We start from the raw sequence: 117,783 nt of genomic DNA, 5'->3' as shown, positions 1-117,783 counted from the left end.
TATTATGCGTGCAAACGTCATAACTGTGGTTGAAGAAATAGTTTGTGAGTACTTATTGGGGAAGTAGTTGTTGAGGCAAATGGAGGCCCCTCGATGAGGCAGGATAGACTCGATCATTATGCAGACTCAAGAAGCCCCATGATGTGACTCAAGTGATATTTATGATGCTACAAGCTGTAAGCAGCGTCTCAGTGATTCCGTCTGAGGAGTTTATGCTGCATTGATGGATATTTTAATGTCGGACAGCGCATCATATTTCCTCATCTGGTTGAAACTCACAAGCATTTTCAGTGAAATGTGCAGCAGAAGCAGTAAATGCACTGTAGCAAGACAGCATCATTTCCCTCTGAAAATAATGAAGAGCAATATTACTGGAAAAGTGACTTATCATTATAATCCAAATTGTTCTTGAAGTGTTTCCCAGTGAGGCACAAGGCACTTTCAGTAATACACTGAGTTACATCGCATTAAATCGACAGAAATAAATCTCATTAGAATTTAATATGGAAAATAAATTGAGATTTGATGTTCTTATCCAGCATCATTAAATATATCAAACAAACAGAAGCTAATTTCATTTCATGGTTCTGTATCTGAGCAGCTGATAAAATACCAATCATAGATCTGGATCTGATTATGTTTAATCGGATCAGAGGTTTGCAGTGTCGACTCGGCGGTGAACGGCTGCTCTGCTATCCAGCTCCCACAAACCCACAGCTGATACAGCTTCATTCTTGACTTTTAACTCATGAATGATTGAGTGTAGAAACTTTACAGTTTTTAATAATTAGTGATCTCGCTGTACGTCGTGCAGCAGGCTGGGAAATTTGTAGAAGAAGTCTGTGTGCAGGATAAAGTAGTTTCACCTGTGAGTATTCCACTGCAGGGGTTTTCAGTTTGTTTGTGGATCAGTCCCTCCCTCCCTAATCATAAGCTTGAATTTCATAATACTGCAATGTGTTCTGAAAAACCCTGAATCCTCAAAATGAAAACCTGCATGCCTTGGAATAAAAACTTTTTGTCCTCACAGACTCTCATGAACTGATTCTGCTAGAAAGCATTTAGTAAAAAAAAAAAAAAAAGAAAGAAAAAAAATCACAGTGCAGTAACTTGAACAAATAAAAGCTTTCTGCTAAGAGGGATTTTTGAGGAATCAATCGCCTCTTGTTCACACTACTGAAAGCCACAAGGCACAGACAAAACCTCCTTCCAAGAAGAGAGCAATCAGACTGACTGTTGTTCTCTCACTGGGTCACAGTCGGAGGATTTTCTCCTTCTTGCCTCTTCATACAACAGCACAGCCCAAATCCTTTCACTGGCTTTGTCATCACTCCATCATTCGACTGTGGCAGCATCGATTGCATCAAGTCCCGCCAAAGAAATGGATGGAATACCCTTCTTCTCTGCCTCCGTTGCCTTTTTCAACTGATGGCAGGAACACAGAGGATTTGGGCGACGTTGGGGGGAGGAAATGAGGCACAGGGATGGCTCCGCGTGGATTCCTGCTCCGCTGATCGTGTGCAGGAGCAGCGAGGCCGACTGCATCCTCACACAATCGCTCTTATCCCCACTCCCATCAACCTTGGTTTGGCCCGGCCAGCCACAGCTCCTACACAATCAATCAGCATTGAGATATGGGCAACCGTCACGGTGGCGACCAATTTTGGCATGCAAGGCTCTCCCTTAATAGACAAAGAGACGGAGATCAATAGCCAATTTGGCCTTGGAATGAGGCTAGAATGGATCAAGGAAAACTCATTTTACTCTCCTCTTTTTATGCTGGAGCTCTGGAGGAAAGTATGACAAACATTCACGACCTGTACGGTAAAGAAGCAGATCGTTCATTCGCAAGCATATGAGTAACCTTGGTGGTGCAGAGAAGACTGTGAGCCCACTTCTAGTGTGATCTGAGGTTTTCAAACGCGTTTTAGTGTGCTGAGAAAAAGCAGAGAGTCTGAATGCATCTTGTGCGTGTTTCACCTTGACATAGGAAATTTCAGATTTGCTCATTTCCCCTCACTAGGAAAGAACAATTTAGTGATGGAACGCAGCTTAGGAGAAACACCTCTAGCAATGAACAAAGTAATCCATCCATCCATCCATCCATCCATCCATCCATCCATCCATCTGATCCTAGTTTGCGGTGGGAGAAAGGCAGACAACCCTGGACAAATTCCATCGCTGAGATGATCAAACATTCACACGTACATTCAATTTACTTACACCAGTATCCCTAATACACATGCTTTTGAAGTGTGGGAGAACCTCACAGTAAACAGTTCCATGCGTATGGGGAACATAGAAACTCCAGACAGAATGAATCCCAAGCACAGAATCGAATCGTGCATGTCTCTTTGAGAGATGAAAGCGCTAAGGACTGCACCATCCTGCATAGGATGTATTTCCCCATGTGTTCCCCACTCAGCTAATCTGCTTCATATTAATAAACATATACAACGCTTGTAAAAAACATGACACTGTTGTTGGCTCCAACATTCATTTTCTTTGGCCTCTTCTAAAAGAAAAACAGAAATGTTGATGTGGCCACTCATTTCAGCTTCACATGTTTCAGTTTCATCTGAGACGCCAGCTGGAACGGAGATGTGATCATCGTTTCAGAAGTCATGAACACTCATTTCCAAGCAGCTCCTCCTGAAGGGCTGCGCTCAGTTGTAAATACAAATAGTGGCAGAGACGGCGGTGCGACGGACGGAGAGCGAGCGAGCGAGTGAGAGAAGTTCAAACCTCGCTTGCATTATCACCTCCACACAGCTGGTCGTGTGAAGTGGAGGGAGAAGGTCACCGAAGCTGCTTCACATCATCCCACGCACGCTCCCGATGCAGGAGCGATTCGCACTGCACTGCTACTACACCGCTTTTCACATGTCACTATTGGTATTTAATAGGCCTTTAAGTCTAACCTGTGTGCTGTGTGATCGGTTGCTTCTGCTTAATGGTCATCTTCTCAGGCTGAAATGAGGCTGCTGTCAAATTACAGGCACTCCATACTGTGTCTGCTGGTCTGAGAAAGAGGACTCCTGAATCCAGGACCATTAAAATGAGACTACATTTTTCTGAATCAGATTTTAAAGAGACATAAAGTTAACTGACTTTTCTTTGCAGAGTGAATGATCTGCTGCATAAAAAGAGAATAAAGTAAAGATTTTTTTTTTTTAAGCCATATATTATGTGAGGCTTCACTGGGAGAGTTCAAGACTATAAAAGTTCATACTAGAAATGAACATAATAAGCCCCTTTAAGAAAGAAGAAAAGCGATCCTGATACTTTTCTCACATCTCTCTCATACAAACACACATTCTAATGAAGTGTTCAATTCACAGTTATTCCTCTCTCCGGAAACACTTTCATTACCGTCCTAATCTTGTTTCAAAGTTTTGTCACAATGTGAAATATAATTATGACAGTTGGGACTAAAATGACTGTAATTTGCGGGTGTGCATGAATGAACAGGGCTCCTCTTGAAATCATAATTGAAGCCGGAGTGAATTCAGTCACGAAACCTGAAGGGTTTCCTTTCTCCCCATTCACAGCTCATAATTATAATGTGACAATTCTCACTACTATGTTATAATTTCCCCGCTGAGATGCATAATAACTCCTTTCCATTAGAAGCCCGTCTCCATGGAGAGCTATCAGGTGGGGATGCGGCTCACGTCGCGACGTTGTCGGCGGGGGGCGAAAGCCGTGGCCCGCGGGCCTCGGGGGGTGTTCACGCCGTCGTCCTCGGGCTGTCCTCCAGCTTCCTCCAGCCCGCTGCAGAACAAAGGGAGAGACTCAATTATGAGGTGACACCTGAAGGCATGTTGGAAAATCACGCTGCTTCAAAAGAGACGAGTCAAAGTGTTTCCTGTCCTTCATCTCCCGTCTCCCGTCTGCTGCTCCGTCTCGGCCCGTCTCTCTCTCTCTCAAGCCACTCGTTCCTGCTGCATCACTTTATCAAGGCTTATAACGCAGATAAATGCGTCTGCTCTCTTGTGTGTGCATGTCGGGGGGGATTCCAAGGTCACAGAGCCCTGGATGTGACTGAGAACTTTTCCCTTGGATTAAACACTTTTATTGATTCAGAGCAATTAGTGCAGAACTGAAGGGATAAGGCGGCCCACACAGCTGCATAGGTAATGAGGATTACTCCCTTCGTGTTTCCAGCAGTCAGATGTTTCTCTGCACCGGGAGACGAGCTTCTTGCTTCTCTTCTCTTTCTACACTGGCTGGTTTTCCATTTTATTTGCATGTCTTTCTTTCCCCCCACATTTTGAACCTACATATTCTCACAGTCGGCATTTTACTTGAATTCCACTACGGACGTCTTCCTGGAAGCCTCCTTCCCTGTGATGAAGATAAAAAATGACCAGACCCTGCGGGAAGAACAGCCTGGAGACTTCTTTAAAATTTCATCAAGAAATTCTCTGGGTTTCTTATTTGAAATCTTTAAGGCCTCTAAAAAAAAAAAGTCCTGAAAAAGTTCTTGAGTTGGACAGGAGACAGACGAATGGACAAGGGAAGATTTCAGTTCACAACTCACACATGATGATCTTCAGCTTTTGAGTCTCCTATACACTTTTACTGTTCCAGCAATAATAATTCAAAGCCAAACTTTCACATATGTGGAAAAGTTGAACTTTTTCTTTTTGTCTTTATGCTTTTTGAGAATATTTCTCCCCAAAAAAAGTACTTGCAGCATCATCATGGGTCTTGAAGGTTTGAGCAGCAAAGATTTTGGAGATTGATTACAACGCCATCCTAACTGTGACTGTGTGAAAAGCAGAGGGTTGAAGCCCAGAACTGCTTTGATGGAAAGTTGCACTTCCACAATCCAAAAATGAAACTGGTAATTTTAAATTATCTGCTCGTGTGAGTCTGCGTTCGGCCTGTCGTGACCGTCCAGTTCTCCGTTCTTCATGCCAGCGTCTGGTGGTTAAACGGACGGATGCTTTGATTGATGGGATTACAATTTATTCTCATCAAGATTTAGCTCGAGTAAGTACCTCATTTTAAATCGCTGCACAGGGATCAATAAAGCGTCAACTCTTTATCTTCTTTCTGATTATTAGTTTTCGCGTGACGCTTCTTTTTGTGCTGAGGCAGCGAATCAGGTGCACACACGGAGTATCTTTCCTCACAGATAACTGTCTTTCCCCGATTTAACATGATTAACCTTTGCAGTTCAACCGGCTATCTGTCCCACCTTCCCGATACATCATTTTGTCATGATTTGAGTCTGAAATTACCCCATGATTGATTTCTTCTGGAAAAATCTGATGACTTTTGCACCGCAGACAGAGAGGAATGTTCCCCCCTGATCCTGAATCAATGGAATATCACAGGCTTAAAATATCCAATATCCATTTCCGATAGGCTCAGAATCGTGCTGGCAATAAAACATTTGGTGGAGATGAAGTCAGGCACTCAGATCGTTTCATTCTTCACCACAGAGCTCCATCCACCTGCTGGAAATGCCTGTTCTTCGTCGAGGGACTGAGAAATATAAAAATATTTGATGCGACAGATGAACATCGGGACACTTGATTTTACTTTCACAGTGTATCACTGGTGGCAACACATGCAGCGCCATTTGAATATTTTTGAAACTGAAAGGAGGAACATGCTCCCTTAAGCTAATATAATATAAATGTTAATTACGGTTTGTGCAGTGAGTTGGTGGAATGAGTGTTTGCAATAGAGAAAATGCTTCTCAAGATCTGAATTGGAAGACGGTATTATGAAGTGAGGTACAATACATACATTTTCCTCATTTTCAGACATTTAAAGTACTTTCACTTGTGTCAATCAGTAGTTTAAATTTGGAGTCTGGGACCTGCTGGCACCTGAGACAAAGGGCCTTTGGATGCACTTAGGCTGTCAAAATTAGCAAATATCAAATAAAACCTCAATAAAGCACACTTCTGTTTTTGTTATTTCTCCATTTTTTTTAGTTTTAGGAACTTCAACATTGTTTAAAGGGTCCAAAGTCTTTAAAAGAGCTCCGAGCAAACAAGGCTTGAGAACCGATGTTATAAATGATGGCTATTTTCCCTTCGAGTAATCCTTGTGAAAGCAATTGTAGAGATAATTTAAAGATACAAATCTAGATGCAAACTCCGGAGAGTTAAGTCGTGGCCTGACTCCATAATTTCCTTCCCAAGCAGGGAAAGAGACAAGCCGAAATTAGCAAATTGCATCTGTCAGATGTTGTAAACACACACGGCCTGACTGTCGTGGGCCATACTAAATAATATATTTGTCAAGATTAAAAATGCACAAATCTCTGGACTTGCCTGACCTTCCAAATGAAAGCAGCAGCCAACTACGCGGCAGCAGTGGCCACACCGCCATTAATTTTAATCTATTTTTTATTTTCACACAGATGTGAGAGTGAAAAATTCAATCTTGCAGAAGATTAACAGCTCCAGAGGAAGGAGAATTGTGTGGACTATTTCATCCTAAGGCTCACTGCTATCACGGCTGATTATCTTTTCCCTCTTTCTTTACTCGAGGAGCTTCGGGTCTGTATAAATGAATAAACTGCAGTGCATTGGGCAGGGGTGAAAAGTTTCCCTATCTATAGGTTAAACAGGAACAGCTGCATGCAGTCACGCCAACCGCTGGCACTGCGGTCTCGCTACAGCGGGCTAATTGTGTGTGGCACTGAAGCCGGCCCTCATTAACCCAACCGCATTACCTTTTACTGTGGATGAATGGAGGGCTGAAAATCGTCCATCTGTTGCTGCCAGGTATCTTTATGGAGTGATAACACAGTGGAAGTGGCATACGGAAACCTTTCAAGGACATTAATGCCGTAGTCTAAACAGGAAGGAGGCTCCGATCACACAAACCTCCCACCCAGCTCAGCCTCATTTCACTCTTCCAATCTGAAAACACAGTTTGCATGTTCTCCATTTGCATGTAAGTTTTTCTTATTTCCCAACAAAGTACATGGTTTTGACGTTAATTAGGAGCTGTAAATTGCCCGTAACTGTGATAGTGGGTGTCTGTGTTCTGTATCCGCTCACGGTTCCCGTTGCTTTCATATTTTCACGTCCATTTCTGTGTCTTCTTGCTCCGTCTTTGTGTCCTCCGCTGTGCTCCCTCACCTCGCCTGCCTGCCCGTAATTGTCGTCTCCTGTGTCTTGTAACTGTGTGTTTCCATGCCATCACCGAGCTGGTCAGTTTGTCACTTCACTTTATCGGTTTTTTCCTGCTTCGCTTTGTTCCTCATCCAGTCGACGAAGACAAAGAATTTGACTTTTATAAAATCCGTATAATAGCATAAATGAAAAACCATAAAAAAACCATCAAACACTAAATACAATAAAACAAGCAACAAAACAACCTAAAGAAAAGGGTTCAGAACTGAAACCCTACACTAATTTCAAAGAGAAAAACGCAGATGACTGAAACATTGTCAGAATAACAGCAGAGCAGTGTTCAAGTATTCATACATTGCAGAGTATGTCTCATTCAGTAATGCTATTTTAAAATACAAGAGTTCTGCTGCAAGGACTTGCACTTCAGCCCTCTGCACCAAAACATCCATCACACATGAGGGACACGGAATCAAACAGTTTATTAAGTTTTGCTTTGGAGTAATGCATGACTTAAAATAAGCACCCAGTCCCTCTGGCCACGAATGTGACGAGTGCTTGTTGATGTAAAAATGATAAAACTGGAAATCAAGTGGCTCGAGTTTGGTGTTGATGAAAGCAGGTCATAAAATATATGGCTTGGTTAGGAATTCTGGGATAGTTTCCCGAGCACAGCAGAGGGAATGAGGTGAATATTTTATCTATAAAGATCTCCAATACAACACAGCCTCCTCTCCCTACAATTCAGAAACACATCAATCATTCCTGCTTCATACAAATGATTTTATGTTGAAGGGCTGTATGTGCAGAATGCAAAGAATTTTCTGAATGGGTTTATTAGAGGGACGTTATAGTTTATTGATATTTAACCAATTAAAAAAATATATACATTAACTGTATATTTCCTAAATCTGTGTTTACACCTTGGGTCCTTTTCCTGCAGCTTCTAACAAGTCCGCCTGCTGGATGTCCGCTGCCTTCTGCACAGTCGGCTCTGTCATGTCTTGAAAAACCCAACAACAAAAAGACATTTTTCTAACTTCATTTTTAATGTTATATTTTCTATTGCTGGTGTTACTCTTCAGAGTGGCACTCCTAAAGATTGGAGGTGTGCACTTGAAGCCCGACCGTTGCCTGTGCTGCTTCAGTAAAAAGCACCGCAAACAGAGGTGGGAATAAAATTATTTTCTGGAGTCGAAACAATGAAATCAAAACAGGCCATGTGGACCTAAAATCCCATCCAACCGTGAAAAGGCTGACTTGCACAGAAAAGTGGATTTTGGCAGACATTTTTGTTTACTTGAACAAACCAAAAAGTTCATCCTGACTGTGATATTTTATGGTTGAGAGACGTGCAAAATGATAATGTCAGTGATTTGTGTGCGCTGCCCTGCTGAGCTTTGCACAGTCACGGCTCGCAGAGCCTTAAAAAAACAAGGCAGAATCAAGGTTACAATCAGGCTTCCAGTCCCGCTGCAGATTCCCAGCTGACGCTGAAGAACTGTGCTGTTTGTAAATCAGTGTGAGTGCAAGTGCAATGAATTCTGGGCTGACTGTTGGAACAGAGGACAAGTTTACATCACATCCTCCCTGCTGCCTGCGCGACCTTGAGGGCAACAGCAATCCTTTAACAGCTCTTAAAAGCCCCTTTTTTGAAAGAGCCGAACATGAACTCTGACCTTTGTAAAGGCTATTTCTGAAACTCTTACAATGCTCCTGTCACCTCGCTTCCTCAGGCTCGTATAAACATGGACGGATCTTCATGGTGTCGAGAGACAAGCTCATATTCCTGCAATCATTTTGTCCATCTACTTAAACAGTTCATTTCTTCGAGCGACGAATCATCCTGCTCATCACCTTCACTAACTTTGCCAAATGCAAATGCGGCGTTTGTTTTTAGGCTATTTTGGCAGCGTGTCGGCATCATTTATGTGACAATTTTTCAACTTCAGGTAGATCAAAGACGGTGACAAACATTAGATTTGTGCCACATTGCACAAATATTGTCATTCATGAGCTCCAGATGAAGTTTTCATGAGTGGGTGTTGTGTCTTTATCATTTTAATGGGCTAAAAAACACGACAATCCTTTCAGTTTATGGAGAAACAACTTTTTTAAGTTCAACAAAGCGAGAGAAACAGAAATTCTCCCTGCTGTTCGTAGCTGCTGTTTATGCGTTCGGGTGCAGACACTATGGAGGACTCCTCTGTCAGCATGTATAACGCCTGCAGAGAGTGGTAAAGAGCATCAGACTCCACTGTCCTCTCTGCAGAGCACATACGGCCAGAGTCCACAGCAGAGCCGCCTGCACCCACCCCCAGCATGGACTGCTCACACGTCTGCTGTGTGAAACGCGGGACCACCAGAATAGGAAAAAAAACAAAAAACAAAAAACACCCTTCTCCCTCGCTGCCGTTCCACTCCTTAACTGTTGACACAGTCACACACACTGCCTCACAAACAAAACACTACACGGAGTTGATTACACACATCCATACTGCTCTGACTACTTCTGGTTCATCTGTACATAAAGCCTTCCTCACATCATTTGCATTAATTTCACACTGTACATAGTTCTTGAAACGTGTGCTGCTCTTTTTACTCTTTTATTCTTCCACTATTAAAAATATAGTATTTTTTTTTATTTTTAAGTTGACATTCTCAGTGGACAGCATAGCAAGGATTTCACTGTTCAGGGAAACATGTTTCACACGTTTTCTTTTCTTTCTTTTTTTCACAGGACAAACACAATGCACCACTCTGTGTTAATTTGGATTTTTTGGAGACAGCTTTCAGAAAATTTCACACTGCTCAGCCACACTTACCCGCCACTTTATTTAAGCTTCCAGAGAGGGACGAGGAGAGCATAATTTACTCATACATTTAATTTTGAAGTTGTACTTTAAACCAGCATGCTGCTGTGTTGGATAGCTCTCCTGAAGACCACAAAATATTGGAAACACCTTTTCATGAGATGTAATCAATATGAATGCAAACAACCCATCCCTTGATTCCTCTCGCTCGCTGCAGGTCAGTCACTTGGCTGAAACAAAGAGAGACACATGCATGGTCAGCCAGCTTAAAATCACCGGTTTAACATGCGTGTTTCACGATGACAAGAGCTGTACTCAACTCATCACAGCGACAATCAGTCCTGTTACGATCCATAAACAGGACCTTTCTGTGTGCAGTTTGCTTGTTTCTCTGTGAAGTTTACAACACAGTTCAGACACAGACGTATTAGCTGGAACTGGCTCCAGAACTTGCAACATTAAGTCAGACAGAAGGAGAAAATTACTGTTTCTCTGACCTAACAAGGCATCTGGTGGATGTTTTTTTTTTTCTTGTATCCACCTGCTTCCTCACATTTCTTGTGTCTTTTCACTCATGCAAATGCACCATTTTGCTTCCAGGGAGTTTTTGGCAGCCTGACTGCATCAGATATGTGACAATTTTTCCGACATCAGGCAGTTCAAAGGGAGCAAAGAAATATTCAGCCGGCTGAGCTGCAACAAGTTAGCCGTCACTGAACAGTTCTACCAAATTAGACACAATTATCCATTTATATTCAGCAGCGAACTTCAGAAACTGACGCTTCAGATCATAAATTCATTCGAGTTGCCTGGCCGGCCTCTCCTTATCACCGGCTCTGACAGCCTTCCAGCCAGAGTTCAATTGACCTGCCAGTGGTGGACATGAAGCCAATGTTAATCACATTTAGCGAAAAATAGAAAAAAGAAGAAAAAAAAAAAACCCTCCTAGATAAATTTACACAGTGATATTAACTGGCAGGCAGCAGGATTGGCGGCGTTTGTGAAAAAAGCAGGATGACAAACGGATTTTACAGAGCAGAGCCTCCTGCTGACTGACGTTAATTTGACAGGTATTCTAACGCCGCTCTCCGCCGCTTGTTAAAAGTGTCACTTTGATGGCGACTGTGGCAAACATGCCACATAATCAAACATAAATCAAATCAAATGAGCAGCCTGAATGAGAGAAAAGACGCACGGCGATGAACCGAGGAAATGAACATTAAAGGAGTTCATCCTAATGAGGCTCCAAGTATTTACATGTGCGTGTTGGAAACCATCTGTGAGGAATTATCACGCCTGTACACAAACTCAATGAACTCAAAAGGTTTGTTTGTTCATCAGATCATATTTATTTGTAAAATAAAGTGTTGATCATTGAAACATTTGACTAGTTTAATTTATGACACAAATATTTTTTATTGACTGAACACAAATATTTATCTACAATGACAATGAGATTTCTAGCCTTACAACAGCTTCATTTTTCTTTTTTTTTTTTGTACATGAACCAAAAATACAAAGTTACAGTAAACATGCCTTTTGATAAAAATATCTTTACAAAAAAATGTACATTTCTATACAACAGTTGTCAGTTACAGATCTCTACATGCCCACGATCCTGGTTTTAAACCCGCAGCGAGTCCAACAAACTGTCAGTATATTCATTTCAGAGTTATCTTCAACTTAAAGAAACTGTTCAGGCTATTTGAAATTAACATGATTCAGTTTATTTACAGGGGGAACTGAAAACAAGTGTCGAGCCAGAAATGTTTTCAAGTGACCCAGATGTAAATTACGACAGTCAAAAGCAATGAGGTTTTTTTTTTTCTTTTTTTGCCAAAATGTTTGACACATCACCAGACGTTCAGTTAATAAACAGGCTACCAGAAAAAAAAAAAAAAAAAAAAAAAAAAAGAAGCAAAAGAAATAATGAACATGTAGAGGAGGAATTCTCTTTAAACATGTTTGTGAATATAAAAATATTGCTAAATATTACACATTATCATTATTCACCATACAGTTATTTTAGGTTGCAGCTCAGTCTTCTTACACTTGATTGGGTCTGTTTTTTTTTTTATTTTTTTAATGACTGACTGATATGGTTGTGAAATTATTCGAGGTATGTTTCCTACCTTGGAAATGCTTTGCTAAAAGGGTTAGATCACCCAAATTACAAAACTAAATGTTATCCCTGCTGGCAGGAGCCTGGATGTAATTATTGTATTAGTGTAAATACCAACTCATTAGCCAGCATTAATAGTGTCCAGGGAATCATTATTTTACCTGGGGCTAAACAGAACGGTCCCAAAATGTCAACAGAGGCATGCGGATTTCCTTCAGTAATTAAAAGGTTGTTTCTGAAAAGAAAGCCTGCTGTTAAATTTGAAACTTTGTGTTCCCAGGATCACTGATGAAGTTACCTTGATTACACTGGTGCTGCTCCGAAACCCACAGGAAAGATTCCTCAAAGCCTGTGCTCATAAAACCACGACTCTTCAGGTTTGTTGTGATTTTTTTTTTTTGTTTTTTTGTTTTGCTGTTGTTGATAATTTAGGTGAAGAGACCACCTGCACAAAATCACATGAATTAGCTTTGTAAACTGAGGCCTTATAGTCATTTCTAGCAGTAAATACACAAATGCCTGCATGGATAAAACATGTCTAAATGTTAGTTTAGGATCAGGATCAGTGAGACCAGGTGTGTCAGTGAAGGTTACACAGCAGAATCAGTGAAGCGGCAAACTACATGACAATGTTAGGACTTGAGAGACAGGACATCAGAACCTTTATTAAAAAACGGGTTCATTTCACGTCTTCAACTCGGGACTCAGCATGAAAACTTATTTCATTTGCACTTTTTAGTTTATACAGCAGTTCAACATTTGCCATTTGTCTTTAAAACATTATATGGGAGATTTATCAAACAAAACATGCCTGGTTAACAGTGCTAGTATTTGCAATCTTGCACTGAAGTTACCGTAGGATATATTTTAGGGATAATGTAAAACTGATGAAGACCAATAGAAACATTTCATTTTTCTCTGCAGTTCTACAAACCTTTGGAGCGCCAGGAGCCCAGCTTAAGAAATGGTAAATTATAGGTCTTTTTTTCCCCCCTGTGCTTTTTGTTATCACGAATTGACAATAATAGAAGCACAATAGAATATGGAATTGTCTTCAATGTTGTAATGATCACAACCCCAAATGAAACCACAGCGCGCATAAAACACAAATATATTTCCTCAACTGGAAATACAAATGTCCAACACCAATATGTTGACAATCAATTTTCTAAACTTGGGTTGAAACATCAAATTCGGCCAGCAATAAGCAAGTTTTTTTTTTTCAATCCTTAACATCTTTCCAGAGTTAAAAACGAACAAAACTAACTGACCCGTCCAACAACCAAGACAATCAACTGAAACATGGAAAAATGCTGCAACATTTTCACTGTGAACAGAAAAAGGTGGACTCTGCAGGCAGTGTGCCACCCTTGGCAACCTTAAAAAGATGGAGCTGGTTGTGTTTTCAGCAGATATGTCTGGTCTCAATGCAAAGACCTTCCTTCAAGGCAGACGAGGGGATAACAAAGAGTCTCCTCTCCGATACACGCACCTGTTCTTTGAAAACTTTCATCAAATAGTGCTGTGAAAGCTTTTTTTCTGCAGTGAAGCTTTTCAAACCGAGGCTGCTGAACTCTCAACTGGCACACCTGGTTCATGCTATAAAAGAATTACTGGCTGAAAACAATGCGATGGTTAAATCTGAGGGATGAAAAAATAAACAGCGACGGGATAATTTGAATAATTAAGAGAGAAACATGCTGACACCTAATCAGTGGCGGCATAATTCAATTTGAAGCTATTTATTTATAATCATCTTAATGATAATTACTCACCTGGAGCCCGACTTCTTTTTGTACTGTAGCAGCTATTGTAGATAAATAGATTAATAAAGCGGTTTCTGCTTGGTTTTGCCTAATCACTGTTCCCTATTCATGAGTGTTTCAGTAAAATCGTCTCAACTCTTGCTTCAATATCATTAATGTTTGCTTATCCTTTAAGTCATCTTACATCATTCTACATATATTCAAAAGTGACGATGTTCCGAATTCAGTTTCTAATCCACGGATAATATATTATAAATAATGCATTTATCATTTTTAAAAATACATTGGCATATGATATCAATGTAATATTTATAGTATTCCAACTTTCAACATCTCTGAGAATCCTTGCCCTTCTCCCTCGCCTACATCACATGAAATCAAGTGCAGTGTGCAGCAGCAGAAAGGCGTTGGCTCCCGAACAGCAGCAGTCCATGTTGGGATGCACAGGCTGAGCAGGGGAGGAGTGCACCGAGACGTTAGGGCACTGCTCCCTGGCAGGAGGCCCGTGCCAGCGCTGGCGCTCTACCACAGGAAGCCCTTTCTGCTTCTGAAACTTGGCAGGAGTGGGAATATACGATGGAACAGCCCCACAGGGCATTTGTGTGATAAATGGATAAAGCTGGGTAAAGTGATGCTCACAGCTATTGGCTTATGTATGAGTCAAAATTCAAACCAAATGGTCACGATGTTTCATTAATTTCCGCGGTCACAGATCCTCCTCAATCTTCATTTGACTTCTGAGGGGAAGAAAACCCAAAAAGTACTCAAACTAGTTTTGTAAAAAATACAGTGCAAGCAAAAAACAAAACAAACAACAGATCAATGATGTGCATAAAAAGGAAATAAAGACAGTAAAATCCCTTTCGTTCCATTTTTTTCTGGGATCAAGTCAGTGTGCGGTACAGTTGGCTTCTTGAAATGTAGCATGAGTTGCACGTGAAGAAAACGCAGTCCGACGCATTTGCCGTAGAGAGCCCGTCACATCTGGTTTGTGCTGCACAGTGGGGCATCTAAATGTGATTTGGCTTCTCTGGAACACAACTTACAGTCCTGAATGGGTGTCTTGATCCCTCAGAGATGCTCTTCTGTGTCTCGAAGGTGATGATGAATTCTAATCCCACTGGCCAGGAGAGTCTGCTTCCCCACCCTGAAGAGAGAAAACTCATGAAAACACATTATAGGACCGTCTCCTGCTCAAACATGGCGGCTGTTTATTATGCTGTAAATCTGATGAGGATTAGTTTTAAAGCTTGTCCAGTCTGAATGGCCTCAGAAATAACTTGGGGAGTGTGGAAATATTTGCTGCAAACTGCAGCTGCCTCTCTAATCCTTCTGGACATGACTTATTGAGGGTCTTCCCACTGTGATTTGCTATCCTTGGTAGGCTTGCAAGCAAAATATTCATATATTCTCCACAACCTCGAGAGGGATTTTCAGGTTTTTAAATGTATGTGCTGTGAGGAGGTTTTGTGAATTGGCCACAGATAGAATTTTAAAAAGCCAGACATATGGAGAGGAAATGGGAAACTCAAGTGTAACATGTGGCTTCTTAAGGGATGGAAAGAACTGGGACACGAGCAGCTGGGGAAAAAAAGGGGGAAAAAAAAATCCCCAAACAAACACTGTGTCAGAGCAGAAGTGCTACTTGTGAACATTACTGCTCGTACATAAATAAACGTTTCAGAAATGTCCGCTTTTATCAAAAAATATCACTGTGTTACAGATTTATGGACTCAATCTCACCAGGACTCAGGAAAGAAGCAGCAGCAGCAGATAAAGTCTCTAAGCTGCTATTGCTTCCATGACATTATCAAGAGTGGCGATGATACGCCAACAGCCAGCTTCACTGAAATCCATAAACATACACGAGTGGAAGGTTTCCTTTAGTGCAGCCCACGGCACATAGACTAACAATGCACAGGTATTTTCAATGTGAATAAGTAAATGAAGAAAAAAAAAAGACTGCAGTTGGAAATCATGATGAAGTGATACAGGTAAAGATGACTTATTTTCACCCAACAACCCTAATTTATTCCTGAATTTGTTAGTGACAGAATAATGTGTAAAGTCATGAATTCAACAGTTGCTGTTATTATATCTTAAAATGATGGATGAGACGATCAATTCTGTCATTCAACCATAAATTAGCGTTTGCTGTGAGACAAAACATGCACGAGAGTCGGGGAGGTTTGTGTAATGTGGTTCAGTGCAGCGGGGCTCATCCTCCCTCACTCTGAGAACCCCGAGGCAAAATGTGAAGGTAATTAAATGATCGCGGCATTTTTAGGATTTATGACTGATGAAATGTGTTATGATCTATACGAATACACAGAGGAAAGAAATAGAAGTAATTATTGGTAATTGTTCCAACAGAAAAGGATCGTGCATCCTAAAAACAAGGAGAGAATGAGAAGCTTTTGATTTTAGAGTTAATACAGTTTCCCTGAAAATGACAAAATGTGAAAAAACAAAACTAAAAGTATTCGAAAATAGCAGTGCTGTGAAGTCTCCAATGATTTTCTTTACTTATCGAGCAGCAGAACAAGACGGAGCTTAAATCAATGTTACATCAACGATCTGCGACTCAAACACCGCCAAGCGCCCCGCCATGAGGAGCGAGCCAGCATCGAGCCAGCTGATGATGTGGGTGCATCATTACCCACACCGCGAGAGGCGAGAGGCGGGAAACTCTTTACCTTAAGGCCTCGCTACTCACACCCCCCGCCACACAATTCAATTAGATGAATGTTGTTTGTGGGCAGTTCTGGCCCATTGCAATGCCATTATTGCTCCCTCTGTTGAATCTAGTATTCGCTGCCCTTCAGTGATGCCGGTCCTCCAAATGTCATGGAGCTTATGACTTGGGAGATGATTAACAAAGTTTAGAGATGCTCGGGACACAGTTCACTGACTCGGCTTTTTAATGAGTGCTGGATGTATGTTGTATAACGAGGACAGACTGTGAGAGCCCCCAGAATCTTTTTTTTTTTTTTGCAGTCTTGTTGAACAGCTTCCCAGCGGTTGTGACGGACACTTGAATTCTAACAGAAATCTCTTACCTGATCTCAGTTGTCAATATCCGATACGTGGTTTTCTATCTGAAAAGGAGAGCGCAGAGAGGAAGTTAACATCATACCCGGCATAGCTCACAGGTTATATTTAATCTTTTCCAAAGGTCACTGCTGATGTACGCCCAACAAGAGCAGCTGTGTCGACCTGCCGAACAGGCTTTATGGTACATTATCACAAATTCTGATCAATGTGACCTTCAGGAAGCGAATAAATCTCTTCTACCATGCCTCTGAAAAATGATTTCTTCCATTAGTGAAGACACAAAGCTTTCATCAAGGATAGTGTGGCCATGCTAATAGAGAATTATTCCAGCATAATAAAGAAAGTATGATCAGAACCATGGCCAAATCACACGGATAAATCCAGATCAAACTGAGGATAATTGCTTTGATGCCATCACTCGCCTATGTTGAGCATAAAAAGAGAGCTACTCTTTTATATAAAAAATAAATAAATAAATAAAACGGTAGCATGTTTTGACCTCTGTATGATATAAAGCACTTAACAGTTTCAACACTCCGAGCGCTCATGATTAAGCTTTTTGAAACATTATTTCATATTAATAGGGTGTCTAAATACATCAGAGCAAAGGAGACAGCAATAGAACTTTAGTTCAGATGAACCACTGACATTCAGCTTATAAATATTAAAAATAAATACACAAATTAAAAAAGTCACTGTAAAACCCACATGCATTACTAGGAATTCTTCATTAGACAGCCGTCTATTTTATTTAGTCATTGCTTTTTATTTCCCCATAATATCACTGGTATGATGAACGTGGGTTGGATAACTGAGATAAACTGGCTGAGAGGCCACACATGTTGATTGTACACTTGTTTTCTGTCCTGTCTGGTTTGATCACGTGTGATTTGATTATGTAGGCTATCAAGTCTGCACAGCGTCCATCACCTCTGAACGCCACTGACCTTAAATCCTTTATTGGTTTGGTTCACTTTACTTTTAAACCTTTATTTGACACAGGTTTGAGGAAGTTGTTGGTAATCTCCACGGCACTGTCCATGGTGCTGAAATCGCCCATGGTGTGGTGGTCTATTTTCCGCAGGTTGTTTAATGATAAATCCATGGCGCTGTCCATGGTGCTGAAATCGCCTATTGGCCGCTGTGGTGGTTGCTTGTTAATGATAAATCCATGGTGCTGCTGTCCATGGTGCTGAAATAGCAATTGTGCTGCAAAACTAATAGTAATCCACATGCTCTTCATTTTGTCCTTTTTCCAATTAACGCTACTAACTGATCAGCTGTGTCATTACAGGCTGTCAGTGCGTACTGTCTAATGATGGATTTACTTTGTTTTACGAAATATCATGTCGTTAAATAAGCAAATGAAGTCTCTTGCCTCATCTATGATTTTATTTCATATTTTGATGGTTCAAAGTGTGAGACTTTTTTTTATTTTGGAAGCTTAAGCTTTTTATACAGTCCCTTTTTGGCGTCTGTCCACACTCTCTAACCACAGCTGGCAATAATATGTAGGTTGACACCCGGCATTTCACACCACAGAAGAGACCCGTAACATTTGTTTAGATATGCTCACTGAGCAAGAATGCAGGTGCGACGTGGACTTTATGAGATATGGATTTCTGAGCTCACGTTAAAAAAAGTCCCTCCCAGTTGTGGTGCAGCTCTGTGATGAGCACAGCTCCACCTTTCTCTGTGAGTGAGGCTCCTCTGCTCTGCTTCAGCTGAACACACACAAGCACACTTTGTCTACTAAAACTCCAGACTTTGAGAGTCTTGTCAGGAAGAAAAAATCATGCCCAGTTCTCCCACTTTAATTCCTCCAAACACTTAATAGGACACTTTCATTCATTCATTCATTCCGAGGATAATCAGCTAAAGCTACATATCATCAGCCTTTTTGAAATTACTTCTCAGTACTCTGTTAAAAAAAGCCCTGAAGTTACTGAAGTAAAGAGTTTAGGTTTAAATTAAAGTGCTGCTAACTGAGCATAAAAAGGAATATTCCCATCTCCAGTTGCCACTTGCTAGTTGTTTCGGTTCATCATTAAAGGTTTTTTTTTTGCCTTGGCATACTCTCATTCTCTATTCTACTATCAAACTGCACTGAAATGTATTTCAATAATGTTGACTAATTGAACATTTTCATAGATTTTGGTCAAGGTTGTCATTAAAGGGTGATGGTAGGACCCAAAGTCAGACCAGTTCAGAAACACTGTTGTAGATGATTTTGTGTTGTTCTGTATTTGTCATTGTGTCTACTTTGTTTCTGCATTTTTATTTGTGTTTTCGTTGCTGAGGCTTTAACAGCATGAAGCCAAGATAAAGATATTTTTAGCAAATCTTCTTATAAGCTAGAAAAGTTGTACTGTGTGGCATTGCTCTCTGACATATCTGATAAAATAAATGTAAAAATGATAGAAGACTCACATCAAGTTAAGTTCATTTTGTTTTGGGACAAACATTTTTCACTTTTTTCCTAAATTAAACCAGAGATAATCATGATCATTTTTAATTTCCTAAACAGAGCAAGTGTTTTAAAAACTCGTTTTAGCTGAATCTTCCTGGCTTTAGCAGGATCCTTTATCTCTGACCTTGAGAGAGGAAACCTCCTCTGCACTGCTCTACATGCGCATACACCACTTTGCGGTTGGATCATGACCAGTCCGTGTCAAGTCTGGTGTTAAACACTATCCTATGTGACTTGAGCCCACTGCTTTAATTATAGCCCCTGTGTGTGCGTGTGCGTTTGTGTGTGTGTGTGTGTGTGTGTGTGTGTGTGTGTGTGTGTGTGTGTGTGGGCCTGAGCAGAGCCGCACTTCCACTGTTTGAGTCGGGGTCAACAGGGAGAAACTGTCAGTCCAGGCGCCCTCACCATTCACTCATGTGAAGCCCTGCTCTCTCAGATCTGCGGCCATGAATAATTCTGGAAAATTAACTTTCAGAAGGCGAAGACAGTCTGCCCACTTGAGATCTCCCAAAGTGTCTCGCTCTCTCCCTCGATGTCAGCCCTGTCAGCCGTTTCTCTTACCAGATGGTGGCTGCTCTCCTCATCGTATTCGTCCTCGCCGCCATCGGTCATCTCTCCCGCCTCCACGTCCAGCGCCCCCTCGCCCGCCTCCTCCCCAGAGTTGTCCGCCGCCTCCGACACCGACTCCTCATGCAAGGAGTCGCAGTTGTCCTCGTACTTTCTTTGAGCCTCTGGCAGGAAAAAAAAGAGGCGCACGTAAAAAGAAGCTCGAGTGTGATCAGTCTGCAGCTTTGTGCGTAAAAATAAAAAAAACAGAATACACGTTGGACACCACAACAAAGAAGCAGGTGACAAGTACACACAGTCTCTGTGCAGCAGTCATTTATGAGATTAATTTTTTTGCAACAGTTTACTTGTAACCAGTACAGCTGCAGAATTTTAGTATTTCAGCAGCTTTCCCACCATTGTATTCAATTAAATGAAACAAGCCTGCAGTGTAACTATGTGCGATTTGCCTACGAGACTCATCCTCAGTTACAGCTCTGTGATATTTTATAATATAAGATACTGTTTTTGGAATAAGTATCATAAAATTTACAAAAGTATTTAGCAGACATGAGAAACTACTTTTAGAAGAATGAGTGAGGGGATTATGAAGTCGAGTTCTCACCAAAAATGAAAAAAAAAAAAAAAAAAAAAAAAAAAAGAGTATAACTGAAGCTTTTATGAAAAACTACACCAAGTAATGGAAGTTTTGTTCTCTGTGAAGGCAACAAAAGTTGATCCCCAACTCTTTTAATGACAACAATAGACTGCACTTGTATTTTAGGTTCATTAAATGATACGCTATTTACAGATTAACTGCAATCTAAGGTTGTTGAGTCAATGAGTTTAACGTGATCTGGAACACTGAGTGAAGTTCAGGCTGCAGTAGTAGTTTTCAGACTGGCAGCTATTCCAGTCTGTACATACAGTGTACTGTACATACACACTGCCGTCACCCACAGGTAGCTGGGATTGACTCCATGCTGTCCTGCAACCTTGAACATTATGAGGTGGGTTAGATGATGAAAGGATGAATGGATTTTACACTCCCCACAGCACTCCACAGCACTGTTTTGAAACGAATCATCAAAAACTGATCTGGATAAAACTCTACAGTTAACAAAAACATTCAGCTCAGGTATAAAACGGTCTTTTTTTGCAGTAAAACAGTGGGATTCATTTGTTTCAATATATAATGTTAATGAGAATTTTGCTCCATAACTGCATTCCTGAGGACTAAAGAGAAATCATCTATCTCGGTTTAATCTTTGGCAGCAGCCTCAGAGAGGATAAATATATTAACTATAATCAATCCAGTTTTCTGCTTCAAAAAGGTCTCGCTCATTTATCATACACTTTTAACTGAAACCGAAGAAAATATAATTCTGACATTTCTCCATTCTTTACCTGAAGTTCTTTAGGCCTGATGGGAGACGGTTTCAGATACCAGGGACCAAACGAGTTAAGTAATAAAGATTTGGGGAAATCTTTAAAATCTCTTTGTTGGAAATAGCCACCAGAAGTGTATCTTATGTTGGTTTCCATTCTCACTCCAGACAAACTCACAGCAGTTCCCCTGAAAAACCACAAGCTGCTGTGATTTATTTGGCATCAAGCTGTCACGGAGGCAAAGACGTTGCAAAATTAAAACGGAACAAGCCGATGTTTGAATAAAAGCATCCCCGTCGGAGGAGAAATGTTTACGATGGTCTTTTTGTCATGAAGTCTGAATGACCTTCACAGGGTGCAGCACACGGAGGCTGTAGTGTGGTGGAGGGCATCTATAAAGACCTCTCACACACACTGAGTCAGCGTGGCGTTGGCATCTGTCCGCTGTTATGACGAAGAGCTCTGCCACGCTTATCTTAGACGGTGTCACGAAGACGTATGGCCAGGGTGTGCTCTTAATTTCCCTCCCTCAGTGGTTGGTGTCCTTCTCCCCGTCGCTGCTGCCTGGGGCGGACGCCCCCCTCTGTTTCTCACCTGATTCGGCTCTCTGCTGCTTCTCAATCTTCTCCAGGCGGCCCAGCAAAGAGTCAATCTTCATCTTGATCTGAGTGAGCTCCCGCTTGATAGTCTGAAGCTGGTCTGTCTTCACTGCTGGAGCACAGAAACACAGAGGAAGACATCCTGAAGTTCGGACTAATTGGTTGTTTCTTAGACGCGCACATCACATGCTCACACTTAATACTAGTAGTTTGGAGTTTTTTTTGGATCTCGTGGCATCAGTCTGATGCAGACTTTCCTCGGGGATGACGATCACAGTTTGGCTGACTGAAACGTTACCCAGCTAAAATTGAGGACCTGCTGCTTTCAATTTGAAGATTAACGCACGGCTTACGCCCACCATGCTGTGCAGGGCTGCTTAAGTTTCACTCACTAGTGCCAGTATCTCAACAAACTGTAGACTTTATATCTTTCTGCAGCATGCTAAGTAAGCAGACTGCTTACAAGCCAGTGACAGGATCTGCTTGGTTGGGCATATATTGTAAGTTTGGTTGCAGTTATTGAACATCAATCATTCCTCGCTGTTGTGACTCGACATTAAAAGCATTCAACTGGCAGCTTTTTATCAGACACAGGAAATGGGACACATTATTTATCTGTGCTGCTACCAGATAAACCAAAGTAGCTCAGGAAGGATTAAGCAGAAATCTGAAACATTCAGTTTGGAATACATTTGCTGAAAGAAACCTGGATTTAGGATTACAGCTGATAACGTTTCTTTTTTTTTTAACTTAAAAAAACAGCACTGACTTTTTTTTTTGTGATTATCACTTTCTTTATGATTTTAGGAATTATTTAGGAGGAAGGAGTGTTAGACAACTACAAAATCTTATTATATGAGACTTACATATGAATAATATACGAAACACAAAGATGGATCTCAACATGTTTCTTTGCAAATCAATTGATCGCATATTGTAGAAGATCACCCAAACATATACAAATGTCAAACCAAATCACACATCTTTTTATGAAAAAGTACAGAAATATATTCATCCAACTGCTCAGTCTGCCAAAGTAGGAAAATACAATTTACATGAAAGACGAAAGCTGAAAAAAAATCAACAAGCAACATAACTTTTATCAAAGTTTCAGAGCTTTTTTCACATCTGATGCATTTTTATGCACTTGCCTGATCATTACCTCACTAACATGAAAAACAAGGGGGCACAATTTCCCCACCCACAGCGTCTGTTTACTGCCTCATGAATAATTGCTCTCCCGTTTCTGTTTCGCTTTGGGCGTTCGGCTTTCACTCCACAACGCATATCTGACATTTGGGTAAATGTAGTGGAACCCGACCACGTCAAAGTTTCAGCCCTAACCTTGATATGCAAATAATGGCGGCTGTAACTCCCCGAAAATCATACAAATATTTATCAGAAGGACGTCACCGCTGATTGGTGGTCCATCTCACAGCTGCTGAAACGAGGGTGTACCGACTCTTTAACAGCTTGAACTGAGCAGATTAAAGAATTTAGACCACAAAGTAATGAGATAATCTTATTCCTTAACCCTCGGCAGCTGAAATGTGTCATATTTTGAGAGTAAGTGGCGGTGGCGAGGGGAGGGGGAGAGAGACACCAGAAGTGAAGAAGAAAACATAAAATTCTCTTTGACACCTATCAGATTCTGTCAGGGCTGGAAAGAGGATGGATGAGCACGCAGTAAACAAACCCACCAGTTCTTGTAAATCTTCAGCTGGAAAATCAGAGGCATGCGACAGGCACAAAATCAAAACATTACTTGTCTGGTATCATGTCTGCGTGTGGCTCTTTAACTTGCTTCCCTTTGATGTATATTTACACCCACACCACATCACAATGCTGAGCCCCTCCAATGGCTTTTGAGCCGGATTGTATGATCAAAACTAATGAATAAAAGATCAGTATTTAAGGAAGATAGCACTGTGTGATTAATAAAAAAACATCTTTTGACGTATTACCTTGCAGGAGACAAGATTCCCCAAAAGGACATTTTAATCTTTCATATGAATTCACAGTGAAAAACAGCACAGCAGCTGCCCCAGGAGGATCTCACACACATTGTATGATATTTGTCAATGTATGACTCCTTTAAAACTCAGCAGGATGATTAATGTGTCCATGGAAATGTGAGGAAAAGGCTGAATATAATGCCATTCTGAAGGCAATACATAGATAATGTGTGAAAGAAAAAAAACCCCCAACCTACTCTTATGTTGTTTTATAACACAGTCATCAAGCGTATTTCTACAGAGAAGCTGAAAATCCACCTTTTCTGGAAGAGGAAAGAAGGTGGGGGTGGGGGGTGAGAATATACAATCATATCTGGATGGGAGACACGCTGAAGAGTCTATCTCTTTCTCAGCATCACTTGCTTCCATTTGGACAAACCAACCTCCATAAATACACACACATAGACACACACACACACGTCCTTATGCCAACATTATCCGAGCTCGCTCTGGGCAGCTTACTAGTCGTCCTTTGATGATAAGAAAGTGTGGAACAGTTTCTAATTTATCGAGGGCCTCCAGGCCTTTTTCCTTTTGTGTTATCAGCCGCATAAGCTGCAGAGAGAAAACACACACGCCCTAATCCAGCATCACTTCATCAACACGGCATCTTTAGATAGCTCCGGTGAAAGGAAAAGAGTGGGGGGGGGGAAAAAAACACCCGCCATTGTTATTTAATAAGCATTAGGACAGATTTTGGGAATGAGTAATGGATCTAATTTTAGGACCGCATTATGAGCCCGAGATATTTCATCTTGGGGATAGTTAGGAAGTCTTCAATCACAGGTTTATAAAGATTAAACCAGACAAAGAGTTTTAAGGGCTGGTGGAGCTGATGTCGGTCAGACTCAAGCAGCTGCTGAAAAGTCACCGGTTTAGACCCATAAATATCACAGGGATTAAAGAAAACATACATTAGATATTTATATTTTTAAATATGTATATAATTTCTTCCCTTGTGCTTCTCTTTCTTCCTGTATCATATATAGAAACACAGTTAAACATGGTGTGATTTCACGCTGTATCACACTGTATAATAAAAAGGATTGAGGGTGGCCCGCTGAAGCAACTTCCTGTAAACACTCGGGCAGGTCTTTATAGAAAGGCACACAACCGCAACCTCAACGGCAAATCATTGCAACTTGCACCATCGATTTGACTGGATTTTACACTAAATGCACATCTCACTGCGACTGGAGTAAAAAGCCAGGTTCGACACGCTCAAGGTGCTGATTTAACCAAGTGGCCCGGGAGGGATGAACACTTACAGGCCTGGTTTACTAAGATCCTGCAGAACACCTGCTGAGTTTCACACAAACACATGTTGGAGGAGAAAGTTATGAAATATCAGGAAGTAAATCAGAATTTTACGAAAAAAAAATTAATCAGATGATAAGACACAAAGTCAAAATTTGAAGGATAACATACATCTTACAGTAAAGTCAAAATCACTGCTGCAAGTTGTAGGTTAAATTGAATTGTTTTCAAAAACAGTAAAAATGTACAAAATCACAAACAACACAAATGCTTTCATCAGAACAAATGCATTCTATATTCTCAAGCATAAACTCCTACTTGTATTTTTCATTATCTGAAACACACCTGATGCTCCGTAAGGCAAACACACTGAATCAGCTTGTTTTATGTGCAATTTCATGTTTACAAAAATTTTTATATGTGCAAGTCTTTAGTGGATCGGGCCCATGATTTTTCTTCTATTGCATATTTCATACTTAATTTGTCTTTGCATCACATGAAGTAAAAAAAAAAAAAAGGGGAGGGTTAACAAAATCAATATCAGGTTTGTATTTCATCTAAAAACAATTACAAAAGAAGGTCATGCAGGAGTTGTAATTTTCAGCTATATAACTATATTCAATAAAATTGCCTCATGAGTTTACACTCTAACATCAACCTAAACATAAATTGTTGACTCAGATTGTCATATTCACAGTGGTATGGAGTTAAACCCTCACTCAGCCTTGACATAAATATTCACCTTTAGAGAACAGAAAGCTTCCCGACTGTCTGCACTCATCATACTGAGATCTCAGAATGATTATTGTATTAGTTTCTTACTGTGTGTACACAGAGCGGAACAGAAGTAAAGACGAATGGTCCTTGAAATGTCAGCAAACGCTTCGATTTTTACATCAGACCTTCTTAAATTTGAGTCTACAATTTCAAGAATCCAGCAAAAAAGTGTTTTCTGCTTTAAAGTTTCATTCACGGCTGTGTGAGAAATAAAAACAAACCTTAGAAAGAAATGTTAAAATGAAGCTCTATTCAGGATCTGCTAAATATTCAAAGAGTTTGTCAATAAAAAGCTGCTCCATAAAAACTAAACTTTTTATCTGACATTCACAGTCTCTCTCTGATGGACTTAGTTAAATCTCACGAGCCGGCGGCGGCGTGGAAAGGCTCAAAATGAAAAACACATATGTGTCCATCCTCCCGATCCATGAATCCTCCGGCTGTTTGTCTTTGCCCCTCTTTGAATTATTCCGCTTCAAACTGCCCCACACTCGCCCACCCTGTTGTTTAGACAAGCTAACCTTATTTTGCCATCCAATCTTCGGAGGCCAAAGTCAATACAAACAGTGATTTTTCACAGTCCTGGCAGGGGAGAATTAGTCTCCCAAACATATAGTCGCACTGCTTAGACAGAGAAGGGAATTCATAGTCTGTCCAAAAAGAGGATGGAAGATAGGGGATTTTCCCCCCCGTTTTCTCTGTAACACCAACTGCAGCTGGGTCCTCCTGACAGACCGTACCAAGCTGCTTGTGCTGATAACACTGGCCTAGACAGGCAACAATGAAACAAACACTGTAACCAATTACACAGGCTGCGGATGGAGACGAGCGTTTAGAAAAACACAGCTGACCACAGCTCCACAGAGATGCCCCCAATCTCACGTTAATTACATTTAGGACGTTATAATGCATCACCAGCTAATCAGAGGGGCCGGACCAGATCCAGATGGAAGCCGGGTGACGGGAATAGCACCCGTTTGCTGAATTCTCGGAAAGCTGGGATTATATTTGCGTTTGTGATTTGGTGTTTTTGCTCTACGTTGCAGTGTGGCTGCTGGCCGGGTTGATTTAAAGAAGCTTTTTATAGTGTTGAATGCCTGTTTTTTTTTTCCTTGCCGGAGCCATGGCTTCAAGATTTGTGTGATGCTCTCAGTTTTTCAAAAGGACCAAATGCCATTAGCGTAATTAGTCTACGCTTTTTGAAGCCTCAAAATCAAATAAAGCGAAAAAAAAAAAAAAAAAAAATTAAAATAGGAGGAAGCCTTGATGGTAAAACATCTGACAACTTCTTATACTCACGTTTGACCCCGGAGGATGAGGATGTGGGAGGTCTGGAGGATGAAGAGGAGGAGGAAGAGGATGTTTTGATGGGGAAGGAGGTCTTTCCACGGCGGGAGGAGGGAGCCAGCACCCTTGAGCGTTTGAGGGGGATCACAGCTCTGGGAGGGGGGGCCACTCTGCCATGGTAGTCAAAAAGCCTTGAGAAGCAGAAAAAAAAGCTATAAAATTACACTTCACTTCTTGCTCTCCTTCTATAAGTCACTGTCTTTTATAAGAGGACTATAGCATTCAGAAAATGCCCATCTACTCGAGCGCAAGGTTTTTTTTCCCCTTCATTTCATCGCTTCTTTCTGAAGCCTCCTCTCTGTTCCCAGTATTGCATTTCAAGATAGATTTGGTATGGATTTCTTCAAAAAAAAACAACAACAAAACAAAAGAAAAAAAGCTGATGATACAGTTGAACATTACAAATATCCCTCCTTCTGTGAAACTTTCCAGAACAAAACTTTCATGGAAAATAATCCCTTCACACTTCTCTTGAAATCGGATGGGATGAAAAGCAGCGGGTGCTAAATGTCAAATGAAGGTGTCAGGTTCCACTGTTGTCCGTGACACTCGGCTTGTCACGGCTCTCACCGAGCCTGACATTTAGAAAATAGAAAATGTCCCAGCAGATAAGCACTCTGATCAGCGGCGGTAAATGAGAGAGGAAACAAGTGTTCCTTCATCGGCATGTTGGAGCTACATGCTTCATCCCATCACCCGTTTTGACAAGACGACGGGTTTAAGGCACCTCGGTGGAAATTAAATCTGACAAGTGACACTTTTAATGAGGACAAGTCAATCAAAGTCTTTTTTCTTGACCGTTAGATAATCCTCTCTGGATGTATATAGCCAATTTATAGCTGAGCGATTATCTACTGTGGCTGCAGGAGGAACCGCGCCATGAATTTAAAGACAATGGAGGATGGTGCTTATCCTTTAAACTTTTTAAGCTGCAACACCTGCAAAGGTAGACAGGAAAGTTTGAGATTTAGCTTATTTTTTTGTCAGAAAATCTGACAAGTCTGTTATTATTTTACTTCCTGTTGCAATTGCAATGTGAAGTCTTCAGAAAGAACTGAGGAGTTCAGGGTCTCTGGGCATATTCACATTCACAGCTAAGGGCAAATTAGGAGAAAAAAATGAAAGATCATCCACATACAAACATGCAAACTCCACAGAAAAGCCTCCACTCAAGAACCGGAGGTAGAAAAAAAATGCTAATTTCTGAGTTGTACTATGACAACATGCTTCATGTTTAAATCATCTATTTCATATAAACACATCTGAGCGATACATACCTGCTGTAGAAGTCGTCCCTGTAGTATTCATAATCAAATTCATAACCACTGAAAAAGAGACAGAGAGGGAGGAAGAGGAGAGGCACAGAGAGCGAGAGCGAGATAAAGAGGGGATAGATCGTATTAAGACAAACCATTTCAGATCTGTCAAGAGTAAGCAGATCACACTGGAGCTGTTTTGACTTGAACGGACACGCTCTAGTTTACGCCTAAAGCTCATCGCAGGTTAGGCAGAAAGCCCGAGACGCGCGAGCATGCAAAGACTGCCGATCAACAAAGATCAAGAAGAAACTTTTAGAGGGCAAATACAGTCAGAGAAAGGAGGGGAAAAAAATACGGTGAGACCCCAGAGAGGAAAATCAATGCTACACGCTCAGGATGGAAAGTAAATTACAATTCAGTGAGGGAAGTAAAAGAAAGAGAAGAGGCGGAAAGAAGAAGATGTTTTGGAATGTTGCTATTCTCATGGGAATTTTAATTAGGATTAATGTATTATTATTTCACTTTAGAATAATTTAGTGTTGGTTTTTGCCTCTCAAGTTCCTCTTCCATAATTACCATATTACACTGTGGCTGTTTTCAGCTGCTGCTATAAATGCAAAGGAGGGTGCATAATGACTCACAAGCTAATGAATTAGTGAAATAAGATGTATAATCAAACAAACAATTCAGAAAGGGGCAAATTGGTTGGAATGTAAACTTTGCCAAGAGGTGAACCATCAAAGTACACAGAAAAGTGTCCCCATGAATAGTAAAGACCTGTCTAGACCTTTGTCACGATAGACTGGAGCAAACAAGCACTGCTTTGATATATGCGATCGGGAGATGTGTACGGGGCAAGAAATCAGGGTCGTGCTTAATGAAGCTTATACAACAGCATCTCCACTGAGCTCCACAGGACGGAGCCGAATACACTCCAGTAAGAGCAGGCAAATGCAGAAAAACAATAAATACTCCATTAGAAATGCCAGCCCAAACAATCATTAAAAAAAAAAAATAAAATAAACTCAGAAACATCCAAATCCTCACATTTGAAATGTTGCTGCAGATTTACATCAGGCGGAGCAGCGAGATGTGAAACGTGGTTAATATTTATGACAGGAGCGGCGTCTCTGCATGTGTCTGGATGTTGAATCGAGGATGAAACCTACCTGTATACGGCGGTGAGCGGCCTCTTGGAGCCGGCTTTGGGCCTGTACGGCTTGGGCTCACCTGCCATGTTTATGTCTGTAAACACACACACACACACACACACACACACACACACACACACACACACACACACACACACACACACACACACACACACACACACACACACACACACACACACAGAAATACATAAGTTTTGTGGAGGAGTGGAAGCTACAAAAACCCACATTACCCCAATTAGGAGGTATTTATTCAAATACTTTGTTGAACTTACAATTATAGTAATACTTTTTTTTCAACACTTACAAAAGGTGAATATATTTTCCTCGACATAAAATCAAGTTGCCACTGAGTACACCTTCACTTCTCAAAAAAAATTAAAAATTTCGGTTTGCATTTTGTATGAATTCAATACAATTAAACTTCTGTAACTTTATTCTATCCCAGCAAGTAGTTGTATTTCAGTTCAAAATGTCATTATTGCAGTATGACAGCTTTCTGGTAAAAAAAGGAAATGGTTCACAGAAATAACTTGTTGATCTTATTTAGCAGATTACAAAACACAAATGACAACTTAAATATTTTTTGCATATTTCCATTTAATTACAATGATCTACACTAATGTGAGATAGCATTTTTATCAAACTTGTAAACTCGACATGGAAATGTGCAAACATTTGTACAAAGACCACATTTGCTAGGATGTGTCACACTTCATGATTGTTGTATTGGAACAAAGCAGAACCTCGTCACATAAAAACACAAAAGTTATGAAGTCAACAAAATATTAATTCAAGTTGTTTTGGCTGTTCTCTATTATTTTACACTGTAAAACTGAACTTTTTATGCAACATTTGGGAGACGACCGCCGCACAAAGCCGCAGTACTGTGGGACACGTTCACTAAAGTCGAGCTGAGGTCTGAGAGCCAATTTTCTAGAGGCAAGACAGGAGACTGGAGAGATTGCAAAAATGAATTTGTTGTTGTAAGGCAGAAGTAAATCCTTGAAAACAAAGCAATAAAAACAAGGAAAACAACCTCTAAAAGTGAATGTACGCATGCTAAGCTCTGATTGACAGTGGTTTATTTACACTGTTACACAAAAAGGCAATAACCAGGAGTGCAGTTTTGTGACCTGACAGTCATTGATAAAGAACTCCTCGTGTGGTTATCTGTGCATTGCCAAGGGTGTTGCAAGGTCTTTTGGTGCATCGTCTGAGTGGCTTCTGGGAGACAAGCCAGTTTGGTCAAAATCAGCCCCGAACATTAAAACAGTAAAAAGGCGCGCGTACGGTCCGCCAACTTTATGCATGAAGATACCAACTTGTATTACTGACATCAGTTAGAATATGCCATAAAATTTCACCTTCTGCTGCGCTTTTCACTTTCTGATCCTTATCTGAGGTCAGAGAGTAGCACAAATGCTATTCCCATAAAAATGAATAAAAAAGGCAAAGGGAGGCAGCAAGAAGGCAAAAATAAACTATGTAAAGTAACATAATCTGCTTTTTCATTGTTTTTTTTTTTTGATATGATAACCTTTTGTTTTATACTTATAAAGAGTAAGGCTCCAGAAAATCTTCTTCATATCTGGAAGGAAACAGGCATAAGATCCCAAAACAAAAAGCAAATCAGCAAAAGCGCCCTTGAGGAAATAAACAACCTCCTCTCTGTTTCGAAGTCACTCTGAGAAATGCTTTGGAGATATGCAGATCGCTTTTGAGGTACTACTGTTTCGTCCCTTGCAGCTACACACCTTGCTTAAATATTTAATGTGTCTGCTTGGCCCCGCTCCTATAACCTCCTCCTCACCACTGATACCAAATGAGAGGTATCCTCGGGAGTAGAACTGCACTGAGGTGAAAATAAGCTTTTGGCAAAGTTCAGCCTCCTCCTCCCAGTGGATGTTCTCACGAGAAACGGGACTAAATCCCGGTACATTGCCTACTCAGACATGCTAAAACACACTTTTTCATGCCGACCAGCATGACCACATGAGTGCGTGTGTGCCAGCTTTATGGGGTATATTTGCACTGACCACGATGCTGACTTGGAAGGTAATTACCGTCACTGCTCATTAACCTGGAGGTTTACTTACGGAGGTATCAGGACCGAGCCTTTAATTAGTTCACAGCAGTCCAACTGCGCATAATTGGCATCAGAGACCTCGAGACATCAAGAAATCTCAGACGATCCTTTTCTTTCTTTCATATCCAGTGCAAGTTTCATGCAGTGCAGCCAGTCCTTGCTGTTCTGTGCAGGCATTCAAGCTGAATCTGACAGGTATTGCCTTGACTCGGCAGCCTCAGCAACCTTTGACCCGAGCCGTCAGGATATGCCTGCAACAGGTCTACTGGAAAAACCATGTATGTTTCACAGGGGTGAATCTAGCCAGGCGAAGGTGAGGTGATGAGCTGATTAATCGGCCATCAAACAGCAGAAAGACACTATAAACAGTGTGATTATACAAGATTGATGGACTAACGGATAGATGGATTTCCCATTCATCCCTCAGTCCATCAATCTTGCACACCCACTTGACAAACTCGTCAATATTTCAGCTGACTTTGGATGAAAATCAGGGCACAGACACTTCATCGGGGCCAAAACAAAGTTCCAGACAACCCACCCACATGTAAACAGCTACTGAGAATTTAGAGCCATTTATTATCCGAAAAAAACAAGTGTTGTAATTTTGGGAGAAAGTGGGAGTTGCTAGATTTTAATGTATTTCAGATTTCTGAGATGCAGCAGTACTAAACACGACACCATTGAGTCACTGCTGTTAGGTGTCAAATGACGCAGTTACCAACGTCTCCAAATTTGTCATTCACTAAAGCTTTAATTAGCAATATCCTATCAGAATGTTAACAGTATTTATGGCTCTCAAGTAGAAGGGAACTGAATCATAAACACATTCCTTGTTGACAAACTTTGCTCTGTAAAAATGTATTACAGTTAACGTTATTGGACAAAACAATAGTATAACAGCAGCCCTCTGACAAACTGTTCTGCACTAAATGAATGCTTTCACAGTGTCCTCACTGCTGCTTGTGTGAAGTGGATCTGAGAGGCACCGACTGTGATCCATGCTGTTAAGCAGAAACTCTGATGCCATTTATAGCAGAACACTTTGTATCAGCACAGAACTAAGAGCTCCTTTGGGTATAATGGAGATGCTTGCTGGGTCAGGAGCAGAAACCATGGGCTTCAAAAAATAAAAAAATAATAATAAAAAATCCTGCTTTACTCTGTTTAGTTGGTCAGTCTGCGTATGTCAAAGGCCTCGGTATGCTCCCCCGTCGCAGCGACGTCGTTCATACGCCGGCAACCCTACGCCGCCACTGAACATATCTTGCTTCTGCGTCAAGGGAACGCCCTCCTCTGCAATTTCACCGTCAAGCCGCTAGGCGAGCGTGGCGGTGTCTTTGTTTCGCAATCGGCAGTCACAACAACAATGTGGCTTCCGTAGCTCCGGCTTTACCTAGACATAGATATCTAGACATAGATATCTAGATACGCGTGAACTTACCGAACATATATCTGCATATATGCCAAAAAGAAGTTTCTTTTCCACAGACTGTTGTGTTTTGGTTTGTTTACCTTACTGACGGTTTCGACAGCTGTCAGCCATCTTCTTCACATTATGGATTGGGATGGAGCGAGAGTCATCGGGACAGAAGAGAATAAACACCGACGCTGGATAAAAGAGGCTACTGAAATTCGGAAACGTGCCCGCGGGACAGTTAACCGGGATGGGGCCTTTTTGCTTTCACACACCTGGGATGCTGTACTCAAGAAGTCGGACTGCAGATGGCGCTGTTCTCCCGCTTCCACTAGTGGGAGAATAGCTCCAAAACCTGTATAAAATCAGCTGACAAGATACGTCACAACAACATCACAATAATCTGCATATATGACCTATTTGGCGACACTGGGCTGTCGTGTAGGAGGGGCATGAGCGGACCATGATGAAATATTGGTGAAACTAATGAGTTTTTGGACGATTAAAGCCGTTTTAGGAGCGGCTATACACATAGCCCCGTCTGCTAACAGTATAGGGATCTGCGCCGCTCAATTTTGGATCTAAATTTCTCCCGAAGCACTGTTCGAATCAGAAAAGCATTTGGGGTGAGTTCTACTTCAGTTTATAAACAACGCAAAAGTGGACCAATCACAGCCCTCAACGTTCACGTCACCGCGCGTCCCCTTGACGCGAAGTCACGATTTTTGGGAGGTGCGGGTCAAGCCCTAGCGTAGCCTGACGTAGGGCTACGCTAGGGCGACGTCGTAGGAACGATGTCGCGGCAACGGGGAAGCATACTGAGGCCTCTACAGTGACAGTGGAGCTCTCCATGGTGCTGAACCTGAAGTTAAAAGACATTTTTTCACCTCTGATGGAGTCAAATAATTGAGTAAAATATACAAAAAATGAGTTAGGCTGTTGGAGGATATGTTGATGCTTCAACAGAATGTCTTCCCGCGCGCATGAGACGTTTAAAATAATAATAATAAAAAAAGTCACTTGCAGTAAAGTGCAACTTCAGAATTTCATAATTTTTCACTCTGTTCATCAGTCAGTAGCTGTGCTGTGGTGTAGGAGTTAGCGTCTCTACCTGACCGTGAGAGTATAGTTTGTCTTGTTTGTCGAGTTTGCACGTCTTCCCTGTGTTTGTGTCAGATTTACTAGACTACTTTGACTTCATTACAATCTAAAAACATGCATTTGAGAATAATTGGTGACAGTATGTATAAGTTGAATGAAGTGGTAACACTTGTTTTACAAGCTAACAATTTCTTGCTAGATTCCTTTAATTTGCCATTTTTAGTTTGGAAAAAAAAATGCACCAATTACCACCAAGTACTTGGCTCTGTTTCAGCAGTGAATGATGTAAAAAAAAGAAAAAAGGGCTCCGACCTGTCAGCTCTGTGAATGCACACATGATGCAATTTGAATTGTTACTGCATTGTAATTATTTATGGTGTTGGAGCTCGACTCCAATATTCCATCTGTCAGCGTCTCAGTCCATGGAAAGAAGCACAAACTGACTGTGAATAAATATTTAAGGCAGCATTGTTATTGGCTGAGGAATCATGGGAGAAACAAGGTTCTGGAGGTAGTCTGCAGTGGAAAGACAGAGGCACAGAGCATAAGTAATCACTGACGACAGACCTGTGTTGCTCTGTCAAGAAAACAAGGATCCGTGACTCCCTGAAGGCCCCGCCTGTGTGTTTTATTGGTCTTATTTGTTGCCTTACATCTCAGTCTCTTCCAGACTACTTTTGCTCATGCCTCCTGTTCTGCCGTTGGCCTCAGCCTATCCCTCAATGTCTCTTTCTCTGTCTCCGTCCCCCCTCACTTTCCCTTCCCTGCACACGCACTCGCACAAGACGACATCTATCCCGTCTCGCCATCCATCACTCTCTCTCTCGCATCCCATATTTCTTCTTGTGTCTCCACACACTGAGGAAGCTCATTATGAGACATTTCAGTGCCGAGCATCACCTGTGGGGCCTTTTCTATTTGACACCTGTGCAGCCGACAAAAGCTCTGCAAGTCCTACTCCTTCCCTCCTTTCATTAGCAGAGGGATGAATAACCATAGCGTGATGTAAGTTTCATTCAAAAGAGGCTTTGAATAAATCAAGGCTGTAAACCCAGCCATATGGCAACATATTGCAGGGAATCTCTGAGAATGAGCAGGCACTTGTGTGAAAGATGACAGAAACGGGACAACATGCGGGTAAAGTGAATCATGTGAGAAAGCAGGAGAAGGGAAGGCATTCTGAAATTCCTGGAAGGAATGTGAATAAACTACAAAACCCCCCGGTACTGCTGAAGCCAAAACAAATTAGACTGTCATCTGTGTCTCTCCCGCTTTCTGTTTCTTTCCCAACCAGACAGCTTACCCTGGACTCTTCCTGCTCAAACAAAGAAAGGACAAGAGCAGCTAATAGCCCGAGGCTTTAGAGGAGTGGACAGGAAAAGGTAGCAGGGGTCAATATGGCTCAGGATGAGGTAGAGACGGAGAGTCTAAGAGAAACTTTTCCTATTTGTGTGGTCAGAGTACTGGAAGACTGGCAGACTCTAGAAAACATACTCTTATTATCCATAACTTTGCACTACTAACATAAAAACTGATTCACTCTACATTTGATAAATCACTTTGCTCAGACTTCTTTATACAGCAATAATGAGTATTGTCTGAACATATGGCAAGCCTAAATTAATAAAGAAATCTTAATTAAGATGAACCATGAATATATTTGTGTCACTCATTGAAATGCAGACTTGGTAAATCTGGAGAGAGAAAATAAAAAAATTAGTGCCACTCATTTGACCTGAACCCACTTACACTGACTCATGCCCTCATTCTGAATTACACCCATTTCACAGCCAAACACACACCAAAAGTAGTAATTTGCATGTCAAACTACCTTGTGTTTATGCAGAAGTTTCCTTTCAGTGGGAGCAGAAAACCCAGCAGCCAAAACACAGCTGATTTAGTTGGTTTCTGTTCCTGCAAATTACCTGTTTGGACATCTGCTGCCGTGCGGTACAGAGGCTGTAATTGGGGAAACGACTAATGATGAGTCAGGCTTTATATGTGTGGGCTCTCATACAGAGACTGGAAATGAAGAGGCACAGATTCAGCTTAGCTTGAAGAAATGCAAGTATGCCTCTCTTCTTTTCGTATTTCTAGTTTGCCTCTGAGCGGTACCTCGATAAACAAGACAGTATTGAATTCATAGCAGCTGGTCTTTTTACCTGAAGGAAAATTTTCAGGTACTACTGATCTGCAATACAGTTCCAAAGTGGGCATATACACTGTAGTTAGGTATTCTCTGCATGGAACTCCTTCGAGACCTTATATAAAAAAAAAAAAAGGGAAAAAGACAGGTACAAAAAGAATCACGGTTTTATTAAAAGTTTACAAAATAAAACAAAAAAAAATCAATACTGTGTCTAAACACAAAGGGAAAATAACTGCATCTTTCATGGTATGTTTAGGTAAAAGCATCCTGGGCTGGGCTTAAGTTTGCCTGTGTGTACTGCAAAGAGGAGATTATAGCCATGCTGTGGCATGTCATGCTTTATGTTTAGCTAAATGGACACAGCAGTCTCATAATGACAATGATTACACGCCTATTTAACATCTTAGTCATGTTAGCAAGCTATCATTTGCTAATTAGCACCAAAATCAAAATGCAGCTGAGGGTAATGCAAATGCTGAAGACCTCACTGAGAGGTTTTGTGAATAACAATGTGGCTGACAAAAAGGGGGCGTTGTGTTTTTGAGTATAATTATGATATTTTTCTTGACATAGGCAGACAATGACATTTTAACATATCGCTCTTTCTCAATTTATATTTCCTCCATAAAATAATTGGTCATGTGTTTTAAAGTGCAACAATTTAAACAAAGAATTTCACATCTGAATTAATGATTATTGATATTATGCTGCTACCGCTAAAAAAATCTGTTTTAATGAGACTTAAGGTATAATTTAAATTAAAGCATATTTAGGTAGATATTTTTCCTGTTTTCTGAGTGGACTTTCATTACATATTTCATTGTTAATCTTCAGAAACCATCTCTTTTTTCTGCATGCTGAATAACATCAAAGGAGGTTTCATCACTGCGTTTGTTGGTGTACAAATATATAATATCAAAAAAAACATGACTTCAATTATGTCATGGTGAATTATAGTTCAAGAAGCCATTTTTATTTCTTTCTGTGCACCTGTGGGTTTGTCCCATTGTGTTTGTCGTATGATACACCAGCATACCACATGCAATGAAAAGCTGGATAAATAGTACAGATCATCCCAGGTGGATTACTCTGTGCCGCCTCTAATCTAATCCACCTTAATGCACTGCTGATTTAATTTCATTCAATTGGTTTCACAACATTTCCTCTCAACACCGCAAACATCAACCCGATAGTGAAGTAAAAATAAAATTCTTATGCAAGTCATTTGGATACAAACATCCTCAGGGAGCCACAAATCTGCAAAAAATCTCAATACAACCTTCCTTGATATGAATCTCTCCATATAGGTTTGGTGCAGCCAGTATCTTCTTTAAGTTCCCCATCTCAAGACATTGAACAAAACATATTCACAGCTCCTTAATCCCCTATCTTGCAGGGCTACACTAACATCCAGTTACTGATGCTGCAAAAGCTGCAGTGCAGTCTTTAGATTAAATGGGTTCAGTCTGCAGCTACAACATTGTGTTTAGATCCCAGCTGTGAAGGAGAAGCATTTTGACTTTTCAACAGCACCGAGCTGCCGCCTGGCTTCTTTTCCATAGCAACCGAGCCAAGGCTCATGGGTAGCATTTAGAGCTGTTTGCCATGGCAAGCTAATAGATTAAATGAGTTCCCCGAAACAGATTTGAAACAGTTATGTGAAGCGAAGCTGATGACCAAACAATGGACCTACAGCACTGCTGCATTACCCAGAATCCCAGAGAGAACGGTTCACTCTGGCCTGTCGCTACCACTGTGTCCAGACAATCGATGTGATGCTAAATTTATGAAGCTGTCTCTGACCTGACGCCCTGCTGCCACCGAGGTACAAAACATCCATTCTCCCCCTAATTACCCAGAAAGCCATGGGTGTTGCCTTCGGAGTCACATTGCAGGTGCGCAGCCCGCAGGTGATCGACTACAATAAGCTCTTTTTCTGATGTATCAGCTCAGATCTTCAAAAAATAAGAAATGGGCACTTTTCTCCTTCGAAAACAGAGAAAAAAGCTCTAGACAGACAAGAGCTGATGGTTCCACATCGCATTTGTCGCATTTTTTCCCCCTCTTGTGTGCTCTTTCATTTCATTCGCCTCCTCTTGCAAACGACAACTGCCTATTTGATGAGATAAACAATAAACCCAGGACCAGAGAGAGAGAGAGAGAGAGAGAGAGAGAGAGAGAGAGACAGAAACGACGAGCGCGCAGGACGCAGAGGGAGCTGCCCATCATCGCATCACGGAGGGAGAAACTCTGTCGCCTATCTTCCTGATGACTTAATTAATTGAACAAAGTAACTAATCATGCAAATTGTTCCTCAGCAGGAGAGACACAAAGCAAAGACAAAGAAGAGCGTGAAGGAGCCCAATCAAGCAGGTGATGGACGTGCGGAAGGGACAGGTACGGAAGTGGGAAATTTATCACACTGCTTGATGTGAAGTCCTTGCTGAATTGTGAGTCTGAGCTAATCTGTAAGGAAGACAGGAGGTGTGAGATGGAGAAACTGCAGAATCTAATAGTTAATACCCTACGTTATGACCTGCTGGCGAGGCGCCGGCTGCCATGGGCATCGTAAAACTACAGACACTTCTTTCGTCTCTGCTAGACTGAAAATGTCCAAGGACTAATGAAGGCCGGGCAGGAACAGCCTGATTCTCATATTCCTCACAAACTCTCAGGAAGCTCTTCAAGCTGGGTGCAATATGCCAACAAAAAACAGAGGAGGGTTGTTTCTTTTCCATCATGCAATACTTTCTTTACAAGAAGTCTTGACATAAAAACAGTCAATATCAACATCACTTTGAAACTCATATTGATTTTGCTGAAAGTAAAAATTTCTAGAACTGAATGAACACGAAGACGAGACGGAATGCAATTCGGCTGCTCCTTTCTGGGGTCGCGACAGTGAATGATGTGGTCCACATGTTTGATTTAGTTGCTGGATGTCCTTCCTGAAGAAACCCGAGTGCATTTGAAGCATAAGTCTCGAGCATGTATCTCTAGTCCACCCTGATGCAAACATAAGGAGTAATTAAGGTAACAGGTAAGACAAGTGCAGGAAAGCATCGCACAGCAGGACATCTGAACCTCACTTCTACTTTAAACTAACCAGCATGACTCTGGAAATTATTCCTATTACCTTTCGATCCCAACGGCCGTCATCTTCTAAGGATGACTGACATAAAAATATTGTGCTACATAGCACAAAAATACATTTATTTGACGTGTCTTGTCCGATGTGCTGTTGAAGAAGTGGTAATCACTAAGAGATAGAGATGGATTTTATGCCCCAGTGCTAAAAATGATTGAGCAGAAGGGTGTGGGGGTGGGGGGGTGTTCAACGAGCAGAGGGTGAATAGTTCCTCCTGGCAGTTTTCACCCGGACTACATAAAAATATGTTCTCACCGAGAACATTACTGTGCCCCAACAGACTTAGATTTTAACAAAGGTCTGATGCCTCAATTCAGAATCAGACCTCACATTAACTTCGATTAGCTCTCAGACGCACGCTTGCTTTATTCTTACTGTTCTGTGCCTGTGGAGCCGTCAGTGAGGTCGGAAGGTGCAAGAATCCCTGCCAACAGAAACAACCATTTACCTTTTTCCGTCTCCAAACACTGGAGACATTTTAAACTCTGGCAGAAAAACAACTTGTTTACTGACCCCACTCAACAACAGAGTAGTCGCAGCAGGCTGACATGCAGGACGAGTGTCTTCCCATTACATGAAAACAAACTGACGGGGAGGCCAGCAATTTATCCACACATCAAATGCGTTGCTCAATCGACCTTCAAAGATCAAACATCAGACATTTATATTCAGAAGAGCTGTGAATCAAAGTCCAGGGTGAGGTGAAGTGGTTTTCTATGTTTTCCCGGATGAATTAAAAAATGAAATACATCACAGATATTGTATACCTTCACATACAGTTAAAAGACAATGTGAATCATTTAACTGAGCTGACAGTAACGTCACATTCTCTCTTTGATTTGTTGGAACCAAGGTTGTTCTTATGTCCTTGGCTGAACAGCTTGTAGGATTCTCTCAATCAGTGAGCAGAGCTACTCCATAGGAATATTTATGACTTTTGGAAGTTTATTTGCCGAGATAAACAGTTTGAGATGTATTTTTCAGCTTCCAAATGGCTCCCCTAACTTTGACATGACCTTCCATTGGTGTGGAAGGTTCTGTTTGCCTGCAAGAAGCTAATATTTATGACTTCTCTGTTTCATCGCTTCTGTGAACCACTGTATAAGAAATGAACACACTTTTGCTAGATTGCACTTCAAAATGATAAATAGCAGATTACTAGAAAACAGACTAATTTTATTTGCTGATTATGTCTGTAATTTATCACAGATTAAAATTGCAAAACAGGAAAATGCTTATTCACTTTTGAGTTTTTTAAAGCCTTATGTACAGATCAATTGCCTTCAGAGTTTATCATCACATTTGCATATCTGAGAGTGAAGTGCAGATTTACCCCATCTGCAGTCTTGTGGTCCATCATTTAAAACACAGTAACCTGAACTTTTGGTATTTTTTTATTTTAGTGAATCATATACAACTACAGACACCAAAGCATAAATCCAAAATTATGACTGACTACAATGAATAAAACGGATTTGGAATGAGCAACACTAATAGTCTCCAGGGTCACAAAATCATTGTTTATTTCATTCTGATTGAGCTCATCTTCCACAAGGATTCGGGAGAATCACTGCTGCTAAATGAATGAAAAGCGAAGCACTTATGTTCTGCCTAATTTTTTTTTTTTTTTTTAATATACCTTAAAAAAATTATTTGTGGTTATTTCACCATCTTACAATTACCTGTGAAACTGATACTTTCTGAATATTTTGAAATTGAGGGGCTCCAAACCACAAATTACATGTGGTATCAGTTAGTTTTATGCTTATCTAAACTATGCTATACACAAAGATTATCATAGAAAATAAGATGTTTGCTTCTTGGTTTAACAGTGTTGAGTGCAATAATATTGTGTGACTCTCACTGAAATCTAGATTCATGATAGTTTTAGAATGTGTGATAGTTTCAGAATGTTTGATATTGGGTATATGATATATCCTCCCATACTAATTCCATGAACATATACAGTATAAGAGTGCAACAGTTCAGTGAACATTACGTATAGAGCATCCTTCTGCACACACCCGAGTGCGACTTTCAGCGTCTTGCCCTGTGTCGGGGCTTCTGTCTGCGACAGCGGGACCAAAGTCCAATGGGATCAGCTCATAATCTGCGGCCCCTTCAGGCACAGGCAGCACAGATAAAGGCATTGCGCTGGTTCAAGATCATATCCCTCAGTGTGACCTGTAAACCCACTGAGCTGTCTCACACGAGTCAACAAAGATGCACTTCAAAAAGCACACGATCCACGCTGTCGGACGGATGAACACGGCGCGGCGAGGGAGCTCAGCTGTGGGGAGCCAGGCGTAAAATCAAACACCCGGCAGTTCATCTCAAACACACCAACATTTAGTGTTTCTGCTGAGAAACACAGAGAGAAGTCAATAGTTATCAGGTTATCAACTTTGACTTTCCAAACTTCAAAAAACAGTGTCTTTTTTTTAAAAACTCTTTAGCTTTACAGATTGATCAGAAATATGTTTCTGACACCATGATGATTTGAAATTCCGACTTGGACATTTATATTTTATTGTAACCAAGATTTAAAGAGAATTATTGATTGAGAGATATTTGACAGGCATATTCTCGGCCTACATGCATAAAATCACGATGTAATTCTGCACTCGCTTTTCAAAATCCATGTTACACATCCGCACAAAGGTGCATGTGAGTGCATGTGAGAGACAAGGGCTGTAGGAAGAGAGGAAGTGAGATGTTACAAGCGCTCTAATTATTTCAGCAGGCTTGCCATGACACTTGACAGACATTAATTTCCCCACTTGTCAGGCTGGTACATGCAGGCTGCAGCCATATCTGTCGACTGTGCACATTACATCCAATATTAAAACATGCCATTCAAAGGCTAATGCTCTAAATATGCCACATCTACATAATAGGAACAAATAAGCAAAGAAAAAAAAATGCATTTGCAATATGCCCTCTCCTGAAAGCTTATTACACATGGGGATGTGGATAATAAGGTGCCATTTACTTGTGAGTGTTGGTGTTTTCTCTGCATGTCGCCACTCGTACATGTGCAGATGTCAAAGGCTGCGCGCGTCACTGAATGCTTTCTTTATGTCACTCTGATTGGCGCCTCTCCTGGCAACAGTCCAACCTGCCTTTGCTCCACTAAATATGGGCGATACTGCCGGAGGGGGAGCAACATCGTGTGACAACAATGTCACATTATTTCATCACCGATAGGATTCTCATTAGGCCCGTTCTGACAGATTAAATCACATTTTCAGGACAGAGTGGAGCATGATGCTGCTGCTTGTCCATAAAAAAAAATAAAATAAAATGTGGAGGCTGGTGAATCATTAAACTCTTGCTACTGCATCTAAAGTAGCAGCTAAAGTATGTGGAACAGATTACATTCCGTAATTGCTTGTGATTTATTCAAAGGAAGCAGAGCACCAGTCTCGAACGGTTCCACCAAGGATTGTGTTGCCGGGATTTGTATTCCTTACCATTGACGTGCAAACTGAAATTCTGGGCAAAACGGAGCTAAGCTGCAAAAAAAAAAAGAAAAAAAAAAAAGGAATCTTCTTTGGAAGGAAGAAGAAGGAGGAAAAAAAACATTCACTCACACAGCTGCCCTTGACACATGGTTTGAGATACATGGAGGACATCTGACAGAAGACGCAACAGCCTGCCCCGCTCCATCTCCCTGTTTCCACCACAAACAGTGCAGTATGCACACAAAGCCACGAAGTAACAGCTGCCCCACAGAGGGACACATTTGTTTGTCATGCAGCGCAGCCTTCAATCATGACGGAAAACACAAGTGAAACAATAAGATCTTAGGTTAGCAAAACCCAAACAAATAAAAAACAAACAAAAAAAATGCGGCATAGAAAAAAAAGTCTACGGTTAAGTTACTTCGATTTATCCAAAGATTTATGCTGCGTTAAGATGTAATCACACTATACTGTGTTGAACATACATGAATGACTAAAACACACAGATATACAGAAAAATAAATATCTTTGGTTCAGAGGACTGAACCCACATTTGATCTCCAAAGATTCCTTGGCTGCAAGAGCTTAAATATTTATAGACTTTAACTCAAGTACTCATGCTTGAAGACTCGTGCCCAGATTTACCAAAAAAAAAAAAAAAAAAAAAGGAGCCGAGAGGTTTTCTCTTCCTAATTAAATACTCTCCTGGGCACAGAGTTCACTTTTCAATACAAACCAAACAAAAACAAAGTTTCCTCGGGGCAACGCTGAACAAAGATCGTTCTTGCAGATCTTTAGTTGCTAATTGTTTGATCAATACCCAGTCTTCATTTAAAAAGCTTTTATTTGCAGGTGAAAGTGGTGTAGCAGAGGCTTCACTTTCTCCGTAACCTGGAGTGGCCTGGCTTTACTCATGCTCTGCTGATTAATTGGCGAGCCATAAAAGCCTTTCTGACCTACAGCTGTACTGCGTCTCCAGCTGTACAGTGAAGAACAATAAAGACCTGCAGCAGGTGGTGATCGAGGCTGAGCACATCATAAACACACCACTTCCTCCACTCCGAGAGATTTACACTGACTGACTTCAAAAGGCCAGCTGTTTGTTTTTAACGGACCCTGCCAATACTGGCCATCACCTGTTAATGTAAAACCTTAAATACCCTCACTTGTATCAAGAAGCACATTAAAAAGTAGGCATTGTTTGAAATCCCAGAAGATCCATCAACTTAAAACTCCCAGTTATACATCAATCTCACAGCCACCTTTGCTGAGTCAGCAGTATGTGCTGCTCATTCATCAGTGACAGCAGACCTTCAGTACATTTTGATCATCTCTCCTTCCCACCGGCGCCTGACAGAACTCAGCCTTCAACTCGATGAATTTACAGGTCTATTTTTTGCAGAAATATCTCATCAAGCTGCAGGAAACGCAAAGGCTGCATCCTCTGATGCTGAAGCACCAGCGGTTTGTGTTTTTAAGTAAACCCTGAGATTTCTCCATCTGTCATCCACAAAAGATTAAGTCTGAATATAATGAGATAGAAAAATTGTCTTGTAGTTCATAGCCGCTGGCAGTCCCTGACAGTCTCTCTGGCCTAATGGCTGGCAGATAAAGTTCAGAACAGCCCTCTTAAACAAGCTCTTCACCAATTTCAGCCTAGAGTCAGAGGCAGAGTAACCGTCTCACTCTTTACTTATAGTGCCTGAATCTCTGCCTTACCAATTCTGAGCTCAGCATCCAAATTTGGGTTTCCTCCCACATTGTCTCCATTCAGGCTGTAAATCCACTAAAGGTGTGCAGCTACATCTATTGCCAACGGACAATATGCGTTTCCATTTTCTTTGTTGGAAACAAAAACACCAAGTTATCTTCTCAAAACTGAGCACACAGAGTACAAACCAGCACTTGAAAACCTTTATTGATGTCTAGGAGGCTAAGAGGGAAATTAAGGTGTTGCCTGACTGTGTGCACTCTGTGGAATATTGTGCCAACAACAAGTGCCAATGGGTAATTGGCAAACCTCTTACTTGTTTGGACATTTTTCCAATTTCTCAAGTGAGGCAGTGGCGCTTTAGTCCGTTCAGTGTATCGTAACACTGCTGTGAATATCTGTGCACATAGATCTCACAGGTTTGCTGGTCAACAACATCATCCAGACTGCAGCACATTTTATTACTTCTAATTCACTCTGATGGTTACTTTTAGGATCGCATTGTCATTATATCGACAATAATAATAATAAAACAAGAAATATTTGTATATATGGTTATACCTCACACATTCGCTGTTCAAATCTATACAAACATTCAGAGAATTATGGAAACATTTATGGCTGGAACGGCATGACTATCGATTCTTTTCCCATTTCATAATTGCTTCTGAGGTTGAGATGCGACATACATTCAGAAGCAGAATCAGGACTAATATTTTCCTCCCTCACCACATGGATACAGTAATTAGAAGGGGATCAAGCTGTGTACTAACTACAGAAATCGTCTATGAATATGCAAATCACCAGCTAGGAAAGTTTCGCCGCCGCAGTTTGCATTGATAGCTCCGAGGTAATAAATTATACGTGTGTGTCAGTGAACTGAACCCAACTGTTCATTATAAATAGCTTCCTCATAGCCTTGATAAGTCAACACACTTCATGATAATGTATGCCAACTTCAGCAGAATGAATGAGCAGAGCAGGTGCGAGGATGGCTTCCCAAACTAATGACTTGATGAATAAAAGCAGCAAAACAAACAAAAACACTGTGAGGCTGAGAGGAGAAATAATGCAATTTGAGACAAACGCTGTCGCCTCCTGCAAAAATCACAGGAAAAGCTCATCTCATGCAAATTACAACTATTTAAACAGGCCTGCGAGCGGTTTACAGAAATCTGATTGCAGTTCAGCATGCATAATTCCCCGCTTAGTAAATTGCAACTTGTATTTAAAGCAAAGCGCGAGAGCGACATGAGCGCGGGGAAAACGTCCTCGGCGCGCGAGGAAGCCTCGGCGATGCCGTGCAAACTCACATCGACGGTTGCGACGCTTCCGTTTGTACATGGTCATTATGTAGCGGTCCAGCTTTGCGCTCGTTTCAGGTGTCAGAGGGACGGACGGCGTGAGGGCTCGAGCGCGCACGCCGCGGTACTTTAGAACTAGGAATAAATGAGACCGTCAGACGGAGAACAGGAGGCGCCGCCGGAGCGAGGACCGTACCAAGCTCCGGGGAGGCGGAGGGGGGGAGCAGCGCGGCTCAGCGCCCGCAAACACCACCGGGCGTTACCGCTCACAAAGAAACTACCACACAGTCGGACATGGGGAGGCAAAACGTGTTTAAACGAGTTCAGATTGACTGTAATCATAATAATTATCATTGTTTTTTAATAAAGCAGGTGATCTAAGTTACCCCCCTCCCCCAGATAATTGCTCCCTTATCATAACCATCTGAATTTAGATTAGAATAAAGAGTTATATTTGTCTTTACTGTATTTGCAGGACAAGATTTCCAGTCTGAGTAACTTTGTTTTCACTCATTTTAATTCAGGGGTCACACACATACTCATTTGATCTAGAAAAATGACTTAAAAATAAATTGACAGCACAATAACCTAGGCGATTTCAAAAAAAAAAAAGGAAAAAGATTGCAGTTCAAAATGTTCTATGGTTGTTGCAATTAAAGGAATAACTCTTCTCTTACTTGCAACAGACTTTATATGTGTGGTTTTAATAGAGCAAATGATACGTTTCCCTTTTACTTGCTTGTTTTTATGATGGATTCTTTTCAAAAGTTAATTTAAACTTATAGTGTGCCTGCCTCATTCTGTTTGTACATAAGTGCATAAATAATGGCAGCTCCAAATGTTCATCTTCATCTAAGTGCAAATATATTCTGAGAAAGTCTGCTCAAACTCTTTTATCTTTATACCAAACATGAATGATTGGACAATTTTAGAGTATAAAGAATAAGTGCTTTTTTGACATTAGCTGCTTCAAAATGTTTTCTTATGCAAAATACATACATACTAGTTTCTTTATTGGTCTATCTAATGTACAGTTTCTGACAATGGTAGAACCATTTGATTATAATACAATCACACACACTCCAAGTCGCTACATGCAATTCACAATCAGCAGTTATCTGAAAATGCATGGGGTTTTTTTGTTTGTTTGCTTGTTTGTTTGTTTGTTTGTTTGTTTGCATGTGGGAGGAAAGTGGAGCACCTGGAGGAAACCTCAGCATGCACAGAGAAAATGAACTGTATAGAAAAAACTCACTTAGAACTTTGTTGCATCCAAAAATGTCTTGACATCAACTCCGCTTTATGTGGCAAATCTGCCCAAAGATTTAAAATCCAGTCTGCCACAGTGTTTCTCTTCAGGCTAATGTTGACAGCATGCAATCTCCACAAATTCATCCTCACAGCGTGGCTTTGATACGAAAGCTATTTTGGTAGCAACCATTTTCTTCTGTATCGCTGACTATTGGCAATGTTGTGTTATGTTCACAACTAAAACATTACCGTAAACCCCAGAGAATTAATCCAAAACAGCTTTTACTTTTACTGAAAAATATGTTTATTTTTATACCATACAGGATGTAGGATCTTCCCCCAGGTTATATGTTTGACAATACTATCTGGATAAATGACAAACAATTTTGCACTATTTAAAATCAGTAAAACAATTTTGCCCAAAACACAGTTCCACAGGCTGCCTGGGGGTCCAATCAGACACTTTTTGGATGTAACATTGTGACTTTGTTGATACTAACTACATTTTCAGTAAAAATAACTGCGTGTCCTCTCAGGAGTGACTTTCTTTCAGGTCCTAAACCAGATGAAACCTCAGCGGGTGTAACCGACACTGATAAGATAATGGTACTTTGTGCAAATTTAGCCTAAAGTGTGAGTATAGCTCCAAGCTTACTAGGCAAGAGAAAGGAAGTATTTAAGTACTAGCTGTTATAAAGTCATCAAAGTAAAAAGAGCTCTTACCTATTCTTTATATATTTTTCTCTGAAGTATGTTATTACCCTTAAAACAATTAATACATGAAAAATACAACAATGAAATAATAATTTAAGCATAAAGTTAAACAAATGTGATGTAACATTAATAGCTACATTATATTATTGTCAAATACATATTTCCTGCTAAAACAAATATAAATAATTCAACAAACATCAATGGGTGTTCAGAGGCCTCCATGCAGTTCTGTCATCTATAAAGTTAATAATTAATGAGAACCTTAAGGGGTCAGCTTATGTGAAAAACACTGAGTAGTATGTAAACATTTCAGGCTTTGATAGTAACTATAAAACATGCTAGAAATATTTCGTAGGAATTGCGTGTCTGGATATTTCACTTTTCTTTCTTTTTTTTTTTTTTTTTTTTTTTTTTACATTACATCATTTTCATTTTCAATTACTTCATAATATTAAGGGTTAACCAGAACTAACCATGAATATTCAAACAGAGATGCTTATAAGAGATGTTTGCCTATATTTACATTAGTTAAAAAAAAAAAAAAAAACTGATTAGTTTAAGTCTAATTTAAGCGGGTGTGAATCAGGGAGCACGGCCCTACCACAAACACAGTTATCCAAACAAAGTGACTGCAGAGCAATCATTGATATTTTAAGGTGAGAAAAGGTGAGATATAGTTTGACATTGATCTGCACATCGCTAGCACACCCAACACTGACAAACAGTACTGCAGAGAACAAAAATTACACATGGTATCAAATACAGACTGTTGAGGTGAGTTGATGAAAAGAACAGGTGACAAGAGTCAGGCAGAGAAGACTTGCTCTTTTTACAAAATAAACTACAAGTTGTTCATCAATGGTTTTGCAAAATGTGAATCAAATGGGAACATTTTCAGATTCAGTGTGGGCTTCATTGCACTAATAGAATGTGAACATTAGGTTATAACTTTGACTTTATTTTTTTTTACTTCATAATATTAAGGGTTAACCAGAACTAACCATGAATATTCAAACAGAGATGCTTATAAGAGATGTTTGCCTATATTTACATTAGTTAAAAAAAAAAAAAAAAACTGATTAGTTTAAGTCTAATTTAAGCGGGTGTGAATCAGGGAGCACGGCCCTACCACAAACACAGTTATCCAAACAAAGTGACTGCAGAGCAATCATTGATATTTTAAGGTGAGAAAAGGTGAGTTACTACAACTACAAACTACAAGTTGTTCATCAATGGTTTTGCAAAATGTGAATCAAATGGGAACATTTTCAGATTCAGTGTGGGCTTCATTGCACTAATAGAATGTGAACATTAGGTTATAACTTTGACTTTATTTTTTTTTACTTCATAATATTAAGGGTTAACCAGAACTAACCATGAATATTCAAACAGAGATGCTTATAAGAGATGTTTGCCTATATTTACATTAGTTAAAAAAAAAAAAAAAAAACTGATTAGTTTAAGTCTAATTTAAGCGGGTGTTCATCAATGGTTTTGCAAAATGTGAATCAAATGGGAACATTTTCAGATTCAGTGTGGGCTTCATTGCACTAATAGAATGTGAACATTAGGTTATAACTTTGACTTTATTTTTTTTTACTTCATAATATTAAGGGTTAACCAGAACTAACCATGAATATTCAAACAGAGATGCTTATAAGAGATGTTTGCCTATATTTACATTAGTTAAAAAAAAAAAAAAAAAACTGATTAGTTTAAGTCTAATTTAAGCGGGTGTGAATCAGGGAGCACGGCCCTACCACAAACACAGTTATCCAAACAAAGTGACTGCAGAGCAATCATTGATATTTTAAGGTGAGAAAAGGTGAGTTACTACAACTACAAACTACAAGTTGTTCATCAATGGTTTTGCAAAATGTGAATCAAATGGGAACATTTTCAGATTCAGTGTGGGCTTCATTGCACTAATAGAATGTGAACATTAGGTTATAACTTTGACTTTATTTTTTTTTACTTCATAATATTAAGGGTTAACCAGAACTAACCATGAATATTCAAACAGAGATGCTTATAAGAGATGTTTGCCTATATTTACATTAGTTAAAAAAAAAAAAAAAAACTGATTAGTTTAAGTCTAATTTAAGCGGGTGTGAATCAGGGAGCACGGCCCTACCACAAACACAGTTATCCAAACAAAGTGACTGCAGAGCAATCATTGATATTTTAAGGTGAGAAAAGGTGAGATATAGTTTGACATTGATCTGCACATCGCTAGCACACCCAACACTGACAAACAGTACTGCAGAGAACAAAAATTACACATGGTATCAAATACAGACTGTTGAGGTGAGTTGATGAAAAGAACAGGTGACAAGAGTCAGGCAGAGAAGACTTGCTCTTTTTACAAAATAAACTACAAGTTGTTCATCAATGGTTTTGCAAAATGTGAATCAAATGGGAACATTTTCAGATTCAGTGTGGGCTTCATTGCACTAATAGAATGTGAACATTAGGTTATAACTTTGACTTTATTTTTTTTTATCATTTTATAACGTTGAGCTGAGATAAATACAAAATCAAGGGTCTGCATTAGTGGACAGCAGAGCAGCATCCAGCCGTGGCTTTTATTCTTGAACCAGTCCATGGATTCAAACCAGTGACCTTCCAGACCTGATTCATTTCATCTCGTATGGATGCGCCATATTTTTATTGTCTGAAAAGCAAAACTAACCAATGAGGATTCTGTATTTTCTTTCGTTTGGCTTAATCACCCTTAACTTTATGCAGTTTTCTGCTTTGAGTGATTTATTCTTCTTCCATTCAGGTCACACTTCCTATATAACGTTGAAGGAGAATCTGACTTACGAATCAAGTGTTCTCCTCTCAGTTGAGGAGAGATTATTCTCTGCATCGACACAGTGTTTCCAGTCATCAGCCAGCTTCTCTCTGCTGCAGCGTTCAGTCTTCATGTATTTTTATATGTGCAAACAGTGACACCGGCGGAGGAATCACATCGCACCCTCTCTCTGGCTTTTCTTCAGAAAAGGTGCATCTCATCTTACTTGCTAAGGCAACTGTGTTGCTAAGGAGACAAGGATGAGGAATCATGACAGATGTTTATTTTGTGCTATTCATTTCACTATATTGCATTATTGCTGTGTGGGCTGGGGGAAGGAAAAAAAAAACAGTATTTATTTTGTTTTTTCTTGTTTTGGCCTGAGACGAAATGATCATTGGAAATAAACAACTCTGAAGCCGAACTCATGAAAGTAGCAGGAATTCAATCAATATGGCTTCTGTGAAAGTGCTGCTGCTCCAGCATACCCCAGAATGACAAATGGTCTTCTTTATGTCTGTGCTTTGAAACTTCGAAAAGATGGAATTCTTCACAGTGGATTTTATGAAAGGGGTAGAATCAGTTGGATCAATACAAAAGATACAAAAACCGGTTTGTGCGTTGGGCTGCAGTTCACAATTTTAACAATGTTATAACACACTGAGACTTTACTCTTTCTACCAAACAGTATTATTTCAAAAGATAAAAGATAAAAATCTGGTTAAACACATTGCATTCACCAGCAGAGAACACTGAAGAGAAGCTGTGTTTTATTTGACAGTGTGGGGGGACCTCTGCTGTCCAGTGTAGTTCAATGCAACACAAGCCAACAACAGCGTTTCCTCAAAGCAGTTAGTTTTCCTCTCCTTTTGCATAAAATGTTCACATTTTTCCTCTCTAATATAATATTTTTCTTTCAAGGTCTGGTTTGTGTAATAGCCTTTTTGAAATGAAGGACCTCTTTAAAACTACCAAAGCACTACATTTCTGAGCAAGGACAGATTTCTCAATGAATGCATATTTTAGTTTTAATTCTCTTTCTCTTATATAAATGTACTTTATTGATTTGATTTTCCTTCCTGAATCAGGCCTTGTGGGGAATGACACAGGCTTTTCTGGCAGCGAGGTGGCGTTTTCAGGCTGCTGTGAAAATTAAAAAAAGCACATTTTGCTACTGAAGAAAGCGATAAATATCTGCAAATTGAACTGTGAGTCACTGAAATTCAAATAAACGCATTCAGTTACTTGATTAAGGATTTCTCACATGCACAGTGGAGCAAAACTCTATTGGTTACCAAGCATCAAAGAATGTGACTGTGTGATTGTATCTCTGGATACCTCTTCATACATAGAAACTATTATTTTTATTTCAAAGTTTAGAAGGAACAGATTACAAGTACATGTTTCATTTGTTTGCGTTTCACTTTGGTAACATGCTACTCCTTATGCAAAGCATGTTTTCACTTAGTTTAAGCCATCTAACTCTTATCTAAATCGCTTCTCGTTGCCGTGTGTTGAGCTTGCACACTTTAATTTGGAGAGAAGCCAAATAAACCCTCTGCACAGACACCACCTGTGTGTGCTAGCGCAACAAGAAAACATGTGCTTACTTTGGCTTTAGTTCCAATGATATGACTTGAATCTTCATTGCTTGTGTTTGAGGGAGAATACAAATCGTCCACACCTTCCCCAATGCACACTGTGCTGCCAGACATCAACAGCTGCCAAATCAATCCATTTGATTTAATGTTATGAGTGTACGATGAGCAGAATTCTCAACAACTGAAATTGGACGTGGCGAACTCCCAAGGAAGAGCACAAATACCCTCTGTTTTTGAGGAGTTTGTGAAGCCTCAGCACATCATTACCCTTTTAAAGATGCAAGGAGCTCTGCAGATTCTCTTCTGTTAACAAATGACCCTCATTTACAGCTGAAATGGAGGCAAGCAGAAGATGCCCAGGAGGCAGATTTTCTACATGATAGACATAAATCTGCTCAAGCCATCACATCCCATTGGCCTTTGACTTAGATCCTCGCTCAGCTCATTAGACAGTCATTGCTTTTGGCACTGAGCGATTGCAATAGAATCTTGTGTTTCAACGCGGTCTGATGGTGAAGGACGTCTCCTCACTTTGATAATATGTTTATGAAGCTTGAAACATCATATCACATATTTCATATCAGACCTTACGGAAGCATCCCATCTTGCCTTCAACATCCCTCCACTTCCAGATGTAACTGTGAGCCCATCATGGTAAAAGAAAACTGCACACTCTAGTGGAGAACACACACCATGGCAACACATGCTGCTTTCCACTGACAGCTGTGAGCTGTTTTTGTGGTGCACAGCTTTTTTTTTTCTTCTTTTCTTCACCGCAGAAACAATGTATTATAGACATGTCGTGGCTGTAAATGAAAGTGAGCTGATTAAAGAAACCATGATAATTTTAAATGCACACGTGGGTTTTCCTGCCTGACTGATTGAGTCCCACATTAAGGTAAATCAGCCTCAGATACTGTTTCTTTCAGTAATTAGTGTCACTGCGTTTGTTTGGAGAATCTGTCACTGAGTCTGTTGCCATAATTTCCCATTTAAAGAGATATCTGCATGTGTTGGCACGTAATTACTTTGCAATCTAAATTCACAGAAGCAGTGTAGTATCATTTCTGGAGGGGATTTAATTATCTCATGACACTGAAATGTTTTGTTTCTGGGAATTAGAGAAAATATGTATTCAGGTGGAGCTTTTGTCAGCTCTTCATGGATGACAGGAGGCTCAAATCCTGCTCCTTTTCTTTCTTTGAAGAATAAACTCTGCTTACAAATGATGAAACTGGCCAAAATCGCACCTACAAAACAATGCGAAATATGCATATTTTCAAATATATGACAGTGTAAGTAGCATCTATTATGCAAAGACATCTACAAGGCTTAAGTCAGATAAAAAAATAGAAAATGCTCAACAATATGAGTAGGTGAAGACTTAAAAAAAGGAATGAGGTTTTTTTTTTCTGTCTTTATTTCTAACCACACATATTTGTCATAAAAGAAAGAAAAAATGCAAAAAAAAAAAAAAGAGTGGGGGGGAAGACGAACTTATTTATCGCCACCCCTACTTTCTCAGGGAAAACTTTAAACAAAAACTGCTTCTATGAAGCTTCTCAATTAAACAGATCCTCATTAACAACAAAATGGCATTATATGTTCATGGATGTAGAAAAAACACATATCCATACCTATTTTAGATATTTACATACACACTTCATAATTAATAATGTACAATTTTAAATACCAACAAAGGTAAAGGCAATACCGCAAGGGTAGATTACAGCAAGCAGATTAATGGTAATCAGAATATCCCAATAACTTCTAATAACCAAGAAACAGGCGTGAACACAATTAAACCCAACTGTCTCTGTATTGTAACCAGAGAGCCTTCTGAAATTCAGAATTGAAATGATGAATGTCTTGACAGTTCATTCAGTTTGCACCAATGTTTTTAGGTGAAAATACTTAAACTACTGTTACTATTTGCCTCTATCTATAGTCTTTAATCTGTTTTGTAGGCTGTATCATTTTCATTTAAATTTATTCTGTATTTAGTTTTGTTTTATATCTCCTAGTTTCGCTTTTTTCCTCTTATTTCAGAATATCATGCCAGAAGCATTTATACTCTTATGATTAAGTGTTATTTTATTAATATATTTTCACAATTCCTGTTTTTAGTGTCGAGTGTCGCACCATGGGCCTGAGACTAATGAACTTCAGTCCTCAATACAGGGCAGTCTTGACAGGAAAGCTGTTTTGACTTTGACTTGAAGAAAAACATTTATTTATTCATTTAAAATCAAATGTCATGATAATATTCTCTGTAGTCACATTTCACAATGCTGTGACATTTATTTTAGCACTGGATCATCTTTTCCTGGAGAAATATTTCCATGAAACAGGCATTTAAAAAAATAGGTTTGATCACTCTTTAAGGGGTTGTTGCAAAAAACAAAAAAAATAAGTCCTGAAAGAAGCTGGACAAGAATGTAACTACAATAATTTAAAAAAATAATAATAATTTCTTCTTCTACTAATAATTGTGTAATGACAAAAACAACATCAACATCAACTTATTTTTTTCTTCTGTATGAAGTTTATCTCTGCCACTTGCTGGACAAGAGTGTAACTACAATAAGTTCTTCCAGTTTCCAGTCCAGGTATTGTGTAAACACGGCCTCTTCGCTCTCTCCACTTGGCGCTTTGCTCTTGCTTCTTTCCTTTTTTCTTTTCTTCTTTTTTCCATACCTCTACATTTTCAAGAAAATCCTTTTTTTGACAGAAACATCCCTAGTAGAACTGATAAGTACAAAACTTTACTCCAGGACACATGAATTTCTCAACTTTCTCAAAGACAAACAACTTCACAGAGATTAACCCAAAATCACAACTAAACCAAGGACCAGGAGGAAATTAGGAAATTATCTATTAAGTTATCTTTCAAGTGAAGATCTCCTTGCATTTTTTTGACTGTGGACTCCATCTCCAGGCCAATCTGAATTAGAAGGACTGACATTCTATCTATGTTAATATATTTATGTATGCTTGATTTGCACTCCTCCATTTTTCCACCATTCTTCTCTGAATTGCTTCTTTCCTGTTTCACTCAGTTTATTCAGCTTGCCTCTCTCTCTCTCTCTCCCTCTCCCTCTCTCTCCATCTGCCAAGGTCAGCAGAGTGCAAAGAATCACATTAAGAAGTATTCAAATGTTGAACCAGTCGCAATTGCTATTCATACAAGCATTAAAGGCTGCCAAATCTAATTCAGCTATGACGCTATCAGTGCCACAGCCATTCACCCAGTCAGCAGAGATAATACAAACCGCACAGGGTGGCAGGGGTTAGAAAAATCCAATACGCAGACAATAATGTCTCCTGGATGTAATGGAGCCACAACTGAGTGAACCATTGCCCACTGAACGATTTCACCCAACGAGAGGTGGGGGAAGGAGAAAGCCAGGCTGATGGATTTCACTTCATTTCTTATTCTTCTTTGTGTACCCGAGATTAACAAGGCTGTAAATTCTTTGACATGGGGTGGAAAGTGGCACTTGTGAAGAGAGGGGTGATTAATGTCCCACGAATGATAAATGGCAGATTGTCAGCTTTGCCTTTTACGTTAAGACCTCCCTGAGACCAGAGTGCACTTCATAAGTATTGTTCTGACTGGTGGATTAGAAATGGCTGAAGGCATGGAGGTGATCAGCATCTGTAATGTTACTTCTCAGGAGACTTTGACTCGATTGTAGATGCACCTGCTGTTACTGCTGGATAACTGTACTGTTTTTGTTGTGATGCAGATCAAGGACACAGCAGCAAACACCACTAAACTTTTTTCCACTTCAGTAACTATCAGTTTTATCCCTGTTGTCAACAAACTTTGAAATATGTATCAATTCTGATACTAAACCCATCATAGCTGTATTAATACATGTGAATAAAATCACATCATCCCAAAAACATTAGCGAGAGTAACGTTTGCTTCCCTCCAAACAGGTGGCTTCATAAAAGATTCTTCTTTCTTATTCTTTAAAGTGCAATCTCTATTTGAAATTCTCATCTTGTCTGCTACTGTTTGGAAGGAAATAACTATCATTAGAAGCAGCCATGAGACCTGGGATCGAATCATTTCTACGTGGCGGTGAGCCTTCTGCACGAGCAGATTGCACAGCCCCGAGCTGTTGCTCACAAACCACTCACACATCAACACGAGCTTGTGAGGACCGTTATCAGACCCCATGATTTAAAGACATCTGGCCAATGGAGCCCCAAAGTGATGCCGTGGTTAGAACACAGAGGAAGAGAGGCACAGTTTACAATGGTCAATATCTTATTGTATTAGTGAAAGTTGAGTATTTTTAGTTAGTTGAAATACTTTAGTTCATCTCGTATCCCATTACTGAATGTATGCACACATTTCTTGCAGGTGATTAATAACATATTCCTTGATCACTAAATAATGCAAGTTATTGATAAAAATGAAACATTGGCTTTGAATTGTTACTTTTTCATAAATGATTGCATGTTAAGCACACAAGTAGAAATTATGATAAAAGATATTTTAATCACACATTTGAACTGTTGTGTTTTCAATTCATATGAAACAAAATCTTGACTCATAATGTACTCAAAAGGAAAACCTGTGTATGTCAAGCATGCTGACGCCTGGAGTGGTAATAGCAGCTAAGAACCACAGTGTGGTGCTCAGTGACCACAGTGTGAACAAACCGCCTGCTCAGACTCAGACACCAGATCCTGTGATACATATATTCCACATATGAGGAGATGAGACTGATGCTGTCTTGACCCATCAATTCAAACCAAATGAACACTTGATGAATTTCCCCTTTTGTTATAACAAGCTCTCGTCTCGGCTGAGGCTCAAATTTCATCTGACAGGACGGCTCCTCAAGTCAAAGTAATGAAGGCAGCCTATCTTCCCCTGTTGGATGAGGTGCATAAATACAGACACAGCCCATTAATAATTCTGTCACACAGGTAGGGTACAGACACTGCGATGACACACTTTACAGCTCAAATCCCAGGACTCATCAGCCGCAGTAGCCCACTTAGATATGTTTGCATACTTTACCCTGAAAACTAAGAGGCTTAAGTCTTTGGTGCTGATTTTACATGATGTTCCTCTAAGCTCGTACGCAGTAGTCTTGCTTTTAGTAATACTTATCCATCCGTCGTGTACTACATATAATTTATTTTTTCATCTTGCAAAAGTGCATGCAATCTTTTTTGTCATGCCCACATAAAACATACCCAGCCACCGTTCCTTCTTTTATATAATCATTGGTTTCGGAGGTTGTTTACAATGTCTTGCTTTCCAACCAAGGCTATCGGCTAATAAGGATGTGTGAACGAGCCACAAGGAGTTGCCAAGGTCAGAAACTGCTCTTCAAACCAGCTGCCATCCAGTGAAAGCAGCCCCAACCCTCCCCACGAGTGTATAAAGCTCCCGTTTGCGAATTCTCCCTCGGAGACACATAGCAAACATCTGTGTGCTACGCTTCCTTGTCCTTCAACAGATGCAACACGAGGTTGGTCATTCTGTCAGCTTGGCACTGTATGCACCTATTAATGAGGATGTCTTTGTTTGCAGCGACTCCACTCTAGTCTGAAGGGAGTTTCACATCGTGAGTGAGCAGGCACTTCCGTGCCTTAATCAAACTTACAGCGATTATGTAAAAATTTCAGCACACCTTTCCCAAAAAGGTCATTTCAGGTGAAAGTCGTTCTCCCTTACCGATTCCCCTAATTAAATCTATAGCAGTCACAAAAAGAGGAGAGTCTGATAAATGCAAAGCAGCTGAGCTTGGGAAAAGACGTTTTAGGCTGGGAGATAAGTGAGATTGTGCAAGGAGGGGTAGAAGAAATATCAGGATGATGTACTGGATGCTTGGTGTAACGGCTGCATATTCAATTAGACAAATGTTTGTGAGTGGATCTTCTGTCGGGAACAAATCTGTGCCCTCTCCGTTGTGGAATAATCTGTCTAGCTGCTCCCCCGCTCCCTAAAATAGCAACTAGCTTGAGGTCTAGGAAGGCCAAGTGGACAGTTTTGTCATGCATTGCTGCTCTAAACAGTGCTTCAAGTACTCTGGAATGGTTATGGCCTGACTGTAAACTGTGACTGGATGGTGTCAGTGAGGTTACTCCTGGCTGCAGTTCGTGCGAAATCGTCGAGTGCGATAAAACTTGAGGTAGTTAACCGTCATTGTGCTTTGTGTGACCTTTCACTGGACAGTGGGGCCCGGAGCCATGTCTGGCCCTCCGGCTATGAGTAAGAATCCCACACTGACTGAGTCACAAGCCATCAGCTCTGCAGCGTAATTAGGATGAAGCAACAAGGAAAGGGTGGGAGCAAAGTACCGTGAGAGCACAAGGAGATGGAGGGAGAATAAATGTGAGAGAAGTAAACACATGAAAGCACGAGATATTGCTCAGGGCGAGCTTGCAGGCGGTTTTTAATGCTACTTTGTTAGGACTGTCCGTCTTCATTCAGGGGGCGAAGTCCCCAGCAAGTCTGTCACACTGCTCCTTAATCCATGCACTGAGCTGGGGGAGTCAGAGGGGTTACGCCGGAGAGCACTGCGAGCACGAGTCCACTGAAACGCTCCGGGGTCGCAGTAATTATCACCGCATGTGTAATCACAAGTCACGAACCATTACTCACACAGTACGTCACCTTTTATCACCCGGATTTCTCTTTCGTCGGCAGCCTGAGGTGCCCGTTGTCAATTATTGTGCAAATTAAGAGACAGACATGACTGACTGGATCAATTATTATGAAGTGTTAAAGGGCAGATTTTTCCATTCGTGGAGGTACGTCTGGTCTGTTATTAAAGTCCGTCTGTTTAGCTGATGCTCCGTGTAAAGGTTGCACTGCAGTGGCCTCTGTCATGGCGAGGCGCTGCACCTGCCGGGAACACATAGCTTCTCTTATTGAAGCATTATCTCCCAGCATGGACAGTCAGAACATCTGTAGGAGCACTAATCCTACACAAAAAGCTCATTACTCTCAATACACAAACTCACAGATGAAGACAAGCTTCTTCAGCTAATGTGCTTATTGCAAAACTGTTGTCTTATCATGACCAACATGCACGTCTACTCTCAGATGACACAGAAGTGCAGCGCTCAGTTTCAGCGAATGATCCATTCATGTAAGCCCATCCAATCTGCATTGCATGCTTCAAGCGCAAACCTATGATCTCAATAGTGCAAAAAGGCATATTTAATTATGCACAAAGAACAATTATCCAACCACTGTGTTCGTCCTCATTGGTCCAGTGCTGCTCCCGCTGCTGTCTCTGCTCCCTCTTTCCCCACAGAGGGATGTAATATTAATGAACACATCCAGGATGCTTGTTAGGCTGGAAGTTAATCCTGCTTCTCACTGTCCACGCAGCTCATCTCAGACTGGGCCCCCGTAGGTCTATTTACTAACTGCTTTAAGCTAACAGGAGGCACAGAGGCTGCAGGGATCCTCGGCAAGCTTAAAGAGAGAAGCACAGCCTCAGATTCTGAGGTGGTTGGTTGGTCAGCTGGAAAATATGAAGACAGGAATGAAAACTGATGTGTCTTCTACTGAGTCATGTCAACATCAGAGCTATTCTTCAGGTCCTCTCGTGAACAGAAGCCGATGTAGTGGTTTTGTGGAATGAATGCATGCATAAATGCTTTGTTGACTGGTTTAATTTCACTTTGTTTACATATTTAATAGCCTTTCACAAATATATTTTAGTCCTGCTAGATGTGTGCCGTGGTAAAACAGAGCAAGGTAGTTCATAGTGGGCTTTGCACTACTGAATCCCATCTTGTTGCAGATTTTGCCGATCAACCTACTGATAGCTATGGGAGCTTTGAGCAGCAGGAAATGTTCTCCATGTCCTCCACTTTCACTGGCGTCCACCTGTCACTGCAACGACGCAGGACGAGGAATCAGTGGGTAAAGATACGCTGCTGTGACTGTCGGGATGTGGATGTTCTGACAGAGTTCACTGATTCTGAGAGGAAATGAAATTTCCATAAGGACAGAGTCTGCTTTTCCTTGCTGCCTCACACAGCTGAGGAAACAACTGTCTGAACGTCCATTTTTGCAGACATGAGAGAAGTCATGCTTCAGCCCGAACTGGACATTCGTTCAAGAAGATAAACCTCTGCTTTGTCATTGCTACACAAGAAGAACATATCTAGACAGGAATTAGCGCCTCTTTCCAATCACAAAAAGGACGTAGATACAACATTGTTGTTTTGGAGTCCGCCATCCATTTGAATTTCTCCATACTGAGGATGAACAGAATATATATACATATACATATATATATATATATATATATATATATACACACACATATATATATATATATATATATATATATATATATATATATATATATATATATATATCAAAAACATTCTGACCACATTCTAAATATAATGTGGTCTCCTTCCCGCTGCCTTGAAAGTGCTTACACACTGAGATTGCGCGGTTGTATCTGGCATCAAGATGTTCAGGCCTGGAAAGTGCAAGGTGGGACCTCTGCTTTGCTGGTTCAGTGATTTTCCTTCCCTTTTGTTCTCACCACTAATAGAAACATACAAACTGCAGACCGTGACAAAAGATGCAGGGCTGGAGACGCAGAGACCCGGTCATCCAGCCATCACACGACGGCCCTTCTAACATTTCCCAGGAACATGCTTCTAACAAACATATCACCTTCAAGGACAAAATGTCCACTTATTGCCAAATATATTCCACCCACTAACAACTAACTAACTAACAACCAGGATGAAGAGTAAATTAATGTTTTTCACTTGTCAGACGTAGAAATGTAACGGCTGAATTATTAGCCGGTATGTGTGGTGATTACATTTTTTTCTTCTGCAGATATTGCAAAAAATGCAAAAAAAATGTGTTGCTTAATCATATATATTAAATGAACTACTGTCACTGCACAAATCAATCGTATCATAATTAAATGCAGACACCTGCAGGGACCACGTGTACAAACAGTGGAACAGGCTTCGTCTGTACACATGAGCATATGCTTCTGTCCCTCATTGCCACCCACACACACACACACACACACACACACACACACACACACACACACACACACACACACACACACACACACTGCTGAGGCCCGCTGAGCATGCTGCTCTGTCTGTGATTCACAGCTCAGTGTTTCTCTGCCTTCTGAACCCAGGTTTCTAATCAGAGAATTAGTCGCTGATTCCACTGCCAAAATCCACACAGTAATCCATCTCACTTTGTCCACACTGTGGCTCACACCCCACCAAAGCATTTGTCAGTGTGTATGAAACAGAGGAAGAGAGAGCGAGATAGAAAGAGGGACAGAACAGGGATAGACTGAAAGAGGAAAAGAGATCCCGGCAGCTGGGGGAAATGTGATTTCTGAGTTTCCTGGGTGGCTTTATTAAAGCCTATTAAGTGCACAATGAGCAACTTCAAGTTCCTATACTCTATTGTTTCCACAGACGGAACGTGGTCTTTTTCCCTGAAAGGCTTGGATATATCTATTGCCATGCAGGCTACACTGTTGGTGGTATTATATGACTGTGAGCCGGCCTGCTACTGTGCACCTGATGTTATGGATGCTGTTGTCAGACGCTGGGTCAGGCTAACTGTGCATTCAATGTCCGGCCCCGTCTCTCACCGCGTGATTAATGAGGGAGGAGACGGACAACCAGGATGCATTCTAATCACCTACAAGGACAGGGGAAGATATGGGAGGAAAGACAACGAGGGGCTCAGAGAGCAAAGACAAAGATTGTATGTTGATATTATAATTTGCTTGGAATGCTTTTGTCGGGGACAAACCTGAATTCCCTGCTGTTTTTCACAGATGCAAGCACACGTGATCAGAGACGCTGAATATCCTGACAGCCTGAGAAGCAAATGCGGAGACATGACAGATAGAGAGGGGCCTTACGGGGTTAGGTTTGGCAAGGTTCACTCCAGTGGATCGGGAGGAATTGGCCCATCTCTTTGCATACTGCAATACCCGCAGGGCCTCTCACTCACGATTGTTCATGCTTCTAAACCTGGCTCTCAAAATAAAGTTACTGAACTGTGCAGTTATTGTACACATAGCTGGAATTATCTATGCAAATTTCAAAGCGAGAGCAAGCTTGTGAATACTAATAGTGAAGGATGGGAAGAATTATAGCAGCCAGGTGGAAACGACGCACGAGGATTGATTTGGAGAGACATTAAGGGAAAAAAAAAAAAAATCTCCCTCGATATTCATTTACATTGTTAAGTCTGCAATATTCAGAGGATTCATGGAGTCAAGTGTATTTTGTGAAGAGTTGCAATTAGTTTTAAAATCTCATCAGCCTCATTATTTCTTCCTGTGAGTTACATATTTTCGGATTGATTTTGAGTCTTCTCACCATTTGTGCAGGACTGACAGCATGTTTTTCATTAAGCTGTCCACAGACAAGTAATAATCTTTCAAGTTAATTCTATGTCAGTGTGAGATGGGTTTAATAAAGCCTTGGGTACAAGCGAAGCCAATCTATATGATAAAAGCTTTGGGGCAGTTGTGGCTGTGTGATATGAGCAGTTCTCAAATGCATGAATCTGGAGGAAGGAGGCAAAAACAGAGCATGAGCTTAACTCTTGGTCAGCAGATTAGCGAGTAAAGAAAAGCCAGATGCCTGATGTTCAAAAACACATGGAGCAAGCAAAGAAAAGTCCCAGAACAAGAGAATGAAGCAAATAAAAACAACAACATCAACAAAAGCCTTAGAGTAACACCAGAGAAAGGATAACAAGCAATGAAGAACAAGGAATCACAAATAAGCAGATAAAAGTGGGAACTGTAATGAGAAATGGCAGGATAATAATAAACATGAAGGTCTGATTGTCTAATAAGATGCACATAGAGAGAAAAACTTTGAGGAAGAAAACTCCCACAAAAACTTCTATTCTAACACAGATTTAAAATAAAGTGCAAGAATACTTGCGACTTGCAGATGGATATGTTTTTGCCAAAAGTGCCCAGCTGTGCTCTTACAAGTGTGCTGGTCTTAAAAATAAGTTGTGGTCAGGTGCATTGATGTCTTTAAGGCAGCAAAAGCAACTGTTAACCAACTAAAAGCAGGTGGTGCTGTGTTTATTTTAGATGTTCATACTGCAAATTCTATACACTCTGCTAATGACACACAACAGTTGTGCCCAAACTCGGGGCTGAATTTGCTCAGTTGCTTTCAGTTGCTGTTTTTGGATTCTTTCTGCTGAGTTCTTAAACTACCTGCAGCATCCTGGAACAGCAGGATCTTTATGTGCGTCTGACACACATAAAAAGAGACAGTTGTGTGCATTATGCATGTAGCACAACCGCAACTACGAATGATCAAAGTCAGAAGTACAGGAAGAGCTAACATCCATAACTGCAGCTCTACGTATTGTACTATTGTTGACAAGTTGGCTGTCACACCTTTACTGTTTGTTACACAACAGTTAAGAGCGCGTTTCCATGGTTCTTCAATGCAGCGGGATACTTTCGATGTTCTTAAATTAACTGAGAGATTTCAGTATATTTCCTTTGAACCACACATGCAGCCCGATCATCCACCAGTGGATCAACAGCTTCAGTCTGCATGCTTCAGATCCTCACTGCTTTGTTTGATGTTTTATCTTAAGTGAACTAAGAATAACTAAAAAGTATGTCAAAGATGAATATGTGCACAATATGTCACAAGTAATAGCGCCAGGTCTCAAATAAACCAAGCAAGTGCTACAGAACAGTGCAATATGTGACATTAATTTGGAAGAAATTGAAGGAAAAAAAAAATAAGGCAGCAGACAAATAAACCAAAATAGGAAGTGTACCATGAGAAGACTAATATTTGCTTCGCAATTTTAAATTTCATTTCGTTTTACTGATTTACATTTCTGTGCTCAACTTCTAGATCTTTGAAAGTACCGGAAAGGGGAGTGGGACTCTTTTTAAATCAGGTACGGCACTTTGTGCTACATTTTCTGTATGAAATGTGCCTTCTAAATACAGGCTGATTCATTGGTTGATCAAATGATTCACTGACTGATGTATCTTCAGTCTGCCAAAGCGACAAAAAAGTGAACCAGCACAAAGCATTTTTAATTCTGATGGACTATATTAAAGGGGTATCACAAGGTGAAAATCACTCTGCGACACCAAAGAAGAAGCCACGTGCGCACGTTTTCTGTTCACCTCAAGATGATGAAAATCAATCAAGCTTTATTTATTTGGAACTTTTCATTTAATAAAAAAGTAACACAAAGTGCTTTTAAGGAAAAACTTGAAATAATTTTATATTTATATACATAAAAAACTAAACAAAAATCTTGTCACAACCATCCAGCCCCCACAGTCCCCATCAAGTGAAACTCTCCCAACAGCTTCTTCAAGGTCGCAATAACACTTACGATGAAACTTAGTGAATTCAAACTACATTCCATGCATTCGCAGCACGGAGAGAGAAGCAATGTTTCAGGAATCAAATTCCTGAGTCTCACCTTCACGTCTGTCATGATCACTCTGTAATTTTTGTTTTGCTTCATTGATTTTTGATGGTCTGGTGGTTTTGACAGCATAATTTTATGAACACCTTCATACAAAATCAAACACTACATGGTGTATGTTTTGGTCCATTGTGGTGTGTGTGTGGCCACACTTGAAGCAGTGCTCCTGATCCTCACCGCTCCTGTCTCCACTCATTCCCCTCCTTCTTTCCAGTATACTTTACTTTCTGTGTCCTGTGCTGCTTGCTATGCATCATGTTGGCCCAAAATGACGATTGATTGCAGTGCCACTGCCTTTGTAATCCGCTTAGGATGGATTTTGCATCTAAATCACTTTATTATTTATGTGCCTAACTCTTGCCAATGCCATTTGGAGGCAGTATGATTGGTGATCCATCACACATTATCCTTCGGTGTGGTCATTAATATTGTAATGGGATGGACCTTCACCATGAAACTTCCAGGTAGACGCGAATGCAGATCTCGTCATGGAGGGTCAGGCTACTCCAAATAGGAGTCAACAGAAAGAAGATTATCAGGTGTGCTCGCCACCAGACAGACTCTCCAGAGATGTTGTTAGTTTGCCCTCTCTCCGCCGCCTGCCCGTCTCTGCCGTTCTCTGTCTCTCCTCTGCTCCCGGGTCGCAAAGCAGCTTGTATCTTCACACGTGGCCCCTCTTAGTAAACTATAGGATGTTATTCTATCATTGTCCTTCTCCATCAAGGCTTCATTCGCCACCTGTCAATCACATGTGTCGCCTCGAGGCAGACACACACAAGCACACAGTGCCGCGTCAGAGCAAACCTGAAAGAACTCAGCAGTCTGGATGAGGGAAAACAAGAAGGATAGATGCTCATTTTACCACACAAATACACTCAACAAAAATATAAATGCAACACTTTTGTTTTTACTCCCATTTTTCATGAGATGGACTCAAAGATCTAAAATTCATTACAGATAAACAATATTACCATTTCTTTCAAACGTTGTTCACAAATCTGTCTAAATGTGTGATAGTGAGCAGTTCTGCTTTGCTGAGATAATCCATCCCACCTCACAGGTACGCCACATCAAGATGCTCATCAGACACCATGATTAGTGCACAAGTGCGCCTTAGACTGTCCACAATATAAGGCCACCCTGAAATGTGCTTTTTTTTTTTGCTTTATTGGGGGTCTGGGGGCTCAGAACCAGTCAGTATCTGGTGTGACCACCATTTGCCTCATGCAGTGGAACACTTCTTCGCACATCACCTCATGTTTCAGCAACATAATGCACGGCCCCATGTTGCAAGGATCTGTACACCATTCTTGGAAGCTGAAAATGTCCCAGTTCTTGCGTGGCCAGCATACTCACTGGACATGTCACCCATTGAGCATGCTTGGGATGTGCTTGACCGGCGTATGCGACAGCGTGTACCAGTTCCCACTAATATCCTGCAACTTGGCACAGCCTTGGAAGAGGGATGGACCAACATTCCACAGGCCACAATTGACAATCTGATAAACTCTATGCGAAGAAGATGTGTTGCAAATACATTTTCATTAAAATCTATGGGAATTCGTAAAAAAAATGTATTTCAACTACTATACATAGCATTAAAAGTTCAGATGGCATAATGGTACTAAGTGTACCGTATATCAACATGATCTGGAGGCTCAAGGAATGCTGGGACGCCTCAGGGCAAAGCATTTGTCATTAGCTGTGTTCCCGGAGGTCTACCAAGTCCGGCGAACAGTAGTGTGGAGAGAGATCTTCAAGGGTGAAGAGGGAACGGAGTTCATGACGCCTTCAATCATAATGTCACTGTGACTCACAAGGAATTTCCCAGTCAGCTCTTTGCCAGAGGGGATAGAACGCACAACTCCACACAACAGAGACACAAATATTTATCATCAATGTGCCCATACCACTTTGGAGCGACTGAACTTATTTTCACTTCCTCTGTACAACAGCTCATGTGCAAATACATCGACCTTTAAGACATATTGGACCAGTTCCCAGGGAAATTCTGCAAAAATTTCTACAAGATAGTTGAATAAATACATATTTTCAGATCTGGCCGTTGTCTTCTTGTAACCCTGATGTACCGACACTGGCAGTGTGACTCGGACTCGTACAGTGTCTCACTGACTTCCTCTATGGAAGTCAAAATCTTCATTTGTACAGTATAATGGTTTTCTTGGTGTAGGTTGCACAGTTGTGATACTGCTGGATGTTTGATGTATGGTTTTGACATCGGAATAGCTGAAATAGTGAAGCAGATTTTTCTGTTTTGATTGAAAGATAATTATACTGTAAAAGTAACACTTAGCATAAGGCTGTAACTTCACCAAAAGTAGTTTTCAAAAAAAAAAATATTGCTGTATCTTCACCATTCCAACAGAGACATTGTCATATACTGAATTGTCATTCCAGCTCTGTGTTTTGTTTTGCATTGCCAAATTCATCCTTGACACGCAGCCCCAGTGGTTAATACCTCAACTAAAGTGTTTGCAACCTACTCGAGAACAGCTCATGAAAACATTTTAAAATATACAGAGTTGACATTGACTGTTAAAGGTATTGGAATTCTTGTTTACTCACACTAAGCTCACAAATATTACGGTTTCTCTTTGTTGCCTCTGCCCACACCTGACCTGTCGTCTAACACATGCAGATACTGAGCCCGGTAGTTTACGCCAGAAATTTCATCAACCCAAATACACAGGTAAAACAAAAACGAGCTGATATACAAAGAATGAACTCATATTTAACGACTGAATGCACAGGCACAAGTACGTTTTCACAGTTTGATGTGAGCGAACCTTGGTTTTCTATGCTATCGCACCATGGAAAGACAGTAAAATTATGTTCTGGCGACCCTGAGATATTTATGAACACTTCACACCCACTTTCTAAATGCTGAGCTTAATTTTAGGTGATAATTACAGTTATTATCCCACCAGGCTGAATACAGGGGCCCAGTTCACAGTTAAAGTACCAGTGCAAGATATTTTCATCAGAATAAATAATTAACTGAAAAAGTCAAAAAATATTGTGCAATTTCTTATAATTCTACATTTTATTTTGACCAGATAGTTATGTAATTAGATCCCCAGTCCACTGTCATCACATGTTAGCACTGAAAACAGTTTTTCTTGCAGGTCTCTTGAATTTATCCTGTTTATTGGGGCATGTTTAAAATGTTGTGGCACTACAGAAAGAGTGACAGAGGACAATTTCTTCATCTCTGCTTTGACTTAGAATTCAACATCTGTGCTTTTTGAAGTGCTTTTAGAGAAATTTCTCCATCCTCGTAACTGAATTGCTCAGAGAAAAAGCACGCCAATCAGAGTAGCATCACACATACTGTTATTTAGTAATGACTGCTGTGTTCAGAAACCTAGATATGATCTCATGAACTCCTATTCACGTTTGATAGGGTAATGAAGCATCCATTTTTCATTCGGCGAGGCGAAGAAGGTGCTGCCAGCTGTGCTCTTATGGAGTTTTTCTTTTAATTTGTTCATCAGCTTTATTTCAACCATAAGCACGTGTGTGCACGTGCACACGCACGCACGCACACACACACACACACACACACACACACACACACACACACGAGCCGAGCGACTTTCATTAGAAGCATTTCTTTACGCTCAAATATGTCGAAGCTCCCAGTTTATGTGCATCACAAAGACAGAAATACAGAATACACACATATGAAAAGCTAAACACTGTAATTACGACCAACATTCTCAAATCCAGCGTTGGCAGAAAGCTGTGGCCTTCGACCTGTCTGTATTGTCGGGTGTACATATTAGTTGTCACCACCGCATACGAACCGGATTTCAGCAGCTGAAGAACGATCATTATTCATTATTCCACTGACCGCTGCCTTCTGAAAAACATGCTTTTCAATTGTTTGACTGCATCCACAACTTGTTTTGCTGTATTTCCTACAGCAGGCAGAAGACCATTCTCAGTCTAACCAGCAATGGCAAAAAATACTGAGATATTGGAGTCATGCTTCTTCAATAACAAAAACAGCAATAACAACAAGATGCTAGAAGAACTGATATGCAATCAACTCGCAGGTAATATCACTTTAATGAAGCGTTTTCAGAGAAGAAACTTGATTCTTTGAACTGGTCATTCCCTAACTCTGACTCATTATGTTGCTGATTCATTCCTCGGCCATGTTAATATGAAAAATATCAGCTTGGCCAGATGAGACTAAGGGAGCCCTAATTGTCAATTAAGGCTGTATCTCCCAGTGTTCTCCTGCCACATGACTTGCAGATTGAGTGCTTGCGGTGTGGACAGGATTGCCTCATTTCGAGGTTGGTGTGGAGTGAACTCTAGAGCACTTTCAATTATGTTTGCTTTCTCAACCAAAAACAAGCAATCACACATGAAGAGAGTCAAATGATTCTGCAGCAAACTTACAAATAAACCTCAAACACTCTTATTATGGATATGGCACAGCGTTTCGGCTCTGTCTGCTCGCGAACCTGGTTGAAAATATATTTGAATATCTGGTGTGTTTTTCAGCTTTTTTTCCCTGATTGAAAAACCCAAACTGTCAAACTGAGTGACCTCAAGTAGAAAAGCACTCGAGCTCCCATTAACGACACAAGAAAAATATAATTAACTGTAGCTTGTGTTTTGTTTCCATGGAGAGAAGGTATGAAAATGAAAGTGTTAATTTTCATAATATTTCTATGTTCATAAAATCAGCATGTGATTGACGGTAATACAGCCTCAACTTCACAATCAGGTCTTTCTTTCAGGTAGAGCATCCAACAGTTTAGATGGGCGTGTCCAGTTAATGTAGAAGAGGTACAGCACTATGTTGAGTTGAGGAAACTTCAAGTTCTCGATTAGCAGATTTTCAAATGTCAGATCATTATGGTGTACGACGAGGAGCTAATTGAAGCAATAAAGTCCAGCCTGATTCACCCCCTCCACTGTCAACCTGTGGCCTCACAGTCTGGGCTTCCTAGACCATGAAGTTATTAACGCCAAATATCAAGTCTGTACATTCTATGCAGCAATATGCTACATAATAATCAAGTCCAGCTCTCTGATTGAATATCCACTGTGTGCTGCTGTTGTTGATGAGTGGAAAATCAAATCTCAAACTATTCACTGTTCTGTCACACGGTGATATTTCCACGCCTCTGTTTGAATGACTCAGCAAATATGGAAGAGCCCTACGGATCTATTCATTCATTCAAGCGTCCATTTATACAACATTTCCTCCTGGTTCGAAGTCTGTGTGTCCTCGATTCACTCTCCACCCCTCGCAAAGTTTGAGGCATCCTCAGAGGAAGTGCCGAAATCAAAATATGTAGGAAATATTAGAGCCGCGCACGTACTTGGATATGCAGTTCAGTCTGAATTGTAAAGTAAGTCAATCACACGCACTGGTCTCATCATTCGGTTCACACTGAAATTCAGCTTTATTTACTTTCTGACCTCCATGTTGCAAGCTAGAAATGTTAAAATCCTGCAGTGTTTGGCACCTCCAGGCTCAGACTGTTTTCTTCATATCACATCATCACATTTAAAGCAGGACTGCTTTGGAAGGCATGGAGCAATAACTTAATTCTCCATGCCAGTAAAATATCTCATCGTGAAAAGTAATGCGCCTCTGTTTGAACGGACGATTGAGCTGCAATCTTTGAATACAGTGAGTGATTTGTTCTCATGCACACTTTAACTGACAGCTCTGCTGGTAAACAGTAAAAATAAATAAATAAGTAAAGACATGTCCACAAGCACAAACATGTATCCACAAAAAAAAAAAAAAAAAAAAAACCCACAGTGGGCACTTTGAAAATAAAATCAAAGTATGTGGACCATGCAGTATCAGATCTGCTTCGGAAGCAGCAGAGAGTGATGGTATCAGAGCAGCGGTGCAAGACGAATGCAATAATAAATAACTTTTGTTTTCACTTCCAAAACACGCCATCATTTCCAAATGTTTCATATCAGGGTAGATAACGCTCACAGTTTGAGCTTCAGGTTCTAAACTCATGACCTCAGGACACACACACACACACGCCATTTTGTCAAATAAAAAATCACTTCTATTGCCTTTGACCACCAGCTTATCTAATAACAATGATGGTTATTCGTATATTTGGTGACTTACACGTCCCAGACACCCAGCAAAACAGAAAAAAGAAAAACTCACTCCAATCAAACTTTAACAGCTGTGTGTCATGCAGTTTTTCACTGAACAATGAGTTGGAATATTAAAATGTAATCATTTTCCTCCCTATAGGTGTGAGCATCTTGACCTGATACCTTCAGAATGATTTCAGAGTGGTGGTATCCTGGAATCTGCCGTGCTGTATCTTTGTAATTTACCTCAAGGCTTTACAAGGTGTCTTATCAAGATAAGTACTGAGACAATGGCCTTCACAAACAAAAGTAATCCGACATTCAGATCTAAATGGCAGCTTTGTTTGCTCCTGGGCATAAACTCAGACGCTCCTGATTTTTTTTTTTTTTTTTTTTTTTTTAACAGTGTTTCTCTAAATGTTCTCACATTGTCTAGAAAGTTACCTTGAAACTCAAATCTTTCAATCTCTCAAATACTGTACCTCTTGGCCAAAAGCAAAACAAATGTGAAGAAAACACATTTCTCAAACTTTTCACAAGCAGCCACAAAAACAACTCACTACAAAGTGTATGTACAGTAGAAAATCAATGCTTGCACAGCATAATGCAGCTGCATCCCGCTGTACTTAACATATTCTCTTTGGCTCCAAATAATATGCCACAAGAACTTTGGCACACTTTCTGCAAGTTGCTGCTTAGTAACTGTTAAAATCAAACTGCGCTCACATCTACGAGCGGATCAGTTCAAGGATTCAGCTGAGATTTTTCTCCAAAACAGTGTGACAACAAACACAGACACTTCAGCATTTAGGAGCCAAGGGATGTTCTAAACTAAAAGTCTCAGAGATGCCGGAGGCGTTTTGTGTTCCCAAGAGAGACAATCCATTCCTCCAGCAAAGATCAGGCTTAACGGAACATTCTGTATTTCAAGGGGAAAGTTTTTGTGAAGTGCAGCGCAGCTTGCATCTCACTTGCCCCTCATAAGTTCCTAATGACATTTACAACGCAAGCCAGTGATGCGGAAATATTTCTCAGAGGAGAGGAGAAGATAAAGCGAAGGAGGACTCACCAAGAGACTGCCCAGCGATGATACGGGCATTTTCTCCCGCCACGGCGGCCCGGGCGTTCCTCTCATTGATGTACTGTACAAAGGCATAACCCTTGTGCACGGAGCAGCCCACTATCTTGCCGTACTTGCCGAAGATGACCTCTATGTCAGTCTTCTTGACGATGGCTGTGTTGAGGTTGCCGATAAAGACTCTGGAGTTGAGGGAACGAGGGTCATTCTTGTTGGTCACGTTGCTGGTCTGGGTTTTACCAGTCATTCTCCTCCTGTTGCCCTCCTGCGACACGGACAAAAGGGGGGGAGGGGGACAGCTTTAGAGGTTGGACAGGCCAACGCCAGCTAACTGTGCTCCTAAAGGAAACAAAAAGCCCCAATGTGTCTAAGATTAAACAGACATGATGGGCATTTGACAATGCCACATCTTATTTATTCGCCTCACACTGTTCTTTATGAAAGCAGCTTTTAATGCCTGCATGTGATACTCACCTTATTGACTACTCATGTCACGTGTTTGTGAATTTGTGAAACTGTTAGCTTGGTAACATGGCATTATTTCTGACTGTTGGACATGAACAGATGCTAAACACGTCAACGTGTTGGGCTGATGAGCAATCCAACATCACAAAAAGTGACATAACTGCATCAGAGTGTCATAGGAACGAATCAAAATAAATGAAAATATGCTAACACGATGCTATAGTTCACGGTTTAGCCATACATTCATTTTGATTTTTATTCATTTTTAGTCAATACATTTTCAATTTAAAGAAAGTGAAATCATGACAGTTAAACAGCGACAAAGTGTATCATCAGGAAAATATTTTCTCATTCCATTTCATAATACCATGAAAAGAACCACAAAAACACACTGAGACACTGTTACACTAGAAGCATGTCCATTAGAAATACACACACACCATATTCTGTTTTTGGCCATTGAGACTGTAATTGTTGCAGGTTTACCGAAGTTTATGCAGTGAATACAATATAGAAGGTTACTGGTCTGTCAAGAGGTGTCTTAAGCCTCATTTTGCATAGTTGAAATGCTCCCACTGGATGGCTCGTGAGAGCATTAGAAGGAGCAACAATATGTGGATGTCGCAGCAGTTTGCTTTGCTTTGTGAGAAACCAAATACAGTCAGTCGCAGAGCTTTGCTATCTCAATACCCATATTGTTGCATCCCTAATGCTTTGTGTGTCATTTCACTGATCACCGAATGCGTGGGCTGTAATTCATGTTACAGTTTTATTCAGACTGTTTTATGCTGTCAAGTTATCAGCATACATTATTCTTAGCTTTTGTATCTTCCCCTGCAATTATTTCCAAGTGACCTTTTCAGAGCTTGAATGTGACTTTTTTTTTTTTTTTTTTTTTTTCAGGAAAGATGATTGGCTGTAACGTCAGGGAAATATGACTACCCAAGGAAAGGATGCACACTCATGAATGAATGTTTAATTACAGTTATCATGAAGCTGATCGGCAGGGAGAAAGATATATCCCACACATTTTGCATGGCCTTTTTTTTTTTTGGCTTGATTTTCACCATAGTACAAGCAAACTGTTTTGTTTTTAGAGCGGTAAAAAAAAAAACAAGCTTTAAATACAATTTATATTTCTAAATGGATTACACTTAGTGCATTAAAGACTGTGAAAATCATGAAGAAAACACTGAATATTTAATATTTGCCCGTTCTTAGTCTCTGTTCTGTGTCCCTGACACACAGTGATAACAACTATTCAGCTTTGAGTCGAAGAACCTGAATAATGGATCCAATCCTCAGTAAATAGGATTAGTAACCAAGGTAACACTGATGTTGTTGGAATATTGTGCAGGCACACACACACACACACACCCATGAACACACAAATCCGTTTTCTCACTCAGTGTAATTTTTGCGGTGCAAGAAGCTGCAGATTCCTACAGCTCAGCCTCTTTGACACTGTGTTGCCTCAGTCTCTTCACAATTACATAATGCAGTTTTTGTGTGTGTGTGTGTGTGTGTGTGTGTGTGTGTGTGTGTGTGTGTGTGTGTGAGTGTGTGTGAAGTGCTGTACTGTAATAGGTTTGTTCAACAAATTACATGGCATGAGATTATGTCAAGAATTCAGTGACAGGATGTAATTCACAAACTGAATGATGACTAAACTCTGCCCTGAGGTTGCTCCCTTCTGAACCAACAGAAGAAGAAGGAGGAAGCTACCCAGTCATCCAAGAAACCGGGGCAGCCATGTCATTTACAGAGCAGATATTCTCTCTTGGGCATCCATTACACTGCCCGCTCCTCATTCTCTCTTTGCACTTGGCAACCCATGTTTTCAGTGTGTAAAAGTCCGAGGCTCCTTTCTTTCGACTGTTGACGCTTCCAAACCCTCTCCGGGTGCGTTAGGACTGGTGTTTACAGTTCTGCATCGCTGTGTTCTTTCTCCATGTGGGTGTGCGAAGGAATAAATTGCTGCTCGCCATCTTTCATGTGGCCTTGACATTTATCAGCAGAAGACGCTGAAAATGAACGGGGGGCTCGGGCACAAAGACATACATGTGCGAACACAAATGAGCAGCACAATGACCGGCTAACAGGAGTTTAAATCCTCCGTGTGACACCCAGCCTGTATTGATGCTCATGGCCGGGACAAGCTGGGAACATGACAAATCAAGGAAGAAGCATTACATTTCCTCTGCCTGTCAGATAAATCAGGTGAGGGGATTGGTCCCGGATCCATCTTACAGCTTCTTACGATAATATTTCATGTTGTCGTCTTTGTTGTTTTCTTTCGAATGGGACATTAATTTATTCCATCAGTGCTTTTTCTGCTGACCTTGCCTTTAAGATATTTACAGCCTCCATTAGGCTTCTCCTAGGAGGAGATAGTGTCACGAGGAAAAACATCGGCGAGAAACATAGGAAGTGATAGGCACTGGGAACGTAATTGGCAAAATAATTGTTTTCAAGGGCTTGACATTTGTTATCGAAAAAAAACACAAAAGAGGAGCTTCATCCTTGAAATGCAGTCGGCAACCTGCTTTTAGTGGAAAAATGATGACCTGGTGCTCAAAGCCCACTTTTAAAAAATGATTACAGCTTCTACAGGACTGCCTTTTGTCAGTTAAGAGCAGAAGACAGATAAGTCTTTATTTTCACTTTCATGCCAGCGTGGTTGTGTCAAAATAGGTGTCACATTTTTCAAAAGGTGGATGTCTCCTTCTGGAATGAAACACTTTGCTGTTCTGGCATAACAGCGTGCTCTGCTTTGAATACGACACAAAACAAAATCCCAATCGCATGCCAACGTAAAAGAAATATGGATAACGTGAGGGCGAAATGGCTCCAAGGTCATTTAGTTGGCAGCACTGCAGGATTGTTGTATTGCTTGAGTGAAAGGAAAAAAAAAAAAAAAGAAAGAGGATTTAGTGCAGAAGGAGGCATACCACGGAGCTCTCCCGTGCTCTGTTATGCATTACGCCCTGCTAGACAGGATCTTAAAAGGTTGTTGTTTGGGTCCGGCCACCTGCCTGATTTATAGGCATTTTCTCATGGAGGGAGTGAACTCATTGAATTGATTCCTTTTGTAATTTCCGACCACTCCACCACTGTGCATTGCTCTTCGCCATGCCTCAGCCACTCTGCTCTGATTGTTGCCTAGGCAGCTTGACATGGTGAGGAAAAGCTGGAGGAGCTGCTCACTGAAACAGAACAGAGGAGCGTAACCTGATACACCTTTTCCAGTGGTATTGCCTCCGTGTACTGCAGGATTGGGAATAATTGCTTCATGTATTCCTCCCATTTATAGCTCGTCCCGACGTTGCTCTGTCGGTCTGACTGTTATAGTAAGGGGAAGAACTGAGAAAAAAAAAAAAAACAAAAGGAAGAAAGTATTTGTAAAAAATCAATGCCTCTATTTGTATAGAAGGTTGCAGAGCATCTCGGTTGTGCAGCCACCCATGTTTCTGTGTACTCTTGTAAATTGTGGTCAGAGGGTGGAACTACTCTGCCCTGCAAGGACAGAATGCAGCTAAAACATCTTGTCGAACGTGAAGCCAAAAAAGAAACAAAAAAAGCAAAACAACGCTGCGATTCAGTTTGAAATGTACAGAATAGAACATAAACAAATTAAATGTCGTATAGGATACTACATAACACGTTTCTACCGTCATCATGAAAAATGACTATAGCCTCCGAGACAGCGCCATCTAAACCTAATTTCTGCCACATTTTCAATCAGATGCTGCCCTTTGGCTTTATGAGTCAAAGTGCACGTTGCAAGGCTGCAATGTAGCAAGACAGCCGCAACAAACAGGGTCTATAAAAAGGAAAGAGGAAGGGCAACTCTAATTTTTTTTTTTCCGGCCAAGGGTGTGTAAAATGTTGTAAATGTGAAATAAATTTTGGTCTATGAGACATTTACACAACCAGTTGTTTATGGCTATCACAACTCATTATAAAGAGGACTTTTTTCCAATAAAAGAAGCTGCACAGAGGCGGCGAGTGAGTTAAAGTGAGCACACAAAGTAATTTGTGCTTTAATGTACGAAGAGCTTTGAACATCATTTGGAATTTATGCTTAGGAAATATATTGAGGATTATGAGTAAGTTTTATCCCCTCATGTACAGCCACCTCAGGCAGCTGAACGGTTTTGTTTTGTTTTGTTTAAATCAGATAATCTATATCAAAATACACCACAAACAGTAACAAATAAATAAATATTATCAGCAAAAAAAAGCCTATGTTGGTCAAACCCAAAGCTATATAAAAGAAATGTTAGTTCTGCACTGAAATCCTCTGGTAACGACAGAATGTACAGAAAGCTCCATCACCCTTCAACCCGTATGTATTTGGTATTACAGTGATCAATAGAACTTTATATAGTTATTCTATAACTCTGTTTATTATTAGTGATTAATCATTTTCTAAAAGTCTTCACCAGCTTTGAAGTGTGTTGCAGGAAGCACATGACAAAAGGCATACTTCAAGCATTTCTCATACAGGCTAATGGAGAACATGCAAACTCCACACAGAAGGATCTGGGAGCATTCTTGCTGTCATGCTAACCTTTGTAGGAGAATTAAAACATCTAATAAATGGTCAATTCAAGTTATAATGTTCAGTCATTTTCTTGCTGATGTGCAACCAGCTGATTCACAAGTTAGCTTCATTTTCTTTACAAGGTCATCCGATGTCAGCATGTAGAGCCGTGTCCGCGTATTCAACATTATGTTTGCTAGTTAAAGTTGGGTTTTGGAATCCGGCTCGTCTCTACGGCTGATTATGATTTCGTGGACAGGATGTCAGAGCTGAGCCGAAGTGTGAGGGGCAGAGTATCTGGAAGCCAGGAGCTTCTTGGGGCTGTTGTCCCATGGAGCAGGTTTGGAGAGGCTGGATTTATAATTCTTTCAGAGGTAGATAGGAGGAAAAGCTGCCTCATGTGGAGAATTCTTTGGGATGTTCAGGAGTGATAGCGAGAGGGATTGTGAGGCTGGCCACAGGAAGGGACAAGCTGCAGATGGAATATGGCTTCTGTTCACCTGATCTGTGAGGCAAAACATGGTCAGTCTATTTCCCTACTCTGTACTGTGGTCTTAAACATTGAGGCTTGGCCCAAAAAAATTTACTTCAGATACAGTCAAGGGGTGGCAACCTCAGGATGTTCAGCCATGCAGAAGAAACTTTAATGAAAGCGATAAAAAAAAAAAAGGTTAAACCTGTTTCTAGTCAAAAATGGACACAAGAACCTTTCAGTTCGGTGAAGAGAAATACCTGCAACTAAAGTCCCAGTTTTTTTTGGTTGAAATGTGCTTTTTGTGTTCAGTCCAACAGCAGTTTTGTATTATAGATTGTGGAGTTGAATCATCAAAAATACAATGTATCACACCCAATAGGTGAGAGTTAATCGAAGCACTGTGTGAAAGTTAAAAACAAACATAGGAATATGTGTCATTCCACATGTTCATGGGGCCTCCACCCATTCTGAAGGATTCTTAAGGTGGGTTTACCATGTAAAGTTACAATCTGTGTTTGATTCTATCATTTAAAACAGATATCTCCAATCCTTTAATCAATCTCAGCAATATTAAAAAAAATAACTATGTATCTATGAAATACTTGCAGATTTTTTTTTTTTTCGTCTTTTATCATGTCTGGAGAGAAAGTTCCTATTTAATAAGCCTCATTAATCTGATCTAACCTCACCACCACAACATTTCACACAGAACCTTTCTCTTCTTACCTGCAGCTAATCTCATTTGACTACAAATAGTGGCTGTACGTTCGGCAGTTCCAGCCATTTTTATTCTTTCCGAACTTCCCTCAGGAAACTCATGGCTATTAGAAAGGCTGGAAGATCTATACAATTAGCCAACATGCAAATGGGGTCATTCCTCAGCTGCACCGGGGAGCTGGGTGAAATGTGAGCTGGATTTCTCCTGTGTGCCAGGGCAAAGCAGACATCAGATGACACAAAAAATGTCCTAATGTCTACAGGGAACCTGCAGTTTATGATGGACGGGAGAATTGCTTTAGTGCGATGACTATATGTTGTGTGTGGTTGCATGCAGCTGCAGAGAACTTGAAACTAATCTGGTCAAACATGGTGAGCTGTTGGGTGCAGAATAGATCGATCTCTGTCTGCTCTTAATCCAATTTGATTGGCCACAGTCGGACCCGGGCGATATAAAATCCACTCTGCATGATTATTTGAAAGCTTCCCCTCTACTATAGCGCATACAGCTCCATGGAATATGTAAAAGCTTTCTATCCATTGTACAGTGAAAAATCATCATCGTATAGCATCAAAAATCAAAACTGTGGCAAAGCTCACATTCATGCTATAGACATAGAGTGAACGTGACCTTTAAATAAACCTTTACGCTCTCACCTGTTTCAGCTGCATGCATGCTCAAACCCTTGAATTGTAAACATTAATTTGCATTTTGTTGAAGAGCTGCGGCTTCAGTGTCCCACTCAAATGCATAATGATCTATTTTATCACGCTGCTTAAATGCGTGTATTTACTAACAGGAACAATCGCAGTAACTGCAGTAATCAGAACTATGATTGCACTAACAGACTTTGCATATTGGCTGCAATTGGTCTTTGGTACACAACATTGTGAAGACCGACTACATGCAGTAAATTAACATGAACAACATTTTAACCACTGTTCACTGAGGGGGGATTGTTAACCGTGCAAAAGAACAAGAAGAGAAGAAGAAATAGCTGTGAATATCAATTTGCTCTTCACTATTTCGTCCTCAGCGTCATCTTTCTACTGATGTTCAAGAGCAGCTACTGTATGGAGAGTTTTTCAAGCATTTTCAGTGAAAGTACATTGAGATAGAACAAAAATTGTAAAGATTTATCGCACAAAACAGCAACTGCAGGAGGACAAAGCAGCACAACACAACATAGATCAGAGTCAATAGAGTGTTACATTGCAATTTTTTTTCTCTTACATCTTATTAGCATTTTTTTTTAAACTTTAGAGTTATTCCATGCTAACTTGAATGGGGCTATTTGTTTAACACATTCATTCATCTTTTCTAGTAACATTTACTCAACTGATTTTTTTAAAAAAGCTAGACGGACCAGGTGTCTTACTGCTAAAGGCAGGATGCAGAATCATCAGGTCTCCCGTCGGCTACCAGGCTAACTCAGGTATAAAAAGTCAATTATGTGCATATTCACACCTATACAGCCACATGGGAGACCTCGGTTATCCTCACATGCGTGATTCCACTATGAGAGGAAGCCAAATTCATGGAAAAAAAAAAAACAAAACGCGCACAGAAGACATACAAACTCCACTGAGAGAGCTACCAGTTTGAACTTTGAGCCTACTTACACTGAAATAGAAAAATATTAACTACTATAACACGTGTGCTCAATATTTGTTTGTTATTTAAATTATTTGTATGCTTTGATAAATTCCATATAGACAAACCAATAAGGATTCCCCCAAAATAAGGTCCAAAAAGCACTAAACTATCCTCAAATATTGTGAAGGTGTGCTTTGATTCATTGGTTCTCACATATTTGGCTGCTGACCGTTTTGCTCTCCTCATTAAATCGGGATGTGTCATCATTAGCGCTCCAAGTTGCAGCTGCAGCTGGGACAAATTTTTAATGGGGGTAAATTAGCATTTGTTAACATCAACTCTGCAGGGGGGGGTAAAACAAAGTCTCAACTTATAATTAGGAGCATTAATCTACACTTAAAAGGTGTTTGACTGTGATGAAAACAGACTGGAGCCAGTGCTTCAGTCATGCAGCCAAACAGCAGTTTTGTCACAGAAAGGGACGCTTTCTCATTTTCAGCTCTCTACAATTAAAGGTTTGCATCAGGATATCTCTTATTTTTGGGCGCTTCTGTGAGCCGCCTGGTTCTCAACAGTCTGCATTGTAAGAGGATGACAGGCTTTTTTTTTTTTTTTTTTTTTTTGGCTTCAAAGGCTTGGCAACCGCTCAGTGGAATTTAAATGACCTTAAATTCACACGTTTTGTTTATGGGATTAATATTCTGAAAATCAGGAATATTATCTGTATAATGTTCTCAAAATAAGTTCATTTTTCACATTTTCCGCACTTTGCTCCCAGTGTGTGCCATGCATATCAATACGCTGCTGCGTTCTTGAGTCAGGCTCTGAGGTTAGACGAAGGATATATTTGGCCTTGCCTCTTCCCTGGTAGTGTTGCACTGAGCGTCTGGTCGGCCATCTGTGGACTTGCCGTGACCTATGTGTCAGCGGAGGCCTTTCCTGGCAGCGCTGCCCTTGCCTGTAGCACCGCCTAGCGCCGGAACGGCTTCATGAGAAGACGTTTGTCTGACACCCCGCTCGGATCTGTGTACATATTTCTGCTGCTGGCGAGGTGTGATGACTTGGAGTCCCGCTCTCCCGTCTGCTGCGCAGTGCAGCTGGCCCGGCCATACGTTACCACCGCGAGCGGCACGATCAATCAAGTCACCGGAATTTCATTAGTTTCATATCAAGGTAAGCAGCCAGGGATGCTCGGCCCGGACGTGGGGAGCTGGCAAAAGAAAATCTGGAAAATAGCTTTGCTTTGTGTGACCATCAGGCTTCGCTGTTTCCAGCGTCGGTTTCGTTTTTATTCATAATCACTTGGTCTGCCAAGTGGAGAGTGTATGCAAAGTTTATTCCAGCCATTCATCACCATCCACCTGACAAGAATAGATAAATCAGAGCAAGTGGTATTTAGGACACGGGGTAAAACACGGTTTGGATCAAAGTTTCTTGAGGATGCTGACGTCACAGCTGTCACATTATTCCACTTCTTGTGGATTCCCAACGTGAGGAGAGGCTAATCATTGAAAATACTACTGACAGTTCAGTTTGAAGGGACCTGTGGAGTATGTAACTGAGGAACATCCGTATGAAACAGCCCTCAGACTGTCTTTGAAGATACAAATCTCCATGATTCCATGTTTATACCTGTGACAGCTGCCTCCTCTTACAGCCCGGCTAAATGTTCAAGGGTAGAAGAAACTTTGTAAAACACATCGACGGAGGAGGGGTGGGGAGTGCACCGAAAACTTTAAAGACTCCGAAGCACTTCAAAAGCTTCTTCATGGCTGGGTGACTAATCTTCAAAGTTATGCCAAGGATTGAGCTGATAGCGCCACTGTGCAGAGCAGGTACAAACATGCTTGTCAGCGCCACTGATGTGTGAGGTGCGGAGAAACGGAGGAGAGATAAAAACAAGAGCTAATTGAGACCAAGTGTGTCCCCGGCCCGAGTGACACGTAAAGCCCCTGGCTGAAGACATCTGGTAATTACAACTGCCACAGAAGCAACCAGTCAAAGAAACACAATGTCTGAGGCTGAAGCCAGACGTTAAATCGAATTAGGGAATTATTGGCAATTCTGGAGCTTCTTTCAAATTCTTACTGTGAATTCATCTTTTAACTGAATATAAATATAATCTGAAGGTCAAACAATTGTTTAGAGGAAACCAAAAGTATCTAATGACAGAAGAAACGTCTTTATGCTTTTAACTGTGGCTTGAATTCTATCCAAAAAAGTTGTTCAGTGCCAAATTTTTTTCTCCACTCACCTGTGCATGTTTTTTTTTTTTTTCTTTCCAGGAGTTATTCTGTTCACATGGGTGGTTCAGCACAGATGGTAAAGCCCCGGGAGGCAAATGTGGAATTTGTAATGTGATATTGGATTGGAGCGTATGAATAAAATGACTCCACTTTATACTAAATTGCTTTTTCTCCAGAAAAATCTTCCAATCAGTTTGTGGTTTAATATAAAAAAAATACTGTTGCACAATATGTCATATTAGTTGCAATGTACAGCAGGCCTCTTTGAATTCTCTCCATATCGAAGTGATACACAAAGACTGAAGTGAAATTATTTTATGACCTCCATTACTGTAATCATCCAAACCCTGATTAATCCCTCTAAACACAGCAAGGATTAAAGTTGGAAAGTGAAAATAAGCACAAAAACTGTTTATTAAAGTTAAATTTCTTTCCATATATTTACCAGCAGATTTTCTCAACCCATGAATAATTCACAAACTTCCTCTCTCTCCTCTTCTACTTCATAAAATGGTGAAATATAGAAGCTTGTGAAAAAAAACATTCCAGTGCAGGCATGAATCAAATCAGGACAAAAGCAGAGCTTGCTGGGTGTCCAGTTCAATTGATTTTTCTCAGTTTAAAATGTGCATATCAAAGCAGCCTCTTGTAGAGAAGGGCCTCTTGTAGTGAAGGGCATAGTTCACCCCCCCAAAAAAATCAAAGGAGACTTAGCGCACCCGGCATTTAAGAGCTGCATCTTAAAAGCCCAGGAGTCCTTAAAGAAATACATCACTGTTGCTACTGAGAATATGACGCGTCTCGCATTCTCAGGAGAATATGCTATGAATTTCAATGCCAAAGTTGACAGTGTGTCAGCTGTAGCCTCGAGGCTGACGTGACCTATGTTTATATAGGTAACCTCTGATCGCAATGTGAATAAGTACATGTAAATTCCACGGATCGTCCTCTGAGTGGGGCAGCTGGAAAGATCGGAAGCGACACAGACGAGAGTTCATACAACACAAATGAATTTAACAATAAGATTAATCGTCATGATGCAGGATGTAGATGCCAGTTCACTGCACTTATGCTTGATGTGACTCGCTAAGGGGACGGAGGGAATTATCCCACCTAGTGGTAAGTTATCTCTCGTACAGGAAGTGATTTCCAAGAATTCTGGTTTCACTTTAATTGAACCAGTTGTTGACATCTTTTTTAATTCAAAGACAATTAATGTTTGTTGTTGGAGGCTTTAACTGTCCTCTGAGAGAAGGTAGAGGATTGTTAGTCTTTAATTACAACCATACAGCCTCCAACTAATGCACCTGCTGCCCCTACTGTTTTGCGCTGAAGCCAAAAATTGTGTGATTCATGAGTGTCTTTATCACAATGTTTGCATTAAGAAGCCTCCACCACCCCAGAACACACAACCTTTTCCCATCATCTGTCCCGACCGATTGCAGTATGAGGATTTCTTGCTCGCTAATGTAAATACCAACAGAATTAAATGACATTATGGAAATTGAGTCCTGAACATCAATATACAATTTTCCCTGGCTGCATGTGGTGTTTTCATTAAAACAGGCTCCCATCCTCTCCATCTGGATATCATTACATCCATTTAATTTGCATCCATTTATTTGTGTAACATTTTTAGTGTAACTGAAAATCATACATAAAAAATACCTCGATATTTGCAGAAGAGTCCTGAGGAGGTCACTTGATTTCCAGATAAGTCAGAATTAAAACTGCGGAAACAATAAGATGAGCTTTCCTTTACTTAACCTCTATTTAAATGAGAAACACAAATACAACTGCAGCAATTCAACTCTCCGACATACGAACCAGAACTCAATTACCCAAGCCACGAGCTAAAGGTGCATGCATTTTTTTTATTTTTATTTTTTTTTTTTACTCGGAGCCAGAGGAAACCCTCGAGGGCCTCCCTGGGCAATAATGCCGTCACGGTGCTTCAAGAAGTAAATCTTTTTCCGTTGCACTGGCATATTTCCATTTATCACGTTACTGACACATGCTGTAGGAGCTGCAGGCTTCAGTGTGAAGGATCAGAGTGGACTGTTTGCCAAAAGAAAGACATTTTTTAATGTTGTTGCTGTTATATGTTGTGTTCAAATGCTCATATGTTGTTGCACTATGAAAAGATGTGTAACTAAAAGGACTTTACGCCGACACACGCAGTTACTCACACAGAACTGAATGACAAAGTCCTCACATTTGTACACAAATACCAAACAAAAAGCACATTAAAGCGATGGAGAACCTCACACAGCAGGCTGATCACAATCCTTGAAGCATAAGTTTTGACAGTTTGACAGTCAATGCCGTCTTTTGTGCAGCAGGAGAGGCTGATAGAGTCTGTCTGCTGCCCTCAACGCTTCTCCTCCGCTCACAGTAATAAAATAAAACACATGCAGCATATGGCTTCGCGAATAATGTGGACAGGCTTCAACAGTTTCACTTGCATGGAACCAAACAAACAACATATAAAAATAGACATTAAAGAAAGCCGACTGGCGTGGTTCAGAAGGCATTATCAAACACATTTATGGAGTTTCTTTTTATAATAACACATCAATCACGCAGAGAGAAGTGACACCTTCTCTTGCAGAGTGATTGCTGTCAACAAAAAAGGCTCAGATGTTACCAGCAAAAGGTTTGAAAGATCATATCGGAGAATTTATTTATATCTAAGTAAAGTGTCATCAGTGCTTTAGAAATTATGTCTAAATATAAGATTCAAAGGGTTTGAATGACGGGAAGCTTTCAGATCCTTCAGCAGCACACAGGATGACATGCAAGTCTTTAGGCCCCATGCAGAAGCCAGACCACATAATAACTGAATGAATGCGCTCACATCCTCTTTAGAGGAACCTGAACTCAGATTTCTGGAGTTCATATGAGGGAAACATCCCTTCGAATGTGTTTGGCCACCTGTAAATTTAAACCAACTATTATTTCAATTACATAAAAACAAAGATCAAATCCTTATTATAAGAGGACTAATGATTCTTCACCTTTCAGAAGAAGGCTGCTGCTAAACCTCTGACCCTCCTCTCTGTCTCTGCTCCCCTCTCGTATCTTATCACATCATGCATTTCATTATTTGTAGCCGAGTGGCACCTTGCACTGTGTCATATACAGTAAGCGTCAGATTGTATTATTAATGTTGATAGATTGTCGGATGAATCATCGTGCACGTAAGCCACCTCAGTGGAGGAGGGCGGTGGATTCATGCACCTGCCCCTGGGACTTTAAAAGATACAGATAAACCGCTTCTTCATGGATGGGTGAATCCTGTTAATTTGTGGTTCTGGTGGAGGAATAACAAGCATTATACAATATCAGGCTCCCCATGTGGTTTCTCTCTCGCGCCACTTGTACAGTTTGCAATCCTGTAATCGGCATAAAAATGAATCACCCTAAAAAATCAAATTCCAGCTGATCACATGCTATTATTTGCCTGATCGCAAAGTTGTGGATTTACTTCAGTAAACCTATAAACACTGTCATTTTATAATCACTGTGTGCTGATTCCCTGCTTTGCCTTCCAGAGTTGAAGAGGATTAAGCCTGGGTTCCCTTAGCTAACCCAATAATATGTATGACAGAGCTGCAGGCAGCTTAGTGTTTACTGCCTCACATCTCTCCGAGGAGCTCCAAGTACAGCATAGACAGCCCTGATGTTTTCTCTCTATCACCTCTGCTCCTTCTCACGCTAAATCACTGATACCTACTGCATTGCACCGCTACTTCAGTCTCTATATTATGTCTCAACAGCTGTCTGAATGCAGCATTTCTGTATTGCCTCGTAGACAGCAGCAGTGAGCATACAGCTCACCAGCAAAAACATGCTTTTAGAAAAAAAAATTACAAATATAAATGCTGTAATGTCAGAACAAGTTTGCAAAAACAAGAAAACTGTCATGCATAGTTATAACGTCTTGATGCTGTAAGATTTGTCAAGTTAAATATGGTTGGAGAAAAAGCAGCTTAGTAGTATTCGAAAATAATGATTGCTCAGTGATTGAAAAGTGATCATGATGATGATACAAGAAGAGGACAAAGCATAAAACTCCTCATTTTCAGGTTTTCTTTCAAGTTGCTTTTTGTAGAGTCCCCAAATTCATAGTTTCTAAAATAATATCAAGCTGTTTGAGCTTTCGCTTAGCCGTGCCTTACAGCATGAACCTACGTCACGAAGGCTGAACTTCTTTCGACTGGCCAGCTTTCACAAAGTGCCTCTTTCTGTGGCTCTGAGCTTGACAACATGGTACATAGAATGCTTTTAAATGTGACCGCAGCCCCGCAGTCTCGAGGCAGAAGATGATTTAAGAAAATCTGATTGAATAACAACAAAGCTGAGCAGTGCTGGATTAATTGTGATGTAATGGAATAAAAATATCCAATTAAATATGAGGTGACACTATTCTTAGAGGCTGCCCAGTAGCATTAGTGGTTCACCCTCTTGCCGTGTCTATGGATTACTGTGTGGAGTCATTATGTTACAATAATACCAATTTTCTCTCATATTCCAAATACTGTCGAGGTGTATTTTCCCTGGGATGGAAAGGTGATATCTCCCAGGGATACTCTATCTTTTGCTCATGGTAAACTGGGATTGGCTCAATTGAACGCAACAATTTAAATTAAAAAATAAAAACATCTCGATGGACAGTACCTATATTGCGTGGTGCTTTTGGGGTGCTGACCACATTTGGCGCCCACCAAAATGTATAGTAATGTTTTCATGAATACTGGCAACATGTAGGGTTCCCTCTTTATGTGGATAGAAGGTGGAAACAACAAACTCTGTAGTAAAATCTGCAGAAGTTAAAAATAGGAATAGAATGCCCCTGGTTCTTGATGGTGATGGTGACAACTGTGTGTTCTTGTCAAAAGGGGGAATGTTAAAATTACAGAAGTCAAAGATGCTTTATTGCATAGCAAAATGAAATATCCAGAAAACAAGACCTTTTCTTTCGAACCCAATGCTCAGGCTGGTTTGGTGTGAATTAGAGTACAAGGACACTGCTGCACGACAGTCAGTCTCAAGCGCCACTGGATCGATCGAAAGCACGCTCAGGTTCTATTCACATGACAATGATCGACTGAAAACAGTCTTGCTTTTCTGTCTTCTTTTTAGAAGACTTTGACGGTGCTGAACACACAGAACACACAAAACTGAACTGAACTGAACACACAGAACTGCCAGACTTGCTTAAAATACTGTAACTTACATATCATGCCACTAGTAGGTGCTGTACAAACACATGCACAAGCAGACAGAGAACGGTTGGTATAAACATACTTCCACATCTTAAACTGCTGAATGTAGCACTGGCAATCATACAAAAAGTCCATTGCTGTTTTTTTTTTTTTCCTTGGGGTTATTATAAAGACAGTAGCTGGCAGCCGCTATAAACAAGAGCAAGAAATTTGCAGTATGTGAAACTAAATGTCAGAAAATCAATAAAATAGACACTCCATGCCTTCAGGAATGTTTGAATATTAACATGAACAATCGTTCCTTTTAAAAATGTATTTAGATTAGAAAAAAAAAAAATTGTCCGAAGGTTGCATATGCAGTCTATATTTGTAAAATACTATTCATCCTTCATTGCTCACTGGCTTGGGAAATTGGTTTCGGTTGTTGTCTGTCTTCCAAGTTAGTCATCAGGAGTGCTTGGCTGCATGACATACATCCTCAAGTCTATCAGTGGTGACAGCAGCACACCTACAGCACAAACAAACAGGTTTTCCCTACCCGTAAATGAAATATGGCCTTTTTTTTTAATGCGTACTAAAGGAAAAATAAGTCATAGAGACAGTACTTTTTTCATTCCTAGATACATGGCGACAAATCTGACTCTGTAACTATACGACTGATTGTGGTCTACGTGAGACACCTGACATCTGTCAAGACAACTTCACGAAATGAAGGGAACAGGGATCTGTTGGCGGAGTTGAAGCTTGAAGGCATATCCACCTGTGTGAAAAGATAACAAAAATAAATAAATAACAGTGTGTTCTTTGTAATATAATGTCACAATGTGTCTATTCCCTCTTTAAACCACTGTCGCTTTGGATTATGTCCTCGAAAATAAGAACAGTCCTATAAAACTGAGCGGCAGTTTTAGCCGAAAGCCTGCAACCCTCACTGATAATGAAAACGTTCCACTTATGTTAAATGTCGGTTTGTGGTTTTCAAGTGAATAAATTACCACAGTAATATTGCAAAGGTTTGTTTTTGTTTTTCTTTTTCAGATGAGCATTTTGAATGTCCTGCTGAATCAACTTGGGAATAAACATTTCAATGATATTTACAGCAATATCAGGCATGCAGCAGACATCTCAGACCATTTTCCTCCTGATAAGGAAGAAACCTGGAGCTTTCGAATAATATGTATTTGGGTGGATGAAACAAGCAATGAAAGAAAATATGATGAAATAATCATCAAAATACAGTGTTTTTCACCCTTTTTCAATAGATAGTTTGCTTTAAAGTTGAATATGCGTCAAAAAAAGTGAGAAAACTAGCCACAATTTCTTCCCCAGTGATGAATGTTACGGGATCAGACTGCAACTTTTGTTGGTTGAAATAGTCACATCTTATAAATGTCCGCGATTATGGAGGAAACACTGCTCAGCGTTTTGCATTCACACTTTCGTTACCGAGCGTGTCTGTTTTAAGATCCATTTTCAGATAACAGAGTCATTTGGAGGTGGCCGTGGCCCGGTTAGGAGAGTGGTTGTTTCTCATTTGTAAAGTTGCAGGTTTGATGGTTGGGATGCTGAGAATGCCCAAATTCCTGTTTAATGAATGACAATACTGACTGTGACGACTTATTCCTTTAAGGGAGTTGAACTGTCGACATGCTATTCAATTCAACGACATGATGTGAAAACAAAGAAATCTCCAGATATTGGACAGACTCAGACCAGGTTGGGAAATCCTCTGCATTTCTCCCTAAACCTGTCCGACAGGATGCCTGTTCCTTTCTGAATGTGGACTCAAATTTGTAGGTCATGCTTTGTCCCTCAGACTGCCCCAGCAGGTGTGCTGGAAAAATGCCAGCCTATTGATTTTATGGGAGTTGTGTCAGTTGTAACAGAGTTGTAAGCAGCGTTCTTCGATTGCCGCAGCCATTCCCCCTCCGGCATGACACACTGGATATGACTCCTTAAGCTACTTCTTTTCATTGTTTTCATTTTGTCCCTCATCGTGTTTTTACTTATATTAGAAATGAGTCTTTACCGAGTCCCGATTTGATGGACGTAGCTTCTCTCTGGGATCAAATGATCTTTCAGTATTCACTATGAGGTACGTGCAGCTTGATGTTGAAGAACTTCGTCAGTTATATATAAAAAGAAAAAAAGGAAAAGGAATTTAGGGAAGTTTGACTTGAGGTTTGTAATGTCTGTTTAATATCGAGGATGTTTTTTTTTTCTTTTTTTGACCTAGTTTGTCGGCCACTTTCCAGAACTTTATTTCTGCACCTAATTGCTTTAGGTGGTTTTTAACATCTAAACATCTTAAATAGAACTAACATTTTCTAAAGCTGCCACATTAATAATAAAAGAGTAGTATAGTAAATAAAAATCACAAGTGCAAAAACATGGGTGTGCCAGGTACGAGTAAAGTAGTTGCAGGCATTTATGTAAGATGACTTACCATTTCCAAATGTATATGTACTGCACTATAGATCAGTATGTTTGTAACGACGTGTTTTCTAAAACAGATCTCTAGAGATGAGGCTATGTGAAAAAATGAGACCGCCTCAAAATATATATATAAAAAAAGAAAGCGAATAATACATAAATTCAGCATTATTTTTTAATGTGAAATTGATTAGCAAGTCTGATATTGACCCAAAACTGCATCAGTGCAAGACAGAACATGTGACAAGTGCTTGAATTCAATCGCGTGAGCTTTGTCAACTCTGCTTTACTCGGATTTTAAATACAATCATTTGATGTGATGTGCCCTCTCTGCTGGTACAGTAGCTTTCATCATTCTGGTGCAGAGTAGAGAAGAGGGAGTTATATTCAGTATAAAAAAAAAAAAAAAAAAAAAAATCACAGATGTAGCCAATCTCTCTAAGCAGGATTGTTTTGTCAGGAATAATTTAAATTCAAAATATTATGTTCTGAAAACACTGGATCACTTTATCGTGCAAACGCCGAGGGCAGCTCGTCTGTTTTTCTTTGAATAAGAAGCAATAAAGCAAAGTGAGCAGTGTTGACCCATACTGAACATCTCGATCTGAGGTTTAATAGGTGTGATCTGTAACTGGATTGGAATGAAATCCCCTATTTACAGGGGACGCTTTTGAAAAAATCACTTCAGTACAGTGTGTCAGAAAAGATGAAAATGCCAACGTTCATCTGATTTTTACCACCCAGTGTCCAAAGGGTAGTGTGTTCATCAACCACCAACTTGTGTCTCCATATGCTGCATTCTTTATCCTTATGCCAGTAATCAATATGGGTGCTGAAGTACGCTGGTTCGTGCCGCTGGGGTCATGTTTACTATGCAGCGTGTATAGGCAGACACAAATCTCTGGTTGCTGGTGTAAAGGATTCTCTTTGAACAACAAAGAGCAGGCAGAAACTAATGCTGCTTGTGGTCTGCAGCTCCATGTTTCTGTAAGTGCTGCAATTGTCGTGCACAACGACGGTACAGTGAGGCACGCTGCGGAAACACCTGATGGTGCACAATAATGATATCCTAATGACACTTGATGAAAGTGAAATTGCACTGCAGTCATTTTCCTTGATGTCTGGTGACTGCACGCTGGATTTTAGTGAAGTTTAGATTTTCGGTAACGTGAGTTCAAAAGACATGTTTAAAAAGTTTGAAGGGTTTTCATCAGACTTTTTTTTGGGATTTGACTGTGAAACTGTAATGCACTTTACTGGTGGACTCAGGTGGATAAATACTGTCAAGACTGCCTCAAGTATTATTTTTCCTGCATTTTGTTCTTCATAATGCGGGATGAAGAAATCTCAAATCAGTTTGACAACGCTGACTTTTTAAATCCCAAAAATGTGCCGTTTTAATATTGTTGATTTGTCCAGCATACATCTTTAGATTCACAAACCAGAAACATCATCGGTGTTTTGTCATGGCTTCGTTCATTTTTCAACACACACCATCCGGAAGGTGACCCAATCAGGTCTGGAAACCTCCCATCTGTGTCCAAGTATCTGATCGCCTATGGGCTCTATGCACAACTCAACCACTTCCTGAACGTCAGGAGGCTCCTTGTTTCCGTCTTTCATGATAGGACGAGCTGATTAATGCAGGTGTGTCTGACCATTACTGTTGTGGTTACAGAGGTCAGGGACACCTGGATTAATCAGCTCGTCCTGTCATGAAAGACAGGAAACAAGGAGGCTCCTGAAGGTCAGGAAGTAGTGAAGGTTGTGCATAGAGTCCATTGAGCTACCTGCCGTTTGATCTCCATGGGATTTTTCCAACCCTGTGAAGTCATGACAGTAGGCCTGCTGAGGAAAGGCATGCAGGTATATCCACTCAAGCTGTGTGAACTATATGTCATCCTTGAATCACGTACAAAAAATATTGATCTTGTTTGTAATGGTTTAAAAGCTGATGTTTTCATGTTAGAAAGTGTATTTGTAATATGAATCTTCAATGGGAAAATGTGTTCAGTTTATGTGAAAAATAAGTGATAATGTTAATAATGGTTTTACCATAAAGCTCGAGGGCAGTGGTTGACTAGTTCATCTGTTTCTCATTAAGGCAAGTCAAGCAAAACAGCCAAACAGCCTGGCTGTCTGAATTCCTTCTGCCAAATCTTCATTCACACATCTTTCTCTAATCTACGCTCGACCAAAGTGTAAAACTGAAAACTTGTCTTTTGGCAGTTTCAGCAGTTTTTCCTTTACTTGCTGGGATTGTGTCCGAGAGAGAACCTGACTGAGGATCACCAATGGAGGCACCAAGTCACTACAGTTAGTTTTTGTGCTTATTAACAAAGGCTAAGGAGGGTCATTCATTGCCAAGCGGAGGGCAAAATTAAATAATCAGCCCCACCTTGCCAAACAGAAACCCTAAAATAAGACTGACTGTAGGCTATTGTACAATTTACTAAAACAACCTCTTTATTGCAGTTGTTATTCACTTCTTTAAGTACTTTAGCATTCATTAATTACTTGCTGAAGTAACTTTTAAAATTCCTTTAAAACTATATTTCTTAAAGATCATTACAGTATCTCAGGTTTTTCCTCTGAAATGCATACTTTATATTCAACAGACACTTGGAAATCAGAGCTATGCAGCATGAAATAACACTGAACTTGACTTGAAATTGAGTCTCTTCTACCACAACAGTCGAAAATCAGGGCAAAGTGCTACCAAATATCAACACTAAAAATGTCATCAGGGTTGTATTACAACTATAGCAACATTGCTTTGCATATATATTATGGTCTTTTTCTGATGTAGGACAGTGGAAATATTCTAGTCTTTCAAAATCCACGAGAGAAACTCATGAAATATTTATGGATCCAAGCAAACAACAGGATATGTAATTATCATCAAACATGGGAGCACACAATGACTGCAATCAAGCCACTTCTGTCTCCCTGTCTGTCAACCCAGGGAAAGGTTAAGTTTCCCTCCTACTCCACTAATTTCTGCTGACCTTTCCAGGGTAATGTCTCTAACCCAGCAACGTTTCTCAAAATTTCTCATGCTTATTAAATCACTCAAAATACAATCAGTGCTCAGTCTGTCTGAAGAAACAGGATCCTGATTTGTGTGTGTGTGCGTGTGTGTGTGTGTGTGCGCAGTACTCCAGTAGGCCTCTATAAAAAAAGCGCTCTAACATATTCCACAGAAAAATGTAGCCTGGTTGAGACGATGACACATCCTGACACGTTACTATGACACTGGCAAAGATCCAGAGTGTGAGACGAGACTTGAAAGCACAACAAGGCCACGGAGAGCCATCTTGAGAGTTTACATGGAGTATTTCTGTGGCTTTTAATGTCTTGATTTCCCATATGAGGCAGCATGATTCAGCACTGCCTCAAAGTGTTTTGCATTTTTACCTCTCTTAGGAGACTGTTTGCTGGAGAAATGAGTCTCGTCACAAATGCAAGCTGCCAAAGTTGCTGTATCTGATCAGGAATGCAAAGTATGCGTCTATACACTAGTAATGAATACTTATTTTGTGTGACTGAATCATACTGCATTCATCAGGGCCCGATATTGAAAGTTGTGTAACAGAGTATATATTTATCGTCATTCAAAAAAAAAAAAAAAAAAAGTCGATTTGCAATGCTGACTGTGATTGGACTTAGAGATGTGGAGTAGATAACCTTTCTAGATATACTTTCCTACCAAATCTCAATACAGAGTGTGTTATAGAAACCACTATCTTTAATGTCTAATCCATCCAAAACTGTACGCCTTCACTTTTTGCAGCATTTATCTGAATTTAGAGATTAATTCTAGCACCTTAGCTAAATACGGTGGTTCTTTCTGTTCTCTGTTATTTGTCTTTACGCATTTTAGTCTCCATCTATCTGCTTCTTTATAACCACCCCAATTTACATACTGTAAGTATGAGTCTGACAATTTGCCATATTTATTGTCTGGGTTGCGGTTTTCAGTGCCTCAGTTTGTCAGTTAGCAGTCATCAGTGCAATTTAATTAAGAAGCCTGCCAAAGGATCCCAAATTATGCTGCGTGCCACACTTTGCCTTCATTAATACGAACTCGAGCCGCAAGCTGACTCAAACTCTGCTGCGATCGTATCATCAGTCTTTGTGCTACCATTTAAAAATGAAACTTGAAACATCCTTTGCTCACAGCTGGCCGAAATCCATAGGTGTCATATTCCCTAATGGATGTTTAAACCTGAAAGCAGTGAATGCTGCAGCATAATTTTGCAATGTGAGACCAGACTGAATCCATTAATACCTTATAAGTTGTGCAAAAGTCCTGAGTGCAAAATGCAATGGACATTTGAGTTGATCTGATCAGTAGGAAGCAGGTTACATAGACCAAAGTAATTGCAAAGTGCTTTGAACAAGTAACTTCTCAATATCAATTATGTCTTCAAAGGCTGGAAATGTGAGTGACTTCTGATTGACACATAGGCAGAACCTTCACATTGTGCTGGGTTCAAGAGTGAGACGTCCAACATCCTGCACGGAGTCCTTCTCTCAGCTGGATTAAGCTGCACACGGTGAAATGGGTCTATTTATGACCCAGACATCACAGAGAAATAATGACCCTTCATTTTAAAGGCTTCAGTGCTATTCAACCTCGAATCCTTTACATTTAACCGTCATCCGACTGATTTTATTGCCACATCATGATAGCATCAGTCACATAAGAAAAGTAGAAGAGAATGTAGTTTTTTTTCCAATCGCAACTGTTTCATTTACTTTACCGTTTGGTCATTTTAGGGCACTGCTGTCGCAACATGTCTGACCAGAACTATTGCGCTTCAAGTCTGTCTGTGTCTGCCTTCATTAAAAAAAAAATGATATGCGCGTTTTTGGTTTATCATATATTATTACAAAAGGGCTATTTTAAGTGTGTGTATTTCAAAAGTGATGTGTTTTTTTTTTTCCTGTATTGGTCTGATTTAACAAATATCCTGTATAAAGGTGGCTACAGTTCTAAAACATACTAGAACGTTGCAGCAGATGAATCTGAATTTGGCTAAAAGCAAGAACATTTCAATATGCGAGATGCTTTGCCCCAAAGTCAAAGCTATGCAAGACAGAAAAGGAACAGCACATATTCAGGAAAGACTGTAAGACATAAGAATGGGTGAAACACAGTAATTATCTATGACAGAAATAAGTTGTGGGAAGTCAACTGAGGAAATGCCTCTCCTCACAATAACAGCAGCATTGGTGCTGAAGCCGGAGCCAATTTATAACCTTGTTTTGTTAAAAGGAGACGGAAACAAGGCAAATGTTTTCAGAGGTGTTAGACTGCATGACACGTTTTGCGTGATCTGGTTATTCCACCCTGGATATTCCATATTCATGAAGACAAACACGCTAAATCGATGGGGGTGTGTTTTGCACTTTAGTCAGATGCAATGCTAAGTGTTTTGTGTTAGTAGTTCACACTTGTTTGCTCATTTTTAAATGCACAGATCTTTTTAATGCATCATAGCTGCAAACCTCAGAGTCTACCAAGCTGCAGGAACTAAACATACTGCAGTTGTGGCTGGTTATTGTTCATATCAAACATTACTTACAGGCTTTTTGAAGTTGCTTTAGAAACACTGTTTGAAATTGCTTGTAATTTTGTGAAAAATACAGGGCTTCCAGTGAGCATCAGCATCAGCCCAGCAGATAGGAACACCTTGCTGGCGAGAGAGTTCAGAGAACGCCATGACTAGTTAGAGCTGACACAAAGGTCATAGCACCTCGGGTGATACTCTTTACGACTGTGGTGAGCAGAGGAGCATCTCAGAATGAACAGTATGGCTCGGCCTTCAGGCAGATGGGCTACAGCAGCTGTTGGGTTTCATTTCTGTCAGTCAAGAGCACAAATCTGGCACTGTAGAGGACACAGGGCGAGGACTGGAAGATGTAGACCGGTCCAGAAAGTCTGGCAGCGTAGCAGTATTGATCCAGTTCAGGGTGCTCCACTGTGGTGTAACTGCATGTCGAGTGTTTTGTTGGGGTCATTAATACCATTGAAGAATGGTTTAAATGGCCTGTCTGAATATCGCTGGTGACCATATACCTCTCTTTATGGTCACAGTTTTACAATCTAATAGTCAGTACGGCAACATGATAAAATGTTACAAAGCCAAAGTAGATTCTAACCGGCTTTATGACAAATTCATTTGATCAATATGGCCCCTGCAATCTCCACAGAGAGTTAAGATGAAAACTCTGACAAATATCTAATTATTGAAGCTACAACTTAAAAAAAAAAAAAAAAACACTAGAAAAAAAAAAGAGCTTGGAAACCTGATGCCAACAAGCATCGTGAGGCAGAAAGACTCGTCCTTGCTCTTAAGTATGCATGTACTGTATGCATGTTGACTTTCCATCTCCAGGCTGCTTCTTATTAATAACCTCGGCAGTAAGTATTCAGTCTAATGCACTCCTGACTGATGTGGTGTAGTTGTTGGGTACTTACTGCTTGTACAAATGGGTGTTAAAGCTCTGGGCTGTCACTGGTCGAGTATGTCTGAGTACAGTTCTCGTATCACACAGTATCAGAGATCTTCTCTGTGCTACGTCACAGATGACATTAACCAGTCCCAATCCCGATGGATGCGCCCTTTGACCCTCCCACTTGTAGCCCAGTGACATTTTGAGCGGGTTACTGGAAAACAGACATAACAATAACAAAAGCAAAAACATGGCAGTTGCCCTTTTATTGACTGTATCAACAAGCAGAGAAGTCTAGGTTATTTGGTTTTGTGCTGGTTTACTTCGTAGGCCTAATTAGCCTGTTAAAATGTCCCAGAAACATTAGCCCTGCAGCTAACGCCGCTCAATTACTGTTGTTGTCATTTGTGTCCTTGAATACTATGCAAGAGTAATTAATATCAGGAGACATTCAACATGGGATCTGTGATGTGCTGCTTAAAAAATGCTAAAGTCACATGCAGAGGCTGGGGAGGTCATCAGATGAGCTAACTAGAGGTGCTGTTCTACAATGCATTTTTCTGGTCTTGTTTATTGAGGTGTTGTACATAAAAGCTGGAGTTAAATCAAATTTAGGCTTTGCAGAGAGTCTGATGTATGTGTTACGGCTTAATCACTGAGCCGATAGTTTATTTCTGTGATTCAGTGGTGAGTCATCTTCACATCTTATGTCCCCAGTAATTATCAGATGTTATGTTGTTCTCTCAGACTCTCATGTATATTGTTAAATCAGTGCATAGTCACAATGTATGTATAAAAAGTGGACAGAATGCCCTTTTTTTTTCCAGTCGTGCAGAATCTGTTTTGCCTCATCTCAAGTTGCCTGATCTCAACTTGATTCCTTCACAGTGAAGTTTGTAGTCTGTCCTGTCCCTGTGTGAGGTTTCTCAAAAGACTTTGAGTTTCTTACACGATCCAGAGATGTGTGCAGGGTCAGTTTCTACCAATGACCTGGAGGGGTAAGTGTCTGAGAGATGTTCTCTCATGCTCTTAGTTCAGGGTCTGTCCCAGCTGTTTTCAAACACGCTGTGGTTTGGCCCTTGCTTTAAAAAAATCACATCTTGACCCCTCTGTGCTGTTCAGTTTTAAGCCTGTTTCCCAATTTCCTTTTCTAAGGTTTTAGAAAAAGTTGTTTTCATTTAAATGCTGGCATTTTTAGAAACAAATTCTGATAAATTCCAGTCTGATTTTAGCACTAAGTCAGCCCTGCTCAAAGTCCACAATGACACTGCGCCGTCTGTGAATGCTGGGAATCCTGCTGTGCTGCTGCAGCTGGACCTCACAGCGGCCTTCTGTACAGTCGACCATGCAGTCCTTGTATCTCGCCTAGAGCAGTATGCTTGCATCCGTGGCTCTGTCTTCCAATGGTTCAGGTCATACCAGGCTAATTCGGAGCTTCTCTGTAATGACTGGCGACCTCTGCTCCTCGTACGCTTCCCTGTCTTGTGGGGTGCCACAGGGATCTATCCTCTGGCCCTGTTCTGTTCTCGTTGTACATCCTACCCCTGGGATCAATTATAAAAAAATACAATCTGTCTTTTCACTCTACGCGGATGACTTGCAGATATGTTTTCCCATGAGACCAAATGAAAATACAGCACTTATTAAATTGCAGGACTGTATTAATGATGTTAAGCAGTGGCTGGCGCAGAACTTTTTGCACCTAAATGACAGCAAAACGGCACACCACCTGTGTCCAATGTTTTTACAGCCAACTCTGGTGCTCTGGCCCCCTTTTTAAACCATTTGTTAAAAACCTTGGGGTAACATTTAACAACAGGCTTTAAATTTGACAAACAAATCAGCTCCGTTGTGAGAACAAGCTTTTTTTCAGCTCCGTCTCCTGGCCAGAGTGAAGTCATTTCTCAACCAGCAGGATCTGGAAAAGGCAATCTATGCTTTTATTAGCTCAAGACTGTACTACTGGAGTGCCCTTCATGTTGGCTTCAGCCAGTCTTCAGTTTCGCTTCTCCAGATTGTACAAAACACTGCTGCACGATTTTTCACGGGCATGTCCAGAGGTGAACACATTACCTCCATGCTGTGGTCACTCCACTGGCTTCCAGTTCATTTAAGAACCAATTTTAAACTCATTTTGTTTGTTTTTAATGCCATTAACAGCCGGGCTCCCTCTGACTTGTCTGAGATTTGAACTGTCCATGAGCATGGCAGAGCCCTGCGCTCTTCAGGTCAGCTTCTGTTGGAAGTCCCAAGGTCAAGATACAAAGAGTGGAGTGACCGTTCTTTTACTGTCGCTGCTCCAAGATTGTGGAACAAACTGCACCCTGACATTCACACCAGGACTGATCTTAGCCTTTTTAAGTGGAAGCTAAAGACTCAACTTTTTCAACTGGCTTTTATTTCTGACTAGGGTTTTTTTTTTTCTTTTTTTGATTGCACTAATTTTTGTCTTTTGCAATTTTTTTTCCACAAATGTTTTAATAACTTGCAGCACTATGGCACCTTCCATATTTTACGTACTGTCTTCCCATGCTCTTGGTTTCAATGACACTCAAAATGTCGTATATAAGAGGATGCGTTCTCCAAAAAGGAAGACTGGAGGAAGCAGTGAAACATGTAACAACAGAGAGTGATGGCTTCTTGTGTGCTTGGATGAAAATGTATAGGGGCAAAGCAGTTGCTGTATTTTCCATCTGCTTGACAGCAGGTGATGTTCTGATTGAAAAAGAAAAAACCGTAAGGGAGAAATAAGGTGGAAAAAGAAGACCATAAATACACTACACCAGCTCATCATTCTTTATTCTTTTTTAACATATGTTTCGATCCTAATTCATCATGTCATTTTGGATTTGTCTGTCACTTGTAATAGAGCCATTATTGTTTTCCCTCCATGAATGGGTCCCGAAAAACCAAAATCTGGCAGGTCAATCACTCTGAACTCCTGTCATTGTTGAACACCGTCCGGGTGTTACTGGATGTGAGTCTTATCTATGGATGCTCCACTGTCCTGAGCGCCCGAATCACAGCTAACAGAGGAAGAAGTGGCTTGGCAGGAGATAAAGAGAAAGAGACAGGCAGCTAAATAATCAGCCTGCAAAGAGCTGGCAGTGGAGTGTAATTACTGAATGAATGGACAAAGCATCTGTCTTTGTGGGGGCTTCTGGTGAGGTCTCAGAGGAAGCAGAGTGAGGAGGCAATGTGGGAAGGAGGAAAGTGAGCGTGAAGCTAATGTGCTGGGAAAGGTGAAAAAAGGAAAGGCCAGAGAGGGGAAATATTCGAGGGCATTCATACACCTATCATGTAATCTCAGCAGATGTTTATTTTAAGTATCATGTCATAGGTGCTGCTTTCTGGGGTCGCACTGCAGACGATGAAATCTCCATCTACAGATTTGGCACAGGCTTTATGGATGTACTAGACGCTTGGTCATAGACCCACGGTGACAAACCATCAGCTTTGGGACGACGTGTAAAATCAAGTCCCTATTTATATTTTGGGATCATGTTAGTCAGTTTGTTGGCTTTACATAAATGTAGAAGGGGATGGTTCAATTTTCCATGAAGCAAGTCCTCCAGTAAACAGCACTTTAGTGATGTCTGCAGCTTTCCACATCAGCTGGTGATTGACATAGAAGGCTTGAAAAGAAACATACATCAAATGTTCTTCCAAGAGATTCCTATCATTCTGCATCTTTTGGTACTCTCTTCAGCTTTAAAGCTTTGATTATGAGAACCAATGAGGTTAGTTATGGAAGGCAAACCCTGTTAACTTCTCTCTAGAATTCACATGATTATTTTTAAGTAGTTCTTTAATGTTACAGACTAAAAATATATGAATATCACACCTTTAAAGGTATTCATTACAAGGTGAGTGATACATAAAACTCACTGATCATCTATTGATTTTAAGATAAATTTTCCTTTCAGCAAAAAGAAAAAATATAGTTGTAGCTCTAATTCAAAATTTCATCTAAGAACCATCAAAATATCAAACTGTGGCTAATTAATGAAATTGCTTGAGTGTGTAAAATTCACTGTATGTGTTTTTCCATGACGTATCCTCTCTGCATCTGGAAACAAAGTCACCTAAGTAGCATTTTTCTGTTTCAGAAAAGTGAAAAAACTGCTGAGCTTTCATCTTGCATTTCAGCTCTACAGTGCAGAATAGCATCCCTGAGATACTTCCAAAATCCATACAGACCGACAGCTTGGCAACCACACAATCTGACCCAGAAACCTTGAAAAATAGTAACAGCACAGGTTCAGGTCTCACGCTGAAATTTCACTCAGCCTCTGTATATTTCTGCCACTGAGCTCACAGAGCTGCTTTTTTAAAGACATATTTCTGCCCTTACTTTTTTTTTTTTCCGAGCGTTTGCATCCTATATTGGTTTCATTCTCTCAGCCAAGAATTAATTGGAGACCGAAATTGCTTTTCAAATTGTTTCAACTTGCATTGACTGACCTAATTAGTTCAATGATTACACTTGCTGGGGAGAGATCCCTGCCTAAATGATGTGACTAATTTGAATGAATATTTCAAAACCATGTCTACAATTAATGTCATTTACATATGTAATGTGTCTGCTTGATTACTTAATTATGTTTGTATTCCCCGATGATGCCACTGACAGGTGTCTTTTAGAGGATAGTGAAAAAAGAAGAAACGGAGCAGATGTCCCAGTTCATTCTGCTCATATCAGTGTTGTAATTGTATGTAAAAGCTGTGACTCTACCTGCAGTACGGAGCTGTTGGGCTCCTGTGGATTGCAAAGAATTTACATTGACACCTGGCAAATATATTCACCGTCATTCATTGAAAGTGGAGGATAATATACACTTCAAAAAGCTTCAATTTGGTTTCAAGTTTTTATTTTTTATTTTTTGTAATGGGAATGAATCTCACTCTTTCCATTAAGGGAAATAGAATCTCATACAGTGGAATCTATGTATATGCATATGTATGTATGTATGTATGTATGTATGTATGTATGTATATGCATTTTCTTATTTGCTAAAACTCCATTAAGCCTTTTGAAACTACGTCCATTTTTAGTGCCATACAATTCCAAGTAGCACAAAAAGTTTTGGCTTCATACAAAAAAAATTACAAATTGGGTTTTGTGTTGATATGATGGTGCCAATTAATGATTCTCTTTTATATAAATGCTCATCTAAGATAACTAGAAGAATTACTGTGGAGTTGTCAGCTATACTGTGACGGGCACAAATATGTTTCAAAATAAAAAAAATTGAGCTATATGCCTTTAACCTATCTGTATTCCCACTGTAAATGGCAGAGTGACAGTGTGTGCTGTACTAGCTGGAGTACCAATTGGGAAAAGTATCCTGCAGCTGCAGGGTCGGATGTCTTCCCTGCTCGTTCACACATCTGGCCTCTGCATTGCTTTCTAGGTATGCTGTGACTGCAGGAGACTGCTGCCGTCCTATGCTGTGTATGTTCCCTGTGCAAGGTATTTTTTTTATTAAATAAAGCCAACCAAGTATGATGTTTGCAAAAAGGAGAGCGAATAAACAGTATAAAGATACCCAAAAACTTGGTTTTAAATTATCTGCAGCTGGCTGGAGGAACTGTATCTCCTGATTCTTCTGATGGAAGGTAAGATGGACTTTTCACTTTCATAATGCATTTTCACCGCTTCAGCAGTCTCAAAGCATTTTAAAAACACACATCCATACACCAATGTCACTGGCTGCCATCAAGGTTCTGGACCTTCACGGAGAGCAGCATGGAGCTCAGTTTCTTTCTGGAGGGCACATCAACAGATCTAACACCAACCTTCAACTGGGGATCAATGCATAACATCCATTGAATTATTATCACGACTAATGAATACAGAATGTATAGTTTATGGCAGAAGTACAAAGTCAGATGGCATAAAACCCAGAAAATATATCATTGGAAATTATATCTATACATACAGTATATTGAAGTCGCGGTTGGATAGTTTCTTGTTAACTGTGAAAAATTTCACCCGTTAAAGCTCAAGTAAGGATTTGATAAGAAGCAACTTATTAATTATGTCTGTTTTGAATGTGTCAGAAAAACATTGCCCCACTAAAAGAATCAGCATAGTGACACGAAACCTGAACAGAAATTAGAGAATGACTTCCAAATGGTGAAATTCATCACTGAGACGGACAGAGTCAGAGATCCAAACAAGATCTAAAACAGTAGCTTTGCAGTGACCTCAGAGAGACGTTCACATCAGATAACCTGGAAATATGTCTGAGCTGCAGCACTTCTGAGAAAAGGATGGTCCGAAACACCACTTGCTTCTCTCTTATCAAGTTAAAGATATTGCTGTCAGCCAACCATTAAATACAGGTTCTTTTTTTGATGAGCAGCACTGTCGATGTTTAATGCATTGCTTCAGCAAGGACATTAACTGTATACTAGTGGTTAACATGGAGATCCAATCAGACTAATGGTTATTCCATGCAGAAAACTAGGCCACATCTTGCCACTGTAGGAGCAAGTGTAATTTATATGCACTAACAATGCTGCCCGGGCTTCATCAGCGAGGTTATTTAGATTTCCAATAAGGCACATATCTAGATCACATCTTGTCGCAGTGTTAAGTATAGACTGACGATATTTATTAGGGAAAATGGACGGAAACAGAAGTAAAGATTGGAACAGCTGCCAGCATCCATTGAAAACTCAGAGCGACGTGCTCCTTGATTTCCTCTGATGTCAGAACCTGGAGCAAAAATCAATATGAAGAATGAAGCCTTATTTGCACGCGCCAACTGATAGACTGTGGCTCACTGCAAGATGTCAACAAGCTATTAATGTTTCAGGAGAAGATTGCTTTTTTGCGACTAAGTGGGGAATTAAATGATGGGTGTGCTATTTTTAGCCATAAACCCACTGTTGAGATGGGCTACATTTTAGAGGGACAGATGTTTTTGTCTTTTACTTTTTTTTAATCTCCGTTTTAGTTCAGAGGGTTTCCCAGCCCGAGTATAATCAGACATTTGCCATTCTTAACCTCAATCCAGAGAGACGTCAGTGCCGGGTGGGACGCCGGCTCTTTATCGTACATGTGGGATTAACCTGGGTGGGGCTTGCTTTGTGTCACATGCTGATAAACCATGAGCTCCCACAATGTGAGGAGCGATGAATAAAAGAAAATGAATCCCTTGCTTGTTCTTGTCCTGGTTTGTGAACTCCCTGCATTTCAAAACACCATTTAAATAACTTTGTGAATCTTCCCGAGTAAAAAAAAAAAAAAAGCCTTAAGTGTCTCCATATGCAGTAATCCGTTAAGGATTCCCTCTCAGTTTGGATCAAACTTTGAATGTGGAACAGAATACATTCTCGCCATCTCCAGCAGTCCTCTACCCCTGACTGAACCGTTTGTTGAGAGAAACATAAAAGGTTTGCTCTGTGGACATGTTTTTGCCCTCGGGGGTACACAAACTCAATAGCTAGCTAGCTAGCTAGCCGTCTCTCCTTGAGTGCACCTGTGCTTTTTCTCGTGGCAGACACTGAAAATTGAGGTCATGATCCTCGTGAGTATGTGAGTCAAGATGCCTCTATGTTGAAATATCTCTCTTTTCCCCCTGTTTCACTTCATATTGGTCTGAAATAGCTATTTGGAAAATTTCTGCAATCCTGCTATTGAGCACACAAAATTAATAGTGTCCTATTTGTGTGTATTTGCTGCTTTTTAAATGTTAATTTACAATGTATTAATGTTACTCTCTTTTTCTGCAAATTTGTCATATGGTGGTATTGTTTTACTCTGCAACTGTTTATCTCATATTAGATATTTATTCATATTTTCATTGAAATAGAACCTAAAAAAACCTAACATCTGTTTAAATCTGCTTATATAGTTTAAGCTGAGAACCAACAATCATATTCATATATTACAAGGTGCAAGTTGATTAAAGCAGAATGAGGATGTTTTCAGGTATATCAGATTTAAAAAAAAAAATGCCGACAAAATGCAAGAATAATATATTAACATAGCTTCACAGTTCATTAAATCTATAAAAAAAACATAATGAATGCTGTGTGCTTCGTTGCACATATGTAAAAGCCTTTAATCAGTGCAACAAAGGATGAAGGCACATGTGATGAAATAATGTCAGTGTTTGTGGATGTTTATCCTTCAGTTGTCTTTAGGTCAAATTATCTCTAATTAAACGTCAATACATTGGCACTTCAGTTTTTTTTTTAATGTAATTACCTAAAGATGTCATGTATGTTGGACACATTACAAATCAAGTTATTTGTTGAATTTTGTGTTATTTTGTCTTTAAGGAAAAACATTTATTGCCCAGTATGTTTTCTAAATGTTGACATATTCCAGTGTGTGAGACTCATGGCTCTTTGTTGAAACAATAAAGAATACCAGATATTTTCAGTAAAAAAAAGATTGTAGTTTACTGTATGTGTATCTGTGGTCAAATATAAGCATAAAATACTGTATCTATGTTGAAGTGTCACACCAGCACTGGTTGGTCCTGGCCAGAGTTTGTTTCAGTCTGGTGTGGTTGGATGGGTCAAAGCTCCCCGGACTCTGTTTCACTGCAAAGAAGGACCGAAGGACCGAAGACAGAGTCCAGGTCCTCTCTGGTCAGTCTTTTGTTTTGGGTGACAGTACTCCAAACAAGTAGGTTTAATGCAGTGTGACGGTCTCCAAGCGGTTTGGTCCACTCTCAAAGTGTCGTGTGGAAACAAACCAAAGCAAAGAAAGGGGTGAAAATTATGGACATTCTGTCCGTCAATCAAACTGAATCCCTAGACTATCCTGGTGAAGGTGTAAAAAAAATCATTTGGTGAAAACTGTCAGAACAGACCTGGTTCATTAATATATTTCTTTGTGTCTTTCAGAGGATACTTTGATTTCTATCTTTTGTGAATCATTTCAAGTGTTTTTGAGTATCAGATTGATTTGTTTGTCATTGTGGCAGCCGATGTAGCAATTCTTCCAAAATTTTGGGTGATTTTTTCTTATCAGCTCGAACTTATTTGTTTACATCGGGGCCATTTTGCATCTGTTTGTATCATGTTGATTAACACTTAAAAAAAACACTTGAAACAGAAACCTGGGCTCCTCCTGACCCAAAGATCTTATGGCCTGTGCTCTGAAAGCCTGCTCAGCAGTTTCTCTCTTCTATCCTCATAAGGAATATCTACATCCACGATGTCAAAACAACAGACACACTGTCAATAAACTTGCAAGTATGGCTGTCATTGTATGGCAGGTGCAGCACAATGTACCGTATCATGTCTGTTGAGACTGTGGTGTTCACTGTGTTGACACGGGCGGGCACAGGCAGGTGAGAGACAGCTGAGGCCAGCAGGACGACAGCGAGAACAGCTGATCCCTGCAGAACCGGCTTGGAGCTGACCCAGATGTGGACTCTCCACTGTATCGGGGTCCCTGAGGTAATCTAGGCAGGACATTATCTGCTTCGCTGCTCCTCTGCAGCATCTGGGAGGCTCCGCCACCTGCTCAGGAAGGCTTCATGCCACTCCTCCGCCACTTTTTTTATTTCAGATTTGTTTGTTTATGTGCTTGTTTGTCTCACGGACTCAGCAAACATCTCGAAGCCACTCAGACATGCTCGGCATGTGCCCAGGAAACATGAATAAAGTCGTCTCTGCCAGCCTCATCTCCTCACTGATCTGACAGTCAGTCCTGTCCATGAACTACGCACACAAACCATGTCGAAATTAATATCCATGAGCAACCAATGGCTCAGTGGCTCGTTCTGTAGCAAACAAAAAAATAATCTCTCAAATGAGATGTTTCCCATGCATGAGGTTCTTGCATTCATTGTACGCTCCAGTCATCTCTAAATTGTCTGGAGTACTTGCTTTTGCATCTTGATATTACGTTTATTAAGTGAGCCTTGTGTGTTGCCGGGAGCAAGCCATGATGTTCTTGTTTATTATTATATAATCAGATCATAACCTCCACAAATTAACCTATAAATACTGTCTGTCTCTTATTGTTAGGGATTAGGTTAGGGTTCTGCTGTTTTGTAGTGCACTATATTTGATTGTGAATTCTTCTATTAATGTGCTTTGCAGTGATTAGAGATCTTTTTTTTTAATGTTTTAGTAAGATAAAGATATTTCTTTCAGCTCAAACAACATTTGGATTTTTTTTAAATTTGCTCACCCAGCCATTTCACATGGAACTATTCAAGATTCTTTCCTACAGAGTCAAACGCAGCTTGACTCCTCGATGTGGAGTTTATAAACTCAGGAATGACATTAAGTTTTACTGCACAATGTTGCTCTCCACTGAATCAGAGCTGTGATCTATTTCATTATGCAAGATTAACAACGGCATCCTGCACTTCATCTACAAAGTGCAAATTACAATTTATGTTCAGAGAAAGAGCTTAAAATAAACAGAATATGCACACGGATAGAAACATTTTATCTCATCGAGTAACAGTAAATTCTTGTTTTGGGGCAGTGCTCGTGTCACTTCGGTCAGCACTTTATTTTCTGTAGCAGTTCTGTTGGTTGTTAGTTTCTAAAGTCTGAAGGTGCCTTCCAGGTTAGCGTGTTAAGTTTCGCAACAATAATAAAGCTTATTTTAGTTTTTCCACTGCTTATTTTAACAATGAATGATAGAACATTAGATGGAAAGACAGTTAAAGGGAGGAGGAAGTTTTTGAAAACACTGCCGCATGTTTATCTATCTTCCATACTGCTTTACCAATCTCAGGGCCACTGGGCATTGGAGCCAATCCCAGCCGACATGGGCAGGTTACACCCTGGACAAGGTCACCAGTTCACCAAAACAGCCACACACACACACACACACACACACACACACACACACACACACACACAGACACACACACCACACACACACATTCACAGCTACGGGCAGTTCAGAGTTACTAATCAACCTGAAACATGTTTTTGTACTCGAAGGAATTTGGAGTAAACTCCTGGAGGAGTCAAACCAGGGTAATTTCATGTAAACCACTGCTCCATTCTTTGGCACTTGAATGTGAAATGATGAAAATAAATGCACAGCGTTAAAGATTACAAACACACTCGATGTGCTTGTTTTTCTAACATCTGCTCTTTTTTTCGTTGTAAGGGTTTATGTATCTGATGAAATCAATTTAATGGCATTTCGGCAGAAACATTTTTGCATCTCACTAGGACATTTCGACCATATTTCCATGATTTCTATATTTACCCGAGCGAAGACCGTCCATTATTTTCAGAAAAGACAGGTGTGAGCAGGAAAGTGAGGAATCGTCTCAGACACGGTCATCCTCCTGCCTGAGGGTTAAACTTTAATGATAATGTTTGCCAGGCTGATATGAAAAACATGTATTAATATGCCAAATAGTTAAGTGTGATGAAACGAGCTCGCATATTCTCAATGAGACTGAGCGTTTTCTAAAATTGCAGTTTAATTACGACGGGTTCAGAGGGAGGGATGCTGTTGCAGGGACGTCTGTGACATGAATTCTGATTCCTCTCAGTTGAGGAAAACAAAGCATATCAGTATTAGCAGCTGTAGCACTAAATCTATATGTAATTTAAAAGCTAATTTGGCATGTTTTTTCTTCCATGTGGCATTTCTGTTGAGTGTAATTTGATGAAAGGTGTCATTAGGGAATTGTATCGAATATGTTAACTCAAACTGACACATATGTGGCCTGCGTACTATTAGGTTGACTCGATCAATATCTGCTCACTGAGCTGACGACATAGTGAAATAGCTTGAACCTAATTCCCCCCAAACATGACTAATAATAGTGAAAATGTGAAGCTTCATGCGGTTTAGAACAACTTGACTTTTTTTAATGGCTTTTCTCCCAGTCATACAAAATGAACCTTATCTTCCTAGTAAATGGAGAAAAACCTTCTATTTGAATTAGTTTGTACTTAAGAGGAGGTTAAAAAAAAAAAAGGAGTAATGCTGCTTAACTGGCCATTCTTAAAGTGTAGTGATGCCTCTGTGGATTACCTCTCGCATGTGCACAGCAACTCTGTTGGCCTTGCTTTTTCAAATATTTCATGAAAAGCCAAACAAAAGAGCATTCAATCATCATTAATCACGTTTTTCATACTTCCCCCAGTGGCTTCATTAGGATCTCAGCAAGTGCGAAGACAGATGCACTCAAGTCCAAATGCTAATGAAATGTAACTAAAGCAAAAGTCGGCTTTCATCCGAGATTCTAAAATTACAATCAGGTCTCGGCGAGTCTCATTTCTGTGATGCACCATAACTCAAATGGTTCCCATAATAGACACTGGAAAGTCATTCAGCCTGACCCTATTCTTCAGATATGAGCTTAATTGCCCAGAATATGAAGTGAGATCCCCTCACTTATCAAATTAACAGCTCAGAAAAGGACAGTAAAGTACTTAACACCCGTTTCAGTAGAAAGAGTCATGCCAAAGGTAAGCTGTTTATCTGGCAAAGGAGGAAGAGAAGAGGAGAATTCCACCCTGAGCAAGATAAAACATGATAAAACACCCTTTTTAGTTTACTACTCCGGGCCAAGTAGATATGCATATGTTTGTCAGGTTGCCAAAATCCAGATGGAGGAACTTCTGAGTTGGAGAAAATATTGATATTATCTGACGAGTAGCCTTCATTACCATGCAATTACAGCAATTCTGCAACAGAGCTCTGCAAACTTCCTGCTTATGACGGAGGCAGAATCTCCCAGGCAGCTTAGAGGCATCTTCCTGGGAGGGTGCAGCTTGTGAGGAATTCAGGGACCGCTCACGGCTGAAAACAGTACATCTTCTACTCAAAACTGTTTGTGTAAATAAAATGTTTAACATTAAAACAGTGCAGTGAAGATTATCTGCAGGTCTGTCAAGATTTCTGAAATGTAAAAACACCTTTCCACTGTGTATCTTTTTGGTTGTTAACTCATCGTGGAGTCGAGTTGAAAGCAGACGGATTCTAATACTAACAGTAATATTTAATTTATGATATTGACACGATGCCATGAACTGATATTAAATTACATTTCTCTGAAAGCCTCCGCTGTTTAAGTGTCGTTATGGAACAAAACCTACTGACACCAGAGAGAACAACTATGTTTAGAACATCTCTGTTAGAAATAAATCTTTCTTTTATGACCTTTAGCTTTGAAAGTGATTATTTTTATTGAAAGCTTTAACAGCACTGATGTTAAAGTGATACTTACTGGAGTAAAACTAAAATACAAACCAAATTTCCTCTTTGCTTTTTCAGTGTATCTGGTTGGGGAATCCCACAACATTCACAGTTATCTTCAGTAATCAATTTAGTTTTAATCAGTCACAGTCTGACATGCCAAAACCTCCTTTAAGTGGCCTGGATGCAATTTGTTTGTGACAAATTGATATTTTCATCTTCAGACGTTCGTGGAAACACACACACACCCGTCATAGTTAAACACACATTTAGTGCATACAACTGGCTCTTGCGTAATGTTTTATTCATGGGGACCGGGGTGTATCCCCACATGAGCTATCATACTTTTCTGTAAGTCTCCTGTGCGGCTCGGACTTGGCCCAGATAACGGAAAACCTGCCTGGAGGGGAGACACAACACTGCGGGACGTAATAGAAGCTATCATAAAGCCTAGCAGGAGAGATGTCCAAGAGCTCACACCGTGGCGGTGTGACAGAAACACCTCTCACTACGGGAGTGAAGACATGTTGATGTGTTGCGGTGTGGTGATTTGAGGCTTGAAAGCCAACAGATGAGGTGGTTTTCAAAGGATGAATGGATTGAAATGTATGTTTGCGATAGGTAGGGCGCTGTTCGGAGACTTTTTCAAAAGGCAGCTATTTGTACAGCTCAGACGTTGCTCTAAAAGGTTTGGTTTGATGGCATTTAGCATATATTTGTGGCCCCACTCTGCAGAGCTGCACAGGGAAACGTGTTGCCTTGAAGAAGCTGCTGAAAAGAAAAACTGTCTGCAGAAGTGCTTTGGTTATTTGATACTAAAAGTTTTTCTTTCAATTAGTCACTTCAGCTGAGATTAATAATGTTAAATTAAGGTGCAGCTATTTTGTCATTTATTCTTCATGAATCTGAAAAGATCTTGAAAGAAAAAGAATCAAGTCAGCACTAAGGAGTGGTAGCTGATGGCAAATCGACCAACTGTGTCACAATCATATTGCTGGATTGAATTGTAACACCCCTCTCACAACATCTGACACAATGAGCGGCAAATTCACACCTATACTTTCCTTTAAACCTCCTCATGGCAGCTGTCTTCAGGGAGGCTGCTACACAACCAAACCCTGATTCTCCTCGCAGACTCCACATATACTGTTTCTAAATTGTCTCACAAATTGAAAACCATTAAAACCTCCCTGTGGCTCTTTATCTACATCTGCTTTATGACCTGCATGGATTTAAAAGAGGGCAGAGAAATCGATCTGTGATAACAGCTTTTCAATACCAGGCACACCGTGTCATCCTAATTGCTCTAATCAGTTTGCCTTATTAAAAATGTAACTTTCCCCACCGGGTTCTGCATTCAATATTTATCCAGACTCCATTTTACTACATTAAATTGTTCTGATTCTGATCCACAGTGGCAGCTTATTTAATGATGCCGGGGTTTAACAGTCTATACCCAGACTTAATGGTCCACTCTCATATGTTTTATAGGCCTACAAAATTACACTGACAGAACTAGTGTTCTGTTAAACTTAATATATATGGTTTTAAATGAAGCAAATTGATGAGATCTGATGCATCAGGCTGCTTTTTTACCCCACAAAGGAAAGATGATACTAAGAGCACAACTTGGGCAAGCAGGAGAATACTTCACAAGTACAGAAATAGTTCAGACTAAGCCATATGAAGATTTCAGTTTTCTGCCGAGAACCATCATCTTTTGACCATATACTCATCTCCTGAAAGGCTAAAGTTAGAGACAACAGAGTGGAATGTTATGTTAGCTCAAAGAACACTCCGACACCGCAAATAGCTTAAGCCTTTGCCTTTCCAAATACTACATCATATCTGTTTAGTTATGTTTGTATTTTCTGCAGGACACCAATAATCTGAAGCTAAACCGGACCCCAAGGATTAATTTGCTCCAAATCCCCTTTCAGTCCTGTCAGTGGCTCCATTCATTTCCAGCAAAATCAGATTTATATTTATACAGTGAGTCTCACAGAAGAGAGTTTTAGTTTGCCTAGCAATGAAGAGAGTATTTAGGTGTTGCAAAATATTTGACCCTCTGTAGTGGAACTTATTTATTCCCCATTTAACTTTGTGAACAGCTTCATGCATGAAGTTAAATTCTTCTCTTATAGATAGTTGGCTTTTCAATCATTACAGTGCATCCTTTCCAGGGATCTGAAGATAGCTACTTACATTTATTCCAGCTTGGATGGTGTGAAGGTTGTGGAACTTAAGACAAAGAAAACGGTGTGGTTTCCAAGCTTGTTGAAGAAGAGTTGATCATGACTCTTGTTTTCCTTTTCTTTTTTTTTTTTTTTTTTTTTGGAAGAATTATGGACATACTGGTCACATATGATAACCTTCAGGTAACATTGGTAAAAACTGTTTTCCTGAGTAAACATTTTTATCCAGCCTTATAAAATAACACGTCAGCCACAGGTGAATATTTCTGTCACCTCATTCTTTATTGTAAATACAGTCACTGGTAAGATATAAATATATACCTGCAGGAGGGAAAATGTCTGTTCATCCTCGTTGGAATAGAAAACAAAAACGCATTGAACTCTCCCAAGAATCAAAACTCCCCTCGTCACCCAGCATCATCTAGTCAAAAAAAAAATTACATCCAAAAATACTTGACACTGCCACCATCAAAAGTATAATGAAATCGCAAAAAGAGAGAACCCAAAAAGAAAAAAGAAAAAAAAAACAACAAACCTGTGAGCTCTGCTGCAAGAAAAGTATCAGGTTAAAATGCCATGGGGCTTTAAAAATCACTCCCTTTGATAAAGAAAAGAGAAACAAAGTAAAAGCAAGGGGTTTGATCGGTGAGGTTTTCACCGACACATCAAAATCACAAAACTCGAAGGCACCAAACAACACTGCAAAATGCAAACCAAAGCATAGCAACAGCAAAAGTCGACAGAAAACAAAAAATAAAAATGTTTCAAAACCACCATAATGTGTGAAAAATCTCAACACCGGCAAAATCTGCTTGGTTTCGACACCTCGAAACAAAACTGCAAGCAAGTAAAGGCTTCCTTCCCCAAGACCGCAAACGCACCCTGTGTTTCCCCTGTGGCACTCTGGATCAGAATAACTGCATGCTAAAAACTTGAAGCCTGGATGTAAAAAAACGCTCAAAACCACCATGTCAACGCTCAAATTCAAACACCAGCAAAAGGAGGAAAAATAAAAAAAAAGAGGGCAATTAAAAAGACAAAAAATGCTTACAAAAAAGCCATTGGAAATGTACTCACCGAGCGGGAGTAAAATGTTGCAATAAAAATGTGATATGGCTCAAAATACAGTATGGCGGTGCAAGCCGAAATGCTGTGCCTTTTCTCTAGATCTCTGCCTCCAGTTCTGTCATGTGACTGATTCAGCCCCGACTTCCAGCAATGAGAGAGCAGTGTCGAACAGCTGATGCTGAATGCTCTCCTCACGGCTTGGCTCTCTCCAAAAGTAAAAAGAGGTAGTCCTTATCATCCCACAGTTATGACTGAGCCCGTTGTGTGTTTTTTTTGCTTCTTCTCTCTCTTTTTTTCTTCCTCTTTTCTTTTTTCTTTCTTTCTCGCTTTTTAAAGCTGCAGCGCGCACTCGGTGTCCGTGTTTCATTCAACTGAAAGCACGGGTTGTATATCCAGCCCCCTTTTTACCCTAATGAGAAATGAAGGGGACAGGCGAGCGGGTTATTACAGCAGGTTTTTTTTCTTTTCTTTTCTTTTCACAATGCACGTACACATAAAGGTTAGCGCATCCGAGATGAGACAGAAACGCACCAGATGCGTTGGAGCGCTGTCCGCGGTGCTGAACAATAAGACGCAGTTATGGTGGAGTTGGCGCTGTCCGCGGTGCTGAAATCCGCCGAAGGAAGGACGGCGTGGGTCCGAGGTGCTGAATCACAACGTGCGAACCGAACGCAGCTGCAGCATAGAAACGCTGCTCGTAATGTCATCTGGCTGTGTCCCCGGTGCGTATCGTCCGTCCTTTTCATTGCGGGGAATCAGCATGCCTATCCCATTCACATGCCCCTCATGTTTGATCGTATGAATCAGTGATGCGTGTCGCAGGTTTGATTTATCAAAAGGTTGTTTAAGGACACTGTGTCAAAGAACAATATGAGGAATGGCAGTAATAGCAGTGAAAAGCAACTCTAAACACCTTACTGTCACTGTACTGAAGGCATCATAAACATATTTTTAAGATGCTTGTTTGAATTTCAAAACTTCTTTAATCTAAATTATGAATTACTCTCACAGACAGATATATATTAAGCACAAAATAATAAATACAGTTGTTCCAGAGGGGTAGATGTTAGTACTTTCACCCCACATCTCACATCCTTGGTTCAAGTCCAATTGTGTTGTCTCAGATTTCCTGATTCAGTCTAAAAACCTGCTTTGGTGTTCATTAACAAAGTTGACGCATGCTGTATTCCTCCATCTTCTACACCGCTTAATCCTTTGCAGGGTCACAGGGTGCTGAGACTGATCTCAGCTTACCATGGATGAGGGCAGGATACACTGTGGACAAGTCACCAGTCCATTCCAGGGCAAACAGCAGGAGACAAACAACCGCACACACATATGGGCAATTCAGGGTCACAATTTAACCTTACATGCATGTTTGTGGACTGTGGGAGGAAACCCAGAGAAAAAGCACATGCTCACATGCAGAAGAACATGCAAATTCCACATCCAAAGGCTGAATCTAGATATGATCGCTATGAGGCAAAGTGCTAACCACTGCTTCATGGCATGGCTGCATGCTACATTCCTTTAAAAAAAATGTATCCTGGAACAAAACAGAACCTCAGTGCTCCAGGTCAACTCTCTTAGAGAAAATGTTGTAATGTCCTAATTTTTTTATTGTTTAGCCCTGTTGTTGCTGTCTTTGTTTTCTGTTTGCTACTTTATGGATTCTCTTGTGTACTCTGTGTCACTTTAATAAACTTGAAAAATGTATATGTTACATTAATCAGTTATTTGAAAATATGTACAAACATACAAAAGATATCAAATAATAAAGTTCCAAGTCTTTCAGTGCACACTCTTGTCTTATATCAAACATATACAAATGCATGTATGAAGTCAGAAAAAAAATATTAGAAGCTAACGAAAAAAAGGGTAAAGATATGCTATGAACTTCTATTCTTATTATAAAGTAATCATAATTTGGTTAGTTGATTAGCCTATTTCACAATTTGCACAAAGATGCACCAAAGCTACACTGATTGTGCAAAGAAATAATAGAAAGAGCTGAGACTTCAACCGTACCATATCAGTGAAATGTACAGGGTTATGGATTTGTCTTGTGAGATATGGATATGCATTGTGTGAAATAACACTCTGTAAAGGCTGCACATATGGTACTCTAACAGGCTATTTATAATGGAAGAAAGGGCAACAAGTTGTTGCATTCAGAAGTGAGCCTTGCTCAATTTTGATCATATCACTGAGAAAATGCTTCTTCAACTGTAAGTAAAGGAGTCAATACAGAGAACAAAAGAAGTTGTAAATGATATATCAATGTAAGAATTGTCATTAGGCTCCATCTACATCTAACTGAAAAATCCTTTGCGGTGGTCTCTCATAAGGCTTTTCATTCGCTTATACAGGAAATCCAATCAGATTTCAACCAAAATGTCTTTGGTCCAGGCGTAGCAGTCTACGGTATTATCATGAGTTTAACCGTTTTGAAGTGATTTTTAATATTAAAACAGGTTAATCCTCAGATTTTACTGGTCTCATGCTAAAGTGGGTTTGATCATGTGAGGCTGAGAGGCGAGATGTTTTCATTACTACATAGTGGATAAAGCTTTCAAACTTGCATTTACAATAACATACCTGTCAATTTCTGCTCAATAATTCCTTAAGATTTTAGTGTGTGTGTGTGTGTGTGTATGTTATTTCACAAGGTGCATTCGTTTTCATGACGAATAATTTGACATTAGATGTTTTGGATGAACTGGAGCTACTAATTCAACTCCTTTGTGAGCTTTGTCTTAAACTAATGGCAATATATTCAAACAAATGTATAAAATACTTTTGACAGTGCAGAAACTTTGGGACCAGGACCACTTATGATGGTAAAACTGGGCAGCTTTCTGTTTCTGTTCAATTTGGATTTTGAGAAAGGCACTATGTGGAATATTCCTAATTGTCTTTAAGTTGTGCTTGTTTATTTCAAACAAGGAGCTCTGTGGAAGGATTTTAATGCCACTTTATTATTCACAACACCCACACGACTTTCAGAAAACGCTTGCTTCACCTGCCCCCTCTACCTCACTCTCATTTACTAAATACACACCTGAGAAATATAGGTTATCACTGATTGCATCAGACAGGAAAGCAATAATGTGCTATCGATGCACGAGTGTCTGACTGCAGTTGTCAGACAAAATTCGGTACAAGTTCATGTAACGCACAGTGCTGGAGACAACTGTCACCATTCATTCATCATAACTGCGGTTGGTGCGCTGCTTCCACCTTAAGCACTGTCTAATTTAATTCACTTTTCAGATCACATCCAAGCCTCTGGGAGGCACAGCGTAAAACGCCTCTCAGTCTCTGAAGAATAGAGTTGGTGTCCATGAACAGTGATCAAACTTTCCTTGAAGCAAATTGTAGCACCTTAACCACCGAGCGTGTTTACCCCTCCTCTCATTTATCTATCAGAGCTCGTTCTGTCTCCTCGGTGATGAATTGAACTGAACTGCTTTCTTTTTCTGTACTAGACGTAACATGTCAACGGTGTCATCATATATCGGACGCTGCAGCATGAACCGAATGTGACGGTCAGCGTGTTGCTCTTCAGGACATGTCACACTGTAATTATTTTTCCAGAGGATCAAACTTGCTGTCAGTGAGGTGATTAAGAGGATGCACAGGATTGATTTTAAATAAATTGGGGTAAATTGCAGTGTGAGGGCATATAAAATAAAGCCGGCGTAATTCCTCCTGATCTGATACCACACTCTGTAATAAACTATGACCAAAGCTTAACATAGTTATTGGCGTGTCATCATTAATGGCCACTTGGCCGAGGGCCGCCCTTCCTCCCAGATTAAGGCTGCATAACTTTTAATATCTGCCATGGAAAATATCCAAGTTGACTTGATTTATACATGTGACCCAAAACACTGCAGAAGCTATCATGTATATTATGATGCACGATAAAAATTCTGGTCTGTGGTGTTATCAGCCTTGCTTGTTGGTGAGAAAACAAGGCTTGCAAGGTCAACAACCTTCATGAATATCCAAATAAAGAGCTATCAATCATATCAACCTTCTGACATGCTCAGCAGGCGCTGCACGGCTCGGGATGAAACAAAAACACATTTCATCCAGTTGATTCTCTTTCAATGTAAATCAGCCTGACTGGTTGTCTTTCATCAAATTAAATAAGATATGAATGTAAAAAAGAATCATTAATCCATTGCCTGCACTGAAATCCTGATTAATACAGTAGAATGTGAGGACCACATACTGCCTCTGGCCATAAACATCCAATCAGAGGCAGAACCCAAAACATCGGGGCCTTTGAGCCTCACGGTTTCTCTTGAGGTGCATTGATCAATACTTCTCAGTACATTATTTATACAGTGTGTGCAACATGCAGACACACTGAAGAGAGGTGTGGATTAATTAATCACCTTCTTTGATAGAATACATCCACAACCCCTTTTCAGAGATAAAATACAAATGCATTCCATGAAAGCAAAGATTTCAAGATGAAAATAACATCTTTCAATCACTTTCTACTTTTTGTCTAAAACATTGTGTTCATTCAGATGAAGGCTTTATACTAGAGGCATCACCAGCACCATTTTCAAATCAAACAATGAACACATCAAACACATTTTTGTGAACTGAATGTGAAGAGTTCTCATGAATTAAAAGTAGAATCTATAGTGCAAAACCCAGAAATGGCGATGGAGGGGATTTTGCACCCTCAACTTTAAATTTGGAGCTTATTAACCTCTGCAACTCTAAGCACTATTGATCGACATGCTGAACCAGCATTTCATTATTCCAATCCCAGTATGAAGAATGTGAAAATAGGAAGTGCTCCAGGAATTAGACGGAGCTAGGCCCCCTGCCCGGCCTCCTCAATGGCCACGTCTGGCCCATGTATCTGCAGCACGCGATAATCCCTGACATAGAGGTCCCCTTTAATGTTTGGTCACACTGTACATCCTTTTAAGACAGAAAAAAAATAGTGGAAATAAAAAAAACATACAGAGAGAATACATTTCCATTATGAAAGAAACATTAGGATTGAAGTCTTCAATAACCGTTTCGTGAAGGAGTCTGCAGAA

At 40.3% G+C, this 117,783-nt stretch overlaps 1 protein-coding gene across 5 annotated transcripts; it reads right to left on the bottom strand.

Moving 5' to 3' along the window:
* Positions 1–14,895: 14,895 nt before the first annotated feature.
* On the bottom strand, positions 14,896–112,941 carry ralyl (RALY RNA binding protein like). Of its 5 annotated transcripts, none has more exons than XM_030087715.1 (9): positions 112,721–112,941; positions 72,115–72,388; positions 29,687–29,762; positions 28,536–28,583; positions 27,211–27,389; positions 21,858–21,974; positions 19,890–20,059; positions 16,864–16,902; positions 14,896–14,951 (listed from the first exon to the last, which is right to left on the bottom strand). In XM_030087715.1, exons 2-8 carry the CDS (start codon positions 72,368–72,370, stop codon positions 16,870–16,872), a joined length of 879 nt encoding a protein of 292 aa, XP_029943575.1. In that variant the 5' UTR covers positions 72,371–72,388; positions 112,721–112,941; the 3' UTR covers positions 14,896–14,951; positions 16,864–16,869. The 5 variants fall into 5 exon arrangements, with proteins under 5 accessions (XP_029943575.1, XP_029943576.1, XP_029943571.1 ...); XM_030087716.1 differs by having other exon boundaries at positions 21,858–21,971; XM_030087711.1 differs by having other exon boundaries at positions 111,965–112,837.
* Between the last annotated feature and the right edge of the window lie 4,842 nt (positions 112,942–117,783).

The sequence above is a fragment of the Salarias fasciatus genome, unplaced genomic scaffold, assembly GCF_902148845.1.
Source record: "Salarias fasciatus unplaced genomic scaffold, fSalaFa1.1, whole genome shotgun sequence".
Lineage (NCBI taxonomy): Eukaryota > Metazoa > Chordata > Actinopteri > Blenniiformes > Blenniidae > Salarias > Salarias fasciatus.
This window is presented reverse-complemented; position numbering and strand designations above follow the sequence as displayed.

Coding starts and splice junctions, on each gene's coding strand:
- ralyl (XM_030087715.1), bottom strand. CDS start 72,370: ATGACTGGTAAAACCCAGACCAGCAACGTGACCAACAAGAATGACCCT. Junction 29,763..72,114: donor CATCGCTGGGCAGTCTCTTG/GTGAGTCCTCCT, acceptor GTGTGTTTACAG/ACATAAACATGGCAGGTGAG. Junction 21,975..27,210: donor CTCATCCTCCGGGGTCAAAC/GTGAGTATAAGA, acceptor TCTGTGCTCCAG/CAGTGAAGACAGACCAGCTT.